Source organism: Lutra lutra, chromosome 8, assembly GCF_902655055.1.
Source record: "Lutra lutra chromosome 8, mLutLut1.2, whole genome shotgun sequence".
Classification (NCBI taxonomy): Eukaryota; Metazoa; Chordata; class Mammalia; order Carnivora; family Mustelidae; genus Lutra; species Lutra lutra.
Window position 1 is genome coordinate 17,047,154 of NC_062285.1, and position 144,179 is coordinate 17,191,332.

The 144,179-nt window shown below is 39.4% G+C and overlaps 1 protein-coding gene across 6 annotated transcripts; it reads right to left on the minus strand.

The window, feature by feature from the left end:
• Positions 1-17,963: 17,963 nt before the first annotated feature.
• ARMC3 (armadillo repeat containing 3) lies at positions 17,964-110,068 on the minus strand. Of its 6 annotated transcripts, none has more exons than XM_047743178.1 (19): positions 109,996-110,068; positions 107,310-107,358; positions 95,806-95,923; positions 88,303-88,428; positions 82,939-83,007; positions 82,525-82,700; positions 80,105-80,299; positions 77,400-77,583; positions 67,034-67,186; positions 66,827-66,932; positions 49,680-49,929; positions 45,642-45,778; positions 44,617-44,785; positions 41,604-41,701; positions 40,802-40,903; positions 40,270-40,377; positions 26,515-26,715; positions 24,300-24,462; positions 17,964-19,225 (listed from the first exon to the last, which is right to left on the minus strand). In XM_047743178.1, exons 2-19 carry the CDS (start codon positions 107,355-107,357, stop codon positions 19,016-19,018), a joined length of 2,613 nt encoding a protein of 870 aa, XP_047599134.1. In that variant the 5' UTR covers position 107,358; positions 109,996-110,068; the 3' UTR covers positions 17,964-19,015. The 6 variants fall into 6 exon arrangements, with proteins under 6 accessions (XP_047599134.1, XP_047599130.1, XP_047599131.1 ...); XM_047743174.1 differs by lacking the exon at positions 109,996-110,068 and adding an exon at positions 108,226-108,336; XM_047743176.1 differs by lacking the exon at positions 109,996-110,068 and adding an exon at positions 108,226-108,334 and having other exon boundaries at positions 17,965-19,225; positions 40,270-40,365.
• Between the last annotated feature and the right edge of the window lie 34,111 nt (positions 110,069-144,179).

Sequence of the window (144,179 nt, forward strand, 5' to 3'; positions counted from 1 at the left end):
GGCAAGTTTATCTTTCTTTCTTTCCTTTTTTTTTTTTTTTTTTTTTTCTTTTTCTTTTTTTGAGGCCTTCCAACGTCTTGGTTGCAGCTGGGTGTGCTCTCACAGCAGTGGAGATGCTCTGGGAAAGTGGAGGGTGTCCATCATACAGGCTGGCTGGGGCAACAAGACCTGGAACCTTCCAGGCACAGCATGCCCTGCTTCCGTGTCCCAGCTCAGCCGCCTGCAGGGCCCAGAGGCTCCGCCCGACGGGGAAGAATCCCAGGGGCTGGTTGGATTCTCCAGGAAGAGCCTCATACAACCAAATGACTTCTCAGCTCCTGTATATTTTATTCTCCCCAGTCAGGCACCTTCCCCAAGTATTTGTTAAGCAAGTGGTGGACATCCTGCTGGGAGCTCACGACCCATTTGTCAGTTATTTCTTCGGAAATAGTTTTGCAGGCAAAATGAGATGTTTGATGATTAGCAGAACTCCTTACTTCCCTACATACGCAGTACTGCTGGACTTAGGATCAGATTTAGTTTGAAAACATAGTGTTTTGTGACTTTCAAACCCAAGCCCAGGGTTCAAGTGTCTTGGGTAGAGTTCTCCCGATTTGTTCCCAAGAGCGTTGAGGGCCGAAGGGATTTGTGGGAAATGTAGTTTCTACTCTTGAGGCTTCCTTCCCCCCTCGGTAATTAGGAAGGAGTTTTAAATGGCAAGCAGGAGTCTTCCCAAATGGGTAAAAGGTTGCTGGAGGTGGGGGTGTGAACAAGGCCCCGGTCCTGGTGCCTTGGCTTCCCGGGAGGCATTTGGATGACTTACAGCGAGGGACACTGAGCAGCCACAGCACGCCTGCAAATTTATCTCCCTGAACTACGGCCTCCCCATCTGCTCCAGCCTCTAATTACAAATGCAAAAAATAGCTAATTTGCAATGGCTTCATAAAAGGGAAAATATAAATGATTTAAGAGCTGCTCTATGCTACGTTGTTCATGTTTTACACACTCCAGGCCGAGAGGAATTGCTCTCTCTCCCCACGTCAGGAGAGCTCCTTAGCCAGTGTCTGATTTGGCCAGACTGTGGGAGAATTCCCACAAAGTTGCAAAGAGGAGGAGGGGTCCCAGGACGAGGTCGGGTGCTGGGGTTACTGCTGAGGGCCAGGAGTCGGCTGCCATGATTTCTGAATTATTTGACCTCTTTGGGAAAATCTATAATGTGAACATAATACCAGGAGTCTATGATCACTAGGAATTATTTTTTTAACTGTACCTGTGATGAAATAAAGAGGGTTTGCCATGAATCGTCCTAGAAAAAAGATGTAGAAATGTGTATGTATGCACAGAGCCAAAAATCTGACTTCCTTTTCTTCCTCTCTTCCTCCTTGCCCTGCCCTTCGTCCTCTACCATCTGTTTGGAATTACCACGAGTGGCAGAGGCATGGGACAGAGGAAGGAGCAACTGGTTTGGAGTTCGGGGCTGCCTCTAGATTCCTGGTGTGCTCCTGGCACCAGTGATTACCTAAAAACAGGGCAGGTGACAGCCTCCCCAACATGGCTTCTCCTGGGTGTGTGTGGGCAAGCAGCACCTGCTGTCCCCCAGGTCTCTGTGGCCATCCCGTGGCCCCCCGTGTGGCAGTGCTTGATCAACCAGAAAGCCCCGGTCCTGTCCAGCCCTTTTATCCTCTATCACACTTAACCCAGAACCTCACCCTTGCACTTGGCCCCAGCACTCACCCCTGTACTCACGATGCATTCCACACTCCCTTGGCACCCAGGGCTGTGCTAACTCTTGGGGGAGGGGTCTAGGGAGGTGGAGACAGGCTCTAGTGGAGGCCACGGAAAAAAAGTCACTTTCTTTGCTTTTGAGGATCGAGTTGGTCCCATTTTATACCTCCTTCTGGAGTAGAAAGACAAATTCCCTGGGAGTACAGAGATCTGTATTCAGAACTAGTGTTGCCAGGAACTGATTAAGAACCCTGAGCCAATCACTTGGTTTCTCTGGGTCTCAGTTTTTCCCTGCTGTAAAATAAGAAGGTTGAACAAGAGGGTCTCTAGGAATTCTTTAAGCTTTAAATCACTATTTTGAGAATATTACTGAGTCTAGGGCAGCCGCTTTTGTTTTATTAACTGTAGATTTGAAATACACATTTTCTCCGGGATGCTTTGGCTGCCTTAAACACGCTATGACTTGTCTTTTCCATCTTTAATGGTGGTATTTGTGCAAAGGGAAGATAATACACAAAAGTTCTTTCAGAAAAAGTGAAAACAGGGATGCCTCGGTGGCTCAGTTGGTTCAGTGTCTGCCTTGGGCTCAGGCTGCTATCCCAGGGTCTTGGGATCGAGTCCCATGTCGGGCTCCCTGCTCAGTAGGGAGCCTGCTTCTCCCTCTCCCTCCACTGCCTGCATTCTCTTTCTCTCAAATGATTAAATAAAATCTTTTTTTTAAAAAAAGAAAGAAAAAGTAAAAATAAAATAATCAGTGGACAATTCATATAGGTAAGCTCTAAATAAGTTTTAAGTAGTGGGTTTTTTGGGGTGCCAGGAAAAAAATATTCTGACATTTGTTAGAAGGATAAGGAAGGCTGTATTGAGGACTATTGCAATAGGCATTGCTGTATTGCCTATTGCTGTAGGGGAGAGAAATCAGGCTTAATTCCAAATGCAATAAAGACACCTAGGGATTGGGACTCCTGGGTGGCACAGTCAGTTAAGAGCCCAAGTCTTGGTTTTGGCTCAGGTCCTGATCTCAGGGTCATGAGATCGAGCCCCATGTCAGGCTCCACAGTTAGGTCAGAGTCTCCTGAGTTTCTCTCTCCTCTCCCTCTGCCCTTCCTGCTCATGCTTTCTCTCTCTCTAAAATAAATCAATCTTAAAAAGAAGAAGAAGAAGAAGAAGAAGAAGAAGAAGAAGAAGAAGAAGAAGAAGAAGAAGAGGAGGAGGAGGAGGAAGAAGAAGAAGAAGAGGAGGAGGAAGAAGAAGACAGCTAGGAATTTATAGCCCAGGAGCAGAGTGGAGGGTCAATGAAAAAATCACTAAGTGGAGACATCAACGGTGGGGGTTGGTAAAAAGCAAAATTCAACTGAGTACATTTTAAGGGTCTTTTTGGCTTTACACAATGATTCATGAATCACCTAGCATCCAATCTAGCAGACAGAAAGAAGCTCCAAGGAGACGGGAGCAGGAACAAGGAAGTTGTTCCAGGCAAAAAAGCACGTGGTTACTGCAAGGTCACTTTCCTTACAGGGGATGACAAGGATCTATCAGGCAGATTGCCCAACTGGGGCTGGTCAGGAAATTCCTGATTGGTTTCAGATTCCATTTCCAGGAAAGCCAAAACTGTAGTTAAGTCTTGGTTTGATGACCTGGGTCTTAGCACAAGCAACTCCATTTTGGACCTGTTGTCTTGTTTTTAACAAGAGATTCTTGCTAAACCCATACAACAGGATGCTCGTTGGAGGCAAGATAGTAAAGGTGGGGGAATTCTTACCAAACTGACTTGGCAGGATTTCTGCTACAACTGGACGAGGCAGGTCCACGACAAGGTCCGAGGATGAGACCTAGTTGAAAAGGAACCTCAGAGGAGACTGCGTAAAGTTTGGTCAAGGAGAGAATCTTAGTCAGTGGGAACAAATAAATAATCCATTATCTAGGATAGTGAAAGTCCTTTTAGGTGATTTTTTAGTACAATTATCAGATAATGGGTTCTTCATAGTGACTTTACAAATAAATTAAATGATAGAGGAGGGGAGGATCATGTAGGATTTGCAGTGGAGTTCGGTATCTTGGATTACATGAGATGGGGAGAAACTACTTCTGAGTCCACCATCTATGTCTCCTTGAAAAGAGCTGCCATTAACTGATGTTTCCCAGGAAAAGAGTTCTGCTGGAATATTTCTTGGATTTTTCACAATCCCGCCATTTTGCACAGAAAGAAGTTTTAATAACCCTGGGTACTATTGACTAGTGTTCGGAATGTGCTAAGTAAATTTCTCAGCATAGACACCTATCACATTGTCTGCAACGCATGCTTCTAGCCCCTCCCTCTTCGTTACATCTCTGTCCCCACTGAACACTCAGGATCCTTGGTTCTGGGGGTTCAATGCTACTGTCTGTAGAACAGTTCAAAAAGGAGAACAAGTCTTCTGGGTCTATTTTAATCCAAGATTTAAAAATGCAAACAGTTTTGAAAGAGTGATTTTGAACTAAGAGGACAACATCCAGGCTGCTCGAGGGGCTGGGATAGGGCTGGTCTGGACTCAATGGGGATAAGAAGGCAGACACAATGGTCCTGCCCTTCAGGAGTTTTTGGTAATGGGGGAAAGCTGGTCGGAGGTGCACAGAACCACTGACCACTGGTATGTTAGAGAACACTCAGGAGAAAGGTCAGCGCAAGTGGGAAAAGAAACCTGAGCATAAACCACCACCGAAGACTTAGAACAGTGGAGACCCAGAAAAATGTCCATTTCTACATGGCATTCTTGGGGCTTCAAACCCTTTCAGAAGCAGAAGAGAAAAATGGCCAACTAGAAGAAACAGAGCATCTTTCTGCAAAGGGAAAGGGAAAAATGTTTCCCACGTACCGCAGCCAAGGAGAGTGGAGAGCATTAAGAAAGCCAAAAAGCTTTTTGCTTTTCATTTATATGTATGAATACTTTGTTGTTTCCAGTGGCAGAAAGCAGTTTTCAAATTGTATTCACAGACTGATTTTGCTGAATAGATGCAGCCTCATTTTATTCAATCGGGAAATAATTCTTTTCAATTATAACCCTATTTGCAAACAACGCATTTTAGGAACTTTGGGAGCTGAGATTGAGTCTGGGAGTTCTGATGTTTGTATTTTCTCTATTCAGGCACACACACTTTCGAACCTGTGAGAAAAGGCATCCTTCAGCTGTAAATGGCACAGAAAAAAAAAAAAAGGCGATCCGTTTGCTCCCATCCGCAGTCCGAGGGACTTCAAGAAAGCATTCTCTGGTTAATCTGGACACAGCTAAGCCAGCTCAAGTGGATTCTAGAAATGACTTTAAACATAAATTGTATTCCAGTTGTTTCCATCTAAGCCACTCACTTGCTGGGCTCCTAGAATTCTGATTTAGCATTTCCATAACACCTCAGCGAATTAGAGGAGCTTTCTGGGTAATTAGCATGCAAATGTGCATTTCAATGCAAGATCTAGACAAGCTTTCACTCTCCTGCTGAGGAACTGATTTTGTTAGAGGGCCCTAGAAGGTGTGTTTTTCATTTAGACACGCTTCTGGCAAATTCCATGTAGGACGTAATTGATAAGGAGCCTTATGAGAGATGAGCTATATCCCCACAGCAAGTAAAAAAAACCAATATCTGCGCCCTGTCCTGGGCTGCATCTGCTGGCTGGAGGACGAGGAATCAAGGACTGTTCGTTTAAAGCAATTCCTGCTTTGTATGAATTTAAAATGTTGCAAAGGGGCTTTAAAGAAAGCTTCAGTCATTATCTGCAAAATAACTGTATTAGAGGACTTTATTAAGTCTCGCAATCTGACTTCATTTATTATTTCTAAGAATGACTCCCATAGGAGTGAGGGAATCAAGCCTTTGTTCGGTCTTCCCTCCCAAGAAGGAGCCCCACTGGAGAGAAGTCTGTGAAGGTTTTCCCTGGTGACATTCAGGACGATGGTAGCCATGCTCTTGGGCAAATGGTTCTGCTTGGAGGCTGAAAATGTGTACCAGATTTCCAAGTTTTTTTGTTTTGTTTTCCTTATTGCTTTTTTGTTTTGTTTGTTTGTTTTCGTTTTTTTTTTGTTTGTTTGTTTTTGTAGTGGCATATTTTTCCTGTCTGGGTTGAGATTTTGTGGATGGTAGGACACCTCTTTGTAGCGTGTGAATTCAGACTGAGCAGGGAGGATTTGGCATGTAAGGCATCAGGGCAGCTCGAAGCTTCTGGAACCATCTTTTGACAAGTAAGCAGTTGCCCATCATTTGAGCTCCCTGTCTTTTGAATGAGGGGAAGACGAACTGGCCCCCCAGTGGTGGTGTGGAAAGCAGGGTAGCTCTGTCCTTGAATGGGTGATGATGGGGGCAGAGGATGAAAACGCACTGCTTTTTCTGCACCGGGGATTATGGGTATGCCCTTTTTTTACACCAGAAAGGAGACAAAATGTTAACAGTGGTTAGTCACCTCTGGTTTGGGGACTGTGAGTGAGAGCTGCCTCTTTATATGTTTGTGTAACATTTAAAAAACTCTCTACAATGAGGCTGTATTACCCACAGAATCCTAAAGCACTATTTTAACCCACCCACCTGCCATGCAGGAGGAGGTCACAAGGTGTCACGGAGCTGATAATAACAGGAAGGCATCAAAGCCAGAGACCAACCTCGTTTGAGCTACATCTCCTCCTGAGGCTCCACGAACCCGGACTGTGGTGGCCACAGCGTGGCTCCCCACTTAGGAGAACTCCTATTCTCTGATGGTGCTCCAAGGGGCCGCCTCTGCTCCCCGTCCTCACCTTGCAGGGCTGCGGGGCTTGCATTTGCTGAGAGCTGCCCTTGACTGTGGTACCAGCTTCTAGCACGTTGATTTATGGAGCTATTTGGTGTCAGGTAATTGCCCTTCAATATCCTATTTATCACCCGGCTTGTCACGGGTTGTGGCTGCTATTCCACAAAGCCAAGGCCTTTGAGAAAGGTCCAGGGACTCCAAGCCCAGGAAGAGGAGGTAGGAAATGTACCATGGCCAAGTTCTTTTCTCCCCACTTGGCTTATTGCTGGGCTTTCCCTTGAGCGAGGGGAGGGACGGTGGCACGTGTCCAGAGAGGGGAGCTGCTGACCGTTGCATGACTTCCGGATGCCAGGAGGATCTCTGTTGTTCCAGCCCTTCACCCCCCAGCATCCTTCCTAAATAAATGTGATCCACATTGGATAGGAACAAAATCTGCTTCTTAGCAGGTCATTAAGTTTAAAAAAAAATTTTTTTTTAATTTACTTGACAGAGATCACAAGGAGGCAGAGAGGCAGGCAGAGAGAGAGAGAGAGAGAGAGAGAGAGAGAGAGGAGGAAGCAGGCTCCCTGCCGAGCAGAGAGCCCGATGCGGGGCTCGATCCCAGGACCCTGGGATCATGACCTGAGCCGAAGGCAGAGGCTTTTAACCCACTGAGCCACCCAGGGGCCCCTCATTAAGTTTTTTAAAAAAGTACATATGGAGAGGCTGGAAAGAAATCCATCAAAACACAAGTACTCTGTGGTTCCTGGAAAACTTCTTTGCCTTATTTTCTGTACTGTCGGCAATAAGCATGTATTTCCTACAAACAAACTAATGAATTCAACTTCCTGTTGTTTATATCTTTAAAATGGCAGATTCGCAAGAGTTCATCATTCTAGAAAAGTCTTTGGAATTGATAGGCCACCGGAGAGCGGGCTCTGAAGAGCCTGAGGGTGTGTGGGGGCTGGTGGGGGTGGGGTGTGTTGGGAAAAGAGGATGGAAAGTGGGCTGGGAAGCCAGGCTTGGCCACCACGGGGTTTGCCGGGGCGCACCTGCCGACACAGCACGCTGGGAGTCTCAAGCACAGACATGAGGACGCGCCCCGCTTTGCAGCACCGAATTCCTGGAAAGCCCAGCTGTTGTCTGGAGCCCTGGAGATCAGGAAACACTGGACTTCCCCAGTCCTCCCTGCCCTTGAGTTTCAAGGGCTTGGCCCGGATGCCCTTGCCGCCTCCCGCCTGGCTCTGCAGGGGGAGCAAAGGAAGCTGGAGCTCTGGAAGTTTCACAGCAAAAAGTCCTGACTCCTGACACTGAGTGATTAAAAGTGATTTTTCTTTTAAGAAAAAAGAAGCCTTTTATCATCCTTCTAGGGCTGTCAGCAACCATTCGGGCAGATTTTCCTGGTCTTGTGTTTTTAGATGCAAACGTGGGAGGGCTGAGCTGTCTTCACCCCAACTCACTCTTCCAAACCACGGGGAGAGGAGAGAGGGTTTCTGGTGTGGTCAGGGAGGTGGCTGGCTCCACTGTTCTTACATCCAGTGCGACCCTCATCAAATGGAAAGAGGCTATGGGTTGTTTCAACCCCCAGATTCCCCTTTATGTGGATCATGACTGAAAATCTGGGGCTCGGGACGTGGTGTGAATGGGCTTGGTTAAGTGAACATTTGCTGGATTCGTTCTCTGTGCCAGGCACCATCTATAACAGCTTTGCGTTTATTCATCCGTTCGAGTCTCATAATAACCCGAAGAGAAGGGAGCATTGTCACTGCCATTTTCTGGGTGAAGGAAGCGAGAGCCAGAGTCACTCACCCAAGACCTTGCGTTCAGTGAGCAGCTGACCCAGGCTATGAACCTGGCCTTCACCTGATAAGATGACTCAAGTCTCCCACCATGGTATTTGCCCATGGTCATTTCAAATTTTGCTTACAGCTGTGCATAAAAGTTTTAAAGATTATAATGAGATACCTTTCTAGGCATTATGCTAATTACAGTGTGCTCACAATTTACATGCGTAATTAGGAGACTGGGGACTGCGTGATTCCATTGCTTGGAAAGGGAGAGTACAAATATACTCTCTATGGAAACCACATACCCAAGTCCCAAGAATAGAAGTAGCATACCAGCGGGTACTGGCGCCCAATGGGAACTGATCGTCTAAATATTCTCAAGGCCCAAGGATTTTAATGATTGAGTATCTCAATGGTATGAATCTAAAAAGACAAGGAGTTGGGCCAACCAGTTCAAGCCTGTCCTCTTCAGTGCAGGGGAGGAGAGAAGGTCTTTTTCTACCTACCTTCTTAGGTTCTCTGGCTGGAGTTCGTAGATTGAATGGACAAAATTCTCATAACAAGAGAAAAGCATGCAAATTTACTTAAGTTTTATGTGACACAGGAGCCTTCATAAGAAAATGAAGACCCCCCAGAAAGGCGAAACCTGTGTGTTTGTATGCTAGGTTTGATGAAAAGTGCAAGTCATGGACACACATGAGGACAAAGATATGAGTTAATTGTTGTAATGTTGGAGGAAACTTAGCAAATCCTCCTCATTCAAATTCCTCTCAGAGCCCTTCAATCTCAGAGTTGGGCTGTTCCTTTCCTCTGGGCATAGAGAGGGCGCCTCTCACATGAGGATCTCATGACCTTTTTTGGGGGATGCAGGGAAAGTCAGGGAGATCTTCCTGTACCTGGCATTTCTCAAATTCCTTCAGCTAAAAATTTTGTCAAGTTGCCAGATTTTGGAATAGTGTGTGAACCCGGTCATCAGCCAATGGAACTGGAGTAACAAAATTTTAAAGCCAATGGCATCTTGCAACCAAGGCATTCAGAGCAACATGCATCTCAAGTTTCTTAGACAATTTATTTCATATATTTTTAAATTGTCTTTTTATAGGAATGAATACACTCATTAAAAAAAAATGGGGGGGGGGGGGTGGAAGCCAGGCTGGCACAGTTGGCAGACCATGCAACTCATGATCTTGGGGTTGTGAGCTCAAGCCCCATGTTGGCTGTAAAGCCTACTTAAAAAAAAAAAAAATGTTTGGTTCTTTTTTTCAAAAAACTTTGAAGAACAGTTACTTGCAAATCTCTGCTTGGATTAATGTCTTAACATCCACACTTAACCTTTGACATTGAAACCTGAGCTAAAAGAACACTTTGGAACACTTGCTAACGACCCACTCTGACCTCGCCTGTGGAAATTTCTAGTTCATAGCTGACCTCTGTAGGTTGTTGTGTTCTTTCTACATGGCGTCTTTGACTGAGATGCCAACTGTACATGAAAAATGATAATAGAACATGTCCTCGGGGAAGCTACTCTCTGAGCATCCTCTCCCAGGCTCTGAAGCTCGGCCAGTGACAGGCCGAAGGCAAGACTTGCTTTCTTTCCTGGAATGATTTACTTTATAGCTCTGGACTAGATTCCCAGCCAGACATCATTCCCAATCTAGCCCAGGCCTTCGGGACTATGCCAATAATGTAATGGTGAAGCTAAAACTAAGCATAAAAGGAATCAGATGGTAGGTATTTAATAGAGAAACCAAAGGCTTCCTTATTTCTTCATTGGCTTTCTATGGGATTTCATATTCGTGAGCATATTCTCTGAATGTGTTGGTGTAGCAGTGGCACATGGCAATCCTGAGTCCCAGGGTACTCATTTAGTAAAGAACATGAGCGAGAAGGGAGCGTTTGAGTTATCCTATAAATGTTTTTAACTCACCAATAATGTCTGTGTAGCTAGTAATCGTGGCTCCCAGCATGGAGAGGGTTTTCCTTTTCTAAATTTTGTGCTGATCCTTAAAGCCAGCTAGGGTGATTTCCATATTATTACTTCTGAGTGGCGGCAGTGACGTCCATCTCTGGCAATTCTTAGCTTCCTTTTTATTTTTTATTTTATTATTGTTTTGTTTGGCTAGAGAAAATAACTGCATAATGAAAATCTCATCTCATCAAACAATTAAATTTTCTCTCTCATCCTAATCCTTAAAGGAATAAATAATTGCATCTTTTTTCTGTAATTGCACTTTTTATTCTGGAAGCCTCTATCCTATTGATCTCTCTTTCTGCATTTCTCTCTTATATGTATTAATAAAGTTAGAAGAGATTAAAAAAAATTTTCCCCGAAAACAAATAAACGAAATCACACAGAAAATTGTGTATGTAGGATTGACTTTCAGTGATTTAGCAGATAAATGACTTGATAGCATAAATATAAATGCACTCATCTGGGGTTTTCAAAAGTTTTTTTTTTCTAAAAGTAGAGACTATAGAATCAAAGAGGAAAGATAGGCACTACGATTTTTCAAAGAAAGGAACCTATAAATAACTAATTGGACTATCACTTGATTTGTATGTCAGATATGTAAGTACTTAGAGAGAACACTTTGTTTCAGCTGTTCTCATCAGTATGATTAATGACTACTTAAAAGTGCTTGATTCCATTTGTATGCCAGCTGTTCTTGTGTAAAACAAACTGGGACTTTCTCAAGATAATCAGAGTTGGACTGTCTGCAGGATTTGGGGGCCGATACCTATGAGCTGGAAAAGGAAATTGATGGCTCTCAGTTCATCATCCTGAGGTCAGACCCAGACACTCGTGACTGAAATATACTCAAAGCAGATGCTCATTACAAGGGCCTGCTCCTTTGCAGAATTTGGGTGATGGCGAGATCTCAGCCAATATGGAGCATTTGTGCGCTGTTAGCAAGTTAACAGCGACCTGAGAAGTCTTCACGACACAGATTACTTGAAAAGGTAAATATGCAAGAAGAATCATTCAAAATCACAGGCAAGCTGGGCCAAGCAGCAGTACAAAATCATTAAACCATGGAAGCAATGCTCCACTCTTTCCCAATGAAGCAATCACGACAGGTTGCATCCTGTGGGTAGGCAAGGTATTGGTTACATGGGAACGCACAGAGGCAATGAGGATGACTTCAGACAAAATCTCCAAAGAGAGGGAGCGGTTCTGACTTTTCACTCCCCATTGCACAAATTCAAAAGTGGCGGTGCAGTCATCATCTCTTCTGCACTGAAAGGTAGAAGGAAACCAGTACCTAATCGGAGATGGCAGTGTTCTTCTTGACCCCACAGCTGCTCTCATAAGCACCCAAGTGAAAATGAAAATCCCCTTTCAGTCTTTAAAGTCAGTTAGGCATCAAGGCATCAAGACAGTCAACAAATATCGCTCAGGTTAGCCTTGTGCCAGCAACTCTCTGCCAGTAAGAGGTTTGCCAGACCTGAAATAGCTTTCCGTCTCGTTGGAGATCAAAGCATAAGAGCTAACGATTGTTAGCTGCTTACAAGGGTTAGCTCCGTACTGAGCACATTACATGCGCTGTCTTATCTATTCCTCAGAGCACCTTTATGAAGTCACTACTATTATTACATCATTTTAAAGACAAGAAAATAAAAACATCTGCTCAGCATCCCACAGCTAAGAATGGCAGATGGATGACACAAACCCAAGTTTCTCCAACTCCAAGGGCCACGTGTGCTCTCAACCTGATAGTTACATGTGTTAGGAAAATGGCAGTGCCGGGCAGGAAGCATATGGGGAGAAGCCAGAAAGTGTGCTGAAGATGGGGTTGTAGAGGTCATCAGAAGAGTGAAAGGCGGGCGCCTGGGTGGCTCAGTGGGTTAAGCCGCTGCCTTCGGCTCAGGTCATGATCTCAGGGTCCTGGGATCGAGTCCCACATCGGGCTCTCTGCGCAGCGAGAAGCCTGCTTCCCTCTCTCTCTCTCTCTGCCTGCCTCTCCGTCTACTTGTGATCTCTCTCTGTCAAATAAATAAATAAAATCTTTAAAAAAAAAAAAAAAAAAAAAGAAGAGTGAAAGGCATGGGGAAGCTTAGGGGAGATAGTGAGGCTTATCTGAATTTGGGTTTGAACTTGCAGACAAAAGATTAGTGGATGATATTGAGGATAACTACCATACTTTCTCACCATCACTTCTTTGACAAGAGAGAAAATTTGGACACATGAGTCACTGAGCTGATACACAAGTCATTGAACTGATATATAATGTATTTACACAACATTTTATAAAAATGTATATTTTATAAAATAAATATATATATATATATACGAAAATTATAGAGACAATGGCTAGGGTAGGTTTTCATATCCATGTGTTAATTATCTCTATTTTATAGATGAGAAATTCCATAAAGACTTTGATACTATAAGAGTTGATCAGGCTTCTGGGAGACAAATCTCCATGAGTGTCCTTTGTTTCTGTGTCTCTTATAAACAGAGGCTTCCTAACTTCCCTTTGTTCCAGCTTATCTTTTCAAGGATATTGGCACATAGCCTGGAAAGATATGGTGTCTCCCTCCGGTGAAAGGGCAGGTAGGCTTACTGCCCATTATAAAAGACTGGGCTCTCTAAGCCCAGGGTCCCCCTCCTGAAATGCAATCCACTGCACTTATAGGCATCCTTCTGGGTCTATCCGGGTTGTCCCCATGACACTTGGGAGCAAGGAGAATTAACCCACTGCCCTGGTTCATGCTGCTTGCTGTGCTCTGAGTAACAAAGTCCTTTGTCTCTAACCCAGGAGTCTCATGTCTTACTCCAGCAACCATGAAACCGTGGCAGTTAACTTGCCACTGGGGTAAAATCTCAGGCCCTTCACACTTCAGAAGACAGGAAAATTTCTTTTCTAGAGAGGTCAAATTTGTCCTCATCCTTATAGAAAAATAAGGCATGTGCTTTGGCATCTGTTAGATTAATAACAAGTAGGTCCATCTTAGAGCCTAAAGAAATAAAGGGAGACTTTTGTCTGGCAGTAGGTGGGGGGCTCCCCTGAATGTTATCCAGGTGCTCAGAGACGAGGCTAAGTAGAGTACTACTATTCCCATGTCCATACTCTCAAAATGCTCATCACTGAAAGCAAGGGTTGACAGACTGGCCCATGAGCCAAATCTGGCCCATACCTTTTTCAGTAAGTAAATTTTTATTGTCTAGGCATTATTGGTAGTGGTTTGTGTGGGACAATAGCAGAACTGAATGGTTGCAACAGAGACTCCATGGTCTGCAAAGCCTAAAATAATTACTGTCTGGTCTTTTCCAGAAAACACTTGGTGACCTCTGGTCTAAAGAAATAAACAGATTCATGTAGAATAAAGAATTCCCCCGGGCGCCTGGGTGGCTCAGTGGGTTAAGCCACTGCCTTCGGCTCAGGTCATGATCTCAGGGTCCTGGGATCGAGTCCCGCATCGGGCTCTCTGCTCAGCAGGGAGCCTGCTTCCCTTCCCCTCTCTCTGCCTGCCTCTCTGTCTACTTGTGATCTCTCTCTCTGTCAAATAAATAAATAAAATCTTTAAAAAAAAAAAAAGAAAAAAAAAAAGAATTCCCCCAAAATGTGCTGAAGAGATATGAACAGAACATTATGTGGGCATAAAAAAGAGAGCCGTAAACACAGGCACATCCATGTTTGTCCACACACACACACACACACACACACACGTACGTACTCACATGTGTACACGTCCCTACCTGCCCCTAATCATACACCTGTCATTCGCCTGGTGGTCTTATTTCATCGCCACAGCTGGGCTATTAGGCATATAGATTTAGGAGCAGAGCCGCTGGAGACAAATTCGGTCCAAATTTAAAACTTTGCTACTTATTAGCTGAGGGATTTTTTGATAAGTCAGTAGACTTCTCTGAGCCTCGGTCTTGTTACTTGTGAAATTCCTACACATCACAGGGTCCATGGAAGGATCACACAAAGGCATAAAATATTTGTTATTGTGTATCCCCATTTTCCAGCAGAGGAAACTGAGGGACAGAGAGGTTGGGTGTTTTTGTTAAGGTCAGGTAGGTAGGAAAAGGTAGATGCACAACTTAATTTCTGCTCTGGCTCTAAAATCTGGACCTTATTACTGTTATTATATTGCCTCTCAATATTAAAGGCCTATAGAATTCATACATAAAATCACAATAGAATTTACCCTTTCCAACAATACTTATTATTTTTAAAATTGTGACTTGTGGGTTGTTTATTGGCGGATCCTACAGATCTCTTGTCCTGTCTGGGTTCTGCAAGAGCCTTATTTGAATTCATTATATTAATATATTCCCACCTGATGCTTTGATGGTTATCCTTTGAAGTCAAGTCCATTTTTATTATTAAAATAATAACATTCATGGTTTTAAGAGTATAAGTCCAGGCAAAGCTTTATGCCAGTTACCTATATAACAATATTCAGGTAATTTTAATGAGAGAATGGTGCTTTTAAATACTAAACTGTAGATAAGTGATTTGTTACTATTGCATTGTTTTAAGAATCAACCTCCAAACAGTGATATTTTCCATATAATTCTCATAGAGTCCATTGATCCTACCCTGAGCAGGGCTGAGTTAGAGGGGGAAGAAAGCAACGATCACCACCAGTATGTATATTCCAGGCTATCTGTGAAGAGTTCTAAAGGAAAGTGTACCATCTCCCCAAACCCCTTAAGCTGTATCCCCAGATACTCCTTGGGCAGAGGAATAGTCTGGTAATATCTTGCTGTGAAACAAGTTTCTGTGTCGGGGCGCTTGGGTGGCTCAGTGGGTTAAAGCCTCTGCCTTCAGCTCAGGTCATGATCCCAGGGTCCTGGGATCGAGCCCCACATCGGGCTCTCTGCTCAGCGGGGAGCCCGCTTCCTCCTCTCTCTCTCTCTGCCTGCCTCACTGCCTACCTGTGATCTCTATCTGTCAAATTAAAAAAAAAAAATCTTAAAAAAAAAAAGAATTCTGTGTCAATAAAAAGAAAAGGTCAGTACTCATTCGATTTTACATATTATTTTGAGCATCTAGAAAAGTATTTCTCATTGATGACAATGCCGCTTCTTTGACAAGGAAACAATGCATTTGCCGTCTGATGTGTGCTACTCAAAGTGCAGTATAGACTTGAATCCTCGTTATGATACCAGCCCCAGAGTTGGAGGCCTGGGGAAAGGATTTTACTGAACTGTCCATTTCTCCATGCATAGCTGCTTTAAAAAGTTAGATATTAATTTTAGGGGCGCCTGGGTGGTTCAGTTGGGTAAACATCTGACTCTTGATTTCGGCTCAGGTTATGATCTCAAGGTCATGGGATCGAACACCACTTTGGGCTCTGTGCTGGGTGTGGAGCCTGCTGAAGATTCTCTCTCCCCCTCTCCCTCTTTTCCTCCCCCCCCGCCACCTCTAAAGAAAATAAAAGTCAGATATTAATTTTAATGAAATGGTTTGATCTCCAGAAGAGAAACTGTGGCTTTTGCTTCTGACAGAATAACAACAAAAGCTACTTTAGATTGTTTGGAAACTTCACAGCCACTATGGCTGCACACTTCTTAGGTGACAGGGTAGGATTCTAACTCAGATCTTCTTGGTTCCAGACATTACCCAATATTTCCTGGGTCTAGTTCTGACCAAATTACATGGTATGTCAGCACAAAGCAGGTGATTCCTGCGTTGGTGGTGTAGTGGTTGGCATAGCTGCCTTCCAAAGCAGGTAATTCCTGAAGAAGATCCTCGGCCTTTTCTCCTCCCACTGCAGTGGCTTAGAAGGTCCTATATTCCAGGCTGCTATTGGCCTGGGTCCTCGGGTGACTGTGTGAAGCAGAGCCCCTTCTACCGACCTCTGTTTGACATGTAATGTGATAAAAGACAAGCTCCTGAGATCTGGGATTGTTTGTTGCCACTGTATAGATGTCTTATTTAAATACTGTTGTCTTCGGCTATTCTCCAAGTGCGTTGTCTTTTCCTCATTGGTTTATAGAAACTCTTTGTTTGTTAAGGATATTGACATGGTGTCTGTTAATGTATGCTGCAAATGTTTTCCTCCCTATGGTTTTGCTTCCTTTTTTTTTTTTTTGCCAAACAGAAATATTTTTGCTTATGCGGTATTTTTCTGAACAGAAATTTAAAGTTTTATAGGGCTAAAATGTGTCAGATATTTTCTTCTATGGCTTCTAGTTTATCTGTCAGAAATAGAGGATGTTCCTTTGCTAAGATAAAAATTTTCTCATAGTCATTTACTAAATAGGCTATCATTGTGCCCTGCTCCTGGCAGGGAATTAGAATTAGAATTATTTATCAATAATAAATCTGTATATATATAAAGATTTCATTTTTTAAAATATTTTTTATTTATTCATTGGACAGAGCGAGAGAGAGAGAGAGACAGAATGTGCCCAAGCAGGGGGAGTGGCAGGCAGGAGGAGTGGGAGAAGCAGGCTCCCCACTGAACAAGGAGCCAGACATGGGGCTTGATCCCAGGACCCTGGGATTGTGATCTGAGCTGAAGGCAGACATTTAACCCACTGAGCCATATTTTATATGTACATAATTTTTATTTATATGTATATATATATAATATATATATATTTTTATATTTTTAATTTAAATTTTATATATATATGTACATATAAAATATGTATCTGTGTCTGTACTCTTGATATTGTTCTATTTTTATGCCCATTCCATGCTAATTTCTTACCACTTTTTAATATATGTTCTGATATATGATGGACCCAGTTCCTCTTCATTTATTGCAAATATTATTGGCATGCACATGCATTCATTCTTCCAGATAAAGTTTCCTATCTGTCAGGTTTCAGAAAAGGCAATGTGCTGGGATTCTAAATGAGATACTAAATGTATATATTAATACGGGGAGCACTGAAATCTTTATATTGCTGAGTTTCCATCAAGGAAAATGATGTGTATCTTCATTTATTCAGATCTCATGAAATAGTTTTCCTTATTAAATCTATTTCTAGGTACGTTATACTTTGTGTTGCTATCGTGAACATGTTGTCTTTTGGTAACACAAAAGAGATGAACTTCATAGAACTGTCTCAAAATAGAATTTAAACTCAAACCTGCACAATAATTTCCTAGAAGCCAGCTGAGAGAGACATTATACACAAATGTTTCTTAGATGAGAAAAGGGGAGGAGGATGGCCCTTGGCCTGTACCAGGCTGAAAAATATATTGTCTACCCGGACCTCAGCACAGTGGCTCCGAAGGGAACTTTTGCTTCATTCCATCTTGCCGTTAGGCCATTGCCTACAAAAACCCTTTTCAGGACTTACTAGGAGGTTGTTTTTCAACAATGTTATTTTCTATATTACATTTGTCATCTGTATGAAGCTCCCAAAGAGGAATTCCCCTGGTCTTTGTTCCTCCTGAGAAACTGCTTTGTGCTTTTAGCCAGCGGACCCTATTATAAATCATGTAACTGATAGCATTTCCCACTGCCTTGTCTGCTAGAGAGCTTAGCGTCAAATTTTCACCCACTGCTAACAAATGCATGGGATTTTCATGGATGCATTTGAATTCTAAGCTTATTCCTGGCCTTGTTGAACTTGCTTTCCAACACTTATGCCTGTTTTTCATTTATTTTTATCTTGTTACATCTTACATATCTTTGTAATCCACTTTAAATGTGTTCTGGATCAAAACAGACTTGAAAATGCTTAGACGGGTTTGCATCCTATAATCCATGCCCCAGTTCACGAAATTGCATGATAAATATAATTACCACACCATTTGATATAAAGAACTTTATTTTGAAATAAGGAAATACAAATTCTTTGAAGTTATACATCGGTTCATACGGAATCATCTCAGCCTTCATTTCTAAAGCCAAGCTGACTTTTAAAAACCTCCTAGTAAAATGATTACAGTAAACTTTAGACTTAAAGTCAGGCTAGGATATATGTACTTCATGACAGTCATCATATTACTAGTTTTTATTTATCTTTTAAATGTGTGTTTGTTCCCTGTTTTGCTCTCCATACTCAGAACACAATTTCTCACAAAGATTTACTCTCTTTCCTTATCTAAAATTTTCCAAAAAAGGATTTTTAGCCTACACAAATGCAAACAACTCATTTCATGGCCCAGCATGAAAATGTGTAAACGCAAATCAGAATTGTTTTTAACTGGAGGTATATATTTAAGTAAAACACAGACAGGACAAAAGACAAACACAGTTTATGGGACTAGGTTTTAGAAAGATTTTTAGTTCAGTGACGTATATTAAGTGATTTTCTTAATAATACATTTTTTATAGTGGGAACAAAAAATTTTTAGAATTTGTAATACTAAAATCGATCTATAGGTATTCGAACTATCAGTACTCTCACTTAGTGAGACGAGACATAGTCTTAGTGACTTAGTCACTTAGTCAGTCTTAGTGACTGAAGACATAAAATACTATTGAATTTATTTAACCTAGTGTTCCTGAAGCTTCTGGACATGACAGGCATGAGGCCATGGTATTGTCCCAGGAACAGCGGTCAGCAGCTGGGTGTTTTACCACATGGTTCCCAAAGGGCAGAGGCTCCTCAGGAAATAGTGGGAGGGATTAATTTTGACAATAATAAACTTTACATGAGGGTCAGTGTGCGTAATAGGATCTAACCAGACTGAACTCTCGCCAAGAGCCTGAAATCAGATCCACCACCAAGTTCAATCCAAGTGTCCTCGTTTCTACACAGAGAGAACATTTCTAATACTTTTATTTAAAGAAATAAAATCAATTGGTGAACTTCACAGGAAGTGTATATAATACATTTCTTGTGTGAACCCCTTTTTGTTCTTTTGGTAGCTTAGAGATATCTGTAAAGATCCGCTTCTTTACTTTTTAACTTCATCAACCCACCTGGATGGAACATGAGGTCAACGATATACACCTCAGGGGGAGGGAGAGCCCCAATCAGTCCCTTACGAGTTTCATTCATCAACTTAATTTCATTCCAAGCTCTGCCATACTCCCCACGAACCAGAGAGCAGCCAATGCCAATTTTATCAGCCAGCGCCTGTAGGAGAAAACACAAGAGCAACCAAAAGTGGGGAGGGAGAGGGACAGGGAAAAATCCTTAGCCAGAAAACCCACCTTGTTGAAGGTGAAACGTACAACTCTTGCAAAAAAGGGCTTAGGAAGGAGGCTGAAAAAAAATGTGGAATGTTGTGATAGGAGCGAATACAGTATGATAAGTTCCCTTGTTCCCAGAGATCCTGTAGACTCAAAAATCTCTGTGTAGGTCCTGCTGGGAAGTGACATTTTTCAGGCAGTTACACTGCATTGTATCAGCACAAGATTGATAATGTCATTGGAGAAAAGCTATTCCATGGGCTTTCAGCGCTACCGCACCTATCAATCTTTCTATGTTTCTAGGCGGCTCTGTGGGTGTGATATGCAGTGGGATTGAATGGAAGGATCAAATTGGTGGGGACCTTTTCCTCGCTGATTTATTCTGTGTGATGGGGACTGTGTCGTGTGCTGTGGGTCGGTCCTTCTTGGGCTGCCTGCTGCCACTTCCTCTGCAGTGGCTTATGTCCCTTGGAAGTGCTCTCTTCAGTTTGCCCTGATTTTGAGGTTATTTTAAAAAGTGTCTTTAAAATAATCTGGAAACTTCTTAGCCACATTGTAGCGTCTTAGCCACTTTCTAGTTATTGCCAATTCGGGCAAATGACAGCCTCCCTGTGCTTCCATTTCTTCATCTGAGAGATGAGAACAACAGAAGAGCCTCCTTCCTAGCAGGGTGTTTGCGGAGATGAAGGAGACGAATGCATGACAAGTGCTTAGAGTTATGAATGCTGCACAGAGTGGGGACTCAACAAGGGTTCCCAGTAGTAGAAGGCAAGAATTGTCTGGTTTTAATAATCCATGTATATAGTAATGTGATTCGTTTATTATTTACAATGTATTGACTACCAGGTAGGCTTTTTTGGGTGGACCAAGACGATTAAGACATGGTTTTCCCTCTTAGAGCCTTCAGTCCTATCTAGTCTGAGCCTGCCTGATAGTCAACTCCAATACAACAGTATCCAAATGGATGGCGTTCTGTGGTATCGTCATTTATAATAAGAAATACACATTTGGTCTTTGTCCCATTTCTGCCATGGAACTCCTAAATCCTTGGGATCTCCTAAGCGATGAGAACCAGAAAAGTGTCTTTATGTTTATGAGGTGACTTCTGGACCGCACTTAAGGATGGGGGCTGTTTGGCAGGGGAACCAATCTTAATTGGAGGGTTACAACATTCAGTCCCATCCCCACCTCTGGGGAGGGGAGAGGGATTGCAGGTTGAATCAGCCACCTGTGGCAATGATTTCATCAATTGTGCCTATGAAATGAAGCTTCCCTGAAAACCCAAAAGGCAAGGGTTTGGAGAGCTTCCAGGCTGGTGACCATGTGGAGATCCAGGGAGAGTGGCGCACCTGGAGAGGGGCACCAAGGCTCCAAGCCTTCTCCCCATACCTTTATCCATGCATCTCTTCCATTTGGCTATTCCTGAGTTATATCCTTTTATGATAAACTGGTGATTTAGTCATCCAAATGTTTCTGAGTTCTGTGAGTCCCTCTAGCAAATTAATCAGCCCTGAGGGGACTGTGTTCTTGGGAACCTCCAATCTACAGAAGCACAGATGACAACTGGGGCTTGGGACTGGTTGGCTAAAGTGTGTGTGGCGGGGATGGGACAATGTTGCAGGACCGAGCCCATAACCTGTGGGGTCTGACACTGTCTCTAGGCAGGTAGTGTTGAAATTGAGTTGCATTGAGCTAGCTGATGTCGGAGGACTGGCTGGGTGTATAAAACTGCCCCCCTACCCCCGGGCCTGCCACCCCTCCCCTCTTTGGAACTGGTACTTGGATCCACTTACACTCATTGTCTAGTGGGGTAGAGAGTTGAAAATAAACATGTTTTCTGAAATAATATTTATTGTTCTCTTAACTCCATGTCAAGGCCCTTTAAATCATCAAAATAATTCTATAAAACAGATAATGATTTCCCATTTTAGATAGCATTTCTCATTTTATGGAGAGTAAAACTGAGGCCAGATCAATTTCCTGAGGAAGGTCACCATAAGTGGTGACCTGATGTGGAAGCCAGGGAATCTGTCCCCGGGAGTCTGAGCTCCTAAGCTCAGGGTGATCCTGCCTCCCACTAAGTGGAATGAATTCCCAGCTGAAAGTCTCCATCTTCTCTGTGAAGTGGGAAACAAGGTCGTCTACTCCAAGAAAGAGGCAGAGATGAAAGTGTTAGTAGAAGGATGGGCAGGTGTAGGGCAGAGCTGCTGAGGAGAAAAGGGAAAGCTTGTGACCAGGAGCTGGAAAAGAGTGGCCAGGCCAACTCCATGTGAGTTGGGGATGCTGACTTGGCTGTGGCATTCCCCACTGTCAAGTTCCAAAGCCTGAGCATCACGGTGGAAAGGGCAAGCAATCCGACTGGGCCTGGGGGGACTGGCAAGGTAGTGGGGAGGACAGATGGGGTCAAGAAAGCGAGGTAAGTTAGTGCGTCAGTTATAAGGTCCAAGGATAATTCATCTAGGCTGCCAAGGGGGAAAAGCAAAGCCAAAGAGGAGGCAGCAAACTGGAAGAAAATAGGAGGATGAAGAGTATTCATAGGAGTGAATGATGCAGGAGGGCGGAAGGATAAGATTTCATCATTGGTATTGGCGGTCAGAATGTCAGGGGTAGGCAAGACCCGGCTATTGAATTGTGTGACTCCACGCAGGTGTGAGGGTAATAGGTTCACTCTGGCATGATGAGATGGACTGAATATTCGTGCCCCTCTCCACCCCAAACACATATGCTGAACCCTTGATTCTCCAGTTGGGTGGTATTGGGAGATGGATCCTTTAGGGAGTCAGGTTCAGAGGAGGTCATGAACATGGAGCCCCCACTGCGGGATTAATGCTCTTGTAAGAGGAGGAAGAGATCAGAGCCTCCTGTCTGTCTGGGATGTGAGGACACAGGCAGGAAGTGGCCATTGCAAACCAGGAAGAGGATCCTCACCCGATGCTGACTCTGCTGGCAGCCTGATCTTCGACTTCCCAGCCTCAGCAATTGTGAGAAAAAAGTGTTTACTGATTAAACCCCCCAGAGTATGGGATTTTGTGAGGGTAGCAGGAGCACAGTAATACAGTGCCTGTGAGACACTAGGGTGCAGCCCACTGTGCGCAGACACACAGATCAGGAATCAGGAGAGGTTTGTGGGACAGAGGAAAGAATCTGGGTGCCTTTGGCAGTTCATATTTAAGGCCATGTGACCGGAGGACCGCACTGTAGGAAATACATAAAGTGAGAAAAGAGAAGGTCTGGGGTGGAACCATGAGGGACCCCCACATTGAAGAGGGGTCGAGGAAAAGAGGTCTCCAAAGGTGACTGAGATGAGGGGGAAAGAGAGTTCAAAAGACTAAAGAGAGTGGTGTCAAGGGACAAGAAGGGCCAGTGACAAATTCTTTGACATATCAAGTAAGACAGATGATAGATTCCTGGGGTCCGTTCTGAGAGGAAACCAAGGCCAGGCTTCGGTGGGCTGAGGAGAAAAACCAAGGAAGCAGAGGAAGAACAAGGTGCTGAGATGACTCTGAATTTTGACCCAGAATGAGAATTATCTACAGATAGAAGCAATGTAGTAGGTTTGATTCAGATAGGCATGGGTTCAGGCTCCAGCTGGGCTTCTGGTTGACCTTGGGTAAGTTCCCTCTTTGAGTTCAGTTTTCTTGTCTTTCAAACAAGGGTAGTAATTTCAACCTTTGGCATTTCTGAGACTTTCACAATTGCATTTATCAAGTGCTTGACACGTAGTTCAAAATGATGGTGGTCACGGTAATAGGAGCTTTGGGAGTAGTTGTAGCTATGATGAGAAAAGATTTCTATTTCCTCTTTAAGTAGTATAGACTTTAGATTTTCAAGGAAAAACAGCTAATAGAGAGAAAGATTGAAGATAGGAGAAAATTCGATAAAGCAAGAAATCCAAGAAAATAGGGAAGGCTGGCATTTGGATTAGAGATTGAATTAGCTTAGAACTGGAAACAAGATACACATGGATGTAAAGAGGTTTGTAGGTATTTGGGAGGAGGTAGGAATCTTTACATTTAGTCTATAGTTCAAAAACCATTTTTACAGCTCCTGTTATAGTCCAGATACTTGAGACAATGGAGGAAAAAACCACCTACTTCTTTCTTGAATCTGATCCTTTTTGAGAGTCCTCATCTCAGTGACTAATGCCATCATTACCAGTTGCCCCATCCAGGACCTGAAAATCACTTTGTTCTTCTCATGCAACCCCTCATACCACACCTAGGCAGACACCAACTGTTTTCAGTTTTATCTCTTAAATCTCCCTGTACACTCACACCTTCTTTCACGCCCTCACAGCTATGGCTGTAGTAAAGGTCATCTGTAGTTCTTGCTCCAGGGATCTTCCAGTTGGTCTTTCTGTCTCCGGTCCTGCCCCTGCCTAATCGATTCCCCATTCTGTTGTCTGAATGGTGTTTCAAAATCATGTTACTGCTTTCCCCTTAACCACATTCACTGGCTCTCACAGATTTTAGGGTCAAGTGCAAACTCCCACGGTGCTCTGTGATCTGCCCGTTAGCCTCACCCAACCCCCCCTCTTTCCTGCATCCAGACAAACTACTCTGCATTCCTCCAATGGACCAGGGACTCTCATTCCTGTTACTTTGTATAAAATGTTTGCTTTGTTTAGAATGCTCTTGTCTTCCTTCTTTACCTGCTGAACTTCTATGTAGCCTCTAATATTCAGGCTGCATATCACTTCCTCCCCTGAAACCTTCCCTGACATCTCCTTAGAACCCACAAGTCTCCTTAGGTAGCTGGTGTAAGGGCTACCAATTTCATATCTCTATATTCCCAGATCTTAGAAGAGCCCTTGGCCTATAGTAGATGTATGATAACTGTTTAATGAATATGCTTCTGATAGTCTAGCAAATATACACATACATATATATCTCAAATAGAAGTAACTCTAAACGATAGGGTTAATATTAGCCAGTTAAATGTTAGCCACTGGCTCACACCATCATGATAAAGACCAACAGTTTTACCTACTGGCAAATGAAGCAAAACATCTTAAGTACCTTGAAGAGCAAAGCTCGATGGTAGAAGATTCCTTGTTTGATCAGTCCAATTGGTACAACATTGGATTTAAGTTGAAATTTTAGTTCACTTATATGAAGTTCCCAGCTGAAATCATGTAGTTTCTCTTTTGAAACTTTACCACCCATTTTTTCTGCCACATACCTGTTTCAATTACATTGAGATCAAATTAATCAAGTTTAATATCTCACTTTGGATGCTTTGAGTATAACTGTATGTGCAAAAACTATATTTCCTCTGACTTTTATTATTTGCTTTATTTTTTAAACTTACTATAAGTGTGTTAACATTATGCCTATTGTCTTCAAACTACCATGTGTAAACTGAAGTTCTATTTCATTCAACACAAAGGAAGAAATAAATGCTAATTTCAATATTTACAACAAGATATAAATCAATATCATACTAAATTTGTATCAGAGCAGTCTTAAAGTTCTATCTTGCTCTTGAAAAATATTTTCAAACGTTTCAATCTGAAATCCAAGGCATTATACTAACATATGGTCCTTCTTTTAAGGAATTTGAACACAGGGATAATAAAAACACACTGGAAATTTTCCCATTGGATTCCCAAATATTTTCAAGTCCTATAAGTGTTTTCCTTTTAAATTGTTTTTTTTTTTAGAGGCATTTATGTAACACTGAAGTGAGAGGAGAGAGGAAGGGGGCAGAAGGAAAACTAATTAAGTTGGGTGGTGTGCTTTGCCTGGGGGTTTCCTCCTTATTGGAAGCTCTCCCACAGAAGTTAATACACACACCTCCAAAAATCCTCTGTTGAAGGCTCCTACATCTTGGAGAAGAGGCAGAATTGCAAATTTTAAGAAAGAATTTCCTCTTGCTGTCCATAGGATCAAGCAAAGAAGAACAATGGCGAAAACCAGAAAGGGGCGGGGAGAGAGCTGCCTCGTGGACTCCGCCAGATGTCCTGTAATTAATGCCGGGAACCAAAGGCACAGGGACAAAACTCTGGATCTCGCCGCATAAAGGGCTCAGGTTAAAAAAACAAAAACAAAAAAACCCCAATTATTTGGGAATGATGAAAAGTGTTCCTGATAGGAACAGAGCATGGGACATCTGACAAATGCTGAAATGAGCTCAGAGTTCTGTGCACGTCATCACTTCTCAAGGACATCAGGAAAACTTCTGTCGCCAAAAATGTTCTCTTCCAGTTCTGGCTGCCGAGAAGTCAATGATCTGGCGGCTGTGTTTCTTGCAGTTGTCACACCCAGGTTTGATGAGTGCAAGGCACGTCTACTTGGAGTAGATCCAGGCTCTCGTGGAGACTACAGCTGCTGAAGGATCCAGTAGCTCACTTATGGGTTGTTGGTGCCAGCTACAGAGGCCACCCTCCGCTTCCTGCGATTCCTAATCCCTTACAGCTACCAAGTCCAGTTCTCAGATTTCTCTTAGTGGACTCACATTAAATGCTCTAATGAGGAAGGCAACGTCACCTGGCGTCCGCAGAGCGTGGAGCCTGCCCGAACAGCCACCCCTTAGAGAGCGCACACCCTCACTTGAGAGCAATGCGAAATGCAAAATACCAGACATCTATCTGATCAAAAAATCAGTGATAGCTATTTGTATCAGAAAAGAATTTGTGGGGCTGGGGTAACCTGGTAATGGGCATTAAGGAGGGCATGTGATGCAATGAGCACTGGGTGTCATAGAAGACCGATGAATCACTGAACTCTACCTCTGAAACGAACAATACACCACATGTTAATCCACTGAACTTCAATTTAAAAAAATCAAAAAAAGAAAATAATTTGTGAGTTTGCAAAGAATTCACAACAGGATTCCTTTAAATCATGAGCACCCCATGTACCTAAGGAGTAATTTAATTTTTTCTTTCTTTTTTTTTTATTTTTGGAGTAATTTAATTTTCAAACTTTTGATTCATTCCTAACTTCTTCAGGATCACATTGAACGATGCCTTTAATGGTTTAGCTGGAGAAAATGACAAAAGCATTTTTCTTTAAGCAATTTCCAGCTCCTAGCTCTGATTCTTGGCGGAAATGGGACCTAAAATAGAAATTGGGCATTTTTTCAATTTATTGTGTTTCTGCTTCAGGGTCAGGAGTGGGGGACAGTAATTATGGTGTCGTTAGCTGAAAATGGGCTAAGAAATGCAAACCACTAAAATCAAAAACTTTACTTCAGAAACTTAAAATGCCTATGTAGATAGAGACAACTTACTTGGCAAGAGCCTCAATCTGCTCCTTGATATTCGTTATGGGGAATATTGACTTGGTCACTTCATATACATAAACACAGAAGTCCGGGTCGGAGGGAGGGTACCATTCTTTATCGGGGCTCCCTTCTCCGATCAGTCTGGGGACTGCTGCAACCTCTTCTTCCTCCTTCACTTTTTCCTCTTCTTTTTTCCCTCGGCCTTTCCTTTGAGAGGAAATGGCAGCAATCAGAGTCATGCAATGAACAGGCAGTAACTGCGCTCCGAGTTCATCTGAAGAGCACCCCAGAAATAGAGTAGTTTATACCTTAACGACCGTATCATATGCAGCTTTCAAATTTTTGATGACAACGATAGCATTTTATAGTCTCTATATTATGTAAGAGAAATTAGCTTTCAAGATAATATGACATGACTGATATGTATTATGAAAATCGTACACTGGTCTTGCCTACGATTGCCTAGCCAGATGTCTGGTGCGTAGTAGGTACGTAATAAACATTTATTGAATTGGGAAAAAAATAGGTTGCCTCCTCAGGGAGTCTAAGCCGGTCTTACATCCTTTCTTGCTTCGGTTGAGACCTTCCGCAGGAAGAGTCTGAATCACTGTGTTTTAAAAAAAGAACGATCCAAAACATGGAAAAAAAGCAAAACAAAATAAGGCTGGCATCCATGTCACGCAGGAGTGAAGACTTACCTAAGTTTATCTTTTTTTTTTTTAAAGATTTTATTTATTTGACAGAGAGAGACAGCACAAGCAAGCAGAGTGGCAGGCAGAGGGAGAGAGAGTAGTAGGCTCCCCGCTGAGTAAGGAGCCCGATGCGAGACTTGATCCCAGGGCCCTGAAATCATGACCTGAGCCAAAAAAGGCAGTGCCTTGACCGACTGAGCCACCCAGGCATTCGTTACCTAAAGTTTATCGAGTGAAATGCACTTAATTCTGTACTTAGGAAAACTGGAATGTACTTAGTTGTAAAGATACTGTTTAATTAAAACATTCTGTGAATTAATTGCTTCAAACTTAGAGAATTTGCTAGCTAACATGTGTTTGTTTAGTAGAGATGCAAACTATTTCTGTGGATTGAGAAGATCTTGCCAGAGGCTATAGTTTATTGTCCTGTAGGATACTAACTAGTTGTTGTTGTTGTTGTTTTTTATGTAACTCAGTGATCTTTTCCTAACATTCCTTAATTAAACTGGATATAAATACCTAGATCCTCAAATGTCCTTTGGACCAAATGTCCTCTGGACTAATACTAACATCTTACTGGTTCCCTCATTAACTTATGAGTTGGGCAAAAGTAATGACATGTGTTCTCATTCCAGGTAACATGGAGTAGGCACATTTAATCCTGTTTCTCCTACTGAATACAGTCCATCAAACCCGGACAGGATTCGACCACTACTTGAAGACTCTGAAAAGCAAATGGTACCAGGAAGAGCTGAGAAAATCTTTTGAATTATTACTGAACAGATGGTGAGTTTATTTTTTTCTCCAGTATTTTCCAAACCAGACACAGCTCAAAATCTGGAAGTAGTCATTAGCACAGACAGAGCTCAAGGAGGAGCCCTCTTGAGAAACAGAAAAGACACAGGGTGGAGAAAAGCTGTGTTTTGTTGTGTTCTTTTTTTTCCCCTCCATTCTTTTGTGCCCCAGCCCCTAAGGAATCCTGTGACAGTGGTGGCAGTGGTGACATCAGCATTTCATAAGAACCTAAAATAACTTTATACTTGCTCAGTCCTCATGTTGCTTGGCTGGAGATATAGGGCCAGTCATGGGAAGAGTATAGCAGGGCAGGATAAATGAAGTTTTCTGGCCTGAGGACCAAAAAGAAACCTCCAAGGAACTAACAAAGACAAGGGAGATCACGAAGAGGGAAAAGCTCAGGAAAAAAAAAAATCAAGTTATTTATGAATTCTTAGGCTTACCGCCCCCGCCCCCCAAGCTGTGTATACATGGTTCTGACCCTAAACAGTACATCACAGATTTTGAGGATGGAACAATGGGACTGACCACCACCCAAATCCTAAGCTGGACACACAGTCAGGACTGCTCCAAATAGCACTGCCAAGCTTTTGGAAACCAGACTGACCATGGAAATGACAACCCACGAAACACTGGCTGAAACTTGCTTAAGATTGGAAGCAGCTGGGTCTGAGTGCCTGACTGTCTCAGTTGGAAGAGTGTGTGACTCTTGATCTTGGGGTCGTGAGTTCGAGCCCCCATGCTGGGTGTAGAGATTACTTAAATAAAATACAACTTAAAAAAAGAAGAAGAAGAAGAAGAAATCAACTGGGTCAACTACTGGCTAAAACAGACACACAAAAAAGACATTTTTCTTTGAAGGCATATAAGACTCATTCACTAATATCTTGATTACTGTATTTTTATCACAAATCATTAAATCAGAGACATTCAACTTTATTCTTCTTTTTCAAAATTATTTTACATACCTTCCCATAAAGTTTTTAGAATTAGCATGTCTGTATCTACAGAAAATCCTACTGGAATTTTGATGGAATTATACCAAATTTATAGATCAATTTGGGAGAAATCTGACATTTTTACTATGTTGAATTTTCCAACACATGAACATGGTATATCTCTTCACTCATTCAGTGACTCTTTGATTTCCTTTGTATTTGATGCTTCTCAATGTATAAGTTTTGTTTCACTTTCATTTTTATTTCATATTTCATTTTGAAATCTATTAAAAATGGTAGTCAACAAATTTTGGGGTTTCAATTTTTTATTGTCAGTATATAGAAATATGATTTCTGTGTATTGACCTGATATCCTGATCTATTGCTAAACTCACCTATTAGTCCTATGAGGCTTTTTTTTTTTAAGATTTTATTTATTTATTGACAGAGAGATCACAAGCAGGCAGAGAGGCAGGCAGAGAGAGAGGAGGAAGCAGGCTCCCCGCCGAGCAGAGAGCCCGACGTGGGGCTCATCCCAGGACTCTGAGATCATGACCTGAGCTGAAGGCAGCGGCCCAACCCACTGAGCCACCAGGCGCCCCCCTATGAGGTTTTTTAAAAAGTAGATTCTTGGGGTGCCTGGGGGGCTCAGTGGGTTAAAGCCTCTGCCTTCAGCTCACGTCATGGTCCCAGGGTCCTGGGATTGAGCCCCGCATTGGGCTCTTTGCTCAGCCGGGAGCCTGCTTCCTCCTCTCTCTCTCTGCCTGCCTCTCCGTCTATTTGTGATATCTCTCTCTGTCAAATAAATAAGTAAAATCTTTAACAACAACAAAAAAGTAGATTCTTTAAGGATTTTCTTTTCTTTTCTTTTTAAAAGATTTTATTTATTATTTGACAAAGATCACAAGTAGGCAGAGGGGCAGGCAGAGAGAGAGGAGGAAGCAGGCTCCCCACAGAGCAGAGAGCCCAATGCAGGGCTCAATCCCAGCACCCGGGGATCATGACCTGAGCCAAAGGCAGAGGCTCAACCCACTGAGCCCCCAGGTGGCGCCCCTCTTTAAGGATTTCTATTTAGACTATCTTGTTGTCTGCAAAATAGGAACTATTTTTCCCCCCTCACTTTCCAATCTTCATACTTCTAAAAAATGCTTATTGCATGTGTAGGCCTTCCAATACATGTTGATAGGAGTGATAAGAATAGTTATCCTTTGGTTCATGATCTTGTCAAAAGCATCCAGTCTTTCAAACCATTAGTAAGATATAATCAGTAGTTTTCTTCACCCCTCCGTGGATGCCTTTCATCAGATAGAGAAAGTTCCCTTATATTCCTATTTTGCTGACAGTTGTATTTTTTATCATAAATAATGTTGAATTTTGTCAAATAATTTTTCTGCATCAATTAATATAATCATGTAGGTTTTTTTCTTTATACTGTCAATATGGTAGATTACATTGATTTTCAAATGCTGACCAGCCTTACATTCTTGGGGATAAACTCCTCTGGATGAATGATTCGTTTTATGTATTGCTGGATTTGATTTGCTAATATTTCATGGAGGATTTTTACATCGTATTCAGGATGGTGTACCACAGTAATTTTCTTTTTCTTTTTAAAGATTTTTTTTTTATTTATTTGTCAGAGAGAGAGAGAGAGAGCGCACAAGCAGGCAGAGGCAGAGAGAGAAGCAGGCTCTCCGCTGAGCAAGGAGTCTGATGGGGGACTTGATCCCAGGACCCCGGGATCATGACTCGAGCCAAAGGCAGTGGCTTAAACCGACTGAGCCACCCAAGCATCCCCATAATTTTTTGTATAACCACCTTTCTGATATTGCATTAGGATAATACATTGGGAAACATTTTCCCTTATTTCCTGGAAAAGACTCTTTAGAGTTGTTATTAGTTCTTGAAACATTTTACAGAATTACAAATAAAACCATCAAGGTCAGTAGATTCTTTTTAGGAATGGTTTTATGAATTCAGTTTCTTTCATAGTTCTGGATTATTTAGTCATCCATTTCATTCTTGGTGAGTTTTAGTAGTTTGCAGTTTTTGATGAATTTGCTCATTTCCTCTAAGTGGCTGAATTAAAGTGCTCATAGCATTATCCTTCAATGTGTGTAGGGTTTGTGATGTTAATTCCTTCTTTCATTTCTTAATATTGATAATTTACATATTTCTTTTTTATGTTTTGTCAGTCTTGCTAAAAGTTTTTCAATGTTATTGATGTTTTTATTTTTATTTATTTTTTAAAAGATTTATTTATTTATTTGACAGACAGAGATCACAAGTAGGCAGAGAGGCAGGCAGAGAGAGAGGAGGAAGCAGGCCCTGTGCAGAGCAGAGAGCCCGATGTGGGGCTCGATCCCAGGACCCTGGGATCATGACCTGAGCCGAAGGCAGAGGCTTTAACCCACTGAGCCACCCAGGCGCCCCTTATTGATGTTTTTAAAGAATAAGCTTTTGATTTCATTTGCTTTCTCTGCAGTTTTTCTGTTTTCAATTCCATTAATTTCTGGCCCTTTTTATTTTCTTCCTTCTCCTTGTATTGGGTTTTCTTTGCTTGTTTTTTTTCTAGTTTGAGGTAAGAGCTTAGCTTACTGACTCAAGACCTTCCTTTCATTTTAATACATTTAGTAAAATAAATTTCCCTCTAAGCACTGCTTTGCTTTTATCCCACAAATTTTGATATGCTATATCTTCACCTTCATTCAGTTCTTTGTAGTTTTAAACTTCAAGACTGTTGTCCCATAGTTTATTTAAAAACGTGTCATCAATTTCTGCCCATCTAGAGATTTTCTTGTTGTCTTACTGTTGTTAATTTCTAGTTTGCTTCTATAATGGTCAGAGATCATATCCTCTATGATTTCAATTATTTCAAAGTTGCTTAGCTTTGTTTTATGACCCTGGGTATTTGTAAATGTTCCACATGAAGTTGAAAAAATACGTTTTCTGTTGTTAGTGTTGAGTGTTCTATAATATATTGATTAGATCCTATTTATTGCTGGTGTTGTTCAAAATCTTTTATAATCTTTACTGATTTCAGGTCAAGTAGTTCTGTCAGTTGCTCAGGTGGAGAGTGTTGAAATCCTCAGCCATAATTTGGACTTGTCTATTTCTACTTTCTGCTCTATTAGTTTTTGCTTCATGTATTTGAGGATCTGCTGTTTGGTGCTAACATTATTAGACCATTATGTCTTCCTCACAGATTAACCCATTTTGTCATATGTAATGTTCCTCTTTGTCTCTAGAAATTTTCTTTTTTTTCTGAAGTCTACTTTATTACATATTAAAAGGCCACTCCTGCTTTTTAAAAAATTAATGTTTACATGGTATCTTTTTCCATCTTTCACTTTCACCTACCTATACCAATGATTTGAAGTGAGTGTCTTTAAACAGCATATAGTTCCACATAACATTTTTTAAAAGATTTTATTTTTAAGTAGTCTCTACACCCAAATGGGGCCCAAACTTACAACCCTGAGATCAAGAGTCACATGTTCTACCAACTGAGGCAGCCAGGTGCCCCTCCATCATAACTTTTTAATCCACTCTGCCAATCTCTGCTTTTTGATTGGTTCTTACTCCTCTGTTTTTTTCCTTTTTTGACTTTTTGTCAGTTACCTGAATATTTTTAGTTTCCACTCTGATTTATTTGCACCATTTTTGACTGTATCTCTTTGTATTGGTTTGTAGTGGTTACTGTAAGATTTTAGTACACATACGTGGTTTATCACAGTCTGCTGGTATCCACATTTTACCACTTTGAGGGAAGCGTGGGAACCTCACATCCATGGAGGTCTCTTTACCTTTCTTCATTTTTGTTTCAATCATCAAATATGGTTTATAAAACTCACGAGGAAATAGACAGGCTATTGTGTATACCCATATTCCAATTCTTTTTGCTATTCCTTCTTTCTTCCTTGATGCTTCCAGTTTCTTTCAACATTTTCTTCTTGTTTGAAGAACTTCTAGTAACTAGTCAGTATGTAAAGGTAGAACTATCGGGAATAAATTCTTTGTTTTCCTTTGCTTGGAAATGTCTTTACTTCCCCCTCTTCGTAGCTAAAGGATAGTTTCCGCAGAGACAGAAGACACGGTTGATTTCTTTAGCAGTTGAGAAGTGTTATGCCATTTCCTTTTAGCCTGAGAGAAATGTACTGTCATTCAAACTGGAGTTTCCCTATAGGAAACTGGAGCATGCGCTTTTATGAATTTTGGATTCCATGACTCAAGTGGACTTCCTTGGGCGGAGCTATCTCCCACAAGAAAATTGCATCCTACGCTATGCTAACAGAAAGGGAGGGAGGACAAGGAAACCTCTGTGTGATTTCTATAGCCTTTGCTTAAGTGTGTCTTTTTCCTGCAGCTCCTATATTATATCTTTTGCTATAATAAATCTCGGCCATAACTATATATAAATATAAATATAATATATCCCCAGCTAGCCAAGAAAATGGGGCTAGGTCAGGTGAATTTCCTAAATTATGTCCTTGCAACTATTGAGCATTCTGTTCCACAAGCAGTACATTGGCAGGAATTATCTTTAAGTATTTCCTGAAGCACAAGGTGAAGGGAGGGGGCATCAGCTAAAGGCCATGTAATTTTCTCTTTATTTGATGTAAAAATACAAAAATAATTTTATGAAATGCTTTTGGAGAATTACACAAAACTCTGTGATCATAACAAATACTAAAAGTTTTATATTTTCTTTTTTAAATTTATTATTTATTGGAGAGAGACAGAGGGAGAAGCAGGACCCTGCTGAGCAGGGCCTGATCTTAGGACCCCAGGACCATGACCTGAGCCAAAGGCAGATGCTTAACTGACCGAGCCTCCCAGGTGCCCCAAGTTTTATATTTTCTAATTCAATATTCTATTGACTGTAGCTAAGTAAAGGGCTGAGCCTAATCATGTATGAAATGCACTCATCACATATTATGGTAAAATCTTTAAGCAAAAATTAGTATTTTTCCAGCTCTACAATCTAAACACCTTCCTTTGTTTTTTTGTAAATGGAACATCTTCACACCCATAGGAAGACTTTAGAAAAAAGCAAACGACCACTGGAAGGTCAATCAGAATGGTGGGAAGCATATTTAGGTTTACCTGTTCAGGGTAAACCCAGTTACAGGGTAGCTTTGTAATATTGGACAGTTTGACTCAGAGCCACCTATAAAACAAAGCAGGTTGTCTTTCTCACTGAGTGTGCCTCCAGGAGAAAGGAAGAATCATTTGGCTCGTAGAAGATGTCAGCCAGCACACAGGGCTAAGAGCATCATGGAGGGCAAGCTTATTGAGCGATTAAAAAGGGATAATTTAATGGAGATCTTGAACTGTAGTTTCCCACAGCTCTATATGGAAGTATTTCATTTGAACTTCTTTCCCATGAAGTCTGCCCAGTTGTGTTAATAAGGGCTTTAATACTTAAAGGAATTTCATTTCTAAATAAATATGGAAACAAGTACTCAGAAATAACAAAATTAACTCTCGTAAAATTAATCCTCAGAAAGAACATCAATTTGTGATTAAAGATAGCAGGACTTTTAACTTTCTTACAGAGGCTTGAGCGAAACTACCTCAGAAAACAGAGATTTACTGTGGGGATCCAGAACAACAAGGATCGTTTCTGTGTTCATAGGTGGATGAGAAGGCAGGCAGCTAAGTCGAGAGAGAGATTTGTCTGGCTCCAAATTGTGCATTGACATTTTCAAAGTTTAATCACTCACTCCTTTTTGACATCATCAACTATTTGAACAAATAAATTAGAAGGCAAGGCTGCTGGGAGAACTGTAAGTCATGAATCTGGCCCACATGGGGTTTCAATTTAGGCAGGAAGATTTTGGTATATGAAAAATAACTATCATGCCTGGTAGTGTTCGATAAATTCCACACGAGTGACAAAAATACGAAACTCAAGATGTTCTAGAAATCTATCCCAACTGGGCGTCCAATTCCACCTACTCTGTTCCAAAGAGAGTATTGTACAAAGTGGACACACAATGTATTCTGGGCTTAGAAGGATGCATGTGTGTGTGTGTGTGTGTGTGTGTGTGTGTGTGTGTGTGTAGTTTATTTTGTTATTTGTCAATGTCCCAGTAGGGTGTAAGCTCTTTGAAAACAGAGGTTTTTGTTCACTGCTGTATCTCTAACACTAGAACAACTCCTAGCACCTAGTATAGTAAATATTTGCTGAATGAATGAATAATATCAAGAAAAGAAGGTGAGGAGGTATTTAAATATGATTAAGATGTTAAGGGTGATTAAGAGACAGTATCTATTTCTGAAAGACTTTTGTAGTCAGTCCAGATTTGGGGGGGAAGGGAAAAATGGCTAAGCTAAGGTTAAAAAGAAGGGCTTGAGGGAAATTATTTTAAAAATAAAAATGTTTTAGGAAGTCACGATGATGAAGATCAAGACAGAACAGCAGAAATGTTTAAGTACATGTGGTAAATTTCTAGAAGACTCCAGAGATAAACAGAACGGAAGGAAACAAAATAGAAACAGGAAAGCAATAAACTTTTAGTGTGTATAATAAACTCACACACAATCAACTTAAATATTTATGAAAATTGGTCTGAGTACAAAAATACAGCACAGATAGAACTTATAATACATTTACAAATAGGTATAGTAAATGTTTATTGTAAGGAGAATGGTCTTCATAAAGAAAAGCTTCAGAGGGCATATTAGATTTGTTAGCTCCGGTAAAGCCTAGGAAAGTATCAAGGATAAAGAGGAACTAATCACCTCTCCCATGAGTGTTTTCCCATGAAGGACAGCACGACTGAAACCTTCACATGCAAAAATAATCTGGTTGCTGGTTACCCAGTGAGACCATGTTGCTTCCAGATTTTAATTTACGTAGAATATGGTGATGATATTCATGAGGAGAAAGAGAAAAATCATTCCTTCCTTATCCATTAGGCTACCCCACACACATAATTGATTTGCTTGTTTCCCATCCCTTCTCTCCTCTTCCATTCAAGAAGTTAGCCACTTTGTGGTCCTAGATGGCTCATCATTCTTTGTCAGTATCTCTCAGTAACTTCGTGGTAACATTAAACATCTCAGATGAATAGAGTTAAAATGTTTTATTCAATCTCCACGATCCAAAGGACTAACAGTCACAAGACAAGAAGGACTGACCAAAAGACAGACAACAAGACAACAAGATTATGACCAACCTATCTCCCCAGTGGACCCAGGAATACGGAGGGGGTAAAGGTCTGGATATACACTGATCACTTAAGTATGCCAGGCAATGGTTTAGGCACTAGAAAAACATAGTTTCACTTACTGTCACAGAACCTCTATGAGGCAAGGATCTTTTCTGTTTTAGAGATAAGAAAACAAAGGACCAGTTTTGTCTGAACGTAAAATGTGTGTTCTCCTTCATGCTAACAATCTTTCTGAATGTTGGGAGTACATCAGGGTTTATCTTCAAGTGGGGAGAAGATTCAGGGACAAGGAGGAGAATGGAAATGACGTGAGAAGAAATAATTATCTTCATTTGTTTACTTATTCTCCTGGGGCATATTGGGAGGGAGTCAAACCTCTATTCCCTTCAACAACCAACACTCAATATTTGAAATTATTTATGAATATTTAATCTATAAATATTTCTTGACTGTCCCCGGTGTTCATAACATTATTCTAGGCGCTACGACTATAAAAATGAAAAAGGCCTGGTCCCAGGTCTCAAGTTGTCCATTGCTGAGTAAGAAAGACAAATAGATCAAAAGCGAGAAGTTCAGGTTACATATGAGACCATTTGCATTCATGAAGGAGTGAACACAAAGAGAATACCTAATGTGGGTCACCAGGGAAGGCCTCACAAAAACAAATATATAATGAGTCAGAATTTGCCATGCAAAAAAAAAAAGAAGAAGAAGAAGAATTTGCCATGCACAGGAGACATGTAAGACAATCAGAAAGGGTGCCATGGTGGCTGTTTGGACTTCATCTGGAGGATGACAGGGAATCATTGCTTTAGGCAGAGTAACATCATCAGCCTTTCATTTCAGGGAAGGTAATTCAGGGGGGTAGCATGGAGGATGGGTTTGTGGAGGGCTATACAAAAGGCAGAAGAATCTTACAAAAAGGAGGTTAGTGGCTTGAGATGTAATACAAAGGCCTGCACTGGGGACGTAAAGGTGAAAATGGAGGGAAACCATGACTTAAGAGACATTGAAGGCATGGGACTGAGAGTCAGTGTAGGAGGAGAAAGGAGAAGAAGGACTTTAAGATGATTCCTAGGCTTGAGCAACTGCATGGGAAGATGGTAACATTCACCAGCCTAGGGAAGAGAGGAGGAGGAAGTTTGGCAGTTGGGGGAACAATGGGTTTCATCGGGAACACATTGTTTACAGGGCAGCAGGAGAGAGAAGGCTAGACTCAGGAGAGGGGTATATACATGTCAGCAGTAGCTAAAACCATGGAGAGTGAGAGTGGGAGTACATGAAGAATCCTGAGAACGGGAGTAAATGAAGAATTCTGGAGCATGTCAGTATATAAGGTAGTTGTGATGGATAGATGAGGATATAACAAAAAGGGCCAGAAAAGAGTAGACTTACCATCAAACAAGAAGGTAGGGATCAAATGAGATAAAGATGTGAGTAGTACAGAAAAATCAAACTATCAAATAGTGTAATTAAGAACCCATGGCTATCTGAAGATCAGCACTTTTAAAAATTCACTTAAATTCTAGTTAGTTGACATAGAGTTCAATATTGGTTTCAGAAGTAGAGTTCAGTGGTTCATCATTTACATAAAACATGCAGGTCTCATCATCACAAGTGCCCTCCTTAACCCTAATCACCCATCTCCCTCCATCAACCCCCAATTTGTTCTCTATAGTTAAGATCTTGTCTCTCATAATTTGTTTCCCCCTCTCTTTTTCTGCCTCCCTGAAGATCAACATTTTGATATTTAAAGTACACAAAATAACTTTCAAACCAGTAGGACTGTCCATTCTCTCCCAAAAGATTTAGGATTAAGAACCAGACTAAGCTATAAGAAAAACAAGACGATATTCTGCCAAGAATAGCAGAATCACCAAAGATTAAAGCTGATACACTATCAGAGGCACCAGAGGGAAAAGTACACTTTGACTGATGATGTTAAGTACAATATATGTGCAATGGTCTCCCATCAGACCTAGTGCCTACCCTTCCCTTATCAAGAAGGCAGAAGGCCAGTTCTTCCCCAGGGCCATGGCTGGGTAGACCAAAGGGAGACACCTCCCTCAAAGCCAGCCCATACTTTGTGTGGCCTATGAAGGGGAAGATGGTCTCTCTGACAAGTATGCACTGGATAGTTGTTGGGCTTTAGAACTGAAAGTTTGCTTGGAACTGGAGCCAGATCTGTCCCCATGGCAAACCAAAGTCACATAAAAGCTACGGTTACGGGTGAGGCAGTAACCAAAAGAAAGTCAAGGAGGATAACAAAGCATCTGTAAAGAAGATGCCACACACGTGGAGAGAGAAAAAGAGAGGGAGAGAGACAGAGACTCTATTGACTTCCTCCCAGCTCGCGTCCTTGAGGGGATGGCTGCATTTCCCACATCGGACTCTGGAGTCTTCTCTGCATCCCTGCAAGGGCTGAGTGGACTTGGGCTCCCTGCAGCTGTCTCCTACAACTGTACTGACATTCGTTGAGTGTCTCCTCTGTGCCAGGCACTGCTCTATATGCTTTGCTAATTTATTTAAGCCTCAGAACACCCTATGTTATGTCCATTGTACTGAGGAGGGGGCTCAGGCAAAGAGAAGGTAAATAACTTGCTCAAGACACACGGTTTATCACGGTGGACCTTGTCAGAAATATTCTTTTCCTGCAGACGTTCAGATTTCTATCCTCTTGAAGAAACATGAATGCCTCTGTATGCCCACCAAATCCCTGGGCTAAGCACTAGGGATGGAAAGAGAAATCACTCAAGTCAGAACATGGTCTTGTCCTCAAGGAGGTCTCCATGCAAGTAGAATGAAGCACAGAGAAGCCCAGGGAGGAAAGGAAAGACAGGAAGAGAAGGTGGGGGGCGGGGGCAGGATAAGGAAGGGAGGGGAGAGGCAGGAAGGGGGGTGGTAGAAAGGAAGGGAGGGGAGGGAAGGGAAGAAAGTATCAGTCCTGGAACAAGAGGAGCAGATAAGAAGCAAAGGAGACTGACAATAGAGAATGAGGTCAGAAATAGACGAGAAACAGCTCTGAGGTCTGAGGAGAGCAAACCATTGCCCGGACCTCGGGAGACCGTAGAGGGCCGTCTCAGTTTAGAAAGCGGATGCTCGAAATGCGTGCCAACAGCCTCCAATACCACAGTGGTTCTGAAGGGCTTAAGTCAACAATAATTAAAGGGTCACGGAGTGTGGCGAGAGGTCCAAGTGGGTTTTTGAGGAATCCAGGAAAGTGCTCATTAGAGAAATAATAGGTTTAAAAATACGTAAACATATAGAAAGCATGTTTGAAACATGCCAGGCCTAAAAAGCATGAAACCACATTCTAATTGTTCCATCAAGGCAGAACTGGGTCCTATTTCCCTTTCCTCCCTCTCCCTGCCTCCTGAAGGGTCAGAGGTTTCTCTGGGTGAGCAGGATGCCGGGGGCGGGGGGGGGAGGTTGGGTGGGGGGGATTGGGCGGGAGGGGCTTGGGGGGGTGATAGAAGCACAAGGTAGAGAGAGAGGGGACCGCACTCCGGTGTGTAGGGCTCACCACCTGCAAAGGCAGCGGGGTATGGGGGGGGGGGGAGGGCAGAGGGTCATTTTACATTGATCACGACACAGGGGTGGACTTTTATTTATTTTTTTTTTTTGAAGATTTTATTTATTTATTTGACAGATAGAGGTCACAAGTAGGCAGAGAGGCAGGCAGAGAGAGAGGAGGAAGCAGGCTCCCTGCCGAGCAGAGAGCCCGATATGGGGCTCGATCCAGGATCCCGGGACCATGACCCGAGCCGAAGGCAGAGGCTTTAACCTACTGAGCCACCCAGGCGCCCCAGGGCTGGACTTTTAAATGACTGGGTACAGACTGCTGTTGCTGTTTTCAAATGCACGTGTCTGTAGGACAGTACAGTTGATCAAAGTGACCCGAGTTCTCACCCAGAGGCAGGAGAACAAATTCCCTCTGGGTGGGAGATTCCAAGAGACAAAACTTCCAAGAGATTCCAAGAGACAAAAACGAAGTTACTTTTTAATTACATTTCATGAGTCTTGCCTCGCACAACATCCTGATTCCACAAGAAAAGCTTCCTATTTTAAAGGCCGCCCCTTCGGTTCACCAGCTTCGGTGGGGAATCAAAACCTCCCATGATTATCATTTGGAAAAGAAGACAGTCCCCCATTTCCTACCTTGATCCTTTCTCTTTAATGGCAAATTTGCTAAGAGCCGTATTTCGTCCAGAAGTCGGTTCTGATCTGTCTTCCGTAGGGGATCCAAATCCGGCACTAAAATGAAAACTATTTGTTCTTAGGACAAGATAAAACTCATCATTGATTTCCATCATGAAAAATAATAAAACATTACATTTGCCGGGCATTTTGTCATTTGGAAGACATGTTTCTTTGCCATGACATGCCCGGGCTCCCTTTCCCTTCATGAGGCCGAGCACCAGGCATGACTCCAGAAAAGATAATCAAACAAGGCCAGCTCACAGCTCCTATGTCCTGTGCTTCAGGGCTCACTGGAAGTTCCCAGCACACGACACCCAAAGCCTACTTGTCCCAGAGATCTTTTCCACAGCAATTTAAAGAAGCAATTATGAAATGATCGTACTAGAAGCATGAAAAGAATTAACTGGCCCAAATCTACACTCTAAATTCGTTCTTACTCCCAGACTGAGGGGAGAATTATTTGAGTACAGAAGAGATACCCTTTTCTTACTTTGCCTTTTCTTTGCTTGCTCTTCTTAAAGATGATGAGGAAGAAATACTCCGTCCGTAACCGATATCTGATGACTTATCTTCCATAGATGGAGGTGGAGAACTAAAATTTTTGAAATTATATAAAGTTAAAATGCTTTATGTTTCAATACCAGATTTGTCCTACAAAACAGATTTTTTTTTTCCGGAAAATCATAATGGGAGCTGACTTTTAACAGTGACAGAATGAAAGCATAAAGGAGAGGTGAAGGTAGGACAAAAAGATTACTGTTCATGAACTAGAACTGGAAATATTTTTATAAAATACACCACATAAAATAAATTATGACAGATATATAGATATACATGAACATTTTAAGGAAGCATTTTGAAGCTTTAATTTTTAGCTTTACTATTTATTTCTTATTTTATATTAAAAAAAAAAAACAACAGAAAACCTCTGGGCTGAAGTTAGAGTCCTGCATACGGTTGTGGAGCCTTATAAACATAATTCGTTTTGGTTTGCTCCTATCTACTCACACTTTCTTCAATTACTTCATGTTACCAGCAGGGTAAGAAGCATGGAATACAGAAATACATCTGGAATTGAGTGGTAAAAGGGAGTCAGAGGAAAAACCACGCTGGTGGTGATTTCATGGTCTTTACTATGGCAAGCTATGAGTTTATGGATTGGTGTTTGTTTTCGGGGTAATGCCAGGGGGGCAAAAGGATACCGTCCTGGAAATCTTATATATTCATGCGATGATGGACAGACAAAAAGCCTTACGTGTTTCCCTGCATCTTTCCTCCCCCACGAGACTCACATGTCAGATTTACTGTTAACTAAGAGTACAGCACGTAGATCACTGGGTTCTTGTAAGCAGAGGTCCTTCAAAGGCAAAAGTTTGGTGCCGGGATTAATCTGTAGGTAATTTAAGAACAAAAAAGTAATATCCACATGGGTTATATTGTTTTAAGTGAATACTGATGTTCTGGACTGTTTGAAGTAATGTAATTTCACACACACAAAGGCGCACTCAGAAAGAGGAACTTGAACTTGTGTGCAGCTCGCCTCTGGTTCCCCACAATCTGTATTGTTTTATACTCTCAGCTGTTTCGCACCATCATTATCAGTTCGGCCCCTGAAAATAGTTGAGTTTTTGATGTATGTAATGTATAATAAGAGAGAATTAGTCTGTGAGAGTAACTAATTACTAAACAGATGACTGACAATGTTGTGAGGATATGCAAAAACAGGCTTCTCCAGGTCCTGTATTAGCAAATTTACCAGCCTGCTGAGGTGAGTTAGACCGCACCACCTTCTAGGGTCTTCCCCAATTGTATTATACTGAGATCCCTGTCTCATCCAAGATACTTTACAAGATCCTTTAAAAATCAGACAGAACAGGGGCGCCTGGGTGGCTCAGTGGGTTAAAGCCTCTGCCTTCAGCTCAGGTCATGATCCCACGGTCCTGGGATCGAGCCCCGCATTGGGCTGTCTGCTTGACAGGGAGCCTGCTTCTTCCTTTCTCTCTGCCTGCCTCTCTGCCTACTTGTGATCTCTGTCTGTCAAATAAATAAATAAAATCTTAAAAAAAAAAATCAGACAGAGCATGTCATTTTTCTGCCCACAACTCTGCCAAGTTTTCCTACTTCATTCAGAATAAAGGCGAAACCCCTTCCTGTCGTCTACAAGACTTACATGGTCTGGGCTCTACCTCTCCGGGTTAGTCCTTACTAGTCTGTTTCTTGGGTCACTCAGCTACAGCTACACTGACTGCTATTTCTTAACTTCGCCAGGCACACATATTCCTCTGCTTGGAAAGCTCTTCCCCCAGCCGTTCCCACAGCTAAGTCCCTCAACTTTTTAGTTTTTGCCTTCCTGACCACAATTTCCAAAATTACGGTGAACATCAACCCCAGTCCCCACCCAGCACTATAGAGCCCCCTTATCCTGCCTCTGTTCTACTGCCCCTCTACAAGCTCTGATCATTTTGATCTTGTGATAAACGTTATTTATCTCTTTGTCATGTTTACTGCTTATTGTCTGTTTCTTCTCACTGGTGTCATGAAAGTAGAGATCTATGTCTTTTATTTACTGACATCTTCAACCTATAATACTAGAAACTTAATATTTACTGAATGAAGGAATCAGAGTTCTCCTTTATAAAGATATTGTTTCATTAAATTTTTAAAAAACGGTATGAACAAATACATTTGTCACAGTTTTATCTGATTTATGGCAACATTTTTCTGAGAACTTGTTCTTTGTTGGTTTTTCTGCTCTTTTCCTCATCTCTCTCAGAGCATCTTTGTACTAATAATGGTGTGCTTGTTCTTTTTTGAACGATGCATCACTGAATGAGATGGGCTTTCTGGGAGCACTGATTTCTCAGTGGCTCGTGTGTGTGTGTGTGTGTGTGTGTGTGTGTGTGTGTGTGTGTGTGTTATGTTAGGTCGGGTAGTGGCAGCAGCCAGGGAAAGCAGAAGGAACAGCAGGAGTCAAGTTTTAGGCTAGCCATTTTTCATTATTCAGAATGTCTCAGGATGCCTGGGTGGCTGTGTCTGTTCAGCCTCTGCCTTTGGCTCCGGTCATGATCCCAGGACCCTGGGAAATCCCGCATCGGGCTTTCTGCTCAGCAGGGAGCCTGCTTCTCCCTCTACCTGCTGCTCACTCTGCTTGTGCTCTCTCTCTCTCTCTGATAAATAAATAAAACCTTTTAAAAAATGTCTCTGGGGCTCCTTGCTGGCTCTGTCGGTAGGGCATGTGACACTTGATCTCGGGGTGGTGAGTTTGAGCCCCACATAGTGAAGATTACTTAAAAAATAATACAATTTTAAAATGTCTCCGATTCTATTACCACGATAGTGTTTCCTCCAAACACAGTCAGCTATGTGATTCTTTCATGGCCCTGTCTTCTCTGCCTTTTTGGACCAAAGTGGTCCAAACTGGCTTTTGGTGCCAGCCTTGCTCATCCCAGGTCTCTGGTCCTGCACCTGCCTGGCAAACAGAGCATTTGGCTTTTGCACGTCTGAGCTCTCCCCTCAGCTGAGACGGGGATGGTGTCTTCCGAGACCTGCTACCACTAGCTGCCTTGCCCCTCTCAGGGCTTATTTCTTCCCCCTTTTCACTCCTCCTCCTGCACTCCTTTTGTCCGATCTCAGGGATTTTCAGTAACTTCTACATTTTTTTTTTAATGAAGTCTGTGGATCATATCTGTTTCCTAGTTTTGCCGAAAGTGGCATTTGTATATTTAAAAAATTTTTTTTCCATTCTCCTAATTGCTCTTGGTTTCCAGAAGAAAGGAAAATGCTGGCTTAAGCAGCAATGCTGAAAAGTCCTTAAGATTCTAATTTTTAGCTTCCCATTTCTCTTGACATTAACCTTGAATTACCCTGTATATTGCTTTTAAAATCATAGAAATGCAGCTTAAATAACGTTCTTTTATATTACATTTTAAAATTTGGTATTACAGTCTGCTTAATTTCAGTTAGATTATAATAGAATGAAACACTTATACTTCTATCCTTATCACTAACACGGTTCATGAACCCTAGAGATATTAGAACAGAAAATGCTCCTTCTTTTATGTCTTCTCTGAAACTTGAGAGTAGCCTCAGTAAGCTGATTCTACTACAAGTAACCAGATTCTAGTTAAAACCGTCCACAAATGCAAAATCTTACAGCCAAAGTTAAGAATAAAGCTCTGATTCCCAAGTTTCTGCCTATAAAAATATACATTCTGTAAGGTGGTTATAAAATTGCAATGTAAGGGCACCATGATTAAAGAAGAAATGATTGTACATACTAAAATACGAATTACTGCTGTCACTCACCCGACCGTAGTCATAGAATCCATCACCAATTATGTTACTTGATGACAAATAGCCAGTCAGGCTGTATTTCAGAGACAGGTAGTTGTTGAGCAATTTGTTATAAGCTGCCTCACTGAATTTATTTTTCCGACTTACTGATAGATTAACTTCTTCAAGGATCTCTAAAGCCCTGTCAATAAGAGGGGGGAAAAAGCATTATTTGCTTTAAACAAGCAATCCAACATTAAGTTCTCATTTATATACCTGGCCAAGACCCTGAATGAAGAATTGAGATGGAAAGGTTAAAGTTATCTCACCCTATTAGATAAAGCAAGACTGACAGAATTATGAAGACAAATCAGTCCTTTTGAGAATATATATGCCACCTAGTGACTCATATTCAAACAGCTGAAAAGGATGAGCGGGGCGAGGGGGGATGTTCTTCATTTAAAGCTGAAGTAGTATTGGGCTCCAAGTTTTCCAGCTAACCAGGCAATATCCACAAACACAGAGATGGTTAGAAGTACGGTGACCCTATCTGTGGAACCTGAAAACCCTATTTGCCGGTGTGCTAAGGCAACTCGCTCACCTGCTGCGGCTGGAGAAACTACTCTGGTGAGGCTGGTGAATGCCTAATTCTGATGGAGAGGTCTGGGTAGAGGAGGGAGAGAAAGGAGACGCAGTCATGGCTCACCTTTTATTTTCACTTAAAAAGTGGCGATGCAGAATTGCAGGTTAGCAATAGCAGGAGGAAAGAAAAGAGAGGGATTGATCAGGGTGAAGAGGTGGACAGGGAAATGGTGAAGATGGTTTTGTAAGCGTGCTGGGAAGACCTCCAGTTGGAAAGAATGGAGAGGGACCCCCCCCCCCCAACCGCCAGGCCGCCCCTTCTCAGGGAAGACCCACTGCACGGTCCCAGCTCTCGAGGGCTCGGCCTCATGCGAGCAGGAGTGTGGACTCTGCCTGACCTTCCTTGGGCCCGAATAATGTGCTCCTTCATCTTCTGCCCTTAATCTGAGCCCAAAACTTGAGGCCACTCCACTCACCCAAGCTTGCACAATTCAACAGCCATCAGCTCGTCGTTGGCGCAGACCATCACAGCCCAGCTGGCGTGCCTTCTCACTTCGTCATTCTTGGAGCGCAGGAGCTCCACCAGCGGCCCCAGGCCACCTGAATTTCTTAACTGGACGTGGAAACCGAAAGTTTATGCATCGGAAGTACAGAATATAAACACTGATTTTTTTTTTCAAATCTCATCGTATTGTTAAATGATTTTAACCATGTAAGAACATTTTAGGATTTTTAGAATTGATTACATCCAGATTTTTAGAATTGATTACATCCAGATTTTTAGAATTGATTACATCCAGGAAACAATTTATTACAAAACCTTAGAGACAGGAGCCCAGATTTCTGTTCAAGGTCAAGAGGAGGCCACAGTCAAATAATCGAGGGAGGTCACTGTGATTTTTTTTGCGTGGGAGGGAGACAGAGAGCCTGTCCTCCTGTTCCCCTGTGTTCATTCATTCTGCTCATCAACACTGAATGCTCATTTGGCCCTGTGGTAGACAGAATGATGGTCCCCCAAAGGTGTCCTTTTCCCTGGAAGGGATTTTGCAGATGTGACAAGTTAACAATTTTGAGATGGGGAGATTGTTTCGGATAATCAGGTGAGCTCAATTTAATCGCAAGAGTCCTTGTAAGATGGAGATATGGGTGCCTGGAGCCAAGAACAGAGCCGTATAGACACAGAGATTGGAGTGGTACCCTCTGAAGTTGGAGGGAGGGGCCACAGCCAAGGGATGGGGGTGGATGGTAAAATCTAGAAAGGACAGACTTTCCCTTAAAGTCTCCCAAAGGAACATAGCTCTGCCAACACCTTGATTTCAACCCATAATACCTGTGTTCAGACTTCTGACGTCCTATACTATACAATAATAGATTTCCATTACTTTAAGCCATGATGTTGTGGTCATTTGTTACAGCAGTAATAGGGAAGGAATCCAGTCCCCAAGGCTGCACAGGAGGAACCGAAACAGTGAACCCATGTCACTGGCCACTGCCACCAAATCATCAGTGTGGCCAAAGAATTACCATAGCAATGCCCTAGAAAAAGACCGATTTTTGTTAATGCTGCATAGTGTCTTCTCTTCATTTCTCCCGGGAATGAGGAAGAGATAAAAAGAATAAGAAGAGAATTGGACAGAACTACATTAATTACACTGTTAAAGGAAATTCAGGTAATTATTCATGGATAAAATTATTCTAATCAGGGGAAGAAAAAAGATTTGATAGAGCTCTTTTCTCACTGTCTGAAATGCAACACTCTATCATCTGAACCTACAGGACAAAAAAAGAACATTCTACCAGTTTCTATGTGTAGTATCTAAAGACAAGGGCCATTATGGGGTATGATCCATTTGATCCATAGTCAGTCATTTTCCATCAATGTCCGGAGACATTTTCTTCTCAGGGATCACACTTTAGTACATGGAACATTATAGCTTCAAAAAGTTTACTGGAAGCATCTTAAGCTTAGCAACTCAAATTTCTGAACCTCTTTATTTCTGAGTATAAGAGAAGATAGTCTAACTCTTCATGTGTTCTTGTGGCAAAGATGTAATTCATTGATTAATTAATTTCCCCATTCATTTAATGACTGTTCATTAAGCATGCCCTCTGTGCCAGATATCTATTAATGGCATGGACATAGGGAAGAAAAACTCCCAGGTCCCTTCTCTAAAGCCTCAAGGAGCTTATAGTCTTTCATACAAGAACCATATACGCAAAGCAGAGGACATGGGAAGCATGCATAGAGCGTAAGGGAAGCATAGAGGAGGGCAGTTCCCAGCTTGAAGACTGAAGAAAGGCGTCATAGAAGACAGGATGGCTTGACATGAATTTTGAAGGAGAAGTGTGATTTTATCAGGTGGACAAAAGTGAGAATATTTCTCCAAGTGAAGAAATCAAAGACATATAAATAAGAGAACAGAGCATATGGACAGAATTACAAATAGCATGGGATTTCTGGACTATGGAGTTAAGCCTGGTAAGAGGCTTCAAGCAAGGTGGGTAGATGCAGGCCACTGGGTGTCCTCGTCCACCATGCTAAGCTGCTGAACTTTTCCTCTGGGGTGATGGTGCACCAATGGCCACATCAATGATGTGATGATGATCATATATTTGAAAGATCAGTCTGGGGACAGTGTGGGAAGCAGGAGGTGGCAGGCGTAGGGAGAGCAGGAGACTTAGCTGCAATATTCCTGGAAGGAGATGGACTGTTCTGCAGACTGCATGGACGCAGAACCAAAGCGCTTTGATCGCCGTGTTGCTGAAGACTAGCATAGCGCCTGACACGGAATAGAGGGCAAATAAATATTTGGTAGTCTTGGGGTGCCTGGGTGGCTCAGTCCGTTGGGTGTCCAGCTCCTGGTTTGAGCTCAGGTTTTCGTGATCTCTTGAGTGGTGGAATCAAGCTCCCTGTTGGGCTCCTCACTGAGCAGGGAGTCCGCTTAGGAATTCTCTCCCTCTGCCCACCCCCCCACTCTTGTGTGTGCACATATTCTCTCCCTAAATAAATAAATATTTTAAAAAATTTGGTAGTCTTAGTGCCTTAATGGATGAATACAAATGAACTGGAGTCAATGGGAACAAAGAAGGGGATAGAATAGAAAGGGACTGTCTATTCTGCCCTAGGGGACAGAAAAGATTTTTTAGTTGTCTGAGCAGAGAACCCAGTGCAACAGCTTGGGCTCTGGATGGCATCCCTGATCTCCCAATTTACCAACTCTGCTGGGAGCACAATGTGTCTTTAAGCCTCGTTTTCCTCATCTATAAAACGGGGATTACAAACATGCCCATCACAAGTGAGGCTTAAATGCTTGTAGAGTGCTTAGCACAGTGCCCACTGCCTAGTAAGTGCTCAGTAAGTGTTAGCTACTGTTACTTATATTGGCGGGAGAGGAACAAAGCCCTAAGATGTTTGAATGAGTGCCCTGTGACAAGTAAATAGGAGAAAAGAAAGAGAAAAAAAAAAGGATGTTTGTAGGTTTGCATTATTTTTATGAATAGAACAAAACACACTTTTATATGATACACTTGTAAAAAAAATACAATTCTAGGTTTTAAAACTTTGAAATATACAAGAAACACGAGAGTATGTGGAACCCACCCGTATAATGTGACACATCATAGTAAAGGCACACCTGTTTGTCTACTGATCAGTTTAAGAAATGACGCATTTAGTTTAAGAAATGCCACCTCTTGAACCCCTGTTTGTTCCTCTCAATTACATCCACTCCCTTGATTCCCCAAGAGGATTTCTTGACTTTGCGGTTAATCACGGCCAAATCATTGACCTTTGCCTTTACAGTTGCAACTCACATGTATGTTTACTTAAACAATATCTTGCTTAGATGTGTATATTTCTGAATGCTACATAAATAGAATCCTAAGTTGTATTCTACTGCAACTTGATTTTGCTCAGCATTGTGCTCCGTTGATGTCTGTAGCTATAGTTCATTTTCACCGATGTGAAGTTCCATTTTATGAATATATTACAAATTTATTTACCCATTCTCTTAAAAAATTAGACAATTGGTGTGTTTCCAGTTGCTTAGATATTAGAAACAATGCATCCTGGTGCAAAGAGGCAAGAGACTGTCCTAGGTAGAATTTAGAAACAGAACTGCCAAATTATACTGGATTAGAGGATTTGCTCTTCTTTGCTAGATAAAGCCAATTTGCTTTCCAAAGGGTCACACCAATTAAATAATTTTACCTTTTTAGAGTAGTTGTAGGTTCACAGCAACATTGAGCAGCAGGTGCAGAGTTTTCCCACACTCCCCTGCGCCCAGGCAGGAGCAGCTTTCCCATCATCAAATACATCCCCTGTCGGACTGGTACATTTGTTACAACTGATGAAAATACACTGACACGTTATTATCACCCCGTGCCCGTGGCTGAAGGGCCGCACCAATTTTGAAGGGTCTAAATGATGGGTAGGTTCAAACCCTTGAAAATGTTTCAAATTAATCCACCCATAGGCACAGACCCGAAAAATGAGCGGACAGACAAGCTCTCACCTCTGTCCGGGCCTCCACGTCGCACGCGGTTGCGGCCACCAGGAGAGCCGCCTTGCTCTGCACCACCGTGTTGGAGGAGCGGAGCGGGCCGATGAGCGCGTGCATGACGTCGTGGTTCTGCATGTTCACCCGCAGGGGCTCCTGCATCGCCATGTTCGCTAATACTGTAGCGGCGCTGGCGATGGCTCCGTCTCGTTTACTCGACAGGATGCTTATCAGTGGATCGATTGCATCGGCTTCAGCAGCAGCACTGGGTACACGGAAGAGAAATGCACGTCATTCATCTGAGTTCAAGAAACGGTCCTTGGAGGGTACAATGGAGCTTATTAAACAAATGAGTACATAAATACAGTTTTAGAAAAAAAAAAATTAACGTCCAATGCAATGAACCCAGACTTGAGGTGCCAGTGATTTAAGTGGAGTCTGGGAAAATGTCAGTTAAGAGTGAATTTAAATTATCCTTTTCCTACTTCTACAGCTTGTCATTATAGAAAAATGCATGACTACTTCTTAGAAACCCTCCTACAGCTGTTTTTTTTTTTTTTTAAACTCAGTGATACTTATAAGACCAGGAAATTTTATTCAAAGAAAGTCAATTAAGATATTCTCAACCAGTAGGAAAGCAAAATTATATATTTTTTATTCTTTTTTTTTTTTCCCTTAGAGAGGAAGAACCTTAATCTTAATCTTAATCTGGGCTTCAATCTCACAGCCCTGAGATCAGGGCCTGAGCCAAGATCAAATGTCAGGCACTTAACCAACTGAGCCACCCAAGTGTCCCTAGAAAACTAAGCCTTTAAATAGGGGAAATGATTGAGTGGGAGATGCTCCTTGTTTGAGTTAAAACTCTTTTAGCTCATCCTCCCCCTTTAAATGAGGTTGTTAATTGTAGGCAGGGGTTAACACATTTGAAGCCAGCAAAACATTTTGGAGGTGAAAGCTGATTTACAAAGTAAATATCAAAGATCAAAGTCATAATATTGACATAATAACTAGTTTGAGTAATGTAGGCATATTCAGTTGCTTAATTTCCTATTTCTGCTATAAAAAGACCACGATTATCCATCAAATACATTAATAGTCTCGCAAGTAATAAGCCTCTTTTTAAGAAGGCCCTACTCTCTATAGTCCTTGCTTTCTAATCACTTAAAAAGTTCATAAAGTTGGGGCGCCTGGGTGGCTCAGTGGGTTAAAGCCTCTGCCTTCAGCTCGGGTCATGGTCCCAGGGTTCTGGGATCGAGCCCCATATGGGGCTCTCTGCTCCGCGGGGAGCCTGCTTCCTCCTCTCTCTCTGCCTGCCTCTCTGCCTACTTGTGATTTCTATCTGTCAAATAAATAAATAAAATCTTTAAAAAAAAAAGTTCATAAAGTAGTAAAAATTAAAAAGGGGATCATTTTAAGAAGAGGTAGATGATTTAATTATGTTCTTTAATATTTGGAATTCTTTCAAATAAGAGATGTTCCAAGCCATAAGATATACAGAACATCCCACTTTCAAAGGAAGTCCCCAAATTCTGTGTTAAAAACCCATTTACATCGTCATGGGAATAGAAGTAATCAAGACAGTAAAAACATACCTGAGACTCCAATAACATGAACATCTCTTTACATTTTATATCTGACAATTTTTTTTCCGCTTAAGATCAGATTAAGAATGAAATCTGAAAACAAGTGAGGCTATAGGATTCAGCCCATCACCCTGTATTATGATGAATATTCTGATAATTAAATTTAATTCGGTAGTCACATTTGCTGATTGTGAAGGAGAAGTGACAATCTCGAGATTAGAGGTTATCACAACTATCTGAGAGAGGGCACAATGTAAATGAAGAACCACCAGGGAGAAAGGAAGCTGTGATTGGCACTCAGACCAGCTCTGAAGTGGACCGAACAGCAGCTACTGGGCCGGGATGAAATGACCAATGAAGGCGGCCACTCTGGGGAATGCTGGGCTCCGTTGGTGTTAACCCTGAAGGCAGCTCCCACCCCTGGTTTGACTACATCCATCCAGAAAACACATTAGATTGCTATGAAGGCAAAGTCAGAGTTTGTTTCCATTTCTTCCCATAGTCCTTGGTATATATTTAATCCTTCCTGTGGGGTCTCCCATTCTTTTCCGGGGAAGGCATCTCTTTAAAAATTGGTTAGATGACCTGTAACCAAAGTTTGTTTCTATAAAAATATAGGAAGGGCCTGCCTGTATCTCACTATGACAGCTTGAGGGCCAGCATTTGCCCTCCTTTCCTAGGGGATAAAATAAACACTCAAGATAATTTTACTGTTAATCAAACAGGGGTCATTTGATTGTATGAATAAGGAAAAATTTGGAGGCACTAGTACATTAGTTTCTCAGAAACTTCTCATATTTTGTACTTAGAGCTTAAATATTGAATTTTTTAAAACTGCCAGCAAGAATTTTAAGTTATGCATATTTTCTAATTAATATCGACATAAACCTATTAAAAATTGTTTAATTTCTTTGACTTATTTTTCATGTACTGAATGCAATCAGTCCCTTCAACCAAAATACTTTGTACTTCGTAACCACTGGAAACATGCCTCAGTTAGAAGGCATGATTCCTCTGTCACTTAGTGATTTTTCCCTTGACAATGTTCACTTTTTAAAACGTCCTGGAGAATCAGGGAGGAGCATACAGTGGAGGTGTTTCATTGCAACCATGTTAGAAGCTGCAAGTATTGTAGGAAAGCGCCTACCAGTACGTTCTCCAGGGCTGTGTCTTTTGTATGCTTCACGGGTTTTCTGGAAAATTTAAGTGAATACATAGGATCACACTTTGTTGTTTGATTTCTCTTATTAAAAAACAAAACAAAACAAAACAAAAAACAGGCTGCAAGCTCCCAGAATATTTACCAGATGCATCTCTGCTCACTGCCTTTGTGCTTGTGTTTGCTTCCTCCTCTCTCCTGGACAAAGACGTATTTTGCCTTGGTTCATTTTTATCTCTACCTTCTGCTCTTTTCTGTGCTCCTTATGAGCCAATAAGGAGAAGTACACAAAATCCTAGCTGTTTAAGAAACGGGAGATTCTAGTACACAGTGGAATATAGCTTTTACTAAATTGAACATAACTTCCAGCACCGAAAGACCGATCGCACACATGCAGCTGGGAGAATGAGCTGCACTGTGTATGCAAACCTGCCCGTAATGTGCTGTGTGCCGTCTGGTTAGGTGTAAAAAGCATAAGTGAAATTAAGTTATGATGGTGAAAAAAAATCAAGCTATTATTCTTACAAGAAAAAAAACCAAACAACACCTCATTTCATTATAGAAATAGAGCTCAGAATTTACTTTTTTTTTTTTAAAGAATCGCATTAATTCTGTGTTTTAAACCCAAGACATTCTGTTTTATTTTTCTCTGTGTCTGATAATGTACACAGGCTGGAGCCTGTCATATTTTAAAAACACATTTCTGTTTCCTAGATAGTATGGCATTATCCAAATAAACGGGACAGAAGTCAAACTGCTTTGTTACAAAATCCAGAATTATAGGGCCATATGTCATCATGATAATCTGAAAATATTTTGATTCTTACTATCGTGAACCTCCATCAGTTGGAGTTTCATCAAGTAAGAGTTTAAAATGTACATTAAAAAAAAAAACAACGAACTAAAACCCAAATATGGAAAAGTATAAAAACATCTGTTTATATCAGTTGATGAATGTAAACAGAAGTGAAGTTTGGCATGTCGTGTGTAACCAATTTATTACCAAGTCCTGACTCTTTTCCACCTCCCTATTTCTCGAATCTCTCTCTTCTCTCCAGCTCCGTCTCTTCGATCGAATCCATTCCACCAACCCCTTGTGAATTGATGTGCTCTTCTAACAGGTCTCTCCTCCCCCCACCCCCCGATCCTTTCTCCAACTTACAGCCAAAGGAATCTTTTAAAATAATTACCAGATGATTATAATTATATACATCATCAGATTTCTCCCCTCTTTAAAATATTTCTGGGGGCGCCTGGGTGGCTCAGTGGGTTAAAGCCTCTGCCTTCGGCTCAGGTCATGATTTCAGGGTCCTGGGATCGAGCCCCGCATCGGGCTCTCTGCTCAGCAGGGAGCCTGCTTCCCTCTCTCTCTCTCTGCCTGCCTCTCTGCCTACTTGTGATCTCTGTCTGTCAAATAAATAAATAAAATCTTTGAAAAAAAATAAAATGTTTCTGGTTTCTCATTGCTCAGGATGAAGCCCTAAATTTCCCACATGGCCTCTGAGGCCCTACACGAGCCCGCCTGCCTCCCCTGCCGGCCCACAACCCCCTCACCTGTCCCTGTGGCTTTGTGCTCAGGGCCTCTCTGGCAACCCGCAACACGCCAGGCTCTGGCTTATCCCTGGGTATTCTCATACACCCGCCGTTCTTACTTCCCGATGAACTCTTCCTCCTGATAATTCCCAATCACCTTGCCAAGCTCAGCACAAGTGCCTCATCCCCAAGTTAGCATATCTTGAGCCCCAAACTAGATACCAGGTCTCTTTTCCCCACGAGCTCAAGATTATTTGTTTGTGAAACATATATACATTTTTTAAAAAATGCTGTTTTGGCACAAAGGGTCCCACAGAATGGCAACGATCTTGAAATATTCTGTTACAGAAGCTTGTTGTGTAAAGGACTGACCATAAAGCTTTTTGGTTGAATTCCTGAGCCCCACAGTGAAAAAGCACTTAGAGGAGGGGCACTAAGAATATGGTTAAGGAAAAATACAATGACTGTACACACATAGTGTCTGTTTACGGCTCACTGAAAATACTATGCGATTTCGTGTCTGTGTGTCTTTGTATTCATGGTTTCTCTGCCCGAAAGGCCTGGTCCTCCCTGTCCACATCCCTTTCCCGGGGGAACCGTAGTTCGCCCTTCAGAACCCACTCAGCTGCCCCTTCCGCTGTGGTCATTCTTGTCCATCCCTGCCTCTCCTTGTTACTCACTCCTTCCTCTTGCTATGTCTACCCCAGTCCCCATGTCTTGAGTCTTATTTATATCCCCAGTGCTGAGAAGATCAATATATATAAAGTGACTTGACTCCACTCAAGGGGAGCGATGAAGAAAACCTCAGGAGGAGTCAAGAGAGGGTGAGGGGAAAATACCCAGTTCCGCTTTACAGTTTCAAGAAGGCACAGGACCAAAAAAAAAAAAAAAAAAAAAAAAGAAGGCACAGGACCCCAACGAATTGAGATCTCTGCTTGGAGCACTTACAGCAGCTCTCCCCAACCCCAACTCTTCCCTAATTTAATGAAGGAATTTTTATATGGAGTTTAGGTAATAACATCTTACACTTTAGAACACGTCTTAGGGATATGTCCATTTATAAACCAAAAGATGTCCCCGTTTTGTCTTTGCAGACGTGGGAGGCTCCGTTCATCTGGGTGGTGTCATCAGGTGACCCTCTTCGGTAGTTCTCAGAAAATCCTGGCTGCGGTGTGGAGATCCCATTTAACCCATCGGCAAAGGCTGGTTACATGAATCAAGGGTGACCTTGGGCAGGACAGAAATCTGTTTAACAGAGCCCACATACAGGGTAATCTGTGGAACCCGATGAAACAGATGGTAATATTGGCAATCCGAACCTTGTTTGTTAACAGTAATTACAACCATTCCCACCAGCCTGACTTTTCATATGTCTCGGCGAGGTTTGTCACACCGAGGAAGGCGTGTTGGCGGCAGACCTGGTGCAAGTGGTCAGGAGAGGTACTTAGGCAGCAGACTCAGGGTGAGGGTGGGGCATGTCTGAGCCTTGCCGGCTCCCCGTGAGTCTACACAGGTGCGTGGGGACGGGACACTGGCGGTGATGATAAACGGGTCTCCTGGTTATCACAGCCAGATTTGGAATGCTGGGAGCAGGATTCCTGACTCTCATTCCAGCCAATTTTTCAACAAAAGTAATGATCCAAAAAGTCAAGTGTGTTCGTTAAATTGATCAATTTCTGAGTACATCCGAAACAACTCTGACCCCGGCACAGCCCCACGGTGGCGGGAGAATGGGATGTTTGTCCCCAACTCTGGCCGAACTCCAGGACTGACAAAAGTAGCCAAGAGAATTTTCTCCTTTTAAAGAAATCTTATTTAAAGAAACTTATCAGTAGTTAAGGAAGAGGATCACAATTAATTGTAGGTGAATGCTTAAAATGAAGGATTTTTTTTAAAGTAGCATGTAATTATTAAAGTAAAACCCAGCCACAAAAACAAATGCAAGCAGTTTAACATCCTATAGCAAAATAGGGAAAACGCAAAAAATAATAATAATAATTTTTTTTTAAAGTATGTGACCTAATCGTTTCTCTCATATTGATGTATCTCTGTGGCATAATTTTGAGAGTTTTGGAGGGTGCTGTTCTCTAGCTGGCTATGACATCATGGGTCCTAGAGAGAGAGCGGCAGCTGCAAAGAGGCTAACCGAGCACTTCCACAAGCAGAGTGCAGGTTTTTGTTACCAATTATAAGGCAGTCAATCAAAGTCTAGGGAAATCAAATGTAATTTTGTTACAAGTGACGTGGAATCCTTATTGACCTCTCTGTTCAATCGCAATACTTCACTTCCATACACGCCACCTTCTGTTTCAAAAGCTGGACTGCCTGCCAATAATGAACTAGCTGCCGTCAGGAAGGAACCAGCGTCTTCATTTCACATGGCTGACTCGTTTCCTGATACAACAGGAATAATGGTCAAGGTGTTGGAATACTCATAATAAATGGCTTCTGCAGCTACCGAATGTTTCTGTTTAATCCGGAAATCGGTCTATTTATGCATCTGTATGTGACAAGTGACGCAATCCCTAAGTAATTAGAGGTACCATGTTGATTTTCTTCACTAAATAACAAGGACGCCACCTGCTTTCATGCGACAGCACAGAAGAACCCAAGGCACTTGCCGAGCTGCCTTATTCTCTCGGAAGCTCTAATGTCACTTCTTCAGAGAGGTTGTCTTGGACGAGCTTTATGTCATCGGCCCTGACCCTTTTCACAAACCCAGTGTCATGCATGCTCCTCTCTAGGACATTGTGCTGCTGTATTTAATTGATACTGTTATCACTTCTGAAATTACGTTCTTAAAGTTACTCCCTATGGCCTGACTGTGTGAAGTGTAGGTTTCATGACAGCAGTCTGATGGAACCTTCCATGTGCTCCCTACAGTTTCCCTGCAGCCTCGAACAGCGCCTAGACATAAGAACCCCCAAGTAATGGTGAAAGTTACAAAAGAAACTTAAACTTGTAACTTCCTTCACCTCTGCGATAAAATGATAAAAGTGGTAAAGGATGATTCCAACTAGTTCCTAGTGGAAGTTGCGCTCAAGACTCCTTATAATGCTGGATAGAGGGTCATTAGTAGATGCCCAAAATACAGATAGTCTAGGCTTGCTTTTCTTTGTTTTACAGTTAAGAAAGACAACATATAGAGAGATTAAGATTTGCTCATGAGGCAAGTCAGTCAACCAACACAGGATTAAAAGTCTGGTGGTCTGACGTTTAGTCTATAACCTCTTTTACAATCATCCATCTCTGAAGCTTTAAAAAGTATGAGGTTTTCTAGAAAAAAAAAAAAAAAAGAAGAAGAAGCAGCCGGGGAATGAGAAATGAGGCAAGCCATTTTGATATGTAGCATAGTGGGGAATTCTTACTAACCACTGGATATATTTTTTTCAGTTTTCCTTATTCTCTTTACAGAAGGAGAGGGAAGGAGAGGAAGGATAATGGAAAGGAAACTGGGAGAAGTGGAGGAGTGTAGAAAGGAAAGGAGGAAATGAAGACTCATCCCTCCAGAGGGGCCTGGCCGGTCCAGTCTAGAACTCAAAGACATCAGGAAAGCAAAGAACAGCATTTTGGTGAAGATCTGGGGAAGTTCAGACTCAGATACTGAGCACGAGGCAGAGAGAGAAAAGTTGCTAGAGTGGAGACTGGGAGTTTCAACTCCCTCAAACTCCCCTATCAAGGTGCTAACAGGTAGAAAGGAAAAGTATCCATTCAGTAAACTTGAATGGAAATAATACAAGAATAAATTTACTACAAAGACTCTTCCCATTTATTTGATCTATTAACTTCAGCAACCTTTTAAAATAGTAAATAAACACTTTTAAGTTCTTTGAGATATCATCCTTAATACAAAAGTTTAAAATATCCTTATACAAAACTGAATTTTCTAAAAGGTTATGAAACTAACTCAGTTATCTTGTAGGATGCTCATATTGTGAGCATTCTAATTCAAAGGAGGTAGCATCTTTTTTTTTTTTTTTTAATTTATTTCTTTGACAGAGATCACAAGTAGGCAAAGAGGCAGGCAGAGAGAGAGGGAGAAGCAGACTTCCCACTGAGCAGGGCTCTATCCCAGGACCCTGAGATCATGACTTGAGCCGAAGGCAGAGGCTTAACCCACTGAGCTACCCAGGTGCCCCAAAGGAGGTAGCATCTTACAACAAAGTGATACTCATAAGAATTTCAAAACAAAACAATCTTTTCTATTATATAAAGTCAAGAGCAAAAAATCAGCTCTAGAGAGACTACAATAACAATGTGATTAACTATGCTGTCCAAGCATATCTATTTTTTTTTAAAGATTTTATTTATTTATTTGACAGGCAGAGATCACAAGTAGGCAGAGAGGCAGGCAGAGAGAGAGGAGGAAGCAGGCTCCCCGCTGAGCAGAGAGCCCGATTCGGGGCTCGATTCCAGGACCCTGGGATCATGACCTGAGCCGAAGGTAGAGGCTTTTAACCCACTGAGCCACCCAGGCGCCCCCCCAAGCTTATCTATTAATCTATATGGTTATACAGCACCGCAGCACCCGAGCAAGGCACGTGTCAAAACATTTTAAAGTGCCTGCACCTTAAAAGGGATCAAAGACAAACGCAAGCGTCTATTAACACACATTTAGCAGTAGAATATTCTCTCTTCAAAAGCAACAAAATGAAATGCTTATGAGACAATATTTTAATGTTTTAAAATATTATTTTAGACGCATCAGAGAGCGTTTCAAATTACATTAGTGTGCCTTTCAAGACAATACAGAGCTCTTTCCGTTGTCTTTTTTGCCCATCCCCCCAACTTCCTCCTCAATGACCACTAGGGGTCAGTATGAAGACATAGTTCCCTTCACGGTTCACAGGGAAACCGGAGCTCTGGAAACATTTTACTGGTGAAAAACCCTTAGGCAACAAAGACAGTAACTGTATAGCTTTGGCTATATATATATATATACAGCCGAGACATCAAGTCTATAACATGAGTTTGCATTTTTCACAAGACTGAATTTTAATTTTGTAAATCACAGTGGATTAGTTCTACAGTGGATGTTTCTTTAATAGCAAAGTATTCAAAGTGACGAGATGGTTTACTCTAAGTGTATCTGTGTGCTTTGGCCAAGAAGCATGTTCTAAAGGCAGGTGGGTGGCTTAGTTGGTTAAGCATCTGCCTTTGGCTCAGGCCATGATTCTGGAGTCTCAGGATTGAGTCCTGCATCTGGATCCCTGCTCAGTGGGGAGTCTGCTTCTCCCTCTGACTCTCTGCCCTCTTGTTCTCTCTCTCTCTCTCTCAAATAAATAAAATCTCAAAAAATAAAAAAAATTTAAAAAAGAAGTATGCTCTAGAACAGATAGTAGAATTTATTTTCAAAGAGTGAGAAAACACCACTCTAGCCATCTCAGAGCTGTACATCCCATCTCTCCTATAGAGGAACAGAGCTGGAAGTGAAGCTTGTGGTGTTTTGCCAACTTTAGGGGAGACTTTCTTTCTCCTTTAAAGTGACTGTCCTCATTCAGTGCACATTAGCCTTGAGAGCACAATATAACCAATTCTAAGATATAGCATTAGTCTATATACTTAAGTTTACAAATCAAAAGAAATATTTGTAAAAATAAATATACAAATATATTACTTTCCACCAACTCTATTTAATGGGGTGAGAATGGGAGAAAAAAAAAGCTTTGAAAAGTGCTTTCTATACATACTAGGGAGATTTAACATTCCAAGAAATGACTTAGAGTCAGGCTTTCCCCTGACCATGCCCAGTGACTGACAGGGAGTTGGGTCATGGTGAATGGATGAAGTTCTGCCTTTTCTGGAAGGGCTGTATAAAGTTTTGTACGTGGCATACTTTCCAAATGGTTTCTCTACACCTTACATGGTTTCCTTAGGCATGGTGCGCCAGGAATAATTCTACCATTCCGTCAATGCTTTATTTTTAAATTAGTGAAGAGAAATATTAATACTGATAATACAAAATGACAGGTTATCCATAGATAATAAAGAACATTCAAAAGTTCCCGAAGTACTCAAATACATATCCATATAATTTGGGGACATTTTGTCTCTTTCTGGAATCCCTTTGAGGTGTACTCCTTACTCATCTCCTCATTTCCTTTGCTGTGGTCCTCACTGTAGGTCACACAAAAGCAGATGGGTCCTTACAGAAGAGCTTTGTCTCTAGAGGCCCCATGGTTGTTCAGTCAGTTAAGTGACCTGAGCCCTGAGCTCCGGTCATGATCCTGGGGTCCTGGGATCGAGCCCTGCTTTGGGCTCCCTGCTCACCTGAGATCCTGCTTCTCCTTCTCTCCACTTGCGTGTGTTCTCTCTTGTTCTCTCTTTCTCTCAAGTAAATGAATAAAATCTTTAAAAAGAGAAGGAGGAGGAGGAAGAGGAGGGGAAGTGGGGGAGAGGTGGACTCTGTCTCTCATATTGTGGAGGCCTGCAGTGGCCCAGCCATCAATCAACTTTCTGTTTGTTTAAATAACCACTATATGCGCTGTCATTTAGAATTAACTTACTTAAGTCACTGTTGTGGAAAGCCAAGAAGGGGTATAAGAAATCAAAAAATAAAGAAATGGAGATAAGAAGGTCTCTCAGCCTGAGTGAAATCACTCAGTTCATGGAGAGAACATGGAAGTAAGGAGTATGAAAAAGCGGGAGTTATATGATCTATGAATAAACAACAGAGACTGGTTATGTATTTTCTTTTTTTTTTTTTTAAGATTTTTTTTTTTTTTTTTTTTTTTTTATTTGACAGAGAGAGAGCACAAGCAGGCAGAGAGAGAGGAGGAAGCAGGCTCCCTGCTGAGCAGAGAGCCCGATGCGGGGCTCAATCCCAGGACCCTGAGATCATGACCTGAGCCGAAGGCAGCGGCCTAACCCACTGAGCCACCCAGGCGCCCGTGGTTATGTATTTTCTATAGCAAAACCACAATTTGTACTTACTTATCTATGGGTATTCATTGTATTATTACTTTTTATGTTTCCAGTTTATTCACTGTCTTATTTCCTAAAATAACTATATCTTTTGAGATCTAGTCACCAACCCTACTATTTTCTAATCTTTTCATAGTTTACTAATAGCCAAAATTTACTGAGTGTTGTCAAGGAAAACGAAAAACATCGAACTCTTTTTATTCTTAGGAGAACTCAAAAACTAATTCTGATCAGGTCCAACAGATGGCAGTGATGTTATAAATTAACAGTTTAAAATACTCTTGTAATATGTAGAGTCTGCCCCCCAGAATAATGTCAACCAACAATAATTCTCTAGATATCTGCGTAAATAATGTACAGCTTTGATATGAATAACTGGATAGAAGAGTACAAGGTAAATATCACATGAAATTTCGCTGAAATGGTATTTCCTACATCAAAAATCAACAACTTTATCCTTTCCAAAAAGTATTATAAATTGAGAATTGTCAGAGAGATTAGCAGTGAACCAAGAAAGGATAACAGTGTCCAGAGTAACTAAATGGGTTACATTTTTTAAAAAGATTTGTTTATTTTGAGAGAGAGAGAGAGAGTGCATGTATGTGAGCCAGGGGTTGGGGGGCTGGTGAGGAGGAGCAGGGGGAAAGGGAGAGAATCTTCAAGGATGCTCCCTGCTGAGAGCAGAGACTGACGCAGGGTTTGGTCTCAAGACCCTGAAATCATGACCTGAGCTGAAACTAAGATGCTTAATTGATGGAGTCACCCAGCCACCCCAATGGGTTACATTTTTATATAAAAATTCATTATTGCTCTCTGGTTTCTATTTTCACCTACTTCTTCCTATGGGCTTGTCTCAACCTTTTCGCTTTTTACTTATTCACTTAAAAAATAATTTTACTTTTTCTTTTCCCCTATCGCTTTAAGTGAATCTGGCTGTTCTTGTCCTTTTTTTCCTACACCTCCAAACTATTGTTTTTATTTGTGTTCGTGGCCTTTGTGTTTTTATCCACTTTAAGTGATTTTTACCCCGAAGATAATAAAGAATGAAAAGTATGACTAGGAAACTCTTAGAGGTGAGTTTCCACTGTTGCTTTTGTGATTCAAATTATGTAAAAATGAGCACGCAGAATGATCACTTTCTGTTGGAGGTTATGGGCATTGGTTGATGTCAGAACTGTTTTTTCGCTGTCCTGTTGCTTTCCATTATATTTGTGGTAGGTCCACTTCCCCCAAATGCCTACTCTGCCATGGGCACTATTCTAGATGCTTGAGAAGTATACGTGAATTAAACAGACAAAGGCATTTCCTTCATGGGTGCTGGTCAGAGAAGGGTTGGGGACAGAAAATAAATAACAAACATAATGAGTGAGTCACATAGTGTATTAGAAAATCATAAGTGCTACGGAAAAGGGGCAGCAGGGAAGGAGGTTTGAAAAAAAGTGTGTCTGGGTACAACTGTAAACACTGTGGTCATGGTGGGTCTCTTTAAGAAGGTGACATTTGAGCAGACTTGAAGGAGGAGAGAGCCATGGGCATTCTGGGGCCAAGAATATTCCTTGCACTGAGACCAGTCCATCCATAAGGCCTGACGCAAAATACTCCTGGAAGTTGTCCGTATTTCCAGAAAAGTTTTTATGACCTACTTCACCTTTCATTATTTTACTCCCCAATACTGGCTTATTTGTGAGCAAAGGGATTTGTGTCTATTAGATTATTATTGTTTTTTAAGTACAGTCTCAATTGTCTATATAACTCAAATACCTGGAAACTTCATATATTCAGAATATACATGAGCACTATCAGAAAGAAAGAAAGAAAAGGAAAGAAGGGAGGGAAAGAGGGAAAAAGAAAGGAAGAAATGGTCACTGAGGACCAAAACACCACTTAGAGAAGAGGTCTCAGGTCCTTACTTGTGGCTGTTATATAAAATTTGATAAAGCTCAGTTACCTGGTATCCGAGCTTTCAACTGACTGAAAGGAGGGATTTGAGGAGAATTTTGGCAGGATCAGTCCTGCTAATCAGATCTACAGACAGTAGTGAAAATTCATACTGACAGGCTGCCAGTGAGGAGTCAACAAAACGCATCAACACCCAAAAGGCAATACCACCAGAAGGCCACACTCGGAGGGAGGCAAGCATCTACCCTCCCTACACCACCACCTTGGAGCACACGATGGCCATCAACTCAAAATGGCAACCATAACCCTCCCCCGCAAAAGTCTAAAAACAGTATGATCCGTTTCAAAAATTGGAGGGAAGGATTTCAGATTTTAATTCAAATGCATTATGAATTTTTTTAAAAAGTTGTGATTATAAAGAATTTTCAAATATATGGAAAACTTGAGCATCTAGGAATCCTCATTCACAGAGAATATACCAATGAGGCAAAATCTTTTGGCACCAATAAATTTAATTATTTATAATTAAAGTAGAAAGGGGTATGGATGATGTGGCTATTTATTGGTCATTGCTAGCAAAATTACTCATCGTCATTCTCTAGCATATGGGTGTTTTCTTTCTTAAGAAAGCAAGACGAGGGGCGCCTGGGTGGCTCAGTGGGTTAGAGCCTCTGCCTTCGGCTCAGGTCATGATCCCAGCGTCCTGGGATCGAGCCCCGCATCGGGCTCTCGGCTTAGCAGGGAACCTGCTTCCTCCTCTCCCTCCTGCCTGCCTCTCTGACTACTTGTGATCTCTATCAAATTAAAAAAAAAAAAAAAAAAGATTCTCTCTCCCTTTCTCTCTGCCCCCTGCCTGTTCTTTCTAAAAAAAAAAAAAAAAAAAAAAAAAAGAAAGCAAGACGAGTGAAAATCTGACTACAGGTATTTTAGATTATAAATTTGTATAAAATTCTATTTTTAGACTGTGAAAATATTTTATTTTTTAAAAGCATTTATCAATTTTACAAAAAGAGTCACCACAAAGTATATTTTTCTTTCCTCCGGTTGATTTTTTTTTTTTCCTTTAACTTAGAATTCTAATTTTTATTTACCCACAACTTTCCAGGCAAAAATCCGTTGTTACATTAAGGAAATTATATCAGCATTACATGTAATCATAACACACCAGAGAAAACTCAATTCATGAAATGGGCCTCCAACTCCAGAAGTTATCCTGGCTTTAAGAATTATAGGCACATAGAGATATGAATGTTAGAGAAGAGTTGTCTTAACAAACAAAATTAGTATTCACAGGGCTTAACTGCAATTTTTCTTTTTAATTAGGCTAGCAATTATCAGGTATCTAAACAGCTATGCAGTACACCTGGAAGCCATTAGCTCTGGTTTTTTGCCTTCTTTTATCACTTAGGTGTGGCAGAAAAGCAACATTCTTTCCATCCCCTAGTCCTACCACCCCAGCAGCAGAGCCATGACTCAGCCCACCAACCTCTATCCCACAGCTAGGAAAGATGATCTAAGGCCCTGCTTCTAAAATGTGATGCTAGAAATACTTACCAATGCTGAGTTTAAATTAATATGTTTTTAAAGATGATCTGAGTAGAAAATGCTTCTTATTAACAAAAATCAATCATGGTTGCTGTCTCTTCTGTTGTGGTTCTAATTACTACTCTAAGAGGTTTGCTAGAAAGATAGACAATGTGGCTTATTTGTTTTCATTCCTTTTGGTGGACTATAGAATCTTTGTCAACTCCAGTCTTTAACATTTGACACAAACATGTCAAATCTTACTCCATTTCCTTCTCAGAAACATTTATTTTCAATATCTTTTAGCCCAGCAAGTCCAAAGTAAAAACTATGTAGGCCTCGAAAGATATCCATAAAACCACTTTCATTCATGTCCCAAGTCCCAAACCAAACACAAATTGAAAAACAAAAAAAAATCAGAATGGACCATATATAATAGGTTAAAGAAACAACTGCAATTGGAAATTTATAAAAATAAAAATAAATTACAAAAATAAAGAGGGGTGTGGCATCATTTAGTGTTAACTGACTTTTCTGTGTTGACAAAATGGAACTATAGAGTCAGATGACACAATTCTGTGAAACAGATGATTAAATTGCAGGAGAAAAACTGGGGGCAGCCTTTTTTGGAAGCTACTTAACATCCTAATTTTCTCTGATTTTATATAAAACTGTGAGATGATAGAAGCCAGGCAAATTTATATCAAATTACAATGTCTGTATACTCTGGGGGCCTACTAAAGTATTTTAGATACTATATAATCTAAATGTACCTAAGACAGAAGTGTTTTAATGTCACTGATAAGACTTCTGCACCAGCACATTGATACTGAAACAATCACTAAATATGTTATTTTCAAATTGCCACTTACTATGACTCAGTATTCTAGAAATTCGTGTGGTTCACGTAGATGATGATGAGCCTGAATTTCGGAAATTACCATGTCAACGATTATAGCTATTTAAGGAGAACAATTTTATTCTGATGCTTATACATTTTGGCTGTATTTTAATCAGGCATTGTTAGATTATTTTAGTCATTGAATAAGGCCTTGTAAAACATTTGTGTGGGAGGAGAGAAAGGGAAAGAAAGTGTAAGAAATAGATTAAGTATATGAGGGAGGTGGAGGAAGATTTATTTCAAATTTAGAAAGAGTGGTTTTAGCCACAATATCACGAAGGAATAATATACAAAAGTTAATAACTTGTGTATTGTGAAGGTGGGTTTTATGTGTCAACCTGACTGGGCTAAACAACATGCAGGTAGTTGGTAAAACATTGTTTTTGAGTGTGTCTGTGCAGGTCTTTATGGAAGAGGTTAGCATTTGAATCAGTACACAGAGTAAAGGTTGCTCTCGCCAAAGTGGGTGGGCCTCACCTAATCCATTGAGGGTCCAAATAGAACAAGAGAAATGGAAAGGTCTCTGCCTAAGCTGAGACATTCATCTTTTCCTGCCCTGGGACACTGGCTCCCCTGGCTCTCAGGCCTTCAGACTCTGACTAAATTATACCACCATCTTTCCTGGTTCCAAGGTTTGCAGATGGCAGATCATGAAACCTCTTGGCCTTTAGAATCACATAAGCCAATTCCTATAATAAACCTCCTCGTCTATGTATATTATGTCCTATCGGTTATGTTTCCCTAGAGAATCCTGACTAATAACCAAATGTGATATAGGGAGGGTAAATAATTATTTATGAAAATTGCCTTCAAGAAATTCTCACTCTTTTAGGGGCGCCTGGGTGGCTCAGTGGGTTAAGCCTCTGCCTTGGGCTCAGGTCATGATCTCAGGGTCCTGGGATCGAGCCCCGTACTGAGCTCTGCTCAGTGGGGAGCCTGCTACCCTCCTCTCTTCTCTCTGCCTGCCTACTTGTGATCTCTCTCTCTCTGTCAAATAAAGGAATAAAATCTTTAAGAAGAAAAAAAAATAAATTTTCACTCTTTTATAAGGTGGACTACTGCAGAGAAAAGAACATAGATTCTGGAGGCCAGGAGACCTGGTTTAATTTCCAGATCAGCTATTTTAATAAATTTGTATACCCAGGAAAATTAGGTAAATTGCAGAGCCTCGGTTTTCTCATTTGTTAACAGATTATCTTGATAATTAAAATTTGTAATGAATATAGATCATGTACCACAGTACTTGGCATGCAGCGGACATTCCTTTCCAATCTTTCCTCATAGTATTTACCCATAATATGTTGTTTCGGACTGACTTTCTAAAATGTTTCTAGATTTGCCTAATGTTCATGTCATTTTAAAACAGATCTTTTAAATTTTTTCTAGTTTTACCAAAGGTTTATATAGCATTGTCTTTAATATTTCCAGCACTATCCAGTTCTGTTTGTTCTGGAATCTTCCACAAGAGAGGGTTCCTGAGGAATAATCCAAGATAGAACAGCTGACAGAATATGTACAATGGCTTGAAAGCCAAAATATTACAATCAGAACATACTGGACTATTAGATGTCCCCAGAAGAGGCGGTGTGGAGTTGTGTGGTACTCACTTTGCATTTGCCGTGTGTGGTGTGGTACTCACTTTGCATTTGCCGTGTTGCACGTGGTCAGATTAGCCAGGGCGAGGGCCGCGGCTTCCCTCACTTCTTCATTGTCACTCCTGAGCGACTGAATTAACTGCGGAATCCCTGCAGAAGCAGAAAGGGGAGATGTGAGTCTATAAACATCCAAAAAAACAACAGTTTGGTGGCCTAAAAATGTTCAAAATGGGTCTGTCTGGTTTGCTTACCCTGATTATTGAAAAAGTCTTTGCTGCCTGAATTCTCACACATCACCGAAATAGCCTGGGAGGCAGCAATTTTCGTTCCGTCATTTTCAGAACCCAAAAGGGCTACAAGGCATTTCTCGACCTCTTGTTCGTGAAAGAGTTTCCTATTTTCGGCTTGCATAAACCAAAAGGAAAAAAAAAAACTCAGAATGTTGCTGCAAAAACCATGCAAGCGTAACTACTTCCTCATCGAAAATATGACAAGAGTTCAAACTATTTCTTAGCTTCAGTCACAAAGACTCTAAACTAAACAAAATATACACCTGCTTAACCTTTAGAACACAGTGATTATGCAAAATGACTTATGGTTATTGGAATTTTTTCCTGTTCCCTAATACGATATCAATAACACAGCAAAGAAAATTCTAGGACTTCCTGGGTGGCGCAGTCAATTAATCCTCCAACTCTTGGTTTTAGCTCAGGTCATGATCTCAGGGTTGTGAGATCGAGCCCCATATCAGGCTGTGTGCTCAATACAGAGTCAGCTTGAGAATCTCTCTCCCTCTGTTCCTCCTGCTCATGGTTTCTCCCTCTCTCTCTCTCTCTCTAAAATAAATAAATAAATCTTAAAAAAAAAAAAAGAAGGAAAATTCCCTAATAATAAAAAGGCAAGTTTCAGATTTAGAGAGAATTTATTTAACGTCATTCATGTGCCTGGCATGATGCTGTCTTCACACTAAGGACAAAGCCCTGTTTATTCGATCTTCATTTTAAATACAAAACTCAGTATTTGAAGGGTGCCTAAGGTGTACAAACTGGCATGCTACATGCTTGAGAGAAAAAGAGAGAAGAGGAGAAAGTAAAAACGAGTAATAGAGTATGATTCCAAGTCTCAAGGATTTATAATCCTCTATCAAAACCTCATAATCATTTTTATCTCATTACAATACGTACTGTTGTAGCAAAAATGAAATATTTAATTGCTAAATTACCATCAATATAATCTAAACACACATTAGTATGTTTTTCTTTATTTGAAGACAAATAAAATTATGACTCTAAGTACATAGCATGATATTTACCCCATTATAGAACACTAAATGAAAAACCAAAGTATTTTTAATGTTCTTTTTTCCCTAATGTTTTTCTCCAGATTTTGTTTCATTTTTTAAATAAATGACAACCTCATTATTATACTAAGCAAACATTACATTAAACTAAATTAGAACATTAAAACCTAATTTTTTGGTCTGTGTTCTATAGTTAATTCTAAATAAGTTACTATTTATTAAAGACATGTACTCAAAAAAAGGTATATTAAACCAAACTCAATTTTAATGCCGTAAGAGGTGCCAGAGACTAGTTTGAAAAGCAACAGCTTACAAATAATTTTTTGCTCATTTATTCACAGTTCCTTCAAAATACTTTGTCATAGGGTTGACCGACTTTCTCCATTAACCGACTTTCATAAACTCAGTTTACTTGGTTAAAACAGAAGAATGTGTGATACATGTCTTAGGATGTTGATATACATCGGAGAATACTACTCTGTTAAAATAAAAATCTCTGTAAAAACAGCTGATACCAATTTAGGTCATACATAACATCTGCATGTGGAAGTAATTCATTATGTACATATACTGTAATTAACTTGTTTTTCCAGGAATATTCTCAGAAGTTATCGAAACTGGTTTTCCACTTTAGAGTTAATATATGATTTCTATCTTCTTCCAACAATAAATTTTTAAAATTGCCCCCTTCACAGAAACAGAGTCACATTCGGATGCCACCATTTTTGCAAGCATTTTTGGCCCTTGTTCGTCTGATACACCGCAATCTGGGTGTAACAGGCATCAGCTAAATTACTAATACTTCTGGTCATTTGTCTTAAACCAATTACAAACCATGTCCAGTAATCCTATCATTTTAATCCCTTGCTCCTTTCGTTTAAAATTAGAATTCAATCAGGTCAGAACTGATTTATAAAAATGTTGTGATTAATAGTTAAATCTCAACTATGTGGCTTCTGCAATGTTTTAACATATATGTAGTCCTGATTGGTAATCCCTGAATAAACAAGATCTGAAAGTTTTCTAGAGTCTCTGACCTAAATTGTTTAGATTTATAATTAAGACTTCCCTGAATTTAAAGCTCTAAATCAACTTTACTAAACAGAACAGTCTGAGAGTAAATTTCTACCAGGGAAATCAGCCAAACAAATTAATTTGTAAAGACTAACTTTGGAGTATGCTGTTGTTGCATTCAAAAAACAGTATATATGCAATTATTGGAAAGATTTTTCAAAATAGTCTAAATACTGCGGGCAATTAGTTTCTCAGCCCTGCTGGGAGTGTTCTTGAAATCCAGCTGTGTTCACCAAACCTCAAAAGTGCTGACTGCAGTGTGGCTATAATAGATTTAAAAGATGAATTAATGTATTAACCAAGCACCTTCATTGAATTGCTACGCCAAGAAGTAAAGTATTTATGTTTTAATTACAGAGATAATAAAGATGGGAAGGTAATTATGTGACTAATAGAGTAATGTGCTTTAAAAATAACATTTGTGCAGTATCACTAAAATAAAAAGCACGAGGTTTTGTAACTGGAAATAAATTTCACGTGATGATGCTTTCTTCACCCATTCTTGGAAGCTGCTGTTGTGCCAACTTTGCTCCTGCTGAGATGTTAATGCCAGTTCATAAACCTCGTGGCAACGTGGTAATTAACACCTTCCCCCTCCTGGTGCCAGGTCAAAGGCATACTGAGCTGGGCTTTCTATGGTGGGGACCCGTGTTAAAAAGTATTCAACAAACAAAACTTCAAGGTTGTGCGTTAATGTGTTTGTGTATTTCAACTGTGTTTTTGACATGCAATGACAATGCATTACCTAACCTAAAAACATGTTTGATGATAATGGAAAGTAAAAAAAAAAAAAAAATGTTATAAAAGAATACTGATGGTTACATTATTCTTAACAACAGGATAAAGAGCAATATTTGTTAAAACCTGCTTATGAATGGAGTTTTCTAACTGTGCAAATAGCTCCTCTCATTTGGTAGGCTGTCTTTTAGTCTTGCTGATGGTTTTCTTTGCTGCGCAGAAGCTTTCTGTTTTGATGTAGTCCCAATAGTTTATTTTTGCTTTTGTTTCCCTTGCCTCAGGAGACATATCTAGAAAAATGTTGCTACGGCTGATGTCAGAGAAATTACTGCCTGTGCTCTCTTCTAGGATTTTCTAATGTGGAAAATTATTTTGAAACTTCACAATTATTTATCGTCAATACAGGAATACTAGGGGGTAATTTTGTTAATCCTTGTTAAGTTTTTAGAGTTTATCATTGTCACTAATTAATATAAAAGAAAGTATGCTAGATCAGGCTAGGTCTGGCAGAGAGAAGTCAAGGCAGGCAACAGTTATAAAAAGGGGTAGATAAGAAATATAGGTAGTGTTTGACCAAAAAAAAAAAAAAAAGGCACAGAATAGAATGGAAGCAGGGAAGAGGAGGTGGTTATTGTTGATCTGGCCATGTAAACAGCATAAGGATGTAAATAAACAGAAGAAGAAAATAATAAGCTAAATGACATGTCTGTAAGATTTAGGAGTTGGGAAGTCAATGTCAAATTCTACAAGGACTGTTTTGGCAGAGTGGTAGAAGAAGAAGTCACATGCTTAAGGTTAAGGGATGGAGATAAGATATTGCTGATCTGTGGGGACATCACTATCCGTTGTTTGTTCCCTCAACCCTAAATATACTTTGGAAAGGGGTCCCTTCATTCGTCTCTTTATTTAAACCATCTGGAGTTTACAGAACTGGTTTTTGCCAAGACCATATTTGGGTGATAAATTGGCAATCTTAATATCAAATTAGAATTTAAAGCTAAAAATCAGTTAAGTGAGATTTAAAAAAAAAATCAATAGTGGATATAAAATAACACTAAATAAAACAAAGTCAGTTAAAATAAAATTACAAGAGAAAATCAACAGAAATAACATAGTGAGAAACTTCTAACATACCACTCTTCCTCTGTGATATCAAAGAATAGACAAAAATAAAGAGGACAAAAACTGTACAATGTAATTTATAAAGTTGAACTAAAAGGTAAATATCAAACTCTATATTCCACTGGAAATACATCTTTTTTCTATTCAACAAATATTTGTCCACTTATTTTATTCATTGTTTACCTTTACCTTCTAGAATAATTCCTTGCATATAGCATGCATAGAATAAATATTTGTTAGGTAGTAAGAAAAGAGCATACCTTTTCAAGATTTCATAGAAGACCTGTATACTCTGGTTATTTCCTAGACCTCAGTGAAAATGCATTATTATTTCCAAGGCAAAATTTACCATTTTTTAACTACAAATTTAAAAAATGTTAGACTTTAAAATGGAAGCCTTTGAATTCTGGGTTCAAAATGGGGATCTGGGGTTCACTGTAGGGTTTTCCCTCAAAGTGTTGGCTCAGTTTGCTGACATGGTCAAAAGGCTGATTAAAAACACTTGCTTCATAAAACTGAAACTGAAAATAATCATAAGATAACCAAGTCTTTATATTACATAAAATCATGGTGCATATTTTTTAAATGCTGTTTATAATACATATCACCTCACTTGAGAGAGACATGGTGAACAAGAGAAAGTCCAGAAAAAGTAAGAGGATGATTACAGGATAGCCTACAGACATGATATATAGGGAAAGACTAAGTAAAATATAGATTCTTCAGTCTGGAAAAATGGTGGCTAAAGGGAACATGAAAAAATCACAAATGACATCGATGTAATAAATACAGATTTAGTCATTTGATTCTAAAATAAAGAGTGAGGAGACACAATTTGGAACTGGAATATAGTCATTTTAGAACTAACATAAGGAAGTAGATTCATAAAACATAAAGTGCCAGATGGGATTTAAAGACTCTCTGTTGAGTTTCCTTGTATTACAAATAAAGAATGGATTTCAACAAATGGTGCTAGGGAACTGGATTCCCACTCGCAAAAGAGTGAAGTTGGATCCTTACCTTATACCATATGTAAAAACCACTCAAATGGATCAAAGACCTAAACATTAGAGATAAAACAATAAAATTCTAAGAAGCAAGCAGGGGAAAATTTTCCTGACATCAGATTTATTAATGATTTTTTGGATATAACACCAAAAAATACAAGAAACAAAAAATAAATTGGATTACATCAGAATTAGAAACCGTGCATCAAAGGACACAATCAGCGGAGTGAAAAGGCAACCCATGGAATGGGAGAGAATATTCACACATCATCCATCTGATAAGGAGTTACTATCCAGAATATATAAAGCACTCCTACAACTCAATAAAACAACAACAAAAAACAAAACAAAACAAAAAACACAACCTGGTGAAAAAAATGGACAAAGGATTTAAACAGGTATTTTTTCCAAAGAAACAAATGGCCAATAAGCACATGGAAAAAACACTCAACCACACAATCATTAGAGAAATACAAACCAAAACGCAATGAAATACCACCTTATAGGCATTAGCATGGCTACTAACTAGCTAACTAACTAACTGAATAAATAAATAAATAACATAGCAAGTATCGGTGAGAATGTAGAGAAACTGGAACTCTTGTGTCCTGTTGATGGGAATGTGGAATGGTGCAGTTGTTGTTATAGAAAAGAGCACATCAGCTCCTCAACAGATTTAATGCAGAATTACCATATGATCCAACAATTCCAGTCATGAGTATACCCCAAAGAACCAAAAACAGAGACTTGAAAAGCTATTTGTGTATACATGTTCATAACAGCATTATTCACAGTAGCCAAAAAGTGGAAGCAACCCAAGTGTCCATTAACAGACAAATAGATCGGGTGCCTGGGTGGCTCAGTCAGTTAAGCGTCTGCCTTCAGCTCAGGTCATGATCCCAGGGTCCTGGGATTGAGTTCTGCATCGTGCTCCCTGCTCAGCGGAGAGCCTGCTTCTCCCTCTCCCTCTGCTTGCCCCTCTGCCTACTTGTGCTCTCTCTCTGTCAAATAAATAGATAATAAAAAATATTTTTAAAAAATAGACAAATAGATCAACAAAATGTGATATTTACATCCAATGGAACACTAGCCACGCTTAAAAGGGAAGGAAATTCTGATGTATGCTAGAATATGGATGAACCTGAGGATAAGTCGTGCAAAGTGAAATAAGCCAATCACAAAAGGACAAATATTGTATGGTTCCACATAAGCACTTAAAATAGTCAAAATCATAGAGACAGCAAGGATGGTGGTTATCAGGGACTGCAAGAAGGAAGAAGTGGGGAGTTCGCTGTTCCATAGATACAGGCTGTCTCTTTGGCAAGATGTAAAAGAGTTCTGGAGACAGATGTTGGTGATGGCAGCACAAAAATGTGAATGGACCTCATGCCACTGAGCTTAAAATTGCTTAAGACAATAAACTTAATATTAAGTTTATTGTCTTAATATTAAGTTTATTATAAATAAACTTAATATTATGTGTATTTTGTGTATTATGTGTATTTTGCCAATTTATCTATTTATTTATTTTAAAGTTTATTTCTTTATAATCTCTACACCAAACATGGGGCTCAAACTCATGACCCTGGGATCAAGAGTCGCAATGCTCCACTAACTGAGCCAGCCAGACACCCTTCTTACAACCATTTTTAAAAGAGGAATAAAATTCATTTCCTTTCTTTTCATCAAAAAATCATTTCTATGAATGGCACCATCCTGTTTCTAGCCATCCCAGCCAGAAACCTGGTCTTATTCTTGACATTGCCTTCTTCCTCCTCCCACCCAGGTAGTCAATCAACAAACACTTATGGACCCTCCCAATGTGCCAAGCACTGTGCTGGTGGTCCTCCTTGCAAATGTCTGTTTCAGGATACTCTCATCTTCCACCTCGATAACCACAGCAATCCCCTTCCTGGTCTTTTTTGGGTCTGGTCCTGCACATTTCTAACCTCTCCTCCACCTTGCAGCAAGAGGGTGCTTTCTTTAAAAAGTGACTATCTGTAATGGTCCCTCAGCTCTCTAAGCCACTTCAGTGGCTCTTTGTTGCTAGCAAAATTAGGTCCAAAGTCCTTAACTTGGCCTCTATCACCCATTAGCATCTGGTTCCTCTTTCTACAGCCTTCACTTTTAGTTTTCTACTGTATTCTATTCACTGAAAACTTTCAGTTCTGGAATTTACCATGCTCAGTCTCTCCTCTGGCCTTTATACACCGTTCTTTCCCTTTAGAGCACTGGTGATCCTTCCCCATCTCACCATGACCCTCTTTGACCAGCCAATTTCTATTATTTACTTTAGCTCCTAGCTTGTAAATCACATATGTCAGGAAGATCTATCTGATCCAAGCTGACAATTAGTTACCCTGCCCCCCCAATCCTGTTCTTCCATCATCAAGCCCATTTAACACTACAGTGTGATCACCTGTTTCCTTGCCTATTCTGGGTTTATTGACGCAGAATGGGGGCTCAATAAATCATTAATAAATAGGTCCAGAGAGGCTGTGATTCCCTCATAGTCACAACCTAGGTCATCGCAGTGCCAGTAGTGGGACTAGCAGAACAACTGGACCACCAGGGACTCTCCATCCAGTGCTCTTCCCAATGCTACATCACATGATGAGTAATAAATTCATGAAACTCACTATCCCAAGAGGGGCTGCGACCATCTTGAAATAAGAGAAATTGTAAAAATTTTAGGTCTGATATTGTCCATGGCTTTTGGTCTCAAATAGCTAAGAAGTCCTGAGAAAGTTGGAAAACAGAACTGATCAGGATTGATAAGGTCTAAACTCTATTTGACAGAATACTGAATCAAGCAACTTATGCCAGTATTAAAAACTTTAATTTCACAGCCTGTCTAGATTTGCCAAGTCCCCTCTATGTTAACTATGCACTGGATGGTGAAACTCGTGGCTTACTGCAATAAAATTCTGCCTTCAAGAAATCAGTATGGATTGAGAAGGAAATGTTTCCCATAATATACACATAGACAAATATACAGATGTGAGTATATATGTTTAGAATATAAATCACTTAAACTAGTCAGAACTGTCATCGTTTATAAGAGGAGTGATGTGGAAGGGGGAAAATAAAATCACTTCTTTTATTAAATAAAAGATTCCAAATATACATAAATTAAAACTATAATTTCATCTTCAGTACTTGTGATATAATTTATCCCTCATATATTACAGATTTATGTCAACATAGCTTGCCACTGAAATGAAAATTGTATTATGTATATAGTATGAGCATATTATTTTTCTCAGCTATATCACATGGCACTGCTTGTCTCCAGCTGACATTGAAATTACTATATAGATACCTTCCCAAATGTGGATATACTGAAACAATGTTTTAGGATCACAAACAATGCACAGATTCTGTAGAATTCAAAATCAAGAGAAATACAGACTTAAAAACAATTTAGGAATGAATTGCCTAATAAAAAAAAGACTCATAATTAAATCAAAGAGTTTATTATATCCCTACAAAGCAATCTCTCCTTTTACTCATTGGCATTAGGATGAATTTTGCTGCCAGATAGTAAATATGGCACCTATTCTCAAATGACCATTTAGAAGAAAACACAAAAAGATGGAAGAGCATTCCATGCTCATGGAATGGAAGAATAAACATTGTTAAAATGTCTATACTGCCTAGAGTCATCTATACTTTCAGTGTCATCCTGATCAAAATTCCACCAGCATTTTTCAAAGAGCTGAAACAAACAATCCTAAAATTTATATGGAACCAGAAGAGACCTCAAATTGCTAAGGAAATGTTGAAAAAGAAAAACAAAACTGGGGGCATCATGTTGCCTGATTTCAAGCTTTACTACAAAGCTGTGATCACCAAGATAGCATGGTATAGGCACAAAAACAGACACATAGCCCGTGAAACAGAGTAGAGAGCCCAGATAATGGACTCTCAACTCTACGGTCAAATAATCTTCAACAAAGCAGGAAAAAATATACAGTAGAAAAAAGACAGTCTTTTAAATAAATGGTGATGGGAAAATTGGACAGCTATGTGAAGAATGAAACTCGACCATTCTCTTACACCTTACACAAAGATAAACTCGAAATGGATAAAAGACCTCAATGTGAGGCAGAAATCTATCAAAATCCTAGAGGAGAACATAGGCGTAACCTCTTTGACATCGGTCACAGCAACTTCTTTCAAGACATGTCTCCAGAGGCAAAGGAAACAAAAGCCAAAATGAACTTTGGGGACTTCATCAAGATCAAAAGCTGCTGCACAGCAAAGGAAACAAAGAGGCAACCCATGGAATGGGAGAAGATATTCGCAAAAGACACTACAAACAAAGGGCTGATATCCAAGATCTATAAAAAACTCCTCCAACTCAACACACACAAATCAGATAATCATGTCAAAAAATGGGCAGAAGACATGAACAGACACTTCTCCAAAGAAGACATACAAATGGCTAACAGACACATGAAAAAATAACACTATTTTTAATGTTCATCATCATTAGCCATCAGGGAAATTCAAATCAAAACCACATTGAGATACCACCTTCACCAGTTAGAATGGCCAAAATTAACAAGACAGTAAACTACCAAGTGTTGGAGAGGATGTGGAGAAAGGGGAACCCTCTTACACTGTTGGTGGGAATGCAAGTTGGTGCAGCCACTTTGGAAAACAGTGTGGAGATTCCTTAAGAAATTAAAAATAGAGCTTCCCTATGACCCTGCCATTGCACTACTGGGTATTTACCCCAAAGATACAGATATAATGAAAAGAAGGGCCACCTATACCCCAATGTTCATAGCAGCAATGACCACTGTCACTAAACTGTGGAAAGAACCAAGATGCCCTTCAACAGACGAATGGATAAAGAAGATGTGGTCCATATATACAATGACGTATTATGCCTCCATTAGAAAAGATGAATACCCAACTTTTGTATCAACATGGACGGGACTGGAGGAGGTTATGCTGAATGAAATAATCCAAGCAGAGAGAGTCAATTATCATATGGCTTCACTTACTTGTGGAGCATAAGGAATAACATGGATGACTTTGGGAGAAGGAGGGGAGAAGTGAGTTGGGGGAAACTGGAAGGGGAGATGAACCATGAGAGACATGGACTCTGAGAAACAAACTGAGGGTTTTGGAGGGGAGGGGGGGTGGGGGGGATGGGTGAGCCTGATGGTGGGTATTATGGAGGGCACATATTGCATGGAGCACTGGGTTGTGGTGCATAAACAATGAATTTTGGAACACTGAAAAAATATAAAATACAATAAAATTAAAAAAAATAAAAGCAGACAAATACTCTAGTGCTTAATTCTAATCTAAATCAAGAAAAGGGGAAATATGTGTGCTTAGTTTATATAAAATGAGACATACGATCATAAGCTGCTTTAGTTATTGCTTTTGCTGCATTCTTCTGAATGTCAGGAATTGTAGAGTTTTCTGCAAATGACAGGAGCTTCTTAAGACCCCCCGTCTGCTGAATCAGCACCAAAGTATCCATATCTTCAAGGCAATTTGCGATCACGGAAAGTGCTTCTATATGAAGGTCATTCAATTCCTAATAATAAAAGCAAACGTAACTTTAGAAAACTGTACTCAAAGAGATGGATACTTCCTAAATTTTACTGTTAAGACAAAGGTCAGTCAAAACACAATGCTGTTAACTTTGTCGTGACAGATGCCCAAGGAAATAGTTTTGTTTATGATCATGACATTGCTCTTCCTCACAGTTTGCCCATCTCTTCTTGTTTCCTCTCCCCCGGAGAAAAAAGATAATTACTAGACATTTCCAGTAATGGCAGGCAAGTGAAGCTGCTCATACAACCTCCTACCAACAACACCTTTAAAATCTGAAGATAATATTCTTTTTTTTTTAAAGATTTTATTTATTTATTTGGAAGACAGAGATCACAAGTAGACAGAGAGGCAGGCAGAGAGAGAGGAGGAAGCAGGCTCCCCCCCGCCGAGCAGAGAGCCCGATGAAGGACTTGATCGCAGGACCCTGAGATCATGACCTGAGCCGAAGGCAGAGGCTTAACCCACTGAGCCATGAAGATAATATTCTTTGAAAAAGCAGACAGAAGCTGAAGGAAAGCATATTCCTTAAATTCTCCTACTAGTAGAGGAAGTATTATAAGTTTGTGGCCTTCTTGCCTGACGAATCTCCCGAATCCCCATCGCTGTGGAAAACTGCAGCCTTCCCTGAACAGCAAGACATTTAAAGTGGGAATCCTTAGAGTGAGAGGAACACAGGAAGGATGCTCATGGAATTCCCCGTCTTACCATGATCCCCACCATCCTGAAGCAGCTGGCTTGACAGAATGGCCTTCTGAAGACTTAGTTACAATGTCAGCAAAGTGGCAGTACTTTGCAGGGGCTGGGCAAGGTTCTCCACGAGGTTATGTTCTGAATCAGCATCCGATATAAGGTGCCCTTCTCCCATAGCCAGTGATGGTGGGTACAGGAATCAAGGGGTGGAAATGGGTGTGGCAGCAGTCATGATTACCCCCAGGGACCCACGAGCAACATTTTTGCTACTTGTCTCCCAGACCTTAGGCTCTGCTGGCCCAGAGGTCTTAGTTCCAAAGGGGAGAATGCTTCCACCAAGAGACACAACAATGATTCCACTGCACTGGAAGTTAAAAACTGCCACCCAGCCACTTTGGCCTCCCCATGCCTCTAAAGCAGGCAAAGGAGGGAGTTACAATGCTGCTGGGGTGACTGATCCCATTTACCAAGGGGATGTTGGACTGTTACTCCACAGTAGAGGTAAGAAGGCTGTATCTAGAATATAGGAAGTCCTCAGGGTGGTGTCTCTTAGTATTACCACGCGTTGTGATTAAGGTCAATGGAAAACTGTAACTATGCAATCCAGGCAGGACTACTAATGGCCCAGACCCTCAGGAATGAAGATATGGATCACCCGACCAGGTAAAGAACCGCATCCAGCTAAAGTGCTTGCTGAGGGCAAAGGGATCATGGAATGTGTATTGGAGGAAAGTAGTTAAAAATACTAACTACCACCATGTGGCCACCTATAGACAAAAGGGTTACAATTGCCATGAGTGTTTTTTCCTTATTTTGTTATAAATCAGTGTGTATGTGTGTATGTATGAAATATCTTTGTTTTTCTCCCCCTCTCTTATCCCCTTAGGTAACATAAGATGTACTAACTTTAAAAAATTAGCACTAGTTTTACATCACAGTATTTACGTTATAGGATATCAAGGAGAAGAGTAAACATCATTGCATCCTGTTCTGGATGTACACAGGATAGTTACATCATGCCAGGCAGAAGTAGGACCCTGCTATTGCCTTTACCTGGAGATTGAATATGATTTAAGGAGATGGGTATGGGTGCCAAATTTATAAGGGATGGACTTATGATGATTATTAACTTGGGTAGGCCATGGTATCCAAATAGTTGGTCAAACGTTATTCTAGATGTTTCTGTGAAAGTATTTCTTTAGATGAAAATAATATTTAAGGGCACCTGGGTGGCTCAGTGGGTTAAAGCCTCTGCCTTCGGCTCAGGTCATGATCTCAGGGTCCTGAGATCGAGTCCCGCATCAGGCTCTCTGCTCAGCAGGGAGCCTGCTTCCTCCTCTCTCTGCCTGCCTCTCTGCCTAGTTGTGATCTGTCTCTGTCAAAGAAATAAATAAAATTTAAAAATAATAATAATATTTAAGTCAATAGACTGAGTAAAGCAGATTACTATCCACAATGAGGAGTAAACAACTCTTCTTACTTTACCTTAGAGAAAACTATGGCCGATAAAGCTTAAAAGACTAATTCTAGGTACTTCAGGAAATCATAAAGACAGTCCTAAACAAGAATTTTAAAACCTTAAATTTCTAAACCAGAAGACTAAAAAAATTATTTTATAATGGCCTTTATCATTAATCTGATTTAATCATGCTGATAAACAATGTAGCAATAAGCAAATTAGTCCATTGTACTTAGTACTATGCTTAAATATATTAAAATTTCATTTTTAAAAATTCTACAGTTCATATTTTATAACAACAATTAGAAGAGATACATTTCCTTGTAGAGAGTTGAATGAAAGTTACAAATACCTTAGTTTCTAGGATTTTAATAAGGTGGTCCATTCCTTGATTGTCCCTTAACATCACCTGTGCCTCCTTATCATTTGTGATAACACCTAAGGTTTTGAGAGCCAACAATTGAATAATTGGATATTCTGACTTCAAGAGATCTAATATAGGGGGGACTGCATTTAGTTCTTGAACTGTAGCTCGACACTGAAAATCCTGCCATGAAATACAAATGATCAAATAAGTAACTTTGAAAGCAAAATACAGTCAATCTCAAGAATGGAAAACTCTATCTTCTAACGAAGGACATTCTAGGTTTCCCATCTTTATTCCAGATTCCCTTCCAAAATAACTCCCCCAAAATAAAAGCAAACCCTCAACCAGCAACATCTAAATATTCATTTTAACTCTGCAGACATTGTTGATAACAGGAAGATGCGATCTATGACTTCTGCAGTATCTATTGTTTCTTTATTATCCAGCAAATTTCTTTTATTACAAATAGCATTACAATAAAATCTGTGTATAATCAAATTCTTTTCACACACTGTACACTATTTCAAATTGTATTTGATAAAATGAAATGATGGCATAAATTCCTTATTATCTTTATTCAAATGGAATGCTTATGAAATGTATACATGCACATAGTGCTGTTGGCAGGCCCTGTGCACACAGATTTTTATCAGGTTTAGTTCAGACACATGACCTTTATTTAAGACGTTTACAATATCAAGGGGTCATTAGAGTCTAAATGAGTTGCTCTGCAGTTTGTCTATAATTTTGTGTATGTGATTGGGGGGGACAGGGCTACTTGGGGTCAGCAATGGAGAAAACGGAGCAAAAAGTCATGAAGAGCCCCCAAACTCTGACTGCTAAATCATGACACTTAAAATCAAAGCATCACAAATGTAAAATAGTATTAAAGGTGGAAAAACCCTGCTAACTAACAGCTTAGGTTTCTCTATCCATTCTTCAACGAATGCTTCCTACAAATATAAAAATCGTGGGTAACTATTTGTTATAGGTTGAATTATGTCCCTCTCAAGCTATAAGTTGGAAGTCCTAACTCTCAGAATGTGCCCTTATTTGGAAACAGGGTCATTGCAGATGTCATTAGTTAAGATAAGGTCATAGTGGAGTAGGGTAGGTACTTAATGGTGTCCTCCTAAGAGTGTGTCCTTAAAAGGAGGAGGAGAGATTGCAGTGATGCTGTTGTAAACCAAGGAAATTAATATACTGTTATTAACTAGTATATTTCTGTTCTAAGGAATAGTGAAGGTAAGCTTTTCATTTGTGTTTGATAAAAAGAAAAAATACAGGGAAATCAAAGCTATGAGGAGTCTTGAGATAAAAGACACTAATACATTGACAGGATTATTTAGGCCTGTGGGATGAGAGAAGGTAAACAGCTGAGCTTCCTTCAGCAGGTGTCCCTCAGGAAGAGCAAGGGTAAAGCCAATGAGTGCCCAGCCCTGTGGCAATGACTTCTAAGGCCAGGAATGTAGGCCTGCTTTGCTATCTTTGGGCGTGAGCTCATTGCCTCTCCATGAAATGGAGGCCTCATTTTCACTTCACTACCTCTTCCTTTTATACTCCACTGCTGGCTACTTAAGGTGGTGTTTTTGTATCTTCAGTTGATCTAAAGCTTATCAAGGGTATATGGGAATTGTTCAGGAACCTGAGCAAGGAAAGAAGCAGAGAAAGGTATCCAAAGTGTCAGGAAGGGGACCTGTTGTGGGTGTGAGTGTGTGTGCCTTGTGGGGCTGCAGCTAGGGGTAGGGACATAGAACAGCATAGGTGAAAAGGCCAACGGAGGCTGTTTCTTTCTATAACAAAGGAAAACTGTTCAGTGACATAGCATCTTGCAATTGTGAACAATGAGTTCTGTTCAGTGTACTCAACTTACTGGATCTTCACCAATAAATAAGCCTAATCCAAAATGTTGGTACACTGAATAAGGCATATATTGTACCCAATGTGCTTAGATCACCAAGGTTAGGTCAACAAATGACTGCCTGTGTCAAACTTAGTTCAATATATTAGATATCCTGTTTCAGAAGAAATACATTTGTCTAGTATAATCCTGTCTTAATTTGCAAGCCATTCTATTCTTTCAAAATTTAAATACACTCCTAAAATGCCCTTTCATAAACCCGAACTCTGAAAACTACAAAACATTGAAAGAAATTGAAGAGGACATAAAGAAATGGAAAGACAACCCATGCTCATGGATTGGAAGAACAAAGTCTGTACTACCCAAAGCAATCTACACATTTAATACAATCCTTATCAGAATACCAACAGCATTTTTCACAGAGCTAGACCAAACAATCCTAAAATTTGTATGGAACCATAAAAGACTCTAAATAGCAGAGCAATCTTGAAATAAATTCTAGAAATAGCTTTGGTCAAAACGCACTTTTAGAAATTACCCTCACCTGGACCAAGTTGTAAATGCACTCAATAGAGTTCTTCTTCACGTCAGGGTCTGGACTGGCCAGCAGTCTGATGAGTGGCTCTAACCCACCATGCTCAAATATTTGCACTTTGCTGGTATACTCTGCAGACATGTTCGCCAGGCAAAGACTGGCAAACTCATGGATAACCACTTCTTCTGTGCATCAGAGATAAACAACACAAGTATGCAAAAGGCTTACTCAAGCATTATGTTAAAATACGTTTTGAAAACCAAAGCTTTGCAAATCTTACTTGGTTGGAGTCCATCTTGGTTTGAGAGATTTTAATGACAATTCACAGCTGATACTATGTAAACTATTTTCAATGAATAGTTTAGCCCAATGTGAAAAATAAACCAGTCCCGCTTTTGAAACAGATGCACGATGGAAAGTTACCTTCTGGAGCAAGTTGAGCAATGACGGAACTCATGACATCTAACTCCCTTAACAGTTTTTTAACGTCATCTACAAAAGGAGACACAGAATATTAATGTTTATTACTACTACTAATAATGGTGGTGTTGTTGAAATAGACCCTTATGAAGAAGGGTTTATTATTACCTAATTTTACAGATAAAGACATTGAGACTCAAAAATCAGATAGCAAGTGAGTGGTGGGACCAGGTGACCTGTCCAGGGCTGCCTGACCCTAGACAGACTCTGGTTTCTGCTCCTTGATCACTGAAATATGCTTTTTTCCAAAACACCAAAAAAATACAAAATGTGCCTGGACCATAATCAGTACATTTGAGTAACTGTGCCCTATATTTGTTTATTATATAGTAGAAATTCTTTGTTGTGTTGCTTTGTTGGGAAGTGTATTCTTAAATTTTGATTTTAATAAAACTTGTACAGAATGCACAAGAGAATTATCCTCAGCCTTTTCAATGAATATATCTTGTTTGTATTCCATTTTCTTATCAGAGATGCCAAAGCTGATTAAAGATAAGTATACCGATTTTTTAAGTTCACTTTTGTATTATTTATGTGAGCCTAATTAAGTCCAGGCAGGTATGCCCCCACTCCTCTCCTGCCATCTTTAGCCCCCGTTTTCTGAGAAATAAGGCATAGGTACTAATTATTTTTATAGTTTCTCTTGTTGGTCAATTATCTTTTCTTGTAAGCCAAAATTAGCATCAGCAGAATTTTGGAAAATTTCGCTCAGCAGCATCTAAGGCAGATGGTCTCTGGGTGAATTTTTCCTCATTAACCACTGGGCATACTTGACCTCCATTGGACGCCTTTTCCTGCAGGATTCCGGGATGTGGCTGTTTTTCTACCCACCGAAACTTCTGCTCTGTTTCTGTTCAAAATGGCTACAGAGGGCCAGCAGATTTACAGCTAGCTACAGCTATGTCAACCCAAGCTTGAAGTACAAAAGAATAGTAGAGTGTCTGGAAAGCACAGTGCCCCAAAGTGAAGGGCATTATTTTTCAGTCGACACTCATTCAAAAAACAAAGGTATTACCTTGACAGGGAATTAACTCAGTTAAGGCATAATACTCAGATCCTTCTGGGTGTTTTGGCGAGCTATATAGGTGCGTGTCCTCCGGAAGAGCTGTTTCTATTCTCTTCTCATTGTGAAGAGTGCAGTCTCTATTTTTCAAAATGAGAAGGCCATACCAGTCTATTTTTGCATACTTAACACTAAATATTTCTGGCCTTTACATTTTCAAGCTCATTCCCCAGGGACGTTCAGGCTCTGTGTGCTCTCTGTTCCTCTTGCTTCTCTGCAGGAAGGACCTGCTCCTGCAGGGAGAGGCCGGCTTGCTGCCTCTGTATGTGCCATCATCCCTTGGTCTGCCCTAGCAAGTCCAAAGTTCTCGTCAGAGGATTCTCTCTGCTGTGAAATTCCCTTCTTGATATAAATTTAGCCAAATCTGATAGATCTGGTAGATCTATCCACTAAACCATTTTCTCTTGGCTCAGTGGATGATTGGGATTCACCGACTGGTCTTACAAATCGGAAGCATAGCTGATCAATTGGTTATTCTGCTTTTTGACACTAAATTGCCTTCCCCCGCCACAATCTTCCTTTTCTTGAGGTTAAATCAGTAAAATAAAAATAAGGGCGAAGCTGCTGTTTTCATCACTTTAAAAACAATATTGCCCTCTGTCCCCTTCTCTCTCAACAGACTCCCCTATATGGCAGCTGACTTGTGGTTGGCCCACATAAATCCACTCTTGCTAAACAGTGTGACACCTACAATTTTAGGTTGTTCCAGAACTGTCAGCACCTTCACGTCCTGGAGTACCTTCAAGGATCTGTTTTCAGTGCATTCTTATTTACAAGTTTTGGTTGCATAATACTGACCGTCTAAATTTACTTTTGGCCTTATATATTCTTTTACATCAACCATATCTTAAGATGGCAAGCTCTTCATACTGCCAGAAGTAATGTAAAGTCTGAGCTTTGAGGATTGCAATGAACTCTCTGTTTAGCGGACTCCATTAAACGAGTCTCTGTTAGATGGCTTCATCAAACGAAACACAGACTGGCAGGTAAAAGGAGACAGAGGCTCCATTTCGATAAAAAGGTTTAACAAAGTAATTTAAGTGCCTATCTTGAAGGACTCAGGCTTGGCATGGGCAGGTAACTCAATCACTTCAGAAAAAAAGACAAGGAAGAAAAAGTAAGATTTGTTTGCTCTCAAGGCAATCCTTTTAGGACCTGGCATCTGTTTGTGCAACCTTCTGTTGGTTCATCCATATGAACGTAGTGATACAATTGAGTACATAAAAGCCATGTAAAGATAAAAATTGCTAAAGTAAAATTAGTTATTTTAAAACAGCCCAAAGACAGCTTGACCATGGAGCCACAGAGGTGCATTTATTTATGTATTCATCTGGAAATATGCCTTTTGATTTAGAGCACGTGACTGCAGCTCATATTTTATTCCATGTCAACTTGGGCATGTATGCAGAGTAAAGCAACAGCCATTAATGTGCTGGGTGTAGTAACAGAAAAGGAACTCCACAAGCGGCTGAGGACGCCATGTGTTCAAATAGAAAATGAGTTCATTCCCATAATGGTTTGATTTTTTTTCCACCCAATTCAGGAAATCAAAAGAAAGCTCTTGGAAGTTCATTCATCATATGTAAGACCCAAATCGCAAATACAGCAAAGCTCTTTCCATTGCTAGGCTTCGTGGCTGCAGACTGAACTCACCCAGCACTGGTGGCCGCCCAGTCAGCAGCCATCGGAGCAGGGCCCTAGAGGTCTGAGCGCCACCGCACTTAGCACTCAGACGCAACAGTCATTCTCAATATTGTGGGGTCGGTCACAGGCTCCTTTAGAAACTCATGGAATTCACTATATAGATCCTGCCCAGGAAAATTTTGCCATTTGGAGGGCTTCACAGGTTACAAACTCCTCACATATTGGAAGCTGGAAATAGCAAACTAAAATGAGTAATAGAAATTAAGAACAAAAGTAAACAGGAAAGAAGTCACAGAAACCTAGACATTAAATTAGAACATATAAGTACACACAGGCAATTATAACTCTCCATTCCAAACAAACCGCATTCTCCCCCCACAAAATCACTTAGAAGGAGAACCTGACTTAGCATGTGCACTAACGTTAAGGATCAGAGAAGATCCGAGGAACAGAAAGCCCACTATATTATGAGCCAGAGAGTACGTTCTAATTCTAGCTCTGATCTCATCTCTTCTACTAAGCACCTTCATGACTGCGCCAGGAACCTAATCCCTTCAGAGCCCATTCCTATTTTTAAGATGAGGACTTGCAGGAATTGCAAAAGACGTGTTACAAAGCACCACTGGTTCTCAAATTCTGTGGTGTGTAAACAGAATAAAACATAAGAAAATTTTTAGTCTTCCCTTTTTTGGTTTTAAGTACATTCAGTGAGGCTCATTCAATATGGCAGAATTAGTATACAGAGCCCCTGAGATTACATTTATGAGGGCTCCACAGTATAAATGATTACTACCTCATTTAACTGCGCTGTGCCTCAGTTGCCTTATATGTAAAGGAAACGATCATAGCACCAACCTCATTAAATGACTATACGCAAATAGCACGTAGAGCAGCACCTGGCACACTGGAAATGCTGTGTGAAGGTTGACTGCTGTTACCATAATCTGGGCTGGTGGAACATCCTTCCCCCACAGCCATCCTCATCTCACAGCCATCTGCAGAGCCCGTGCCTTACCCAACAGCCACCTTTAGAACTCATGCTGCCAAAATCCCTTTCAGTCACAGCCCCGACGGAGCCCCACCTGCCCGCCACCACTGCAGGTGCTGTCCATGCCGTCTCTGCAGCTGGGGCTGAAATGCACAGATGCCACAGAAAACGCTCCTTGCCCTTCTCTTCCCATCTTCCTGTCTCTGACTAATGCGACGGTCCCTGCCGGACACCATGGAATAAGGAGCGCCCCCATTCCCCGCCCCCGCCCTATCTCACACATTCAGGAAAGTGAGGTGGGGGGGCCGGAAGCTGAAGGAGGAAACTATCTGCTTGTGTTTTCGCTGAGACTGGTGAGAGGAAAAATATGGTAATTTTAGCCACATGCCATGAGAGACAGAGAGACATATTTATTCCTAGCTGCCTGAGTTTCATGTTAGAATTCAGTCTCTACCAAGAATGTCATTTTTATTATAAAGTTAGAAGACTTTCACAGGCTAACTCAAAAAACCTATCATTATAACATGAAAATGACTTTCAAATGGAAAATACATCCTGTTCGTTAGTCAGGGGCTGCCTTTATTGCCATGGTTTTGGTCAAACTGATATTTTAACAGACATAATAGCATGTTTTGACTAATGCTATTATTCCACCATATTAAATATATGAAAATATTCAAGCAAGTAATGAGTCTGATTTAAGAAATAAATACACATCTAAAATTATTTTTGGCAAAATATATTTAATAGTTGCAAAAAAACCCAATGTGTCAAACCTCTTTAGCCTGGGCTACTTTCACTGTGACATACATATGAAGTGTAGCTTACATATAGGCAGACAAATTGCATTATGCTAACTCAAGAAAAAAAAACATTTTAATTTTAAGAGACAATGATTGCCTTCGACTTGTTAGACTGGAACATACATCACCACCTTTGACAAATTTTGCATGGATATATTTGCACAGATTTTCTTTTTCTTTTTCTTTCTTTCTTTCTTTCTTTCTTTCTTTCTTTCTTTCTTTCTTTCTTTCTTTCCTTATTTGACAGACAGAGATCACAAGTAGGCAGAGAGGCAGGCAGAGAGAGAGGGGGAAGCAGGCTCCCTGTCGAGCAGAGAGCCCGATGTGGGGTCCATCCCAGGACCCTGGAATCATGACCTGAGCTGAAGGCAGAGGCTTTAACCCACTGAGCCACCCAAGCGCCCCCATATTTTCATATTTTAAAAACATCTCTTGGGGTGGCTGAGTGGCTCAGTCAGTTGGCCTCTGACTCTTGGTCTTGGCTCAGGTCATGATCTCGGGATCCTGGGATCAAGCCCCGCATCTGGCTCTGCGCTCAGCAGGGAGTCTCCTTCTCTGCCTCTCTCTCCTTCTCCCTCTGTCCCTCCCCGCTCCCCCCCACACCAGCTGGCACTCTCTCTCTAAAATAAATAAATAAAACTTTTATATATATTTAACTTTTTGTTAACATTAAAGTCAGTTCAAATAAAATTCAAACAAATCCCTTAAAATTAAATTTAAAAAGATAATTATATCTTTTTATCTTTTAACTATATCTTATATCGCATTATATGAGACTATTAGATTATTTTTTAAAAGTTAACACTTACTGTTAGAAGCCAGGATTCCAAATATCATAGTAGCATTTCTTCTTACAATTTTGTCTTCATGGGTGAGCAGTTTGGTTAAGGGCTCCACGGCTCCAAGTTCAAGGAGTGTAGCTTTATTTTCTTCACCTGATGTCACAGGTAAAATAAAATCATGCATGAACATCATCAGTCTCATCAAAACTCTTCCTCATGTCATTTTAATTTCTTATTTGCCATTTGCCTCCCACATTCCTCTTTGCTTCCACATATATTTCTCTCGGAATAAACTTTAGAGCACACGTAGCCTAGACATGAGCTGCTCTCCTTCCTCCAGATGGTGACAAAGTTGGTTTCCTCTTGTCAGCCCACGCTGCACCTGCTCTAAGGGGGTCTCCCCTGACCCCCTAATCTAATGTTATCACTACATCCAAGCCTTTCTTATCCTTCTTTAGTCTACCTTCTTCATACCACTTGGCGATCTCCTTGCTTTGTCTGCCTGTTCCACTCTAACTTAATTTCCATGAGGACAGACACCCTTCCCATTCTACTCTCTCGTATCCCTCAGTGCCTAGCATAGTGCCAGACATGGATTGGCATAATTAATCACAAGACTTCCTTAACATACTTTGAGTTATAGTCCCCACTTTGAGTTAAAGTGGGGTCATGGGTGAGTTCCGGGGGTTCATTTTTCACCCAACGGGGTTATAGCTATTTTGTCAGGCAAGATGTGCCCGCAGCTAACATGGAGGTATGCATGTAGATGGGAGCAGCCAGGGTCACCGGGGACTCCTTAGCTGTGGCAAGAAGCCCCAGAACCAGAAGGCCAGGTAAGGCCAGACTCTTGCTTAACTGTAGAAGTTGTCTGTCTATAACTTGATGAGTGAGATAGCATTGTACAAAGTCAGGAATAATGTTTACATCCTGATTAATTTCAGCTTTTCAATTTCACAGGCAATGAAAATAGAGATTTCACTTTCAAAATTAACTTGAGAGTCATTTCAACTTTCCTTGTCTCAGTTTTCTCATAAAATTAGAATATTTTATATTTTAAGTTGTAGGTCCACATTCTGGTAAGACATGGACTGTATGTTCTTAGAGCTCATGGAATTGCCCCGTATCTATATGGTCAAATCTGTCGCCTGGTAAGAATATGTTGAAATATGCATCGTTGACTCTTACAAACTTTTTTTCAAATCTTCCAATATTTGTATTTTATGGAAATTTCAAACTTAGTTTCTTAGATGAAAACATTTTGTTAAATGATCTTAAGATAAATTTTAAGATACTTATGCTTAAATAAAAACATGTATTATATGTCAGATTGTTATAAAAGTTAATGGCTTCTTTAAATTTTCATTCTGAGACTTTTATTATATAACTTGAATTACTTCATTAAAACATATTTAAAAATTTTTTTTAAATAATACTATTATTTTTGAGAAACTGACAAACTGTTCTAAAGTGAATCTGAAAGTTCCAATTTTTCCCCATCCTAGCCAACACATCTGTCCATATTTCTGATGATAGTCATTAGAGGGTGTGAGGTATTATCTCATCATGGTTTTAATTTGCATTTCCCTCACAACTGATGATGGTGAGCATAAGGTACATTTTTGCCATCCATATATTTCTTTGGTTAAGTGTCTGTTCAAATCTCTTGCTCGTATGTATTTTTAAATTTGGTTTGATTATTGAGGTTTTTTAAAAAAAGATTTTATTCATTTATTTGACAAAAAGAGCACAAGTAGGCAAAGTGGCAAGCAGAGGGAGAGGGAGAAGCAGGCTCCCTGCTGGGCAGGGAGCCCCATGCAGTGCTGGATCCCAGGATCCTGGGATCATGACCTGAACTGAAGGCAGATGCTTGACAACTGAGCCACCCAGGTGCCCCTTATTATTCAGTTTTGAGAGTTCTTTAGATATATGATTAACAAAAATTTTCTTCTTGTCTATAGCACATCTTTTTAAAAAATTACTAGACTTTTTTGAGCAGTTTCAAATTTATTAAAAAATGAACACGGGCACCTGGATGGCTCAGTCGATTAAGCCGCTGACTGAATTTCAGCTCAGGTCATGATCTCAGGGTTCTGGGATCGAGTACTGTGTTGGGCTCCGGGGTCTCTCCCTCTGCCCTTCCCCCTCACCTCTGCTCATGTTCTCTCTCTCTCTCTCTCTCAAATAAATCTTTTTTTAAAATGAACAAAAAACACAGAGTTTTCATATACTCCATCTCCCTTTCCTCCCCCATTTCTCTTATTATTAAAATCATGCATTAGTGTGGTACATTTGTTACAATTGATAAACCAATATTGATATGTAACTATTAAGTAGAGTTGATAATCTATATTACGGTTCACTGTACGTGTTTTCCAATTCTATAGGTTTTGAGAAATGTATAAGATCATGTTTAGCTTTATAAGAAACTACTAAATCATCTTCCGAAATGCCTGTACTATTTTGGACTCCCACCAGCAATGAATGAGAGTCCCCGTTGTTTCCACATCTTCACCAGCATTTTATGTTGTCAGTTTTTAGAATTCTAGCCATTCTAATCAATGTGTAGTGATATTTCATTATTGCTTTACTTTGCGATTTCCTGATAACATATGATGTCTTTTCATGTGCTTATTTGCCCTCTGTGTATCTTTTCTGGTGATGTGTGTGTTTAGGGTAAATTTGATAAAATCCAATCAATTGTCCTCTTACAGATTATGTTTTTAGGATCATATCTAAGAAACTTTTGGCTAACCCAGATTTTAGTAGCATCCCACAAATTTTTATTTTTATATGTTATGTTTTCATCTTCAGTTTGGATTTTCCTTTTGCATTCTTTCACTGACAGATTATTTAGAAGTGTGTAACTTACTTTCAAACTATTGAATGATTATCCAGAGTCCTTTGTGTTAAGTGATTTTCAACTTAATTCTATTGTGATGTGACATATATTTTATATGATTGTAATTCTTTTACATTTATTAAGACTTAAAAATAAACTTATTAAGGCTTGTATTATGGCTCAGAATATCACCTATTTTGATAAATGTCCTGTATGCATTGAAAAGAATGTTATTCTGCTTGGAGTGTTCTATAAATATCAATTAGGCTAAATTCATTTATATTGCTGTTCAAATCTTTTATATTCTTATAGACTTGCTATCCATTTGTTCTTTCATTTATTAATAGAAGGTTATTAAAGTCCTCAGCAGTAATTGTGAGTGTTTATTTCTCCCTGCATCTCTAACTTCATGTATTTTGAAGGTCTGACATTAATAATTATTTAGGTTTTTTCATAGCTTCTTTTTTTTTCCTTTATTTAAATTCAATGTAGTTAACACAAACTGTAATATTAGTTTCAGGGGTAGAATTCATGATTCATTAGTTTCATATAATACCCAGTTCTCATTACATCAAGTGTCCTCCTTAATGCCCATCACCCAACTACCCCATCCCCCCACCCAATTCCCCTCCAACAATCCTAAGTTTGTTTCTTATAGTTACGAATCACTTATGGTTTGCCTCCCTCTCTGTTTTCATCTTATTTTATTTTTCATAGCTTTTTGATTAATTGACTCTTTTATTATTATAAAATGATGTTTTTTATCTGATACTGCTCTTTTATTATTCTGATATTAATATAGTCACTCCAGCTTTCTTTTGATTAGTATTGATATAGGATATCTTTTTTTATCCTTTTACTTTCAAGTTATTTGTGTCATTACATTCTAAGTGCATTTCTTGGATGTAGCATGTAGTTTGGTCTTGCTTTTTATAGACTATAGCACTATCTCCCTGTTAATTGACTACTCAGACCATTTACATTTAGTTTGATAGTTGATATCATTAGGTTTAAGTCTACCATCTTGTTATTTGTTTTTTGTGCATCTCATTATTCTTTGTTTTCCTTTTTTCATCTTTGCCTTCTTTGTATGAATTGAATATTATTTTGATGATTCCATTTCATTTCCTTTGTTGGCTTATTTGATATTATTCTTTGTCATTTTAGTGGTTGTATTAAATTCTGTAGTAAACATCCTTATCACAGTCTACTTTCCAGTCGTGATAGACCACTTCACATATAGTGCAAGAAACTTACAGTAGTATACTTCCATTTTTCCCCTTTCTACCTTGGTTCTGTTGTCATTTATCTTATTTTTATAAGTGTTTCTGCACAGGAAATGGTTACTCTTTTTGTTTAAAATAACCAATTTTAAGTGATCTAAATAATGAGAAAAACCTTTGTGTGTTACCATTTCTAGTGTTCTATCTTTATTATTTTGTGTAGATCCACATTTCCATCTAGTGTCAATTTTCCTTCTTCCTGAAGGACCTACGTTACTACAATTAGTAGTGTGGGTCTGCTTGCAATAAACTACTTCAGCTTTTGAATGTCTGGGACATTATCTCACTTGTGGTTTTTTTTTTAAAGATTTTATTTATTTATTTGACAGAGAGAGAGATCACAAGCAGGCAGAGAGGCAGGCAGAGAGAGAGGGGGAAGCAGGCTCCCTGCTGAGCAGAGAGCCTGATGCAGGGCTCGATCCCAGGACCCTGAGATCATGACCTGAGCTGAAGGCAGAGGCTTTAACCCACTGAGCCACCCAGGCGCCCTCACTTGTGTTTTTTGAAAGATATTTTTGCTGGGAATAAAATTCTAGGATTAAAGTTTATTTTTCTTTCAGTATTTTAAAGATGCTGCTCCACTGACTTCTTGCTTGCATCATTTGTGATGATAAATCTACTGTCATCCTTATTTTTGTTCCTCTGAATGTAATGTGCTTCTCCCTTGGCTGCTTTTTAAGATTTTCTCTTTATCACTCTTTTCAAGCAATTTGATTTTGTTGAACCTTGGTGTAGTTTTCTTCATATTTATTGTGCTTGGTTTTTTATGATCTTCTTGGATCCAGAAGCTTAGAGTTTTTGTCATGTTGGGGGAATTCAGAGCCATTATTTCTTCTAACATTTTTTCTGTCCTTCTTCTCTTCTTTACACTTACACATACATTGTGTCAGTTTTTATTTACTGATGACTTATCCTCATTATGGGTTATATTTTCCTGCTTCTTTTCATGCCTGGTAATTTTTTATTGGATGCCAGACATTCTAAATTTTACCTAGTTGGTAAATGGTAATTTTTATATTCTTCAAATTTGTTTTGGGAAATAATTATCCAGAAACAATTTGATCACTTTAGGTCTTGCTTTTTAAAATATTTATTAGGTGGTACTAGAGCAAAGTTCGATCTAGGGCTAATAATTTCTAACTCTTGAAGCAAGACCCTTCGGTGTATTCTATATAATTCTCAATGAATCTTGAAGTTTTCTAGTCTGGCTGATGGAAATAGGCACAACTTGTGGCCCTGTGTGAGCACCAGGCGCTGTTAAATCTGATCCTGTTAAGTGCTTTGTCTGACTTCAAGTAGTTCCCACATACATACCTCCTTATCAGTACTCAGCTGAACACTTGAATCAGACCCTTTGCCAATCTCCCGACTTCTCTTTCCTCTCTGTTACTGAAAACTCTTGCTGCCTTTATCTCCCTGAACCCTTAGATCTGTCTTCTCAGAGTCTACAAGGCTCTGTACAGGATACCCCTTCCTGTGATGTGGTCCTGGAAATTCTCTGAAATCAATAAGCTGAGGTAATCAAAGTTTCTTTCATTTCCTATCTCTCAATGGTCTGTCATTCATTGCCTAATATCCAGTGTTTTGCCAACTGTTATTTCATAGATTCTTATTTTCTTAGTTGTTTCAATCAGGAAAGTAAATTTGACCCCTTGGTCCATCATGGCCAGGAGGTAATATCTCATCATTTATCTTAAAAACACAATCAGAAAATACTGCTAGTATAGAACACCAGACTTACAGTAATTTCTGTATTGATTTCACATAAAATATATATCTATCTATTTCTTTACCTCATGTCATATTAAAAAAAGATGGCATTTGATGATTCTGTATGGCTGAGTGAGACTCAAGTTGCCCTAACTTCATGATCCAACGTCTCCCTGAAATCCAGCCCAGAATTCTACACAATTACTCATGAACCATACCTGCCAGAAGCAATGATTCTGGTTTTTATCTGGATTCCCAATAACTAGAGTGAAATATAGCAAGGTGAGTATTTCACCATTTGCTACTTGAGTGATTTGTTGTTCTCTCATACAAGTCCCAAAACAATGTTTAGTATCATTTCCTTAAATGTAAGTATCATTTCCTTAAAATTCAAATTGCTCCCTTCTTAGTTTAAATGGTTTTGTTAAAAATACAAAGTTATACTAAACTCTTCAGTATTCTCAATTAAAATGTTATACAGTATAATAAAAGTCTACTTTTATCATCACTTGGAATGAATTAGAATACAATTATCATTTATGATTATAAACCCTCTATGAATAATCCTTGAGATAGAACCTAACTTGTAACATGTATAATGTTTTAATAAATTCTAATTTTTATAATGGTTTTAGTTTTACAGAAAAATTGCTAGGATAGAACAGAGTTACCACATATCCTAAACCCATGTTCCCATTATTAACATTTTGTATTAGTAGATACATTTGTTATAATTAATAAACCAATATTAATATGTTACTATTAATTAAAGTCCATGTTTATTCAGATTTCTTTACTTTTAGCCTAATGTTCCTTCTCTGTTCCAGGATCCTATCCAGGGTCCCCTGTGACATTAGTCATATATCCTATCCTCAACTCCTCTTGGCTATCAGTTTCTCAGACTTTTCTTGTTTTTGATAGCTATGACAGTTTTGAAGAGTGCTGGTTAGACGTATTTGTAGAATGTCCCTGACTTGGAACTTGTCTGATTCCAGGGTTATAAGTTTTGGGGAAAAGTAACAGAAGTGCCATTTTTCATTACATCATGTCAAGTTCACATATTATCACTATGACTTATCACTATTGATGCTGATTTTGATCACCTGACTCAGTAGTGCTTGTCAGGTTTCTCCACTATGAACTTACTCTTTTTTCCCTATTTCCATATTGTAATCTTTGAAAAGAAGTCCCTATGCAAAGCCCACACCCACAGAGTGAAAAGTTACATTCTGCCTCCTTGAGGTCAGAGCACATAAATTATTTGGAATTCTTCTGCATGGGAGTTTTTTATTTTCTCTCTCATTTATTTACTTATCAATTATTTATTTTTATCAGTACAGGCTCATAAATACTTATTTATACTTTGAGTTATAATTCAATACTACTTTATTTTGTTGCTCAAATTGTTCCAGCTTTGACCACTGGGAGTTCTTGTAGCTCCTGTGAGTTACAATTTTTTAAACTACAATAAAACCGTCAAGATGACTATTCTATGCAGTGACTAAATTACTCTTTAAGATTAAGATAGGCACTTAGGGAGATATATTACTTTCAGGTAATGCATTAAATGATATTCTGGTTGTCTGAAAGAATTCATCTGATAAGAAGTGAATTAAAGACTAGGAAGAAAGGGCCCATTATGTAGTAAATATTTTAAGAAACTAATGAAATGGAAAAATAAACTGAAAAAAACCAAACCTTTTAAAGCAAATCTATAAATGGCTTCACATGCTTTAGCCAAAATTTCTTCTTCTGGAGAATTAAGCATTAACACCACAGTTGCTGCTTTTTTGCTTTCAATTGTTAAGGGGTCAAACTGAAATGTAGAGAGAAAAAATGTCAGGTTCATATATGAGCTTTAAAAAACACATAAAAAAATGAACGGTGTCTAGAAACTTGAAGAGAACGTAATCATACAAAAAGGATGTGGTTACTTGCCCACGAAGTGCACCATAAAGTTTTCATTTAAAAAACATCACTGACAGAGAGATAGTGCCAGTATTGGTGGCTTTGGAATTCCTGGAGTAATCGCAGGAAGAGCAAAGCATTTTGGAATCTGATGGATCTAGTCTCTCAACTTAGCTATGTGGAATCAAGCAAGTTACTTATGCTGCTAGAATTTCAGTTTTCCTTTTCTGTATAATGGGCATAATGATACATATTCTCCCTGAAGGATCAAGGAGAGGATTAGAGATCATATATGTAAAGCACTTAGCACATTGTCTGGCACATAATAGATGATCATTAAATAACATATACTAGCATAATTCTAAGTTGATACACAAGAATCCTTGAGTACCGGTATATATTAGATACCCTGACAGTTCTAATAATCAGTACTTGCTTCTAATCACTACTCTTTATAAGAAAGCAGAAATTACGTATGCAAAATAACTAAAAAGCAATAGAAAACCACATATAAGAAAATGTAAAACCCATTTGGATAAAATCTGAAACAGGGCAAATGGTAATACAGTGTAAAGAAAAAGTATAGAGCTCTAGGAAAATCTCTATTGTGTTATGAGATCTTGAGAATTCATGGGTAGCCATGATGCACAATAACAAATTCATGGCTCCTATGGGTTTTCTTCAGTCAAGGTGAAAACAAATTATCACACCATTTTTCTTCCATTTCCAGAGACTGGAGGAGGGTGTTCTGTTTATGTTAAAGGGGAAAAAAAAAATAAATTTCAAAGTTTTAGCTGGCTCTTTGTGTTGGCCCTTCCTAAATGGACATCTTATTGTGTCTGGGTATATAACAAAAATTGATGTTCAGTTTCAGGCTAAGAATGGAGGGACAGATTACTCTGAGTAAGGAAACATAATTGTGTGAGGTTGGGAGAGCAGAGAAGACAGCAGTAAGCAATGACTTAAAAGGGCACAGCTGGAATAAAAATCCCCCTTGTAGGGGAAATGGCTGTTGGATGTCAGGAGAGCATCATCTAACATCCAAATTAAAGCTGTTGTGTATGTCTTACTCTAAGTGTCTTACTCTTACTTCACTTTATTTCTTATCCTGCTTAGATTTAATGATCTATTATTTTAATAACACTCCTGCCAAACCCTAAATAAACCTTTGTGTCCTTCTGTCTTCTCGCCAAATCAATTTTAGAATATCCAAACCCATGAACAGACACTAAGAATTTCTCTCTTTGCCTTTGTGCTCAAGCTTCTGAGCATTCTTAGAGAACATTAAACTCTAGGGAAAAACAGTATTACTATAAATTCATGATCAACAAATTCACAACAGTCTCACATATTCACAAGAGCCTCTACACATATCCCTGTATTATATTAAAGGAAATGCTTCTCCTACTACCTAAGCCCAATATCTAATGTGTGTTTTGGATTTTTAACCTATTCATCTTTAATTCACTCATTCATTCAATAAACACTCGTTCAACCCCTAATAAATGCATTTCACTGAGAAGAGCACACATTAAACAAGATAACCAATTCCCCCACTCTCATAGAACATACATATTCCCAGTTATGTCATACCATTAATCATCCTTTTTTTCTCTTGAGTAATCACCTTCCACCTAACAAATTATTCCCATTACTTCATTTGAGTCTACTTTACAGAGGGCCAGCTTAGATTTGACAAAATCCACCCAAGTGTAAGTATGATGAGTTTTATTAAACTCATATGTATAACCAATGATATGTGGACCTTTCCATTACCCCAAAATACTTGCTCCTGCCTCTCTCTCCAGTTGACTTCCTTTCCCATATCCACTCTAGGCAACCACTGATCTGTCTCCTTTTGCTATAGATTAATTTTGACTATTTAATATAAAATTATTACATAGGTACCTTTTATGTATGGCTCCTTTCATTTGGCAGAATGCTTATGAGTTCATTCACATTGTTCCATGTATCAGTGATTCATTCCTTTTTAACAATGAGTGGTATCTCATTGTATGAATACAACACTATTTATTTATCTACTCAGCTGATGGACCTTTGGGTTGTTTCCATTTGGGACCATTATGAATAAAGCTGCAATGGGCATTTTCATATAAGTCTTCTTGTAGAAATATGCTTTCATTTCTCTTGAATAAATACCTAGCAGTAGGGCGCCTGGGTGGCTCAGTGGGTTAAGCCGCTGCCTTCAGCTCAGGTCATGATCTCAGGGTCCTGGGATCGAGTCCCGTGTTGGGCTCTCTGCTCAGGAGGGAGCCTGCTTCCCTCTCTCTCTCTCTCTCTCTGTCTACTTGTGATCTCTCTCTGTCAAATAAATAAAATCTTAAAAAATAAATAAATAAATAAATAAATAAAATAAATACCTAGCAGTAGAATTTCTGGCTTGTCTGGTACTGCATGTTTAGTTTTACAAAAAAAAAATTAAAAATAATAATAATAATTTTTTTTCCAAAATTGTTTTACTGTCTTGTGTTCCCACCAGCAATGTATCTGTATCCAACAATTATATCTCTTCACTTATTTGTCTTCTTTAATTTGTCTCAGCAATGTTTTATAGTTTTTCAGCATATAAGCATTACATTTATTTTGTTAAACTTATCTCTAAATATTTCATTATTTTTGATGCTAAGGACAAATGGTATCAATTTTTCTTCATGTATTTTAAACAAGTGTTATTAGGTGAACAACATTTAGGACCATTTTTCCAAATGAACCATTTCATTATGATATATATCTCTTTTTCTCTGGTAATATTATTTGCCCTGTAATATAATTTATCTAGTATTAATATAGATACTCCAGCTCTCTTATGATTATTTCAGTGTATCTTTTTCCTTATTTTTACTTTTAACCTATCCATATCTTTATACTGAAAGGAGATTTCTTATAGACAGCTTATATTTTGGATCTTGTTTTTTTATTCAGTGTGACAATCTCTCACTTTTAATTGGAGTATTAAATCATTTACATTTAATATAGTTATAGATATAATTGGGTTTTAATGGACCATCCTGTTGGTTGTTTTCTCTTTCTCTGATTTGGTCCCTGGTTCCTTTTTTCCTATCTTCTTTTGGATAGTTGAATTTTTTTAGTATCCAATTTTATCTCTTCTATTGGCTTAACAACTGAGTTTCTTCTGACTAGATCACATATTTCTTTGCATATATAATAATTTTTATTGGCAGCTAAACATTGTGAAAATTACGTTGTTGAGTGTCTGGATTCTTTTGGGGGGTTCTCTTAAAGGATGTTGAATTTTGTTCTGCTTGACAGTTGTTTTATTTATGGTTCAGCTTGATCTATTTAAGGTCTGTTTTAAAGCCTTATTACAGCAAGCCTGGGGAAGCGTTTGCTCTAGGGCTGGATTAACCATTCTACTACTAAGGCACGACCTTGCTGGGGGCTCTATTTAATACCCCAGATGTTCAATAAGATCTCTCCAATCTTTTGGGTCAAAATCAGAATGTCTTCCAGACCTGTATGAGTCTAAAAATTATGCAGCTTACATCTCCCTGATAGTTGTTCATGCCTGTTCTTTGTCATGAGCATGAGTTTCACCCTGTGCTGCTTAGACTTCAAAGAATCAAGGGGACCATTAACCAAATTTCTGGAGCTATTTTTCTATGTATTTCCCTCCTCTCTGGCACTCGGCCCTGCAAATTCCAGCCATCTTAGTCTCTCTAAACTCTGGCTTCTCAAAACTCTCTTATTTTAAAATAAAAATAGTCTTTTCCTAGATGTTAATCACCTTCCAGATGCTATCCTATCTCTCCTTCCCTTTTGGTCAAAAATTTTATGAACTATTGATTTTTCTCCATTTGCTCCTTCTCACACTTCCTGCTAAACATCTCTAAACTGACTTTCATCCTCATCAGTTCACCAAAATAGTACTAAGACCATCATCAGTGATCACCATGTTACCTATCACTTGCCATTTTTATCTCACTTCTAGAGAATTAAAATAATAAAAAATACTTGAAACTGTAGAAGCTTAAGGCTGACTTTAATTACCAGGCTTCCATCTTTCTGGATAATGTTTTTTGCTTTTTTGATATTGAAAATCCTTGGTTTTTGTTGTTGTTTGAGGGAGTTGCTTTGTTTTGTTTTTTTTCACAGCTATATTCCTCTGAACTTCTCAAGACATTGCATTGTTTCTTTGGTGTATGTGTCTTCTTCAGTAAGTTTACCATCATTTGCTCAGTTGTTCAAGCCAAACCTTGAAACATCCCCCAACTCCTCTTCTTCTCACACAACACATGCAAACCATCAGCAAATTCTGTCAACTCTACCCTCAACATGGATCCCGACTACGGCCACTTCTTGCCTTCACAGTTACCATCTGGGGCTAGCTGCATAGTTTATGGCTCCTCTGTTAACAGCCTCCAAATCGGTCTTCCAGTTTTCACTTTTCTTTCACAGTGGAGCTAGAATGCTCTTGTGCTTTTTGTTTTAAATATAAATGAGATGCTGCTAATCCTCTACTTATAGCTTACCACTGGATTCCCCTTTTTGCACATTAGGAAAAAAACCAATCATCATCACCATCCCACCACCTTTGGCACCCACCTTGTACTCCCTGCTTTGTAATTTCCAGTCATACCAACTTTCTTGGCATTTCCTGCACATACTAAGTAAGGCCTTAGTTATTATTCTCTGGCTGGGGTGCTCTCTCCAGATATTTGCATAGCATACTTCCTCATTCCATTTGTCTTTCTTAAGTGTGACCCCACTGGGAAAGCTTGTCCTGACATGGATTTTATTTAAAGTAGCCTGATCACTCTCCATCCCTATAGACTACTTTATTTTTCCTCATTGATCATTGCTGTCTGAATTATATTATTATTTGTTAAGTGACTGTTTCCTCCAACTAGAATATTTGCTATTCTGGTATTTCAATATTTTTAAAGCTGACTTTATAAGCATGTGAATAAATATGCCATGTTAAAACAAGGCTATGTCATGACACAATGACTACAATTGTCAAAGGAGTACATGAAAATATATTTAAACTAAAACTATCATAAATATCTTTAATCCTTTTTTAATGGTTGAGAAAACACTTCAGTATTTTGCCATGTCTTCTGGTCATCCTTAAGAAAAAGGTGATATGGGTTACAAGAAGCTTAAAGGGAAGATTCAAACTGTGAGAGCCACAATCTAAAGGGCTATTAAAGGAGGAAAAATACCAATATTTGGCAGAGAGTGGAGAAACTTGGCATGACGTTTGTTTCTCCTACAGAGCCTACAGCATTATAGTAATTTTTTATTAAAATAGGTGCTGAGAATAAAATGCTAGCTATAACAGAATGCCACACAACTGAATAAATAATACTGTGCTGTAATTACATATCCCATCTGCTTTCCTGTGAGGAACTCACAGTCAGTCACCAGCAAGCTGGTTGTGAAATTATAATTTCACGCTCTGTACAAAATAAATGATGAACAAAAGTTATTTATAGAAAGAGTGCAATAAAGGGGAAGCATTTTGGCTAAACTTGAAATTTTAAGCTCAGTTAATTAGAGAAGCCATAGACTCATAGAGATATTTTTATATCTCTGGTAAGGAAACAAGATTGTCTAGAACGGTGCTGCCCAGTAGAATTTCAATGATGGGAATGTTCTGATTCTTCATGGTCCAATAGAGAAGTCACAAGCTACGTGGGGCTTTTGGGCACTTGAAGTATAATGTGATGGAGCAACTGAATTTTTCATTTAAATTTTAGTTGTTAATTTTGATTGATTTTACTTTAATTATTGTAAATTTAAATTTAAATAACCACATGTGGCCAGTGACTGCTGCATTAGCACAGGTATAAAAGAATACAAACTTATAAAGTTAAACTCAGTGAAAGTATATACATCATGACAGTTTAGTGACTTTTATGGTACCAATAAGGGCAAATAAAAGGCTTTTTTGATGTCGACTGGAATGTGTTTACTACATCAGTGGTCTCAGGTCACGAGGAACCAATTACTCAGGAAAAGAGAGACAGATAAACAGAAGGAAGCAGACTACCACTCTAGTATGAACTTTTAGTAAAGAACATCTAAACATCAGTTAAAATCTGCTAAAAAGTGTAAAAATGAAAATGAAAACAGCTAAAATGGTCTCTGGTTTTCTCTAGGACCCAAATTAAAGGTTTAGAGCTAGGTAAGCAAGCTGATTTTTTTTATACAGTTTTGTATATGTTTATTAATTTATAATAATTTTTATTAAACTATGACTTTTTAAAGATTTATTTTATTTATTTATTTGACAGACAGAGATCACAAGTAGGCAGAGAGGCAGGCAGAGAGAGAGAGGAGGAAGCAGGCTCCCTGCTGAGCAGAGAGCCCCATGCAGGGCTGGATCCCAGGATCCTGGGATCATGACCTGAGCCGAAGGCAGAGGCTTTAACCCACTGAGCCACCCAGGCACCCCTAAACTATGACATTTTATTTATCTGTGATGAGAGCAAAAGACAGGAAAATAAAGTCCCATGAAGCTTCATTTCTGAAATAAGTCCATTTTGGCAGTCGGTGACAGAGCATTAAGGGTTGCATTCTGAGGTTGATGAAAGTGTCCTGGAGAAAAAGGACCCTGGAGCCATCCCACTCTTGCAAGGAACTGGGTTTGGTTGCCCAGGTGAGGGAGCAAGTTCTGTTATTGCCTGTTGCTCTGACTCAATACTCCTCCCCCATATGGCACCGAACTATGGAGAAAAGGTGCTGACCCATGAACATAAACGTTCTTTAACTTGATACTTAGTGATATTCCAGAACCATCATCCCTTGTGAGTTTAGATGCTGTGGATTTATCCACTGAAACTTGATTTCCTCTAAAGTATTAAGCAAATGAAAGTTCCATGCTCATAGACTTGAAGACCTGACCATGAATCATAATGGCCACACCCAGGCCACTGGGAACTTCAGTGGCCAGCAGGTCTTCCACAGCTGATCTCCCTGCCTCCTTAGACAATTCATAAAAACTCTAAAGTTTTACAGACTAATTAAGAGTACCTTCTCAACTACATGATTCAAAATAACCATTTTTACTAAGTTCTTATCTAGTGCCAAGCACTGTTCTAAGCATCTTCTATTTATCTACGTTGTCTCGTTGCTGTGAGTAGATACGAGGTGGCTATCATTATATCCTCACTGGAGTGGACAGAGGTTGGAAACTTTGCCCCGGATCAAATGATGGATGATGGAGTGAGGATTCAGGTTCTGGCAGTATAACTCTGCAGCCTATGTTCTCAGTCACTGAATATCTTGCCTTATATTAAATATTGCCTACTAAGGTCCTTTGTTAGTAACTCTCTTATGCAATCACTCTATAAGAAGTTTGCCTTTTATTTAAAGCATCACAAACAACCTTTCAGCTAGACATGGAAATGATGTGGGAAGGCAGAATCTTGCACTGCTCACTCAAGCTGTATCTTCCCCACATCCAAGCATCTTCTTAGGTAGTGGTCAATTTCATGAAAAAGAATGGAGGTCAATAAACCATACAGGCATATATTAGATGTATGCTTTGACAATGAGAAAATGAGAAAAGCAAAGGGAGCTTTTTGTTTTAACCATATAACTGAACATTCTTCTTTCTGTCCCCATAGCCCATTTTAAATAGTAGATGAAAGACTAATAAAAATACAAATCTTTGGAAATAATGTTTTTAGGAACTCTATAAGGAAGTTGTTATTTGTTGACACAGGAAAGTTTATTTTCTTAAGCAGCTATATATCTATCTTTTAAATTTGGTTTTCCTTTAAAATTTGTACAAGAAAAATTTGTAGACTTTGAAGAAGTATACCTCGGAAAAAATTCCAAGTTCAGATAGCTTAAACTATGGCATACTGTTTTGAAGTATTTGAATTTTCAAGATAGAAAGTGATTACATACTTTTACACTAATCTATTAGCTTTATTAACATAAAGTCAGAGTAGGGGAAGGATGGAAGGACCTTGAGGAAAGGCAATAGTCAAGGACCATTGGTAACTGTAACAGGCCTTTTGTTGTTGTTGTTGTTCTCACTCTTATTTTTTTTTTAAGTATAATTAACATAGGATGTTATATTAGTTTCAGGTGTACAATATGATTCAAAAATTCTGTACATTTCTCAGTTCACATCAAGATAAGTGTATTCTTAAATCCCCTTTATCTCATTCATCCCCCACCTACCTTCCCTCTGGCAACCACCAGTTTGTTCTCTGAATTTAAAGTCTGTTTTTTCTGTTTGTCTCTTGTTTTGTTTGTTCATTTGGTTTTTTCTTAAATTCCATGTATGACTGAAATCATTAGGTATTTGTCTGTCTTTGATTTACTTCACTTAGCATTATACCCTCTAGGTCCTTCCATGTTGTTGCATTCTTTTTATAGCTGAGTAATATTCCATTGTATGTATGTATATATACATGATATATATATCATGTATATATATATATGTATATATATATATATAATCTCATATCTTCTCTATCCATTCATCTATGAAGGGATACTTGATGCAATCCCTATCAAAAATACTAACAATATTTTTCACAGAACTAGAACAAATAATACTAAAATGTGTACGGAACCACAAAATATCCCAAATAGCCAAAGTAATCTTGAGAAAGAAGAACAAAGCTGGAGTTATAACAATACAAGATTTCAAGATGTGCTACAAAAGCTATAGTCATCAAAACAGCAAGGTATTGGCACAAAAATAAGACACATAGAGATCAATGGAACAGAATCAGAGCCCAGAAATAAACCCATGCTTATATGGTCAATTAATCTTCATCATAGGAGGCAAGAATATACAATGGGGAAAAGGCAGTCTCTTCAACAAATGGTGTAGGGAAAAGAATGAAACCAGACAACTGTCTTATACCACACATACAAATAAACTCAAGTGGATTAAAGACTTAAATATGAGACCTGAAACCATAAAACTCCCAAAGAAAACACAGGCAGTAATTTCTTTGACATTGGCCATTGCACACGCTTTGGCTGTCCCTAAGGCTGTTGTGAACCTCATGAGGAAACAAGAGCTAGATTTCTGGTAATGCTAGGATTAAAATTGTTTCTCAAGTCCTTGACTGTGTCCTGCAAGGACTGCAATACAGAGGAAAGACACTGCAAAATTATAGAAAGTGTACTAGACAAATATATCTATTGTTTAATAGTCTCTTAATTCCAATTTTAATCAGTGTTCGAACACTACTGTGTTCATTAGTCCACTTTCCGGTAATAAGATGTCAATAACGCTATTTTGTGGGGCACCTGACTGGCTCAGTCAGTGAAGCATGCAACTCTTGATCTTGGGATTGTGAGCTTGAGCCCCACACTGGGTGTAGAGATCACTTAAAAATAAAATCTTGAGGCACCTGGGTGGCTCAGTCCGTTAAGCATCTGACTGTTGACTTAGGCTCAGGTCATGATCTCAGGTCCTGGTGTGGAGCCCAACACTTAGCAGGGAGTCTGCGTGAGCCTCTTTCCCTCTCCCTTCTGCCCCTCTCCCTGAGTGTTCTCTCTGTCTCTCCCCCCTCAGTTAGATAGATAAATAAAATCTTTAAAAAAAATAAAATAGGGGTGCCTGGGTGGCTCAGTGGGTTGGGCCGCTGCCTTCGGCTCGGGTCATGATCTCAGGGTCCTGGGATCGAGCCCCACATCGGGCTCTCTGCTCAGCAGGGAGCCTGCTTCCTCCTCTCTCTCTGCCTGTCTCTCTGCTTGTGATCTCTGTCTGTCAAATAAATAAATAAATAAAATCTTAAAAAAAAATAAATAAAATAAAATAAAATCTTTTAAAAAAATGCTATCTTGCAATAAAAAGTGATAAGGCAAAAACAAGAGAATTTGGAATGTTTTAGGAGTATGTCCAAAGGCAGAACAACTAGAATGATGAAAATGTATCATGAACCACAATGACCGTCTATCTCTACAAAGCTTTCCTAGACCTGGGCAGACAGATGCTTCTGCTGTCTTTGTTCCCAACTGTACTGAAGGATCATCCATAAGGAGTTACATAGAGTGTGTGTGTGTGTGTGTGTGTGTGCGCGCGCCCGTGTCAGAGTCTGAAGGAGTCCCATAATAACAGGTCTTATTTACTAGTGTTAACTATGTGCCAGGTACTGAAAATTTGATGTGCTTTATTTCATTTTAATTCCTACAACAACCAAAATGAATTGGACATTATAATTCGCACTGAAGAAATTTTTTTTTGAAAAGCTGAAATAACTCAGCCGCATTTGGCAACTGTGCCAAATAACACAGCTCATGAGAGGCAGAGCTGGGATGTAGCTCACGTTTGTAACCACAAAACTCCAGTGTTGTTGGGAAGGTCTTGCGCTAAGCTCAGCTTCCCTCAAACTATAAAATCCTGTGAGTCTACTGACTGACTATAAGCACTTTTTTATTTGCATTTTATTTGAAGAAAATGATACCAAATGTCTGTTTCAAAAGAAGTTTCCACACTGAAAACTGTCCAAGTTCATTTTCTATTTTTAACACAATCTTTCAGTAATTGATAAACCTTAAAGAAATAAGATAAAACCATGCTTTTAAAAGAGAGATGGGGGGGCACCTGGGTGGCTCAGTGGGTTAAAGCCTCTGCCTTCGGCTCAGGTCATGATCCCAGGGTGCTGGAATTGAGCCCCACATTGGGCTCTCTCCTCGGTGGGAAGCCTGCTTCCCTTCCTCTCTCTCTGCCTGCCTCTCTGCCTACTTGTGATCTCTGTCTGTCAAATAAATAAATAAAAATCTTTAAAAAAAAAAAAAAGAGAGACAGGGTTTCGTGTTGTAGGAAATGCATTACTCAAATATTGGGAATAGAAAAAGAGGATGAACCCACACTTTTCTCTCCATAGAACTGGAAAATACAAGACTTCTGATATCCAAATGGTGGTCTTCAGACAACCTTCTACTCCCATCTAATAGCTATAGCATAAACTCTAGTTATCTTTGAAAATGCACTTGGATGATTAACATTAATGAGAGACAGGCAAATATAAATTTAAAATATTTAAAAGAACAAACCAAAACTATTTGCTCATTAACTAGGCTTATAAACATGCCATCCACATACTGGAAAAGCTAATAATTACTCTCTAATTGTACTAATTATGTAATGACAACATTGTAAATGTTTGTTTATATAATGTTAGATTTCTCTAACTAATCTTATCATTAGTCAGACTTTGGACTTCTGCCACTGTGTACTCATGTATATACTGGTATGTGCCAAACTGTTTGAACAATTTATTTTTAAAACTGGTTGTTAAAGTGCTACTATAATATTCAAATCAGAAACTTACCACATCCTTAGGAGGTGGTTCTGCTTCCTTCTTTATCTTTTTACCCATTCTGGAAAAAGATGCAATAAATAGTTAAATAGGAGCACCTGGGTGGGTCAATTGATTAAGCATCTGACTCTTGATCTCAGCTCGGGTCTTGATCTCAGGGTTGTGAGTTCAGGCCCCATGTTGGGCTCTAGGCTGGGAGTGGAGCCTGCTTTAAAAAAAAGTGTCTTTTGTACATTGTTTATACAATGTACAAATCTACGTCACCTATGCCCTTAGAAAGAGATTTATTTCCTCATTTTAACTGTACATGAAAAGAGACTGTGCTACTAATATTAGTTATTTCTACTAATATATGTAGAAATTATTGTACATGTACAAATATGTTACCCACATTCTTATTTCAAATTCTCAGTGTTTTTGTAATTTTTTGAGCATTAGTCCTGGCTTCCAGGTCGTAAGGAAGACAATACATTAGAGACATAACTTTTACTTACATAACCGGGAATAGTTTACCATGCTTACAGTTCACTTAGAGGGCTTGGGAGACTAAATCCAAGTTACTTTTGAGATCTGCAAGAATGTTTTGCCACAAAAGGATGGATTTTGGTCTGCTTTCTCACACTGATCTATCCCGAGAGTATCTGGTGCACACTAGGCATTCGATATTTATAAAAATCATTAACTGTTTTTCCTGGGAGTATGATTTTATGTATGATACCCAAGACATACCAAAACTAAACTAACATTGGTGTCATTTTCCCAGATAACCAGAAGTTTTCTCTAATATAACCCATAGCGCAATAAAAAAAGTAACTGAGAATGTGAATAGTTGTATACTGGGGAAATTGGGACTACTGCTTGCAAGACCCTTTTCCACCTCGCATGTCCTTGACTGTGCAGGAAAAACGTCAAGAGCATTGTTAGTCACAGTTGATACACCACAGAGGAGTAACTCCACTTGGGTACAGAGGACATTCCCGATGTTGATGACTGCCAGAATAACCCCGGAAATCTTTTGAATCTTCTCCCATGAGAGTTTGTGGGGTTATGCTTGGCATTTGTGCAATCTCAGATGGTATAAACTAGTCTTGAGGAAATTACTATAGTTTCCAGAGAAATTCTGGGAAGTGAAAAATCCTTGGAGAGAATCTACAATGTCAGAGTTAGTTCAGATAGTCTATCAAGATACAACTGCAACTCCTAGCATTAGGGACACTGACCCTAATTTATCACATATTTTAAAAAGCCACGTGTTCCTAAAAAAACTCCTAGGGACTTCTGAAAGACATCCCTAAGCTCAGGTCACATATATTTCAAGATCTTTGAGGGTCTGGGCAAGTTTATGCTGTGATGGACTACCTCACATTATATCCAACATATTGAACATTAAAATGCACCCACATTCTCCATTAAATACAATTTTTGTCTTAAAAAGTTTTGAAATTAGCATTTGAAATTATTCAGCAGTTTGTGCACCTGGAAATTCTTACAAAATGAGAAAACTGTTTTCAAATGTAACTTAATAAAAAAATTTAACATTAATTTTTCAATTTTCTTTTCAGATTTTAGAGGCAATTTTTTTTTCAAACTTCAAACATCTTCCATAGATGCTTAACAAGCACAAAGACCCTAGGCTTTGTGTCTATAATATTCCAAGCAGATGCACAGAAACTATTCTGGACAAATGAAAATCTATCCTACGACTAACCTCTAGGAAAAAGAGACTTCACAGCTCTTTGCAACCAATTCCAAGATACAGCAGCGTTTGATTTACATAAGAACTGCTTCTGAGGGCGCCTGGGTGGCTCAGTGGGTTAAGCCGCTGCCTTCGGCTCAGGTCATGATCTCAGGGTCCTGGGATCGAGTCCCGCATCGGGTTCTCTGCTCGGCAGAGATCCTGCTTCCCCCCCCCGCCCCTGCCTGCCTCTCCATCTACTTGTGATCTCTCTCTGTCAAATAAATAAATAAAATCTTTAAAAAAAATAAAATAATACTGTAAAGTCCACTATTTATCTGGACAGTCCCCTATTGCTGAGCACTTGTTTCCAACTTCCTGAAATTATGGGTAAGTCTGCAATGAACATCCTTAAACCTAAAATGCTCATCCACATTCTGCAACTGCTTCTCTAAGATAAAGGAAAATAACTAGATGAAAAGGCATGAACTTCACGGCCTTGGGTACGAAAACAAATCTGCTTTAAATGTGCATCTTCCCGATTATTAGAGAGGCGCCACATTTTCCCCCGCAAGTGTACCAATCATTTGTACTTCTTGGTGAACTTTCAGACTACACGACTTTAAATTTTAGTCTATGGGGAGATTTTTTTTTTGAGAAAATTTACGGGGAGGAGGAAGGCTAGAACAAATGGGGACTCGCTTCTTGATTTGCTGAGAGTCAAGCAGCGGAATCTTAGACCCTCAGATGCCCTCTCCGGGTCTCAGTTTTGTCACCTGTTAAATGGCAGGCAGCGGGATGCTTAGGAAGCCCACCCAGACCCCCGTCTAATACTGCGGGCATTGAGCAGGGACCGACAACCCCCCCCCCCCCACACCCACCAAGGTGTTCGTTCATTCCCTCGGGTGGCCCAGATGTCCCCACCCGCGGGGCACCTTCTCCTTGCCCAAGTTCTGCTGGGACCTTGGCCCTGGGCCTCTCCAAACCGCGGGAGTAGCTGCTCAGCCGCACTCCTGCGTTTACCTGCCAGGAGATCCCTCAAAGCCGAGGGTCCTCGGACCTGGAGAACTGCACCCGCCGCGGCTGGCGCGCGCCTCCTAGGCCACTGTTGTTCTTGGTTGCTAGGCGACACCGGGCCGCGGCTGCGCGCGCAGCCGAGCGCGCGCCTCCGCCCAGGAAGCTCGCGCTCGGCAGCCAGAGGAACTCATTGTCCCGCCTTAAGAAAGCGGTCCGTAAGGAAGGAGCTCGGGCGTCCTCTGCTCCCAGAGTCCACTGCTTTGAGGCAGGATAGACGGGAGAATCCTCCACTTCCTAGTAGTTGCAGGCGAGCCAGGTGCAATCTGTAAATCAGCAGGCATGCGGCCTCAGCCTCTCGCCTGCGGACTGGTTCTGGATTCACAAACTCGGAGATGGGAGATGCTACCGCTTTCTCCCCAGGACAGGGCTGGCAAGAATCCTGGGATGACTTACAAATCTCTACTTTCTGTCCGGACTCCACGAAGCCGCAGACCTGCAGGGCCCACACCCCCTGCGTGCATTAGGGTGTCTAGTCTGCCCTCCCAGAACTTATCTTGGCCCTTCAAAATCTCCCCTTCCGCCTTTCTTTCCTCTTTATGCCATTCTTCCCAATGGCCTAGACCTACGTTTCCCTTCTTCGTCTTCCACCCTCCCCTCCAATCAGCAGTTAAGGCAACTGGCCCTCTTCATTTTGCCTTGTATTCATTCAAAAATACTTATTAAGCATCTACTATTTGCCAGGTCACGTGCAACTTGTGTTATTCTTGGAACATTCTTTCATTTCTATTTAGTTAAGCCCAGCTCAAATGCCGTCTTCATAAAATACTCTTTGATTGGACCTTAGCAACAAACAAACAAAAATAGCTCCCTCTCCTGAATTCCTATCACACTTTTAAAACTCCATCCCTTGCCTGCCTCTGCTGGTCCCCCAGCCCTAGGAGTGTTAGATGTTTCTTATAGTTGCTTCTTTCATATCCCTTTAGGTCCTTATATCACCTTTTAAATTACCTGATAAACAGCTTTATACATATTTAAGAATTTTTATATTAAATTTTCTATCAACTAACTTGTGATTTCTGTCTCCTGGTTGGGATTGGGCGTTAAATAATACACTCCTGGGTCTTCAGCCTTTTCCCCTCCGATATAGAAATACTGTGAAGTCTCTCCTTTGCCTCATACAAAAAGCAGAAAAAAACAAAAAACCTCCTTTCAACCTGTATTTCCTTCATTCCGTTTTTCTCTTTCTCTTCTTGACTATGAGTTTCCAAAACAGTAGCCTACATTTGATATTTCCACATGTATTAACTTCCATTCACTCTTCAAACCACAGTGATCTGGTTTGATCCCACTGCTAAAACTACTCCTATCCCTTGTCTGTTTCTTAGTTTTCATTCTCCCTGACATCACTGCTGCGTATAACTCTCTTGATAATACCTCATTCTTGAAACACCTTCCTTGGTTTCCTTGATACTACTTGTTCTTGATCTTCCTTCTTTTATGACCACCATTTAAGGTCTTTTCTATATAGTCTTAAGTGTTGATATTTCCCAGGGTCCTGTCCCTGGTTCCCTTCCCATACTATATGCTTTTCCAGGGTGATCTTTATTTTTGTGACTTCAACTGCCATATATATAGCTCCCCAGCAGACTTCAATACTGAGCTCTAGGTTCACATATCCTTCCTCTTACTGGAAAGCTCTAACTGGATGTCCACAGGCATCTCAAATATCAACACTACCCACCTGGACTCATTATTTCCCTTTAGGAATATGTTTTTTTCTATTAAGAGGTACCACTACCCACCTAGATACCCAAGCATGAATTGTGAATGTCATTTTGGAACCATTTTCCTTCATATTCAGCTATGCGAATTCCCCTAAAACTGTGTTGAATTTATTCTCACCTTTCCATTCCCATAGCTAAAGCACTGAATGTCACCATCCTTTACCTGATTTCATCTAACAAGACTTCTGACAGGTCTATCTACCTCTAGCTTCATCCTAGCTTCAATCCACCTTCTCCAAGATGACCAAAGTAATCTTGTAATTTGTTTCCCTCTTTGCTGGCTCCCAACCACTCCACCACATGCAGGATGAGATACAACAAGATTCTTAAATTAGCATTCCAGAGCTTATTCTGGCTGACTCCTTCATACTGCAATAACTTCTCTAATCATTCAAGAAAGAAAAGGAAAGAAATGGCAAACTGCAGGCATAATTCTCCAAGTACACTATGACATTTTATGCCCTTCACTCTCCTAATCAGGATGAAAACCATCTATTTGTCTTTCAAATTTTATCTTAGTCATGATTTCCTCCACGAAGTCTTCATTGGCTTCTCCAAACATGGTGAAACATTTCTCATTTTTTGCCATCACTGCGCCTTACACTTGCTCTATTTCTGCTCTTTTCACAAGATACTGTAATTTATTTGTTTATGTGCATGTCTCCCCACCTTAGGCTCTTTCTAAATGTTCGTAAATAACTAACCTTTGTTGAATGCCCATATGAGCCAAGCAGTGATGAAGCAGTTAATTGCATCATTAAATCCCCACCATAAGCCTTTCAGATGGAAATGAAATAATTAGTAAAGGTCACTCTACTCATAAATGGCAGAGCCAGAACTTGAACTGAAGTCAACTTGAATTTTATAGCCTTGTTCAGAACCAATGCATCATACTAGCCCATCCTGAAAATACACTTAACAGTGTTAAGTTGTAGAGACAAATTGTAGAGTTTTCATAAAGCAATTTAAGCTACTCTCTTAATTGTTTTCCCCAGGCTCTTAGTCTTTACTGCGCATGTCTTTATTTTGGGGTCCTTTTTATTTTAACATATATAACTGGATAATTTTTGACAAATGTTTACAGTTGTGTAACCATTACTACAATGAAGATGTAGAGCATTTCCATCATTCCAAATTTCTTTCATGCCCCTTTGAAGTCAGACTTTTCCCTCCAGCCTTCTTCTCCAGGAAAACTGATCTGTTTTCTCTCCCTATAATTTTGGATTTTTAGAATATCTTATAAATTGTACCATGCAATATGCTGCCTCTTGTGTCTGGCTTCTTAATTTAGCATAATGCTTTTGAGATTTGTTCATAGTTTGCATGTATCAATAGCTTGTCTCTTTCTGTTGCTGAGTAGTATTGCACTACATGGATATACAACATCCGATCACTGGTTGATGGACATTTGGGTGCTTTCCAATTTCGGACTGTTATAAATAAATCTGCTCTAAACATTTATACACAGGTTTTTGTGTGAACATATGTTTCCTCTTCCTTGGGAAAATACCCAAAAATGGAATTTCTGGGTCTTATGCCATGGGTACGCTTGATGTTATGAGAACTTGCCAAACTGTTTTTCCAGAGGATCTATACTATATTTGCATACCTACTACCAATGAGTGATTGATCCAGTTGCTTCCTATGCTCTACAACACTTGATATTACCAGGCCTTCAAATTTTAGCCATTCTATTGGTGTGTAGTAATGTCTCCTCTGGTTTTAATTTGCTTTTTCTTCATGACTAATGATCAGCTCTTTCTACATTTTGTTAACCATGTCTATATCTTCTTTTGTGAAGTATCTGTTCAAATATTTGTCCTACTTTTAACTGATGTTTGTCTTATTACTATTGCCTCATAATAATTCTCTGTATATTCTGGATACAAGTCATTTGTCGTATATAACTTGGAAATATTTTCTGCCCAGGTTCATCATAGTGGAAAATTAAATTTAGAGAGCATAATTTAAACATGTGGGTTGCTCATTGCTACTGGGTTGGTCACTGTTTCTAGGTCTTCTCAGAAACCTGGTGAGGCTACGAATTCAGCACACATTATAAATCAGAAATTTATAGATCCAGACTGTGATTACAAGAGACAAGGTATTGCGTGGCAGTCATTGGAACTCTCTGGTTCTCTAGCAATCACTTAAACTTAAAACTCAAGCCTGTCATTTTCTGTCTCAGAACTACTAAATATAATTAGAAGTAATTTGCCCAGTCTGCATCCATTATGGTGCTTTTGTTCACTACACTCTGCTACAGCATAGCCACTTTGGTCCTGTCAAAACTCTCTCCAAAAGGTACTTCCTTCTAGGAGACCACAGGTGACTCCCATCGGAAATCCTCTCAAAGTAAACAGATCTCTTCACTGATTTCAAACTCACTCATGTTCAACAACCACTTCCAGATTTACATCTTTGGATTTCTAAGGTCAGCAGCCACTTCTGGTACCAATTACTGTATAATTTGAAGTTCCACTGTAGACAGCAAAATCTATTCTAGTTGACAGGGAATTCGAGATTTATAGCATTGTTGCAAGGGCTAGAGGAACAGGTGCTAGGCTTTCAGAGATGATTTTCAAAAACAGGACTGCAAAGCATTATCCACAATAGCCAAGATATGGAAACAAACTAAATGTCCATTGACAGATGAATGGATAAAGAAAATGTGTATCTATATACAATGGAATACTATTCAGCCATAAAGAAGGAAATTCTGCCATTTGTGACAACATGGATGGACCTTGAGAACATTATGCTGAGATAGGTCTGACAGAGAAAGACGAATATTGTATGATCGCACTTAGGTTTGGAATCTAAAAACATTGAACTCATAGAAACAGAGTAGAATCGTCGTTGTCAGGAATCAAGAGGTCGGGAAAAATGGAGAGACATTTGTTATTAGATGAATAAACTCCAGAGATCTAAGATAGAGCATGGTGACTGTAGTTAACAATAACTGTATTATATACTTGAAAATTGTTATGCAGGTAAAGCTTTAATATTCTCACCACCACCACAACCACAATAAAACAGTAATTATGTGAGGTGAAGGATATGTTAGCTAACCTTATTGTGGTAGTCATTTTACAATATATATGTGTGTTAAATCACATTGTACACCTTAAACTTATGCAATGTATATCAATTACATCTCAATAAATCTGGGAGCAAAATAAATATACTAATATATATTAATAAATACAGAAGTATAAATCAGTATTTAAATATTTATATATAGCAAATATACAAATAAATATATCTCAATATATCTCAAATGTAGGGGCCAAAGTGGGCAACCAACAAATCCAAGGAATCAGAAAGCTTAAATCATGCAGAATAATGAGGATTACCTGAAATTCACATGTATGCTCTCCAGTAATTCATTTAATCCTCAGCATTTTTTTTTTGTCATGGAAAAGTTATGAAGTGAAGCAACAGTGCCTAGCAAATCAGGCAATCTCCCCTCCAAAAAGATTTGAACTTCTTAAAGCATCTGTGAGCTTAAAATTTTAAAAAGAATAAATTTTTTATGAAACCAGTTACACCTGTATGAGATGAAGTTTAATTTCATAGCAATAGCCAACTCACATACATAATTATAGAATCACTCAATTTAACAGCCTATGTTAAAATTGCCCATGTTTGGGGTGAGAAAGATAAGAGCATGAAAAAGATGTAATTTTAGAGCAGTATCACAAGTAGATGCATTTACGGCATGTGAGTTGCCATAGAGATAGCCCTAATCTAGAAATCAAACATAGATCAATCTGTAGGCAATACAAAGTATACCCAGTTAATAAATCTAGTTAGACTACCTAAAGAGAAAAACTTCAAAAAAGACCATTATTTGTTCTGCAGAAAGGTACCAAAACCAACTTTTTTGAGATAAGATATTTAAAGTGCTAAATGAATATGTTGAAACAAATAATATAAATTAGGTAAAATGCTTAAGATGTGTATACTGATACTTTAATTCTAAGTCAAAGGACATAAATCAATAGTTGCTTTCCAAAATGCCATCAATGAATGAACTCACTGTTAATTACAGAGAAATGTTGGTGTAAAAATTTACCATGGACCTGTTTTCCACATTAAATGATATTCTCAGAATGGTGAATCTAAGCCACTAGAGTCATACTTGTTTAGAAGTTTATGCAAAGAATTAAGATCAGAAAAATATACTACCAGTTCCTACCAAAGAGGAATACCAAAGAAAATTTTCTCAAGAGTTTCTGAGCTAAAAGAGGAAATGAAATTGTGAGTATAACTGTGGGTATAAATGATTCTTACTTCGCAGATAAAGGTTGTTTATTGGTTCAAAAAAAAAAAAAATGTGTCAACAAGGGGCGCCTGGGTAGCTCAGTTGGTTAAGCAGCCACTCTTGGTTTCGGCTCAGGTCATGATCTCAGGGTCTTAGGATCGAGTCCTGCCTTTGCACTCCGTGGGAGAGTTTCCTCCCTCTCCCTCTGCCCCTTCCCCGGCTCACATGCAGTAGATGTGTTCCAGAAAACATGTTTTTGAAAAGGATTTTTGGAATCTAATTATACTTTAAGAACATTAAAAGAGTTCACTATTTAGGGAAATCTGGAGATGAATCACCTTATACTGAAAGAGAAAAGAGCCCTTCAATAAAAGAAAGCAATTATCTATTATTTATCTACTTTACAAATCTAAATTTGTTAAAGTGAGGGGGTACCTTTGTATAATTTAGATAATTTATCATTGTATGTTTCTTTTAATGTATTCTTTAAACTCATTTCCATTCAAATTGAATTAGTCATATGGCTGATTGTTGTAAATCAATTGAACTTGGTTGAAGATAAGTAATAAAAATCTAACTTCTGTCTGTAACATTCAATTCAGTGTTAGCCATGTAAGAAAAACCATAAACAGTATGGTAACCTTCCACCTTTCCTAGAGCCTAAGCATACATGTTTGCCAACATGTACTATAAATAGTTGCTATTTTTCTCAAAAGTAGATAGCCACAAGGCAGTTTCTTCTACCACAGTGTGTTATTTAAAAGTTATCTGCTTTTTTGGCTGCTGTTCAAGAGAGTTCTTTGCCTGTAAATCCTCTTTATCTCATGCTATGGTTGAAGCAAAACCTTGGCAGAGTTTCAGTGCATTTGTCTCGTTGAACCAGGGGAGAAAAAAATTAAGGGCCCCAGAGACTGACAATGTTCTGCAAATGGTCACGAATCAGTGGGGAGCCCCGTTGGCTTTTCAAAAGGGTAACATCACTGAGTACCCACTGTGAAAATGAGATCTCCTCACACGAAATGAAGCCACACCCTTAAAAAGATCATTTAAAAGCCTGAGAGAAAGAGTTTCCAAATAAGCAATACTCATTGTTTATTTGACTCCAGGCCTTGAAAATCAGCCTAACTTAGTGGACTGGGTCCGTAAGTAGGACTCATTTAGCTCTTAGACTTGATTTTACATTCCTTGGACTCTGAACCCAGTTTCTGTAATTTGGGAAATACCAGCTTGTTTGCTAGAGGTTGTGGGGTTGAGGAGAAAACAGGATGTATTCCACTTAAAGAAAAAGATTGATAACAGGTGTCTCAGGCAATATATTCTTTTGCAAGGACATCTCATGCCATGAAGGAAGACTTAGAATGACTTCTCCCACTAGCCAGCTACCTACATGAAACGTGAACCTATGCTTTTGGAAGAACAGTAGAAACTATGGTCTCAGCAATCCCTTGACATGAAGATTCCTTTAGTTTGGCTTCTGGCATTCAGCGTGCTTTCAGAAAGAAGAAGAAGGGCAAGAAGGAGAAGGAGAAACAGCAGCAGCAGTAGCTGAACAACTCTGTCTATTTAACAATCTCAGCTTAAGGACCCCTGGCACTGAAAATAAGTGGGTTGATCAAAAATGCAACCCAGATCAGAAGCACCAAAATAAACTCTATTGAATAACCTGGGACTCCCCAAGAAAACCAGTGTGTTGGTGGTAGAAAGAATGGTTCTCCAAGCTCTTCTCTTTGCCTGTTATGGTTGAGTGGTAAGGTAATCCAATAGCAAATTGTAGGCCAGGATGCCAGGTCAGATCTCACATTGGCTTTCTTAACCAAAATGGGCCAAAGATTTTGGTTGGATCATGACTGATAAGTGATTATTGCCAGAAAAGGAGTCTGAGCACAAGCCTTTCCAGGAGCAGGTACTGACTATCATCCTGGATCCTGACTATGGAGGGTCCTTTGACCCCTCCTTATTTGAAGGGCTAGGCCACCCCACATGGATTTGGTTCCAAGGCAAGATCATTTTAGGTATAGTTAGTTTAGTTTCTACAAATTATTGGAGGGTTGTGTCTAATTTAGGACAAAATTATCAATCTTTCATTTCCAAATTATTTCATTTTCCATCATTTATTTCAAAAAATGCCAAGTAAAATAAGCTTTAAAAACAAAATTGGGACACTTGGGTGGCTCAGTCAGTTAAGTGTCTGCCTTTGTTTGGCTCAGGTCATGATCCCAGGGTCCTGGGATCGAGCCCCACGTTGTACTCTTTGCTCAGCAGGGAGCCGGCTTCTCCCTCTGCCTGCCGCCCCCCCGACTGACTTGTGCTCTCTCTCTCTCTGACAAATAAATAAATAAATGAAACATTTTTTAAAAATGAAAATTCATACTTAAAATTAATTAAAATTTGACCTAACTTCTCAAACAATAGAAACAATAAACAAAAGATGATAATAACCAACTATAGTATATGTTGAAATAAGTAGAGAGGAAAGGTTCCCACGGTTTGTGTTTTTAAAAATTAAGCGAAATAAGTTAATCAGAGAAAGACAGATATCATACAATCTCTCTAATATGAGGAATTTGAGAGGCAGGGCAGGGAGTTGTAGGGGGAAGGGAGGGAAAAATGAAACAAGATAGAACCGGGGAGGGCGCCTGGGTGGCTCAGTGGGTTGAGCTGCTGCCTTCGGCTCAGGTCATGATCCCAGGGTCCTGGGATCGAGTCCCGCATCGGGCTCACTGCTCAGCAGGGAGCCTGCTTCCCTTCCTCTCTCTCTGCCTGCCTCTCTGCCTACTTGTGATCTCTCTCTGTCAAATAAATAAAATCTTAAAAAAAAAAAAAAAAGATAGAACCGGGGAGGGAGACAAACCATAAGAGACTCTTAATGTCAGGAAACAAACTGAGGGTTGCTGGAAGAGGGGGAATTAGGGGTGGGAGGGGCAGGGTGGCTGGGTGATGGACATTGGGAGGGTATGTGCTATGGTGAGTGCTGTGAATTGTGTAAGACTGATGATTCACAGACTTGTGCTCCTGAAACAAATAATACATTACATGTTAATAAAAAGCAAAAAATTAAACTTTAAAAAAATTATAATGGATAGATATATCTACCAGTGACTGTCTTAATTATTAAATATTTAAAGAAATAATTAGTTTCAAACAGAGTATAATCTATGATAAGTGAAATTTTATAAATTTGAGAAAATCATAATTTGCAAGAGATCAGCATTATCTAAAATGTATCTTTAATTTTGACTAAACCCCCAACTTCAGAAAACCCTGAAGGAGCTACTGATTTTTTGAGCAGTTGATTGCAGGAGTATAGCACTGATTTTAAATATGACTCTTCTGTAAGAATCAAAAACTTAAAGAGGGATAAAATATTCTGAAATCTGTATTTAATGGAAGACCGAGATCATGCTCACACAAAAATTAAGCAACAAAACAAACTCGTAAATACAAGAGATTTTCTCTATCACATTAGTCTAATTTAATTTTTCACCATGGAGCTGATATATATTAAAAGAAGGAAAAAATCCAAAAAGAAAATGATATCAAATTAAAGAGATTTAGTTTTCTTCCCTTCAAAATAGGACAAATTCTTTATTTCAAATTTAGTCTCTAACTCTTGTAAGCACATTCCTACCTTGCAGAAAAGAAAATGTAGTTCTACATATAATCCACTTCTTACGCAATTTGTTTTCATTGTAGTCATAACATACTACTTGGTCCTTATACTTGAGAAATTAAGCATAAACCAGTGTTACTCTACTGTTCTTACTTAGCATTCAAATTATAACAGGAATTAAACACTAGTGACTTTTTTCTTTTAATACATTAATGTTGACCACATACATTATATTTCATGTAGATCTTGCAATTTTGGATTATGCTCATTACATTTTTTAACATCTTTATAAATACAATCGAAGTCCAAAAATATCCTTCTAAGTTTGGCATTACTAATTGGAAATTAATTAGTTCAAATAGAAAGTTGCTATGCTTGGGGCGCCTGGGTGGCTCAACTGGTTGAGGGTCTGACTCTTGGGGTTTGGCTAAGGTTTTGATATCAGGGTCATGGGATTGAGCCCTGCACTGGGCTCTGGCCTTGGCAGGGAGTCTGCTTGGGATTCTTTCTCTCACTCTCCCTCTGCCCCTCCCCCCATGCACTTGCTCTCTCTCTCTCTCTCAAATAAATAAATATTTTTTTTAAAGTTAGTATGCTTTATATTTATTCAAAAGTGTTTTTATAGAATGTTACAGTTTTTGTGATGAGAAATATTTGCAATTTCTATTCTCTTACTATAAAATGTTTAATTAATTGGTTCACCAGAATTAAAAATAGCAGATCATACCAGAAGTTCTACCTTCCGCTAGTTCTGAATACTACATTTTATGACTTGAAGGTTCTAAGGTTGTCCTTGGAGTGGCTTCAATCAAGAAAAAACTCATCTTAAAAGCCAAAATCAAGAAAATAATCTATATCTCCTAAAATAATTGTTACTTTGGCCTTAAATGCAAGGCTACTGGATTCTATTTCCATGACAATTTGCCCTATGATATAAGTAAAATGTGTAGTGTTTTGGGGATATGTAACCGATTCAAATATTAGGCACATATTTAATTATGAATATGGATTTGTCAGTATTGTGACTACTGAGAAAAAATTATTGGATGGCCAAAACTACTTTATAGAGCACTATTGTGCAGTACCAGCAACATTATGAGACAGAATAATTAAGCCAAGATAGAAAGAAGGAAAGAGCATACAAATTAGAAAGGAGGAAGTAAAATTATCTCTGTTCACAGACAATGTGTCATACATCGAAAACTCTAAAGACACCACTAAAAACTATTAAAACAAAACAAATTCAGTAAAGTTTTAGGTACAAAAATTAGGTGTGTTTCTATACACTAACAATGAACTATCAGAAAGAGAAATTAAGAAAATAATCCCATTTACAATAGTTTCAAAAAGAATAAAATACTTAGAAAAAATTTTGGTTTTAAGGATTTTATTTATTTATTTGACAGATAGAGATCACAAGTAGGCAGAGGCAGGCAGAGAGAGAGGGAGAGGAGGAAGCAGGTTCCGCTGAGCAGAGAGCCCAACGTGGGGCTCGATCCCAGGACCCTGGGATCATGACCTGAGCCGAAGGCAGAGGCTTTAACCCACTGAGCCACCCAGGCACCCCCTTAGAAAGAAATTTAATCAAGGAAGTGAAAAATGTGTACACTGAAAACTATAAAACACTTGTGAAAGAAATTGAAAAAGACACAACTAAATAGAAAGATATTCCATGTTTATGAATTGGGAAAATTAATATTATTTAAGTATCCATACTACCCAAAGCAATCCACAGAGTCAATGCAATCTTATTAAAATTCCAATGACATTTTTCACGTAAATAGAATAACCAATCTACAAAAGACTCCAAATAGCCAAAGCAATTTTGAGAATGAAGAACAAAGCTGGAGGTATCACACTTCCTGACTTTGAACTATATTTTTAAGTTACAGTAATCAAAACAATATTGTATTGGCATAAAAACAAATAGATTAATGAAACAGAATGAAGAGCCCAGAAATAAACAGATTCATGCCTATATAGTCAATTAAATTTGACAACAGTGCCAAGAATACACAATGGGTTAAGGACAATCTCTTTAATAAATGGTGTTGGGGAAACCATATATACAATAAATAAATACAATGCACCATACACAAAAATCAATTCAAAATGGATTAAGACTTGAATGTAAGACCCGAAATTCTCAGAAGAATACACAGGGAGTAAGCTTCTTGACACTGGTCTTGGTAATGATTTCTTAGATTTGACACCAAAAGCAAACATAACAAAAGCAAAAAGTAAAACCACATCAAACTAAAAAGCTTCTGCACAGCAAAAGAAACCATGAACAAACTGGAAAAACAACCTACAGAATGGGAGAAAATATTGGCAAATCAAATATCCATTAAGAGGTTAACATCCAAAATATACAAGAAATTCATATACCTCAATAGCGATCAGTCAGTCAATTGATAAAAATAACCCAATGAAAAGGGGCAAAATACCCGAAAAGATATTTTTCTAAAGAAGACACACAAATGACCAACAGGTACATAAAAAGATGCTCAACATCACTCATCATCACGGAAATGCAAGTCAAAACCACAATGAGATATCACCTCATACTGTTAGAGGACATCTATTATCAATAAAACAAGAGATAACAAATGCTGGAGAGGATTTGGAGAAACGGGAACTCTTGTACACTTGGTGGGATGTAAACTGGTACAGCCACTATGGGAAACAGTATGGGAGTTCATCAAAAGATTAAAAATACAGTTACTTGGGGCGCCTGGGTGGCTCAGTGGGTTAAAGCCTCTGCCTTCGGCTCAGGTCATGATCTCGGGGTCCTGGGATGGAGCCCCGCATCGGGCTCTCTGCTCAGCAGGGAGCCTGCTTCCCTTCCTCTCTCTCTACCTACTTCTCTGCCTACTTGTGATCTCCGTCTGTCAAATAAATAAATAAAATCTTAAAAAATTTTTTTTTTAAATTAAAAAATAAAAATATAGTTACCATATGACCTAGCAATCCAACTTCTGGGTATTTATCCAAAGGAAATGAAATCATAATCTCAAAAAGATATTTGTATTCCCATGTTCATTACAGCATTATTCACAAAAGCCAAGACATGGAAACAAACTAAGTGTTTACAGATGAATGGACAAAGTAAATATGATACACACACACACACACACACACAATGGAATATTATTCAGCCTTAAGAAAAAACAACAACACAACAATCCTGCCATTTGTCACACCATGAATGAACCTGGAGAACACCATGCTAAGTGAAATAAGCCACATAGAAAAAGACAAATACTACATGGTATCATTTATATTGTGGAATTGTTTTTAATTTTTTTTTTAAATTTATTTATTTGAGAGAGAGAGAGAAAGATCACAAGTAGGCAGGGAGGCAGTCAGAGAGAGAGGGGGAAGCAGGCTCCCTGCTGAGCAGAGAGCCCGATTCGGGACTCGATCCCAGGACCCTGAGATCATGACCCAGGCCAAAGGCAGAGGCTTAAGCCACTGAGCCACCCAGGTGCCCCTGTGGAATTGTTTTTAAACAGTCAAACTCATAGGGGCATCTGGCTGGCTCAGTTGGAAGAGCATGTGACTTTTGATCTCAGGGTCATGAATTCAAGCTCCACATTGGGTATAGAGATTACTAAAAAATAATAATTTGAAAATAATAAATAAAAATAAATAAATAATAAAATAAATAAAAAGTCAAAAATCATAGATACAGAGGGTAGAAAACTAGTTGCCTGGGGCTGGGTGCTGGGAGAAATAAAAATCAATAAAAGAAGAGAAGAGAAAAAGAGAAATTGAGGAAGAAAAGTTGATAAAAGGGTACAAACTTCCTGATGAGTAAGGTCTGAGGATCTAATGTATAACATGGTAACCAGAGTTGATACAACTGTACTGTAGAGTTGAAATTTGCTGAGAGAGTAGAACTTCAGTGCACACACACACGCACACACACTCAGACACACAAAGGTAAATATGAGAGGCAGTGGATGTGAGAATCCATGCACTATGTATACAAATATAAAATAATATAAAATCTCAATAAATATCAATAAATACAAATATCAATAACATTGTATACCCTTGATATATCACAATCTTGTTTGTCAATTATATTCAAAAAAGCTGAAAAAAATATTCATTCTAGCACTACTTGCAAAGGGATGAAATCAACATAAATGTCCCTTAAGAAAGGACTCGTGCAATAAATGAGAGTTTATTTACCAATGAAATTATATGCAGTTGCTAAAAAAAGAGAATAGCATATATGTATTGACTTGGAATAGTCTCAAAAAGATATTAAGTGACTAAGTAGGGTGCAGACCACTGTGAATATCATTCAACTGTTTGCAGAGAGAAAGCTCTGGAAGACATACAAGCTATTGATAATTGTCACATCTGGGGCAGAACTGAATGGCTAGAGAGCCAGAACGAGACTTATTATCAGTGGTATAACATTCAATATCTTTTGTGTAACATGGGATTACATTGCCGATTTAAATATAAAAAAGATCATTTATAAATAGAGAATTAAAGCAAAAATAAGAAGGAGAGGTGGAAGAAGAAATTTGGATCTGGGCAGCCCTACCCAGAATGCCCTACCGGGCTTATAAAGCCATGGGTGTATCCAGTTGGCTCCTTTTTTGTTTTTTAAGACTTTATTTTCAAGTAATCCCTATACCCAGCATGGGTCTTGAACTCACAACCTTGAGGTCAAGAGTCACATGATCTACCCACTGAGCCAGCCAGGTGCCCCCAGTTGGCTCCGTAAGCCAGAATTCAAGGTCCTCAATTATGGGACAGTCTGAGGTGACAGGATGAACAGCCAGCCCATTCCACTGTTGCTGAGACCACCAAACCCAGTGTTCTCCTGCCCCGACCAGTGGAAAAAGAATTTAGTTCCTTAGAAACCCATGCATTTCGGAAACAAATCTGTCCCCACCTCTCTTCTGACAGCGAGCGCTCACCATATCTGAAATGGTAAGAAACTCGAATGCCCACCTCCCAAGTCAACAAAGATCTTTCTTGTTTTTCTCTCTGCATCTCAGGAGGATGGGAAGAGGCAACAAAACTCACTTGTGTTTTACTCATACTCCATCTCTGGAACTAGGAAATTAGTCTTTAATTAGACTACTAGTTTCAGAAGCAAAACTGTAACACCAAGAAGAATCTATTGAAAAATTACCTTTGATTACTTAAATTTCTGCCTCACTCCTCTTTCCAGAATTTGGCTTATTGTGTATTTAATTTACTAAATATAAGACCCTCTTCCTCAGGAACATATAGTAAAGAATATAGTAATTATAGTACTTATACTAGTGCTTTATTTTAGTAAGGTTTTTTACTTAAAAATTATTGTTTCTTTCTACCATTTATGATATATAATTATTTTTCTGCAAATATATTTAGAATATCTCTGGAGAAATACACAATAAATTGTAGTATTAGTGATTCCAGGGAGTGAACTGGGGGACTAGAGGCAAAAGGAAGACTTGTTTTTACAGTATATTTTTTGTACTTTTTGAATCTTCTATCGTGGGTATGTACTTCCATTTTTTTCCCAATTTGTTCTTTAAAAATCACCATTTACCTGACTAGACAGTAAGGCTAAATAAATTCTGATCATTGGTACAAAAACAAAACAAAACAATTGTTGTTACACAGAGGTTTTCTACCTTGATTCATCTGAATAGCATGAACAGGTTAAAAATAGCTGCACTATACCTATAAAAAGGGTAAGGTAATTAATGACTACAAAATCTTTGTCTTTTATAAAAGCTGTCAGTAACTCCCCAGTTCTTGGCCTCCATGATTAGATATAAAAGTATCAGGGGAGAGCAACAAATGACATTGTTCAAGAGACATGTTCATTTGACAAGTTCAGGAAAGAAGGAAGAAAAATACAGGAGAGCTCCAAAAAGTTGAATTTCAAGAAATGATTATGTTTTCACCAGAGGGACAATAGGTGGCTCTCATTTCAGATAAAGGAAATAATATAAACAGGATACATTTTGCAGACTGCAAGAAAGTTACCATGACATGAGTCGGCAGAGCCTGTGGGAAGGGACAGGAGGTAAAACTGGGAGGTAGAAAGAGACCTTGCACCCAAGACATTGACATAAAACATTTGGGGTTTTATCCTGCAGACTTTGGGAAACCACTTTATAGTATAAACCAAGTACTGAGATTCATAAAACTAAAATAGACCGATTTGTATCCAGGAAATTCTACACACAGATAGATGTCTTTACAAACAGTATGTTGACCTGTCTTTAACAACATCCCACACAGGATGTCCCTTGCAACCTTCTTTGGGGAGGGATCATTAAGAGAAATCTAGGTTGACTAGCTGTCCTTCCTGATGGTACAAAAATTCAGACAGTGACCTGCCAAGTGATCGAAAACCCCTCCTTCCTAAACTTTGCTGTGCCTCTTTTCCCAGATTAAAATCACATTGAACTGGCCTGGAAGTAAAGGCAGACTTTGCAAAAATTAGAAATCAAAAGTTCATTACTCAAGTTTTCCAGGAAACATCCTCAGGCAGCACGGCACGAGCCCACTGCGGGCTGGGATTTCGCTGACCAAGATCCTTCACAGCACCAGTTTTGGGGAAAGTTAGTGACCACTCCCCACCCCCACCCCCCGAGGATAAAGGACCTCATCCCCAGCTTCCTTCCAGGCTCACAAAATCTGCAACACAGATGTCACTTGGGTGTAGATGGCTTTTCGTCTGCCCAGCTATGGCCTGGTTGTAAAAGAACGAAAAGAGGCTCTGGCTCCTTGGGTGTTGGGCAAGACAGTTTGGCTTCTCTGTCTTTGCAGGGATAGGCTGCAGCTGGCTTCCACGGACTCAGCTGGGAATTAGAATTCTTCTGAGACCACAGACAGCCTAGTCCTCCTGTTACAGTGACAGAGTCCATCTATCTTACAAAAAAATGCTGCTTACTCTGCTGAAAGAACATTTGCCTCCTACTTGGGTATGTTTCCATTAAAACGTGCTCTCCCATCCAAGTACTAACTAGAAGGTATTATGCTTAGCGAAATAAATCAATTGGAGAAAGACAACTATCATATAATCTCCCTGTTATGAGGAAGTTGAGATGCAATGTGTGGGGTTTGGGGGATAGGAAAAGAATAAATGAAACAAGATAGGATCAGGAGGGAGACAAACCATAAGAGACTCTTAATCTCACAAAACAAACTGAGGGTGGCCAAGGGAGGGGGGAGGGAGAGGGTGGTGGGGTTATGGACATTGAGGAGGGTATGGGCTATGGTGAGTGCTGTGAAGTGTGTAAATCTGGCGATTCACAGACCTGTACCCCTGGGGCTAATAATACATTATATGTTAATTAAAAAATTAAAACATTAAAAAAAACAAACACAAACAAACAACAACAACAAAAAGTGCTCTCCCTTTTACAGGAAAGATCTCTTAGTGAATCAGACAGAGAAAGCTACCTTTCTCCATCTGTTTTACTTTGATTTCCAAATTCCTCTCATGCTGGAGGGGTGGAAGGAGAAGGGGAGGGTCACAGATTAGATCCTCCAGAAAGCAGCTGTGGGGGTGGAGTCAGGGGTACAGACATTGGATTGTGGAGTACAAGTTACAAAGGGAAAGGGGAGGAAAAAAGACTGGGCAGGGGAAGCTGTAAGACTACAGTGCAGACCGGGCAGAATCCACCCCCAAAAGGCAGGACCCTGGATCAGAGAGTGCCCTTCAGAGAAGTTCTGCCTTGGGCAGAAATGACTAAGCCTTTGATCCATTGCCTTGCTCATCACTGACTAGAAGCCACCCCGAGAGTTGTGTGATGTTGGCTGAAAGCTGAGGAAGATCCTGCTAAGCCATCACCCGGATGAAAAACACCCTGCAGAGTCTCCCAGAAACACGTTGAATGTCATGTGCGTGAGAAATCTTTGTTGGTTTCAGCTCCTGAAATGTGAGGATCTTGGGTATGTGGATTCATAGTTTTCATCTATTTTGGAAAATTGTTGGCTTTTTTTTCTTCAAATATTTTTCTGCTCCTCCTTCCCCCTCTGGCTTATGACAGATACCAAGTATCTGGATCAGTGTCTACTAAGAGGTCCTTCTAGTCACTACTAGTAAATAACATCACAGTGCATATGGGTTCCAGAAATGCATCGTTCCTTCCTTTGTGCTACTTCTTTGCCATGCACTTCCACTGTTGTGTGTATAAAACTGAGTATTAATTTCCTGGGACTACTGGAACCAAGTATCACAAACGGGGTGGCTTAAAACAAGAAAAATTTATTCTTTCACAGTTTTGGAAGCTAGAAGTCCAAAATCAAGATGTAGGCAGAGCCAAGCTCTCTAGAAGGCTCTAGAGAAGAATCTTCTTTTTTCAGCTTCCTAGCTCCTGGTGGTTGCTGGCAATCCTTCACATTCTTTGGCTTGTAGATACATCATTCCAATCTCTGCCTCCATCTTGGTGTGGACTTCTCCCCTGTTTTTCTCCGTGCTTCTGCCTTCATGTGGCCTTCTCTCTGTGTCTCTGTCCAAATTTCCTCCTTTTTTATTAGGATACTCGTCATTGGAGTAGAGCCCACTTTAATCTAGTATGGACTTATTTTGTCTTGACTATCTCTGCAAAGACCCTATTCCCACAGAAAATGGCATCATAAGTATCAGAGGTTAGGACTTCTACATATCTTTTTGGGAGATGTAATTCAATGCACAACAAACTACGTTATCCTTATTTGCTTATATGTAAATTTTCCTTAGTAGACTGTTAGCTTCTTGAGAACAGGAACTTTACCTTTAAACTCTTAGTGTCTAGCACAGCATCTGAATTATAGTTGGATAAATGTATACAGATGTACCTCAGTAAATTATTGTATAAAAGGCATATATAATGTATAGATGGCAATTTAACCAAATAAGAACAATGCTTGCATTGCTAAAGGCCAATTTGGGGAAAAAATGTAAGAGAAATAATAGAATATTAAATAAATATTTTAATTTTTGACTGAGACTCCAAGTCTTTATATAGTGTTCCACTTACTATGTAACTTTTGGTTGTAGGTAAGCAGAAAAACCCAACTCAAACTGTCTTACAATAAAATGGGAACATTGGCTCATGCCTCTATAAAGTCCAGAGGTAGAGTCTTTTTCATGTGATTCATTGGCTCAATGATACTAGCCAAGAGAAAAATGTAGATTTCTTTTTTCAACCATGACAGAATACTGGCACTGAACTAATCATAAACAACTAGAAAATTGGACAAAATGTCTGAAACAACAGTTTTTAGACATTGTCAAACAGTCAGGACTGTGATACTTGAAAGAAATGAAACAAATAAGGTGAAACTGATGATCACTATCGGCTTCTGCCTAGAGGCATTTTCCAGACTGTAGCACAATAAGGGGGAACTAGGCAGACCACAGTGTTGTCCCCGAACTGAAGAGACTGGGATTGGAGTTTGGGGGAGCTTAGGTGAATGGAATTTGCAGGGCAGAATGCTGGGGGAAATGGAAACTGTGCAGAACAAGAGTTCAAGAAATGTGCAAATCTTCATAAGACTGTTTAGCTTTTGGCTGGATACTACATGGCCCATGTGCAATGCAGAACTCCATGAGGTCTTGCAAAAGAGCTGTAAGCTGAAAAATTCCCAGAGCTCACATGGGGCTGGGAGATGTTTGATTTTCCAACTAGTGAAAAAGGAAAACCCATACTGATAACATAGAGCACCCAGTGGAGACCCCAGAAGTTTAACAACTTAATGCTAGAGTAGTCCAAAGCTGAGGCTACTGTACGCCCACCTTAACAAAGTTTATAAAGAAGCACCAAAAGGATCAAACTGATCCACAAATAACTTGCCTTCCAGTCATAACAAACTTCAGCACTCTTTGAAAGAAGTTTTCATAGGGATGCCTGTGTAGTTCAGTGGAGTAGGATGCCAACTCTTTGTTTTAGCTCAGGTCATGATCTCAAGGTCATGAGATGGAGTCCTGAGATGGTTTTGTGCTCATCAAGGAGTCTGCCTCTTTCCCATTCCCTCTCCCTCTGTCCCTCCCCCCGCTCATGCTTGCACTGTCTCTCAAATAAAGAAATAAACCTTTAAAAATAAAAGAATGAAAGAAGTTTTTATAAAATCCAGACACCCAACAATGCAATATTCACAATGTCCAGCATCCAATAAAAATTACTAGATAGGCAAAAAAAAAGCAGAATACTGTAACTAATATACAGGAGAAGAATTCTGTTAATAAAAATAGATCACTGGCATCTGGCTGGGTTAGATGGTAGAGCACATGACTCTTGATCTTGGGGTCGTGAGTTCAAACTCCACAGTGGGCATGGAGTTTACTTAAAATAAAAATAATAAAAAATAAAATAGACTCAGGATGATAATGATAATAAAGTTAGCTGAAAAGGACTATGAACTCATCATTAAAAATATACTAAGGAATTAAAGGAATACATGAACATAATGAGAGAAATTAAATCATATAAAAGTAACTTTTAGTGTTACAAAATACAAAACCTGAAATGAAAATTTACCAGATAGATTTAACAGCTGGTTGGACTCTGCAGAAGGAAAGATCAGTGAACTTGAAAACACAGCAAACAGAATCTCTCTAATATGAAACATGGAGAGAAAAATGGCTGGAAAATAATGAAAGAGTCTTAATTATCTATGAGACATGATTACATATGTGTAATTGGAATCCTAAAAGAATAGGGAGCAGAAACATATTTGAAGAAATAATGGCAACCATTTTTCAAATTTGGTAAGTATAAATTCTCAGATCCAATATATTTTCCTTCTTTCTGAGTATGATGACTTCATAATGTGCCAACTTGGCTAGGCTGAACTACATTTCCCAGAGTTCCCTTTCTTTTATGTTTCCAGTTAGACTGCTCTCACAGGTTGTTACTGATCTCCTAATGTGTCTCATAGGCAGGAAGGAATTGCAGCTAGACTTGAAATTGTTTTACCTTCCTCTGGATCATCCTTCCACTTCTTTGGCACCCAAGCCAGGCTTGCATGTTTAGTTCCATGACACAAGGCCCGGCTTCTGCAAGATACCTTTGTCACCAATGTCAGAATTAACAAGAATGGGCACAGATTTCAGTCTCTCCTCAAGGGGTTCCAGTTGGTGTTTGTGGGCTCCATCCTGCTCATGATCTTTCCATGCTGAATGCTAGCCCTGTGGATTTCAAGCTTCAGTATCAAATGCAGAGACAACAGTTTCACAGAATCTGCTTAACCAGCTCTCACAATCATAAAGGGATCTAATATATATCCCTCTACAATTATATAGGATATTATATATATATAATATCTATATCTATATATATATAATCCTTAGCTCCCACAGTTACTTACATATATTCATTATATATCATATATAATCATATATGATTATATGATTAATTATATATATAATATATAATTAATATTTACTATGTATTATATATAATTAATATATAATATAAAATCATAATAATTAATAATATATAATTAATATAATTAATCATATAATTAATATAGTAGATATATTTAATTATATATTTATATATAATTATACATTTGTATATATTTAATTAATATAGTAGGTATTAATTATATATGATAGATTATTATTAATATATAATATAATATATAAATATATAATTATAATAATCAATGTCACATATAATTAATATAGTAAATATTAATTTTATATAGTAAATATTAATGTGATTAATTATTATTAATTATTATAATCACATATAATTATATGATACTAATTATATTATATACAATTATATATATACTTATCCATATAGAATATAGGGATATTTATAATAAATATATTTATTTATATATATTATATAGGGATAAATATATTTATCCCTATATAATCCCTATAACTAATCCCTATATATAATACCTCTATATTATATACACGTTCCTATATATATTCCTATGTACAAAGAGATTTGTTCAGGAAATTGGCTTACCCACTTACTGGTATATTTATATCCACTTACACAATATATATGTAGTACTTACACAGTATATATAAACATATACATATGTATATAGTTTATGGATAGTGTGAGATACACACACACACACACACATACACACACACACCCCTACTCGCCCCGTTTCCCCACTTCCCTAACTGATACATGGCAATATATCTATTAATTTAAAAAAATTCTCTTCCAGCAATTACTCTTACATTTCCAGCCATGACTTTTAAAATTTGAACTTCTCTGCTTTCCATATTTTACAAGCATCTCATAGTTTTTGTTCTGCAACTTCCCCTGACCACCACCACCAAACAGTTTTTTATCAGTTTATTATTTTTTTTCTCTTATTTCTAGGATTTGGAAGGTATAGAATAAGGCTTTGGTCTGAGCCCAATCTGCTATCATGAACCAGAATCCTTTATTAGGTTGGGGTTTCTTTTGTTTTGTTTTGTTTCTTACGTAATCTCTGCATCCAACATGGGGCTCGAACTCATGACCCAAAGATCAAGAGTCACATGATCTGCTGACTGAACCAGCCCGGCCCAGTTAGTTGGGAGTTTTTTGTTTTTTTTTTAAATAAAGTATCTGGAATCATTTTTTGATAGGCTTAAAAAAAAATGTCATCATTATAGCTAAGCCTTCTTAGTTTGGACAGTATGAATTTGTGAAAGGTTTAAATATAGAAATTTTAAAGGAACAAAGTGTGAAGCCAAAACTTCCTGCAGCTGAAAATCACTGAGAGGTAGGTTGGTATACTGTTAGAAGTAAAGAACATGTTCTCAAAAAGACATATGATAGAATTTCTACCTATTCAGGGCGAAAAGGAAAAAATAGTCTGCTTAAATGGTAAACAGCTTCTTTCTGAGAAGAAAATTAATTATCAACTTTACCTTAATTTTTTCATGTCACACTAACACAAACTTGATTCCAGAAAAAAAAAAAAACTCTCAAAAAACTATTGTCTATCAAACTTTGAACTCTCAAATTTGTAAAATGTTAACTACATTAACAAAGCATTGTCACATAACAGAGTTCTTAAATGAATCTCAATTAGCATATCAATTCTTATGTAAATGATGCTTCTGGGAGCTAGAGAAATGAATTCTAGCATGATTTAATTCTTAAATAAATTAAGTTGAATAATCTTTTTGCTCTGTTAATTGTCACTCAATTTTCAAATTATTTATTTATGTTCTTTTACACTCTGACTAGCAATCAAGGGGATAAGGTATATAAAGCATTTTGTAAACCACAAATCACCAGGAAAAGGTAAGGTAGTATATTGTAACCCTTGGTTTGGGTAAGCCCTAACCTACTATAGTGGTCACTGAAAATGACATCTCTCACTTGTACATCTCGTAATATTAATATTACATCAGTAAGCCTTTCACATTGTTAGGAGGAAATTATACATGAAGTTTAAGTAACCAAAGATCAAAATAACCAAATTAAAGTGTGCTAATGGTATTTGAAGACTAAAACCTCCCTAAGCCCCAATTTGCTCTTTTCTGGTCTTTGGCCTTATTATATAGTTAGGAAAGGAACACAGACTCTCCTGGGCATCATCTTGCCATTTCCAAGATCTGTATAGTGATGAATTAACTTGACTCAAAGAGAGGTTTGGCCTTTGTCCCTGTTCCTGGGAGTTAATCTTTGTACCCTTGGAATTTCCCGAAGAATTCTAATAAAAATGTGTTATATTCACAGTGGGCCCTCAGACTACACCTAATAGTTTCTCCTAATTAGATGATTCATTGCGGGCACCTGACCAGTTATGCAAAGAGACAAGTCAGTAGAGGGGCCCTGCCTACACCAATAGTTTTAAAGTGAGCACAGACCACACCATAAAGACTTCGAGCCACATTATGACCAATCTTACCTCCCAGGAGGAGAGAGGGCTAGAAACGGAGCTTAACCATAATGTGGGCCATGTTCAATAGTGATGCTTAATGAGACCTCAGTAAAATCTCAACACCAAAGCTCAGGTGAGCCTGTTACCTGACCATACTCCATGTGTGTACGGCCACTAGGAGAGTCACACTTCCTTGAGGACATGGAAGCTTCAAGCTTGGAGTCTTCTCAGTCCCAGATTCTGCCCAATGCATATCTTCTTTTGGCTGGTTCGGATTTGTATCTTTTGCTACAAAAAAAACTGTACTCATATACATAGTACTTTCTTGAGTTCTGTGAGTCATCCTTTCAAACCATCAGGCCTGAGGGAGTCTGTGAATTTGTGCCCAGTTAATCTGATGTGAGGGTGGACCTGGGAACCTTCAAACTTCTGGGTGGTGTCAGAAGTCTTGAGCAGACTTGGCAGTTTGAAGGATGGTGCCCTTCACCCAAAGCTTAAGTAGAGATTTAAGATATGCAGGGGCTGGATTTAGTGGCTGATTGGAATTTGGAGTCCTGAGGTGGGAGGTTGGCATGGATGACTGAGCCAGTTAGATGCCAATATCCCAGTTCTTTATCTCCCTAGTGCCTCTGTAACACAATTTCCTTCCAGTTAATGGGACCGATGAGTGACTTTTCTTTCATTCCTCTATTCAACAAACGTCTCTTGGGTGTCTGTTGTATACCCAGCGATGTACTAACATTGGACACTTCTTGTTCTCATGACCCCCATAGACCAGTGAAGAAGAGAGATACAGAATAATTACCCCTGCAAATAGTGAGAACCCGGAACAGTAGGCCCTGAGCTAGTCTTAGGAGTCAGGAACTCTTCCTAGAAGTGGATGAGCATTCTAAGCAGAGTGATTAGCACATGCAAAGGCCAAGGCAGGATGAAGTAGATCCCACTGGAAACTGAAAGGGGCCACCCTGGCTAGGCAGCAGAAAGTTGAGGTGAGCAGAGATGGGGAGAGGGAAGATTCTGCTCATGCAGAGTCTGGTGCATGATATTAAAGATTTCGGAGTTAATTCTTAGAGACGTAGGAAACAAGACTTTGAAGGGTTTAAAGCAGTGACGATTATTTTTGTGCATTTAATAGTTACTTGACATGCATGGAGAGACCCTACACCCACTCCAGGGATATGACTGGTGTTAGATAACTGTTTCGAGGTGATGATAGGGCAGTTAGGAGTGGTGGAGATAAGTGGATAGATTTAAGATGATGCAGGAGCCGGATTCAATAGGATTGGGTGCTTAACCAGAAGTTGGAGTACTGATGTAGGAGGTCATGGATGACTCCCAAGTGTCAGACTTGGACAACCAGGGACATGGTGGTGCCATTCACTGAGGCAGAGAATACTGGAAGAGGACAGGTTTGTCAGGGAACTTGCTGAATTTTTTAAAAGATTTTATTTACTCAGTTGACAGAGAGTGAGAGAGAGAACAAGCAGGTGGGGAGCAGCAGGCAGAGAGAGGGGGACAAGCAGGCTCCCCATTGAGCAGGAAGCCTAATGTTCAATCCCAGAACCCTGAGATCATGACCTGAGCCGAAAGCAGAAGCTTACTTGCCTGAGCCACCCAGGCGCCCTGAACTTGCAGAACTTGATGTACCTAGAAACCATGTGTTTGGAGATGTCTATTATGAAGTTCCATTTATGGGTCTGAAGCTCAGAGGGAAGGTCTGTGCTGTATATGTAGATCTAGAAGCTGTTGGTATATAGAAGGCATCTGAATTTATGACAGTGATACACTTACCTAAAGTGAAGGTGCACAAAGAGAAGCTCTAGTAAAACGTTAGCTCTATGCTCTGTTCAAACACATCAACCCTTGAGACCTTTATCAGGGAGTAAAGAGTAGGGTAGAGCAGAAGATAGGAGGAAGAGCCAGAGAAAGTAGATACAGAAAGTCACCATCTTTCCCTCCTTTTCCTCCTTCCTCCTCAAGCAGGAAGTTACAGAAAGTTGTAACAAAAATGGGTAGGTTTTAGGCATTGTCTGGGGGTTGTCTGGAGATCAAACTCTTACTGCTATAGGCAACTGCCTTCCAAAAGCTAAATCGCTGCTCCTTTTGCTAAAAAATATGGAGTAACTACATAGCTAGCTCCGACTTTTCTGTGAGGCAATAAAAGTGTTAATGAACTAGATGGGAGGAAATCCTTTCACAATTTTTACTATTTCAAATCATCATGTCTTATACTTTGAATATCTTACAATTTTATAGTAGGTCTCAGTAAAGCTGAAATTAAAAAAAATAATTTCAGATGGCTCTTTTTTTTTAAATTTTACTTTGTGGTTTTTCAGGGAACAGGAGGATCTGTTTTCCGTGTAAATATTCAGATTTTACTTTTTTTTTTATTCTTGAATGCTTTTTTACGATTTTATTTTTTAATTAAAATAAAGATTTTACTTTTAAGTAATCTGTACACCCAACACGGAGCTCGAACTCACAACCTCAAGATCAATCAAAAGTCTCACACTCCACTGACTGAGGAGGCCAAGCACCCCTTATTCTTGAATGTTCTAAGGCTATTATTGAGAGTTTCCCAGAGATTCTCAGTCAGAAGTCTTGTGGGGAATGAGACCTTTCACAGGTCACGTACTATTGCCAGCCCATTTCTCAGCCCAGAGACTTCACAATGATATGGCTTTTCAACCCATTCAGATACACCAGGGTTAAATCATATTCTATGACACAGAAAAAGTGAAATAACATGAAATTCTCAGCCACATTCCCTCAACATCAATATTATAAAATGATTTCAGTCTCTTCAGAAGAGGGCCTGACAAAATAGTCACTAAGCTATGGAAAGACTGGGTTTTAGCCAATATCATTTTCTGTCTTTAACCACTTAAATAGCTATATGGCCATTCAGCTCTCATTATGACCTTCATTTGTCAGGTGCTTGAAAATAGCCCAGACACTTTTTCCTCCAAAGAAAGGCACCCTCCTGGGAAGGATGAGCCAGAAAGAGAGAGAAAGAGCCATCAAGCTCACAGCAGGAGCTAGACGTCCTATTTCCTGGGAGAGCCATTTTGATTTGTGCATTGATGAGACTGCTCTCTGCCTAGGAATGCTCTTTAAGGTACGCAGCTCTCCAATCCTAGGCGTAATGTGTGATTTCGTCTCTAGCTTGGCCGTGTTTGCTTCCTTGCATTCCCATTTACCCCCACGCTGGCCCTTTCTGTGCGCCTCCCCCATCCCAACCAGGCTCCAGAAAGATTTTACACCTATAAAGCTCAGAGATAGCCTTCCAAACTTTTTTTTTTTTTTTTTTTTTTCAGAAAAATATACATAAAGTGCTTGGCTACTTGCTCTGCTTCTCAAGCTCCTAGTTACACAAAATATTTCTAGAGTATATGTTGGACGCCCAGTTCTTCTTATGCCAAGAGAAAACTTTGGCTGATGAAAAATGTTTATCATCTTTACAACATTTCATGGAAGTTGATATAACTGAGAACTATACTCTCTCTCACATCCTACTCTTATATTTAATGACCATGTGAGGAAAGAAAGCAGATTAAGAAGCCATTTGAATCTAAATCACTCTACTTGAAACTAAATGAGAGCCAGGACAAATACAAATACGCATAATAGTCGAGATGTCCTTTGTGGCCAAGCCTCCTTTCCTGGTGTGATTCCCTGAGAGTTTCTTCATATTTGTGAGGGTCCATAATCCAGGTTCATGGTCATTGATGAAAATGCCCTGAGCACCAAAGGGCTGGTTTTCACCACATCAACGATACCTTCTTGGTTATTTACGCTGATCCACTTCAGGAAAAGAGAAGGAAGAGAGCAAGGTCTTGATATTTGTGATATTAAAAGAAAATCCAAAGGGATCATGAGGGAATTTCTGTGGTTCTGTTAATATTTCATCTCATGGATTCTAGTTAAACAGCTATGTTTTTTAATGAAAAGTCACCCAGTTATACTTACTATCTGTGCATTTTTCTGTATGTTTAATACTTCAAAAGAAGTTCATATTTTAAAAAAATCCATTAGCATAATTCATCTTCCAAAGCCTAATGAGCAGATGACATCCAATCCACGGCAAATTCTACCTAGAGCTGTGTTGTCGAATATGGTATCCACTAAACACATGTAGCTATTGAGCATTTGAAATGTGGCTAGGCCAAACTGAGATATGTTGTAAGGATAATATACACACTAAATTTTAAAGACATGGTATGAAAAACAGGTAAAGTATACAGTCTTTATATATATCATCTTATATCAATTATACGTTTAAACAGTGTATTTTAGATATATAGGACTAAATAAAATATATTGTTAAAATTAATCTCACCTGTTTCTTTTTGCTTGTTATATGGCTACTAAGAAATTAGATATTACATCTGTGGCTCACACTATGTTCTCTTGGACAGCATGGCCCTAGTGTCACCAACTCTGCCACTACGCTGAGTGTGAGGTCAGTTAGTGTAAATCCTGGCTTCACACACTCATACCTAATGCATATGCACCAGTTCCCAATGAAACAGCACAGAATATTTTTTTATCTTCCAGGGAAAAAGAACAATGATTTACCTTGATTTGTAAATTTGGGTTAAACATACACACATTATACTTAACTTATTTTAATTAACACTCAACCAAATTGTGAATTAATAACAGTGAATGGTGTAAAATGTTTGAAAGTTAAAAACAATAAAAGTAGAGACACCTGGCTGGCTCAGAGTAAAACGTGTGACTCTTGATCACTCTTGATTTTGTGAGTTCGAGCCCCATGTTGGGTATAGAGATTATTAAAAAGAAAAAAAAAAAGCAAAAGTAACACTTCTAAAATGGACAGATCTGGGAAGTCAGAATTCAGACAATCATTAGTCCAGGCCACTCTAGCTAGGGAAATAGTACATTGTTTCTCAGGTTAAAAGTTTTCCCCTTTGTCTAATATTTCTACTTTCTGCTGGATACTTTTTCACAATTGATATTCAAGCTGTAGAAAACATTCCTCCATCAGCGGAATCTGGCACAATAACAGGCTCTTTAGAAGGCAGGGTTGGCATTTTTCAAATTCACTCTGGATTTGTTAAGTGGTTTGCAGCTGAGAAGCTAGATGAGCTGACTTTTCACTCTATGAATTCTAAAAATGCTCAGAGGCAAGCATCTTAAGAACTGCAATATTCTGTGGGCTATGTAATCAGTACATTATCAAAATATATGCATTTTTGATTATTACAGTAATCTAAAAATTGCTAATTATATAAGAGCTTGCTAACTAAAACATAATTATGGTTAACACATTATTTGATGTGTATTCCTGTTATTGGCAAACTCTGAAACCAGTTACATATTTTTCCTTGAAAATTTGAAATCCATTCCAAAAGTGTTAGGCTCAGTCAAAGCTAGAAGCATTGTAGTAGGCTTAGGAAAATTACAATCTTCTACCATGACAGTTGCTGGGGAAACATCTACCAATGGAAGTTTGAGAAAATTGTATACCATAGGCAAGGGGGACAGAGGACTCATTGTGATCGCTTTCTTCTGTTTGCCAAGGTTCTAATTCCCACTCTTAAACTGATTATTCCCTTGCACAGAGCTCACAGCTAGAACATTTGATGTTTTTTTTTTTTTAAAGATTTTATTTATTTATTTGACAGAGAGAGATCACAAGTAGGCAGAGAGGCAGGCAGAGAGAGAGGAAGGGAAACAGGCTCCCTGCTGAGCAGAGAGCCCGACGTGGGACTCGATCCCAGGACCCTGAGATCATGACCTGAGCCGAAGGCAGCGGCTTAACCCACTGAGCCACCCAGGTGCCCCACATTTGATGTTTTTGTACGTAACGCTAACCACTTTTATATTTGGTAGCTGTTGGAAAAATCAAAGCCTCAGCATCTATAGGACAAACATTGTTTAAAAGCAGCAACACTATCAAATAAATTTCATTTGGTCTTGCGCTTGACTCAAAGATTGCTCTACTTGTGCTACTGTAAACCAGGTATTCAGAACAAAAAGAATGTGGGAAATGAGAGGGAGGTAAAGGGAAAGCAAGGCTGTTGAGGGGAAGGAGGAGGAAAGAGAATGGGATGGTGCACCTTCAGGAAGTCAAAATCACTGATTTGAGCTTATCTTATACTTGATGTAAACGGTATAAGCGTAAACCCATCCAATCCTTGGAAAGGCAAGTAGGCTGACAAAATAGCTACAGTTAACTAAGTAATGCTAAGTAATTAGTGTTTAGAGCCTATTAGGTTTGAAATTTAAAATATATTGTCCTTACAGCAAGCCAGAAGCCAATTCTTCCAGGCATGTGTTGGCTAGCTCCCCAGCCTACATTCCTTTTTACCACCATTTCAACAAGACCCCATCTGCCCCAATATCAAGGTATCCTATTTGCCAGGCCAGAGTACTCTGTTAAGGAGTAGGAAGAATAGCCAATCCGTGTAGTAGGACATAAGAAGCGATGTTTGGGGGCTCGCTGGGAGAGAATTATCAGAGTTTCCTGTAAGGTGCTTGCTCTTCTCCCTACACAATCATGAAACCAACAGCCCCAGTTGTGGCTGGCACCATCCGGAAACTGTAATGGTTAACCACTTTGAAAATGGGGCTGATTCCGTCACACACAGAGAGGAAACACAACTGGGTCCCTGGTGGTATCTTTGCTTATTAAATCAACTTTATTAAGATATCAATAGCATAAGATAAAATACACCCATTCCAAATACATATATAAAGTTGGTAGTTTCTGGGCGCTTGGGTGGCTCAGTCCGTTAAGTGTCCCACTCTTGATTTTGGATCAGGTGTTGATCTCAGGGTTGTAAGATCGAGCCCACCTCTGGCTCCACCCTGGGTGTGGAGCCTGCTTAAGCTTCTCTCTCTCCCTCTACCTCTCCTTGCGCGCCCCTGCCCCCCGCCCCCACTATTCATACTTTCTCTCTCTTAAAAGAAAAAAAAATTGCTAGTCTTAACTTTTTATGTTGAAATCATTTTGGACTTACAGAAAAGTTGCAGAGGGAATATGCAGAGCTCCAAAACACCTCCCCAGCTCCCCAGTGTTATCACTGCTCAAGGATTTAGAACATTCATCTTGAACTTGTCTCTGTCCACTTTCATGTAATAGTATACCACTTCACACAGATAGCATGGTTTGTTCACCCCTCCTGTCCCAGCGCTGCTGTCATCACACACTTTGCTTCTACATGTGGTAAAAGCCACAAATACATTCTCATTCATTTTGATTGGCATACTCAATTATTTGAAAAATAATTAAAAAATGAGGAAAAAAGTCATTAATATTTACTAACATATTTACTGTGTCTGCTATTCTTCATTCCTTTATAGATCTGAGTTTTTATCAGGGATCGCGTCTCATCAGCCCAAAGAACAAATTTTCCTAAACATTTTTTTTTGTTAAATTTGTAAATTTTGTAAAATTTGTAAACAAATCTTGTTTTAACATTTTTGCCTTGCCTGAAAATGTCTGTGCTTTTGTCTGTCTTTTTGAAGGATATTTCTTCTAGATATAGAATTCTAGGTTGATTTTTTCCCCCTTCATCATGTTCAGAACAGAAATATTCTGTCTTCCAGCTTGCATTGTCTCTGATGAGAAGTTGCTGACTATACTTATTTTCCTCCCATGTGTAATTCTTCCCATCCCTTCTCCTCATACTGCATTTAATATTCTATGTTTATCATGGTTTCTCAATAGTGTGGTTATGGATTTTGTTCAGCTGATTTGGAAAACTGGGGGCTATGACTTCTTCAAACATCTTTTTCTTTGAATGACTTGTTTTCTCCTTTCTCCTTGCCTTCTGTACTCTAATTACATGGATCTGGACTGCTTGATATTTATTGTCTTCCTGGGTGCTAAGTCTCTGTTCATTTTTTTCATGCTTTTCTTCTTTCTTTATATAGATACAGATAGATAGATCTATATATATACTTGAGAGAGACTGTGTATGACAGAGCACGAGCAGAGAGGGGCTGAGGGAGAGGGAGAAGCAGGCTCTCCACTGAGCAAGAAGCCTGATGTGGGGCTCGGTCCCAGGACCCCAGGATCATCACATGAGCCGAAGGCAGATGCTTACCAACTGAACCACCCAGGCCCCCCACTTTTCTTCTTTTTGCTTCAGTTTGGCCACCCAACATTCTTCTGCAATGTTTTTAAGTTCACTGCTTTTTTCTGTATGTCTAATCTGTTGCCAATCCCATCCAATGAAATGTTTACTTCAGACATTGTGTTTTTCGACTTCAGAAATTTTCATTTTGTTCTTTTTAAATTTCTTTTATCCTCCTCATTATGCTCTTGCTTTCCCTTAGATACTTGAACATATAATAGTTGTCTTAGGGGATTTTTCTGTTGATTCCATCATTGCTGTCATTTTTGGATCTTTTTCTTTTCTTCCTGCTTTTCTATATTGACACTAATTTTTTTATTGGATGCTGAACATTGTGAATATTATACTGTTGAGTATCTGAATTTTTCCCTTCCTGTAAAGGACGTTAAATTTTGTTGAAATTTGTTTTGGCTGGCAGTTAAGTCACTTACAAGTCAATCTGACCCTTTTGAAGTTTGTTTATAACTTTTTTTGGAGTATGTAGGATAGTTTTTATTCAAAAGCTAATTTAAGGGCACCGGGGTGGCTCAGTGGGTTAAGCCTCTGCCTTCGGCTCAGGTCATGATCTCAGGGTCCTTGGATTGAGTCCCACATTGGGCTCTCTGATCCGCAGGGAGTCTGCTTCCTCCTCTCTCTCTCTCTCTGCTTGCCTCTCTGCCCACTTGTGATCTCTCTCTGTCAAATAAATAAAATCTTAAAAAAAAAAAAAAAGCTAATTTAATCCCACTACTAAAATGAGACATTTCTATCAACTGCCCAAGGGTTCAACTAGATCTCTGACTGGTCAGAACCTGATTATCTTCTAGCCTTGTGGGATTCAGGGAAGGGCTCAGCTTCTACAGTTGCTCTTTGCCAGGCCATAGTATTTCACTCGACATTTGTATAGCTCAGTAATCAACCACAGACTTAAGACCACTCCTATGCAGGCTTACCCATTTCTGGAACTCTTGTCTCTGCTGGTTTTCTGCTTGGTGTTAACACCCACACCCACACACAGCATGGTCTAAGAGCCTACTAGCTCCAAAACAAGCCACCTTGGCTATGTTGGGGAACCTGCCACTGAATTCAGAACCACACTACCCCTACAGCCATTCCGCCAAATAGATGCCTCATTCCTGCCTCTTGCCTCGATTATGTCAGCACCAATTAAGTCTCATGTTGTTAGAATCTAAATCACTTCAGGGACTCCAGATGGAATAGAGTCTGGTTTTTAGATTTCCATTCTCTGAGCTCAGGGAGGCACATCGGAAGGAGATTGGTGTGGATCTTTTTAGCAAGGCAATTCATATTGACCACAAAAAAATATTTCAAACCATGAAAAAAACCAGAGTGAAATTCATTTAATATCCATGAGCAAATCAACCCACTTACCAAATACTAAATTTGCCATACCCGTTTCACCTTATTTTTAAAGACATAAAATTTAATAGATATATTTAAAATTTTATTTTGACCCTTGTAGTCTTCATTCCCTTCCCCAGTGGTAATCACTATTTTGAATATTCATTTATTTTATTGATATGTGCCAAAAAAGATATATCAAGAATATTCAACACACAAGTGTGATTAATATTTCCAATGCCCAATTTCCATCATTTCTTAATGAAAGATATTTTTAGGGGCACCTGGGTGGCTCAGTCACTTGAACATCCAACTCTTGATTTCAGCTCAGGTCATGATCTTGAGTTGGAGATCAAGCCCTGCATCAGCAGGGAGTCTGCTCCAGATTCTCTCTCTCTCTCTCTCTGTTCTCCTCTGCCCCCAACCCCTGCACTCACTCTCTCTCTCTGTCTCTCAAATAAATAATTAAATATTAAAAAAAATATTTTTACATGTATGTAGCTCCTCTGATGGACACCTTCTTGTGGTCTCCTAGGTGGGTAGCCCTTGCTCTCCCCTGAGAAAAGGAAATTTGGGGGAAAGATCATTTTCTCTCCCCAGCTATGTCATTTCTCTCAAGTACATGTGCTTCACTGCACTTAAATCACAAGGTGTTCTCTGTCTCTGTCCATCACTGACCGAAGCGAATGGGGTGGTGCCTCCAACTGTCCCAGTTATCACCTCCCCAGGTCTGCTCAGAGAATGAAGTGACAACCCAGAATCCACGAAGGATGCAACAGGTCTAGACTGAAGGGGTTTGAATGCCTACAGAGTTGGGATTTACTGGGACAGCTGTCTGGAAAAGTGCCTTCACTCTGGGTCCATAAGTTCTCGGTCAGAATACCTAAAATCAAACAACTCTTACCGACCAAGATAATTTTTTTTTTCCTGAACCTGCCCAACCCACAAAACATTTCTATTTTCCCACTGATACCATTTTGGCTTTATTTTTTGAAAATGATGTTTTTATGCACAGACAGCATCAACACTTTCTCTGACTAGAGTTGCTTCACAATGGAGAAACTCAAATCCACATTACTTCTCCAATTCTGAGAGAAAGAGGAAGATAAACCGATGAAATGGGAAGGGAAAATCTCAGTGCACATTACATTTCACAAACACATCAACAACCTAGACAAGAGGATGAACTACCTCATCCTCAAGATATATCAAAACATATCAAGATATTTTTTCAATATATGAATCACTGGACTCCCTCCCCCTTTTTT

Excerpts from the sequence above, each read along its gene's own strand:
- ARMC3 (XM_047743174.1), bottom strand. The coding sequence starts at position 108,272 with ATGTCCTCTGTACCCAAGTGGAGTTACTCCTCTGTGGTGTATCAACT. Across the intron at positions 88,429-95,805 it reads TTATAGATTTGCTTTAAAAG|GTGAAGAAAATAAAGCTACA; the intron begins GTTTGGTTTTTT and ends CTGTGACATCAG. Across the intron at positions 45,779-49,679 it reads ACGTGGAGGCCCGGACAGAG|TTAAGAAATTCAGGTGGCCT; the intron begins GTGAGAGCTTGT and ends TTCCACGTCCAG.